Here is a 110,325-nt window from a genome sequence, read left to right on the forward strand (position 1 = left end):
CATAGGCAGTGACATCACTAAGATATGACTGTAGGCATAATAAAACAACTCGGACCCTTTTCTATTTTGCAGAACCTACTCGGAAACATGCGTGCAATGTTCCTGTTGTCAACTTCTGTCTGCAATTGCATGAATAAATTAATGATTGATTTACTTAAAGATATTATCTGAATGCTAATTTCACCAATGAGCCAATGATTGACAAGGAACAAGAAACAAACCCCAACAGGCCACCAGCTGTGTTAAGTACTGCAGTGCATCTCCTCCTCATGGACTGCACCAGATTTGCCAGTTCTTGCTGTGGGATGTTACCCCCCTCTTCCACCAAGGCACCTGCAAGTTCCCAGACATTTCTGGGGGGAATGGCCCTAGCCCTCACCCTCCGATCCAACAGGTCCCAGACATGCTCAATGGGATTGAGATCCGGGCTCTTCACTGGCCATGGCAGAACATTGACATTCCTGTCTTGCAGGAAATCACGCACAGAATGAGCAGTATGGCTGGTGGCATTGTCATGCTGGAGGGTCATGTCAGGATGAGCCTGCAGGAAGTGTACCACATGAGGGAGGAGTATGTCTTCCCTGTAACGCACAGGGTTAAGATTACCTGCAATGACAACAAGCTCAGTCCGATGATGCTGTGACACACCGCCCAAGACCATGACGTACCCTCCACCTCCAAATCGATCCCGCTCCAGAGTACAGGCCTCGGTGTAATGCTCATTCCTTCGACGATAAATGCAAATCCAACCATCACCCCTGGTGAGACAAAACCGCGACTCGTCAGAAGAGCACTTTTTTCCAGTCCTGTCTGGTCCAGCGACGGCGTTGTTGCCAGTGATGTCTGGTGAGGACCTGCCTTACAACAGGCCTACAATCCCTTAGTCCAGCCTCTCTCAGCCTATTGCGGACAGTTTGAGCACTGATTGAGGGATTGTGCGTTCCTGGTGTAATTTGGGCAGTTACCTGTACCTGTCCCGCAGGTGTGATGTTCGGATGTATCGATCCGGTGCAGGTGTTGTTACACGTGGTTTGCCACTGCTAGGACGATCAGCTGTCCGTCCTGTCTCCCTGTAGTGCTGTCTTAGGCATCTCACAGTACGGACATTGCAATTTATTTCCCTGGTCACATCTGCAGTCCTCATGCCTCCTTGCAGCATGCCTAAGGCACGTTCACGCAGATGACCAGGGACCCTGGGCATCTTTCTTTTGGTGTTTTTCAAAGTCAGTAGTGTAGGGGTTAGGGTCCCAAAGACCGTTCCCATTATTGATTAAGGGTACCTTAATATTAATATGTTTTGCTGCAGGCCTTATAATAGATATTGTTGCTATGTGTCTGAACTCTGCCACTATACTTTGCACAAGCTGTCTATATTAGTCTTTGCGGTTAAGCCATAGCTGTTGCAAGAGTGTCCTTGCAGGCTAGGTCTGAGTCGGACCGAAACTAGATAAAAAGAAGTAACCAATGACTGGTTTTGACATTTTGATCTTGTGTGACAGTGGACAATGCTAATGAATTCAGAGAATCTACTATACTAGGTTACCTTATAAGCTTATTGCTGCACACATATATTGACGTAGGTGATCATACCACCAGGGAGTGTATATAATCAGCTGTGCCCTTTGGTTAGTTGCAGAACTTACTCTGAAACATACATGCTGTGTTTCAAATCAAATGTTATTTGTCACATACACATGGTTAGCAGATGTTAATGCGAGTGTAGCGAAATGCTTGTGCTTCCAATTCCGACCGTGCAGTAATATCTAACAAGTAATCTAACAATTTCACAACAACTACCTTATACACACAAGTGTAAAGGAATTAATAAGAATATGTACATAAGAATATATGGATGAGCGATGGCCGAACGGCATAGGCAAGATGCAGTCGATGGTATAGAGTACAGTATATACATATGAGATGAGTAATGTAGGGTATGTAAACATTTATATAAAGTGGCATTGTTTAAAGTGGCTAGTGATACATTTATTACATCCAATTTTGGATTATTAAAGTGGCTAGAGATTTGAGTCAGCATGTTGGCAGCAGCCACTCAATGTTAGTGATGGCTGTTTAGCAGTCTGATGGCCTTGATAGAAGCTGTTTTTCAGTCTCTCGGCCCCAGCTTTGATGCACCTGTACTGACCTCGCCTTCTGGATGATAGTGGGGTGAACAGGCAGTGGCTCGGGTGGTTGTTGTCCTTGATGATCTTTTTGGCCTTCCTGTGACATCGGGTGGTGTAGGTGTCCTGGAGGGCAGGTAGTTTGCCCCTGGTGATGCGTTGTGCAGACCTCACTACCCTCTGGAGAGCCTTACGGTTGTGGGCGGAGCAGTTGCCGTACCAGGCGGTGATACAGCCCGACAGGATGCTCTCGATTGTGCATCTGTAAAGGTTTGAGTGTTTTTGGTTACGAGCCAAATTTCTTCAGCCTCCTGGGGTTGAAGAGGCGCTGCTGCGCCTTCTTCACCACGCTGTCTGTGTGGGTGGACCATTTCAGTTTGTCCGAGATGTGTATGCCGAGGAACTTAACTTTCCACCTTCTCCACTACTGTCCCGTCGATGTGGATAGGGGGCTGCTCCCTCTGCTGTGCCCTGAAGTCCACGATCATCTCCTTTGTTTTGTTGACATTGAGTGTGAGGTTATTTGCAAACTTGATGATTGAGTTGGAGGCGTGCATGGCCATGCAGTCATGGGTGAACAGGGAGTACAGGAGAGGGCTGAGAACGCACCCTTGTGGGGCCCCAGTGTTGAGGATCAGCAGGGTGGAGATGTTGTTTCCTACCCTCACCACCTGGGGGCAGTCCGTCAGGAAGTCCAGGGATATACACGACTGTGATTATAATCGAAGAGAATTCTCTTGGAAGATAATGCGGTCGGCCTTTGATTGTAAGGAATTCAAGGTCAGGTGAACAAAATGACTTTAGTTCCTGTATGTTGTTATGATCACACCACGACACGTCAATCATAAGGCATACACCCCTGCCCCTCTTCTTACCAGAGAGATGTTTGTTTCTGTCGGCGGGATGCGTGAAGAAACCATGTGGCTGTACCGACTCTGATAATGTATTCCGAGTGAGCCATGTTTCCGTGAAACAGAGAATGTTAGTCTCTGATGTCTCTCTGGAAGGCAACCCTTGCTCGGATTTCGTCTACCTTGTTGTCAAGAGACTGGACATTGGCCAGTAGTATACTCTGGAGCGGTGGGCGATGTGCCCGTCTACGGAGCCTGACCAGAATACCGTCTGCCGTTGTTTTGGGTCGCCTGCTGGGATCCGATCCATTGTCCTGGGTGGTGGACCAAACAGAGGATCCGCTTTGGGAAAGTCGTATTCCTGGTCATAATGTTGGTAAGTTGACGTTGCTCTTATATCCAATAGTTCCTCCCGGCTGTATGTAATAACACTTCAGATTTCCTGGGGTAACAGTGTAAGAAATAATACATAAAAAAAACAAAATACTGCATAGTTTCCTAAACGCGAAGCGAGGCGGCCATCTCTGTCGGCGCCGGAAGCATTAAGTACCAATATAGTATTAAGTACTGATATTGGTACTTATTGCGGGTTATATCAAGTATATGTTATTTTCCAAATCATTTAAAAATGTGTACCTGATTTATTTATTCATACACTCTAAAAATTAGGGGTTCAAAAAGGGTTCTTCTAAGATCCTCAGTTCTTTGAAGAACCTTGGGGTTCTTGGCACTGAAAATGTCCCCAAAAAGGTTATTCCAAGAACCCCATAAGAGGTGGGGTTCATCGAGGAACCTCCTTAGTTGTTGGGGGTCCTTGCAGGAACCTAACTGCCCAACTGAAACATTTGGATTTGAATTTGAAAGGACAGCAGGTAAAAATGTTCTCAATTTAAGGTATGGTTTGTCCCTTGTATGATCTACATTAATATTGTTTTCTGATGAAACCATCTATCTTTTCATATTTGTGCAAATCTTTATCAAACAGAAAATGGATACAATTCAATGGATATCAATCAACAAAGAAGTAAGTATATGTACTGAATGCTATGAGAATATGTTGATACGGAGAACATCAACATATTAACATCAACGCGCCAGAGGATATATTGGACTTGGGACTCTGCTGGGAGTTTACCTCATATTTAGATTTTTTTTCTTCTGCTTTGCCACTAAAATCATAAACACTGAGAACTAAAATATTGTATTATTGTTATGCGTAGTATTATCCATTTTAATAATAATAATAACAGGGGAGGTGGGTAGTTAAAAAATGAACCCCAAAAGGTTCTTCAAAAGGTTATTTGAGGATCCATTAAAAGGGGTTCCCCCAAAGTTTCAATTTGAAGAACCCCTAAAGGATACTCCAGGAACCTTTTCTTTTAGTGTACTTCCTGATAACAGAATGCAGTGATGTGTACTGAACCTGTCGTCCGTAATAAAGCGTAGTGCACTATGATAAACTGTGTCCAATGGCTGGTGTACGATATCTAAGGAAGTCTTGAGGTTTTGCTTGCCTGAGGTAGAGTATCTCATGATAATCTGTAGACCGCACTATCTACCTATAGAGTTTTCATCTGTATTTTTCGTAGCTGTCTACATACCACCACAGACCGGTGCTGGCACGAAGAACACACTCAATGAGCTGTATTCCGCCATAAGCAAACAGGAAAACGCTCATCCAGAGGCGGCGCTCCTAGTGGCCAGGGACTTAAATCTGTTTTACCAAATTTCTATCAGCATGTTAAATATACAACCAGTGGGGGAAAATTAAGCAGATGCTCTGGGATTCTTCCTATGGCATTGAGGAGTACACCACATCAGTCATTGGCTTCATCAATAAGTGCATCGATGATGTCGTTCCTACAGTGACTGAACATACATACCCCAACCAGAAGCCATGGATTACAGGCAACATTCGCACTGAGCTAAAGGCTAGAGCTGCCACTTTCAAGGAGCGGGACTCTAACCCAGAAGCTTATAGGAAATCCCGCTCTGCTCTCCGACAAACCATCAAACAGGCAAAGCGTCAATACAGGACTAAGATTGAATCGTACTACACCGGCTCCGACACTCGCTGGATGTGGCAGGGCTTGAGAGCTGCCGAGAGCTGCCCAGTGACACAAGCCTACCAGATGAGCTAAACTACTTCTATGCTTGCTTCGAGGACAATAACACTGAAACATGCATGAGAGTACCAGCTGTTCTGGATGACTGTGTGATCACACTCTCCACAGCCGATGTAAGACCTTTTGTTTAAAGGTCAACATTCACAAGGTCACAGGACCAGACGGATTACCAGGACGTGCACTGCGAGCATGCGCTGACCAACTGGCAAGTGTCTTCACTGACATTTTCAACCTCTCCCTGTCCGAGTCTGTAATACCAACATGTTTCAAGCAGACCACCAAAGTCCCTGTGCCCATGAACAATAAGGTAACCTGCCCAAATGACTACCGACACATAGCACTCACGTCTGTAGCCATGAAGTGCTTTGAAAAACTGATCATGGCTCACATCAACACCATTATCCCAGAAACCCTAGACCCACTCCAATTTGCATACCGCACCAACAGATCCACAAATGATGCAATCTCTATTGCACTGCCCTTTCACACCTGGACAAAAGGAACACCTATGTCAGAATGCTGTTCATTGACTACAGCTCAGCGTTCAACACAATAGTGCCCTCAAAGCTCATCAATAAGCTAAGGACCCTGGGACAAAACACCTCCCTCTCTAACTGGATCCTGGACAATCTGACGGGCTGCCCCCAGGTGGTAAGGGAAGGTAATAAAACATTCGCCATGCTGATCCTCAACACAGGGGCCCCTCAGGTGTGCATGCTCAGTCCCTTCCTGTACTCCCTGTTCACTCATGACTGCACGGCTAGGCACATCTCCAACACCATCATTAAGTTTGCCGATGACACGACAGTATGATCACAGACAATGACAAGACAGCCTATAGGGAGGAGGTCAGAGACCTGGCCGTGTGGTGCCAGGACAACAACCTCTCTCTCAACGTGATCAAGACAAAGGAGTTAATTGTGGATTACAGGAAATGGAGGACCGAGCACACCCCCATTCTCCTCGATGGGGCTGTGGTGGAGCAGGTTGAGAGCTTCAAGTTCCTTGGTGCCCACATCACCAATAAGCTAACATGGTCCAATCACACCAAGACAGTCGTGAAGAGCGCACAACAAAACCTATTCCCCCTCAGGAAACTGAACAGATTTGTCATGGGTACTCAGATCCTCAAAAGGTTCTACGCCTGCACCATCGAGAGCATCCTGACTGGTTGCATAACTGCCTGATAAGGCAACTGCTCGGCCTCCGACCACAAGGCACTACAGAGGGTAGAGCGTACAGCCCAGTACATCCCTAACCCAAGCTTCCTGCCATCCACGACCTCTGTACCAGGTGGTGTCAGAGGAAGGCCCTAAGAATTGTCAAAGACCCCAGTTCTCAACAGCATCTTCCCAAGCCATAAGACTCCTGAACATCTAATCAAATGGCTACCCAAAACATTTGCATTGCCCCCCCCCCCCCCTTTACACCGCTGCTACTCTGTTATTATCTATGCATAGTCACTTTAATAACTCTACCTACATGTACATATTACCTCAATTGCATCGACTAACCTGTGCCCCCGCACATTGACTCTGTGCCAGTACCCCCTGTATATAGTCTTGCTATTGTTATTTTACTGCTGCTCTTTAACTACTTGTTACTTTTATTTCTGATTCTTATTCATATTTTGTAAACTGCATTGTTGGACAGGGGGCTTGTAACTAAGTATTTCACGGTAAGGTTGTTGTATTCGGCGCATGTGACTAATAAAATGTGATTTGATGATTTGATTTAATCAATCAACACATGCTTCTCTTTGTTTGTCTCAATGTATTAGAATTTCTCTTTTACATATCTCAACTCCCTTTACGACACCCTTGATGGCGGGGAGGGGGGATCGAGTTAGATGTTTGTACAGGGATGGTGGTTGGAAGAGCGCACTTGTTTGAAATTGAAAAATGTGGCGGTAGCTTCTGATAAAGAAGAACATCAAGACGAAGCAGCTGCTTTATAAGTGGGATGCACTGTTGAGCGCTACATCCCGAGGGGTTCGTTCTGATTGTACGGAGATTGTGACAGCTGGTTAAATGGCGTCCCTTGAGAAAGGAAGAGGGTTAGAATAGTGCAGAAATGGTCATGACCTGAGGCAGTGAAGAAAGTAGAGGAAGATGGGTCAAGGGGGAGGGATCTTGAGGGGAGTGGTGTGAGTAGTAGATCTGTACCAGTACAGAGGGATAGGCCAATAAGTGATATATGTTTCAGTAAGATTGGATTTCTTGCATTTATAGCAATGGTTATCAACTGTACTGCAGGGATGGAACATAAGTCATAGAAAATTGAGGTTGTGGTGGCAGCTGCATTGAGGTATGTGGGTGTACGAGACTTGAAATCAGAAGAGTTACAGGGTGTGTTAAGTGGTCCTTTCAGGTTGTTGGCATGAGGTAGGACTAAATATATTGAAATAGTGGAGTAGGGTGTTATTATTTTTTGTGAGTGTAGTGTTAGATGGTACAAGCAATGTATAAGGGAGTTGTACTCCAGTAGGTGGTGGTAATGCAACATATATTGGAAATCAACCGCCGTTAAACCTCATCGAAGAAGAGGTTCTTCAACAACAGTTAGTGAGCCACCACCGTAGCTTGCTAGTCAACATAGCCGAAAGATTCAAGCTCTTTAGACTTCGGTGTATATTCGCCACTGTGTTTTGAACAGACTTTGGTCGTCAAGCTAGTTTACCATTTACATTTCATATTTACGTTGCTAGTAGTTAGCTAGCTGGATAGCTAAAACAGCCTAGCACTAGGCTAGTCGATGATAATAATGTGCTAACTAGCTAGCTAACATCCAACCATGAGCTCATTAAGCTCCTGCCCTGATAAAGAAGAGGGGGTGTGCTGGACGGAGAAAGAGGGTCTTTGGCTGAACATTGTCGTAAAAGAGGAGGAGGAGGATGAGGCTGTCACAGTAAAAAAAGAGGTAGAGGTTGAGGCTGTTGCAATTAAAGGTGAAGGAGCTCCAGTGAAGGAAGAGTTCAGAGTGAAAGAGGAGGACGTCGTCACTGTGAAAGAAGAGGGGGAAGAAAAAGTGGAGGGTGCCGTTTTTGGAGTGAAGGAGGAGATAATTGTAACGGTGAAAGAAGAAGAGACTGGAGATCAGATTAACAACGGTGAGTAACGTTATTATCTTAATTAACAAGAGGGGCACAAATTGTCTTAACGTCAGACTGTTACCATGTATATTCAGTTTGAGAGAAGTCGACCCCAAAAAATATCTACACGCCAGAATGTTGAATATAATGACATTAACACCAAATATGTGTTAATTGTTCTATCTGTGTTAACACTTTACCGTTGTCTGTGCTGTTGGTGCATTTGACGGTGGGAAGTGGAGGTAAAATATCCACAGGAAAGTTTTATTTATCTGACTTTTTGCGGTGTCGGTAGGTTCTGTCACGTGTATTTTCAATCCGTTGATGCCTTGCATGTGATGCACAATATGTAAACAATAGCTGAATTGATCCTTGAATGTTGTTGACCAATGCAAGTTCCCTCACAATCAGCTGGAAATACCTGTGAAACTTGCCAGCTGATTGTGTGGGACAAAGTTAGGTCTGTGTCTGTGCTTAAGCTCCGCCATTATTTACATATTGTGCAAGTGTTTGTTGTGTGCGAATTGCATCAGTATTAAAAAATACAAAACCGGAAATACAATCGAAATACAGACCAGCGTACTGAAACTCGGGTTAACACTTCCCTGTCTATATTTTGTCTAAGATTACATCCGACATAAGGACAAAATCAGTGGACAACAGGTACATTTAATTTAAAAAAAGTTTATTCAACATTCTGATATGTAATGGGATGGTTCAGAAATGCTGAGTATTAATGACAGGAGCCAATACAAGTCTTCCACTCTTGGATTCTAAAAGAGGCTAGGTCACACTGTTGTTGAATCAATGCATGGTTTTAAAGGGGCCTTTTTGATTATGCAGTTTAATGTCGGAAAGAAAGCCACACTGTAAAATGTGTATACCATTAAAGTTGGCAACCAACAAATGTTAACAATGGATTGTTTTGTGCGAAATTACAACTTAAATATCTCACCCTTAGGGGTAGCCCTTCATAGCTCGCCATCATGTATACAGCTAACAGTAAGTACTGTCATTTTAACAATAGCGTCCCGTCCTAGGTCATTCCATAGCGACAGCTTGTGAGATATCACCCGAACCCGTTGCTGTATGCAACCTGTTTTAGCAGTAAGTGTCCTGCATTGGATGGTGTCCATAATCGGTAGACAGTTTATCATCGTTTGCATCGCCAAGTAGTGCACAAGAAAGTATTAAATCCACTTCCAATCTAATTCAAAGATGGATTCCACATGGATTCCTAATTTAGCGTTATGGATGTTACATGAAATGGACAAGATTTTTTGGGGAGACTGAACATATTAGCAGAAGTCTGTGAGGTAGTAAGTCTTAGGTCAAAACATGGATAGCCATTTCCAGGGAAAGGATTGGCTGAACACAAAAAATGATAATTTTGAAAATATTGTAATTTCTATTATTACTTTAGAGATAGTGGGCCACCAACAAAACGTTGTTAACAGTTGACTGACGGATTGTCATCCATTAGAGCAAGATTCGATTTGGAACACTTCATAATTTGTTTTTGAAATCTCCCCAAGTTTATTTTTAATTATGAAATGTTGTGAAGACTGGCCTCAGGTTTTTGAGGGATCTTGTCCTGAAGAAAACTCATAGGAAGACACTTTTATCATGTGGGGGTTTCATTCAGGTCTCTGTTTAACTGAATACTCTGTCTTTGGCAGGAGAGAGACGAGACTCTCCCTCTGACAGCGAGAAGAGTCCTTCAGGTGAACCAGACCCAAAGACGTCCAAACCAGCAGGACGACACCACTGCTCCCAGTGTGGAAAGAGTTTTACCCAGTTAGGGAGCTTGAAAACGCATGAGAGAATACACACAGGAGAAAAGCCCTACCACTGCTCCCAGTGTGAAAAGAGTTTTAGGTGGTTAGGTAGTCTGAAAAAGCATGAGAAGACACACACACGAGAAAAGCCCTACCAATGCTCCCTGTGTGGTCAGAGTTTTACCCAGTTAGGGGCCCTCAATAAGCATGACAGGACACACACGGGAGGTGATAAGACCTACCACTGCTCCATGTGTGGAAAGGTATTTAACCGCTTAAGGCATCTGAATAAGCATGAAAGAATACATACACAGGAGGAGAAGACATACCACTGCTCTCATTGCGGAAAGACATTTTCCCAGTTAGAGGACCTGGAATCGCATGAGAGAATAGAGAGGCTGTGTTCTGACTTATGTTTTTGACTGGGAATTTGTGTTTTTGTTCATGCCACATGAAATCAAATTGTGTCAATTAAGGTTTACTCAAAAATAGGCCTCGAGACATAACTATGTCTAAAATCAGATTAAATATTTTAATGTGTATTTCATTTTGATAATGTCATTTAATTTCATTGGATACAAGTAAGTATAAACCCTCCAATGTTGTTCATTATATTATTTGGATATTGCAAATGTAAATTATTATATAAGTCACTAAGTAAGTAGCCTTTCACGAGCCTTGGCTTGTCTGTGCCAGAATTAATCTCCTATTTTTGTAGCTTGAGGCACCTTGATGTACAAGTACATTCCCTGGACAGTACACTAGTCTATTAAGTTATATATTGTTGGGTTCTGAGAATATGAAATATACATATTAATGTCACTGAGGGAGAGAGGATAATGTATAACGTTTACATTATGTCAGGATATGTAATTGTTAGCCATCAGGGATCCTATGGGAGGGATCCACTGGGAGGAGAAGAGACACAGTCTGGTACCAGTCACCATGACAGCTGTGAGTTGGGGAGGAGTGAGCACTTTGGGGCAGAGGTCAGGTCAGATGAAGTGATGAAGAACAGATCTCACTAAGGTTCTGTCTAGCAACCGAGATGCATTGGCTGTTCAGATGTGTAGGAGGAGACTCGGCATAGGAGAAAGGGTTACATATCGGCGCTTGTGAGAATATATCGTCTGCACAGCTGTTTGACCCTTTGGGATGAATACACTTGGTTTAAGCTTTCATAGTGTCTGAGTTCTTACTCTAATAATTAAAACCTAACAATATAGTGCCTTCAGAAATGATTCACGCCTCTTGAAATTTTCAAAATGTTATTGTGTTACAGCCTGAATTAGAAATTGATTGATTAAATTTAGATTTTGTGTCACTGGCATACACACAATACCCCATAATGCCAAAGCGGATTTATGTTTTTAGAATTTTTGAACTTATTTACAAATGAAAAGCTGAAATGTCTCGTCAATTAATATTCAACCCCTTTTGTTATGGCAAGCCTAAATAAGATCAGCTTTTCCATAGACTCTCTCTGTGTAAAATAATGTTTAACATGATTTTTGAATGACTTCCTCATCTCTCTACCCCATACGTACAATTACAATTATCTGTAAGGTCCCTGATTATTGGTAGATGGGTAAAAAAAAGACAGCAGACATTGAATACCCTTTTGAGCATGGTGAAGTTATTAATTACACTTTGGATGGTGTATCAATACACCCAGTCTCTACGAAGATACAGGCGTCCTTCCTAACTCAGTTGCCGGAGAGAAAGAAAACTGAGGATGGATCAACAATGTTGTAGTTAGTCCACAATACTAATCTAAATGACAGAGTGAAAAGGAAGAAGACAAATATTCCAAAACATGCATCCTGTTTGTATCAAGGCACTAAAATAACACTGCAAAAAATTTTGCAAATCAATTTACTTTTTGTCCTGAATACAAAGTGTTATCTTTGGGGCAAGTCCAATAAAACACATTAGTGAGTACCACTCTCCATATTTTCAAGCATGGTAGTGGCTGCATCATGTTATGGGAATGATTGTAACTGTTAAAGACTGGGGAGTTTTGTGGATAAAAAAGAAATGGAATGGAGCTAAGCACAGAAAAAATCCTATAGAAAAATCTGGTTCAATCTGCTTTTCACCCGACACTAAGAGATGAATTCACCTTTCAGCAAGACAATAACCTAAAACACAGGGCCAAATCTGGAGTTGCTTACCAAGAATGCAGTGCATGTTTCTGAGTGGCTGAGTAACAGTGTTGAATCTGCTTAAATCTATGGCAAGACCTGAAAATGGTTGTCTTAGCAATGATCAACTACCAATTTGACAGAGCTTGAAGAATTGTGAAAAGAATAATGAGCCAATGTTGCACAATTCAAGGTGTGGAAAGCTCTCAAAAACGTACCCAGAAAGACACAGCTGTAATCACTGCCAAAGGTTCTTCTACGCAGTATTGGCTCAGGTGTGAATACTTATGTAAAGGAGATATTCTGTATTTCATTTTTAATACACTTTATTATTATGGGGTATTGTGATTTTCTTTTATTTCAACCATTTTGAATTCAGGCTGTAACACAACCAAATGTGAAATAAATCAAGGGGTATGAATACTTTCTGAGGGCACTGTAGAGGAATAGAATTTTCCATTTCTTGATTCCAACCATGAAATGTCTTGAATGTGATTTGATATATGATTTGGATATAGCTAAATTAATTTGATTGGACACACCTACTCATTCAAGAGTTTTTCTTTATTTGTACTATTTTCTACATTGTATCTCAAATTTGGACTCATCAGACCCAAAGACAGATTTCCACCGGTCTAATATCCATTGCTCGTGTTTTTTGGCCAACGCATGTCTCTTCTTCTTATTGGTGTCCGTCCTTTAGTACTGGTTTCTTTGCAGCAATTCGACCATGAAGGCCTGATTTACTCAGTCTCCTCTGAACAGTTGATGTTGAGATGTGTCTGTTACTTGAACTCTGTGAAGCATTTATTTGGGCTGCAAATTCTAAAGCTGGTAACTCTAATGAACTTATCCTCTGCAGCAGAGGTAACTCTGGGTCTTCCTTTCCTGTGGTGGTCCAGATGTGAGCCAGTTTCATCATAGTGCTTGATGGTTTTTGCAATTGCACTTGAAGAAACATTCAAACTTCTTGACATTTTATGGATTGAATAACCTTCATGTTTTAAAGTAATTATGGACTGTTTCTCTTTGCTTATTTGAGCTGTTCTTATTTGAGACTTGGTCTTTTACCAAATAGGTCTATCTTCTGCATACCACTCCTACCATGTCACAACACAACTGATTGGCTCAAACACATTAAGAAGGGAAAAAAATCCACAAATTAACTTTTAACAAGGTACACCTGTTCATTGAAATTCATTCCAGGTGACTACCTCATGAAGCTGGTTGAGAGAATGCCAAGAGTGTGCAAAGCTGTCAAGGCAAAGGGTGGCTACTTTGAAGAATCTAAAATTAGTTTAATACTTTTTTGGTTACTACATGATTTCAAATGTGTTATTTCATAGTTTTGATGTCTTCACTATTATTCTACAATGTGGAAAATAGTAAAACTAAAGAAAAACCCTTGAATGAGAAGGTGTGTCCAAACTTTTGAATGGTGTTACATGTAGGAGCTTTAGAGACCTAGTTGCATATTTATATATCTGTTTATCTGAATCATGAATAAGAAATTGCCTTAAATGCAGTAGTTAATGTAAAGTTTGTTTAAAATTCTTACTAATCAATCAACACATGCTTCTCTTTGTACTTCACCATTTAATATTGAAAAATGAAAAAATAAAAACATTTACATTAGATTTACGTTTTAGTCATTTAGCAGACACTCTTTTCCAGAGAGATTTACAGTAGGTCACCCGTGGAAATCGAACCCACAACCCTAAATATTTTGTAAAAAACGTGCTCCTTACCTGCTCCAGTCAGCAGAGGGCATGTGTGTTTATATACAGCTGAAGTCAGAAGTTTACATACACTTAGGTTGGAGTCATTAAAAGTCGTTTTTTAACCACTCCACAAATTTCTTGTTAAGAAACTATCGTTTTGGCAAGTCGGTTAGGACATATACTTTGTGCATGACACAAGTAATTTTTCCAACAATTGCTTACAGGCAGATTATTTCACTTATAATTCACTGTATCACAATTCCAGTGGGTCAGAAGTTTACATGCTGAGGTTTACAGCAGGTCAGCCACCAGGGGGAGACTCGTTGAGGCCTGGTGACAGACGGAGTATACATCCCGAGTTGATGGCTCCATCTGCTGGACGTGCCAGGTCTCGATGGGCTCTAGGGCCAGGACTAATTGGGGCTGATTGGGGATTGGTGAGAAATCAAGGGCTGATTGCTCACCAGCTGTACAAGTCCCATAAAGCTGCCAGAAGGGCAGCACATGGGGCAGGAAAGGACTCCCGTATAGTTGGGGACGGTACCATAGGTAACAGGAGGGAGTCCAGTTTTTGATCCCCACAGGATACAGCAAGACCCGGAGCCCAGAAGACGGTATCCCGGAGAGGGTCTCTTGGGGGACACCTATTCTTTTCTTTTGGACTATTATTTTAATAAACACCTTTGAAACTGAGCTAATCCTACTCTGTCCGTGTCTGATCTGTGTAAACGTTTTGACCCTGGTCTGCAACAATACACTAAGTTACCTATGCCTTTAAACAGCTTGGAAAATTCCAGAAAATGTCATCGCTTTAGAAGCTTCTGATAGGCTAATTGACATAATTTGAGTCAATTGGAGGTGTACCCGTGGATGTATTTCAAGGCCTACCTTCCAACTCAGTGCCTCTTTGCTTGACATCATGGGAAAATCAAAAGAAATCAGCCAAGACCTCAGAAAAAAAATTATAGCCCTAAACAAGTCTGGTTAATCCTTGGGGGCGATTTCCAAACGCCTGAAGGTACCACGTTCATCTGTACAAAGAATAGTACGCAAGTATAAACACCATGGGACCACGCAGCCGTCATACCGCTCAGGAGGGAGACGCGTTCTGTCTCCTAGAGATGAACGTACTTTGGTGTGAAAAGTGCAAATCAACCCCAGAACAACAGCAAAGGACCTTGTGAAGATGCTGGAGGAAGCAGGTACAAAGGTATCCATATCCACAGTAAAACGAGTCCTATATCGACATAACTTGAAAGGCCTCTCAGCAAGGAAGAAGCCACTGCTCCAAAACCACAAAAAAAAAAGCCAGACTACGGTTTGCAACTGCACATGGGGACAAAGATTGTACATTTTGAAGAAATGTCCTCTGGTCTGATGAAACAAAATAGAACTGTTTGGCCATAATGACCATCGTTATGTTTGGAGGAAAAAGGGGAGGCTTGCATGCCGAAGAACATCATCCCAAACTTGAAGCACAGGTGTGGCATCATCATGTTGTGGGGATGCTTTGCTGCAGGAGGGACTGGTGCACTTCGCAAAATAGATGGCATCATCAGGAAGGAAAATTATGTGGATATACGGAAGCAAAATCTCAAGACATCAGTCAGGAAGTTAAAGCTTGGTCGCAAATGGGTCTGCCAAATGGACAACGACCCCAAGCATACTTCCAAAGTTGTGGCAAAATGGCTTAAGGACAACAAGGTTCAGGTATTGGAGTGGCCATCACAAAGCCCTGACCTCCATCCTATAGAAAACTTGTGGGCAGAACTGAAAAGTGTGTGCGAGCAAGGAGGCCTACAAACCTGACTCTGCTCTGTCAGGAGGAATGGGCCAAAATTCACCTAACTTATTGTGGAAGGCTACCTGAAACATTTGACCCAAGTTAAATAATTTAAAGGCAATGCTACCAAATACTAATTGAGTGTATGTGAACTTCTGATCCACTGGGAATGTGATGGAATAAATAAAAGTTTAAATAAATCATTCTCTCTAATATTATTCTGACATTTCACATTCTTAAAATAAAGTGTTGATCCTAACTGACCTGAGACAGAACATTTTTATTAGGATTAAATGTTAGGAATTGTGAAAAACTGATTTTAAATGTATTTGGCTAAGGTGTATGTAAACTTCTGACTTCAACTGTTTTTATACTGAACAAAAATATAAACGCAACATCCAAAAATGTTAATGATTTTACTGAGTTACAATTCATATAAGGAAATCAGTCAATTAAAATAAATGAGGCCCTAATCTATGGATTTCACATGACTGGGCAGGGGTGCAGCTATTGTTGGAGGCGGCTTATGGTAGAGAAATTAACATCAATTCTCTGGCAACAGCTCTGTGGACATTCCTGCAGTCAGCATGTCAATTGCACGCTCCCTCAAAACTTGAAACATCTTTGGCATTGTTTTGAGTGTGAAAATATTGCACATTTTAGAGTGGCCGTTTATTATCCCCATCACAAGGTGCACTTGTGTAATGATCATTCTGTTTAATCTGCTTCTTGATATGCCACACCTGTCAGATGGATGGAAATATTGCACATTTTAGAGTGGCCGTTTATTATCCCCATCACAAGGTGCACCTGTGTAATGATAATTCTGTTTAATCTGCTTCTTGATATGCCACACCTGTCAGATGGATGGATTATCTTGGCAAAGGAGAAATGCTACCTAACAATCAATCAATCAAATGTATTTATGAAGCCCTTTTTACATCAGCCGATGTCACAAAGTGCTATACAGAAACCCAGCCTAAAACCCCAAACATCAAGCAATGCAGATGTAGAAGCAAGGTGGCTAGGAAAAACTCCCTAGAAAGGAACCTTGGAAGAAACCTAGAGAGGAACCAGGCTCTGAGGGGTGGCCAGTCCTCTTCTGGCTGTGCCGGGTGGAGATTATAACAGTACATGGCCAAGATGTTCAAACGTTCATAGATGACCAGCATGGTCAAATAATAATAATCGCAGTGGTTGTAGAGGGTGCAACAGGTCAGCACCTCAGGAGTAAATGTCAGTTGGCTTTCCATAGCTGATCAGTCAGAGTTAGAGACAGGTAGAGAGAGAGTCGACAACAGCAGGTCCGGGACAAGGTAGCACTTCCGGTGAACAGGTCAGGGTTCCGTAGCCGCAGGCAGAACAGTTGAAACTGGAGCAGCAGCACGACCAGGTGGACTGGGGACAGCAAGGAGTCATCAGGCCAGGTAGTCCTGAGGCATTGTCCTAGGGCTCAGGTCCTCTGAGAGAAGAGAGAAAGAGAGAGAGAGAGTTAGAGGGAGCATACTTAAATTCACACAGGACACCGGATAAATCAGGAGAAATAGTCCAGATATAACAGACTGATCGTAGCCCCCCGACACAAACTATTGCAGCATAAATACTGGAGGCTGAGACGGGAGGGGTCGGGAGACACTAGCCCTGTCCGACGATACCCCCAGACTGGGCCAACCAGGCAGGTTATAACCCCACCCACTTTGCCAAACACTAGAGGGATATCTTCAAACCACCACCTTACTACACTGGGACAAGGCCAAATAGCAGTGAATTCCAGTGGAGAGGGGAACCGGCCAGGCAGAGACAGCAAGGGCGGTTCGTCGCTCCAGTGCCTTTCTGTTCACCTTCACACCCCTGGGCCAGACTACACTCAATCATATAACCTACTGAAGAGATGAGTTGTCAATAAAGACTTAACAGGGACGTAAACAAATTTGTGCACAACATTTGAGAGAAACAAGCTTTTTGTGTATATGGAACATTTCAGGGATCTTTTGTTTTGGCTCCTGAAACATGGGATCAACAGTTTACTTGTTGCATTCATATTTTTGAGTATAATTGACGGGACGCTTCTTCGACAACGACACCCCTTCTAGCCATGACTGGCTACCTTTATAGAGCCCCATCGTGGAGGTGTCATAATACCCTTAAAACCTAGCGGTCAAACAGGGAAATTGTTCCAATCGTTTTTCCACCATTCATTTGTCCCATAAGGGATTTTAGAAACACTGTTTTGTGTAGGCTTACACTGGCGTGACGCTTTGATTCCCATTTAAATCTCTCGGACAAGGTGACTTTCATCAATATTTTCGGCTCTATTTACTCTATTTACATTAAAGTATCATGCAAACTACAAATCCCTGCAAACTCCTGCATGTCATCTCTAACAGACACATTTGCTAACAGGTATTGTGTTAATTTAAAACCTACACAAGACAGTTCAGAATTGTCAATTTAAAGAAATGTAGGCAATTTATGAATTACTACATTTAGTTAGTTCATCCCAAGATGTTTACCTTTGCCTCGATTCGGTGGTCTCGGCCAGATCTTTATGGCATTTGTTGTTATTTATTATAGCCACATTAGCAGCGAATTTCATTTTGATGGGGTAAATACTGCAGAATACTTTTATAAATCACCATGTCCTAGAAAAATTTACACGGTTATCAAAACTTCCGCCAGGGTAAGCCTACATGAAACACAGCCCTTATTAAGTGTTTCTAAAATCCCATATGAATGGTGGAAAAACGATTGGAACCATTTTCCTGTTTGACCGCTAGGCTCTATGGGTATTATGACTCATACTGAGGTAATCTATTGTTTAATGAAATTAAGGAAAAATAAAACGTTTCCCTCAACTGCGTTACCTAATTCAGTCAGCAGTACCAACTCCAGTCGGCAGAAGGCGATATGCGTCTTTCAGCCGACGCTACCAGTGTGACGTACAATCTAGTTAACCGGACGCTTCTTCAACAACAACAGCAGCTAGTCAGCCACCACCGTAGCATGCTAGCCAACATAGCCGAAGCATTGGATATCTTTAGATCATTTCGTTCTATATTAGCCACTGTGTTTTAAAAACACTTCTGTCGTCGTAAAGTTAGCTAGTTACCACCTTTCATTTCATATTTACGTTGCTATAGCTAGCTGGGTAGCTAAAACAGCCTAGTCGCTCAGGCTAACTAACTTGCCAACCTATCTGAGCATGAGTTTACTAAAATACTCTCCATCTGCTAAAGAAGAGGGGGTCTGCTGGACGGAGAAAGAAGCTCTGGGGCTGGACATTGTCGTAAAAGAGGAGGAGGAAGAGGATGTTCCAGTGAAAAAAGAAAATAAAGAAATTCCTGTGAAAGAAGAGGATGGAGAGTTCAGAGTGAAAGAGGAGGAGGATGTTACTGTGAACGAAGAGGAGAAAGAGAAGGAACAGGATACCGTTTTTGGAGTGAAGGAGGAGGGGGAGATAACTGTCACATTGAAAGAGGAGGATGAGACTGGAGATCTGATTAACACCGGTAAGTACTATATTAAAAACAGGGGCACAAATTCTGTCTGAAGTTGTTGAACTAATGTGTGGTTTTATAGCAGCATTCCACTGACATTGTAGGCTACACTTGAATATGTTGTTCTGTACTGTATTGTTAAAGCTACACTGTAAGATGTATATGCCGTCAAATAGTGGGCCACCAACAAAATGCATGAATCAAATGCGGGTGGAACGTTCCAACAGAAATCTGTTACAAAAACTTCTGAAGTACAAGGATGCCAACAAACAACGCATACAGAGTAGCATGATAAATTCACCTCGCTAACTAGCTGCCGAATAAGCATCAAATCACCACGTAGCTTATTATTGTTTGTCCATAGGAGCCCAGAGCGAGGACAGACATTTTTCGGAAATAATGGTGGTGAGTGAAAAACTTTATTAAATTCCACTCTCCTTACCCGGTATCTTAGTCTGCCGCTATACAACTTTGTATGCTTTGTTGGCAACCTTGTTATTTACGAAGTTTGGGGAACAGATTCCCGTTGGAACGTTCCACAAATTATACCAACCCATCAAATGCATCCAATGATATTGATTTAGCTAAATACTGTTGTCCACAATATATATTATTTTAGTGCTCTGCTCAGCCTAAAAACGAACCTAATAAACCAGACTAATACCAGGTCTTGGTATACAGTCTGCAACATAGCACTGCAAACAATTTATTAGGCAACCTAAAAACATGACTCTCCATGAGAGCAAGATTAAATTTGAAGTTCTACATTATTATTATTATTATTATGGCCATCAAGTTTTTTTAATTGATGAAATGTCATGAAAACTGACTTCAGGTGATTGAGGGACCTAGTTCTGGATTAAACCTCATAGGAAGACAGTTTTATCATGTGTGGGTTTCATTCAGGTCTCTGTTTAACTAAATACTCTGTTTTTCTTTGGCAGAAGAGAGACCAGACTCTCACTCTGACAGCGGGGAGAGTCCTTCAGGGGAACCAGATGCAGAGACGTCCAAACAAGCGAGACGACACCACTGTTCCCAGTGTGGAAAGAGTTTTACTCAGTTAAGGGGCCTGAAAATGCATAGGAGAATACACACAGGAGATACACCTTACCACTGTATCCACTGTGGAAAGAGTTTTAGGTGGTTAGGAAGCCTAAAGGACCATAAGAGAATACACACGGGAGAGAAGCCTCACCACTGCTCCGAGTGTGGAAAGCGTTTTACCCGATTACTACACCTGACATCACATCAAAGGACACACACAGGAGAAAAGCCTTTCCCATGTTCCCAGTGTGGAAAGGGTTTTACCCAGTTAGGGAGCCTGAAGGAGCATGAGAGAATACACACAGGAGAAAGCCCTTTCCCATGCTCCCAGTGTGGAAAGAGTTTTACCCGTTTAAGGAGCTTGAAGGGGCATGAGAGGACACACACAGGAGAAAGGCCTTTCCAATGTTCCCAGTGTGGAAAGGGTTTTAACCGGATAGGGAGTCTGAAGGAGCATGAGAGGACACACACAGGAGAAAAGCCTTTCCAATGTTCTCAGTGTGGAAATAGATTTACCCGGTTAGGGAACCTGAAAGGGCATGAAAGAATACATACAAAACCACAGGAGGAGGAGGAGGAGAAGAAATACCATTGCTCTCATTGTGGAAAGAAATTTTTCCGATCAGAGGACCTGAAAACACATGAGAGGATAGAGAGGCTGTGTTCTGACTTAAGTTTTTGACTGAGAATGTGTGTTTTTGTTCATGCCACATGAAATCAAATTGTAAATGCAAAAGCTTGCTAAAAAAATAGGTCTACATTTGTTTTTCATTTTTAACCTCGAGGCATACAGGATGGTTCTCAATATGCATACGTTCTCTTGAGTACTTTCTTGTGAGGATGAATGTGGAGAAGGCATAAAACATTTGATTTGAGAAGCAATCGCACTCCCCGTACTGTGTTACATCACGCTGCATCTCCCCATTCACTGAACCTTCTTCCAGCCAGGACAATGGAAACAATAGAGACAAAACAAGATAGACACAAAGCAAATCTTTTACTTCATAATTATCAGCTAGATATATGTGAATCGTAATCTAACTATCCATCTAGCTAGTAAACAGGCAAAAATGATCTAAAACGAATGTAAATTCTTCATGGTTTGCTATCTAGCCAGTTAGTCCTATTGACTTACACTGAACCTTGCTTTTTCTAGGCAGGACAATGGCAAGAGACAAAACAAGATATACACAAAGCAAACATTTTACTTCATAACTATCAGCTTGCTATATGTGAATCGTAGTATTATAGCTAACCAGATAGTATAACAAGCAAAAATGACCTAAAACCAATGTGATCAAGGTAGATGTAAATTCTTTGTGGGTAGCTAGCTAACAATTCTTTGTGGCTATCTGGCTAGCTAACAGTAGTAGCTAGCAGGTTATCTCTATTGATTTACTATGGGCTTAGGACCTACGCACACTACAGTGGGTATTGTAGGCAGGTAACCATGCCAAAATGAACACTGCGTGTATTTATTAACGTAGCAAGATAAAATATTGCAGCCAGGCAACATATGAGATGTGTATAGGCAACATTTCATTCCAAAGTTGGAGTATATTTCCTTTTTCTTCAGCTCAAATAATGGTCTCCATTGAGTTCAAGAAAATGGGAGAAACATCTACGGTGTCTTCAGAAAGTATTCGCACCCTTTGACTTTTTCCACATCTTCTTGTTACAAAGTGAGATTAAAGTGGATTTAGTTGTCATTATTTGTCAACAATCGACACAAAATAATCAGTCAAAGTGGAAGAAAATGTGTTACTTTTTATTAATGGAAAATAAGACACTAATATAGGATGGTAAGCCTCCTTGCTCGCACACGCTTTTTCAGTTCTGCCCACGAGTTTTCTATAGGATTGAGGTCAGGGCTTTGTGATGGCCACTCCAATACCTTGACTTTGTTGTCCTTAAGCCATTTTGTCTTGAGATGTTGCTTCAATATATCCATATAATTGTCCCTCCTCATGATGCCATCTATTTTGTGAAGTGCACCAGTCTCTCCTGCAGCAAAGCACCCCCACAACATGATGCTGCCACCCCCGTGCTTCACGGTTGGGATGGTGAAGGTACCTGAGCCCCAAAACATCACTACTCTAGAGGAGATCTGCATGGAGGAATGGGCCAAAATACCAGCAACAGTGTGTGAAAACCTTGTGAAGACTTACAGAAAACGTTTGACCTCTGTCATTGCCAACAAAGGGTATATAACAAAGTATTGAGATAAACTTTTGTTATTGACCAAATACTTATTTTCCACCATAATTTGCAAATAAATTCATTAAAAATCCTACAATGTGATTAAAAAATATATATATATTCTAATTTTGTCTGTCATAGTTGAAGTGTACCTATGATGAAAATTACAGGCCTCTCATCTTTTTAAGTGGGAGAACTTGCTCAGTTGGTGGCTGACTAAATACTTTTTTTGCCCCACTGTATGTACAATGGGTCCCCTCTCTGTCTCTTCCACTCTCTTTCCCCACCCCATTCATTGTGTAACAAGCCGTCATATCGGGTTAGTCCATTAGGGACTTTTCATTGCATTTTGTTAGTTATTGATGTATAATCTATCCTGTGTATGTGTGTGTGTGTTTATGTAATTCTGTGTGATGTTCGTAAATAAATCATTAAGCCAATTTGTGTATCGCTGAATCATCATTTAGACTAGGGTTTGTGCAGATTTGAAGTCAACAACGTTCAGAATGAGACTATGAGGTAATTATAATAATGAATGGATGACTGGTATGATAATGATATATTCTTGAGTTAATTTGGGAAATGGTAACTCATTCAACTTTTTCCGTAGTGCCCCAAGACTGCTAATGAGTTAATTATTACATGATTAAAGAAGTGGCTGGAGAGGTGGCCTGGGAGGCAGCTGGAGCGGTGGCCTGAGAAGTGGGCTGGATAGCAGTGGGCACAGTGGCCTAAGAGGTGACCTGGAAGGCAGCTGGCATGGCCAGTGTGTCAGCTAGACCAGGACGATTAGTGACATTTGAGGGTGCAAAGTCACATTCCTGAAATATATCAGGGTTGTATGCCCAAATGCCGGTGCACCTGAACCCAGCCTGTATATTGGTGGGTGTTGTAGCACCTGGAAGTGCTGTTTTCTCAATGCCTGGAATGTCATATATGGTCATGGTCTTTCTGGGGTTCATCCTCATCCAGGCATCACTGGCAGAGTTAACCATTTTCTTCAATGGCCCATACACACTCCTGTCCAGGGACTGGAGCTTGTGTGAAAAGTGTAGGGGGGAAACAAGCAAGACTATGCCAGAGCACCTACAGAAATCATTGGCCCTGATAGGCCGGTGTGAGCTGTGGTTGTCAAGGAGAAGGACCACCTTCCTTTCCAGGCTGACCTTGGTATGTTTGGGGAAGTGTTCAAGGAAAATTAGGAAGTTATCCTCCTGCATCCAGCCACATCCATTTCCAACACATCCAATTGGTCAATCCTGCACAAAGTGGTTCTGGTATCTTTTGCATGGGAAAACAAAAGCTGGGGGGGATTTAGTTTCCTATTGCATTTATAGCACATGCCACGGACACTAGTGTACCCCTTTTCTGCTGAGGTGATTGATCCAACCTGTTTGGTGGCACGTTTCGCAACCATTTCTATCAGATGTTTGTATTGTGGTTAATTCCTGTCTCGTCAACATTCCATATGTCAATGCCATTAAAGCTGTATTTATTTACCACCTCACCCAGTTTGCTGAAAAACTCTGCTTCATTTGTTCTGTTGAAACATGTGGCCCGTGACAGACGAGTTGCTTCAGCACTCCTAATGGCGAGAGTAGGGTGCCACTTTAGGTAAGACGAGAATCAGTCTGCTCCCACCATAGAGCTCTCATCCCATGACTGAGGATGCTTGCAACCATATTGTTCTGCGAGTTGGTAGGCACATATTCTGACCTGAACAATATAATAAAATATGTTAATTACTTCTCCCAATTAATACTTGACATTAATCATTTACATTAATACTCCCTCCCTTGACCTTAATTGCCACCATTGTTAACTGCTAACTTTGCCCTGACTTACTCCTCACTAATTCCTATCAAATGCTTATCTCACGAGGTGACAATCCATAATATAGATCAGCTGCTCTCGAGAGATACTCTGACAACTTCTGCTCATCCAGGAAGACCCTGTTTCCACGACGGTAGCCAACACGAGGAAGCTCTCTCGACCCCTTCTGCTGTAGCTTCTTTTTCTCTTTGTAGAGTCACATGACATAAGCCATACAACTTTGCAACCGATCTGATTACCTTCCCCCTACTCTGCTGCATAATTTGATGCTCTTTTCAAAGTGTGTAGAGATACTCCCCTGTGTCTGTCTTGTCCATGATCTAGACATGCTGAAAGTAAAAGAAAACGAAAAACATCCAGTTTTACTCAGGGTTAGTCGTAACATTTTCTCACATTGTTACAACTAGCCCTGACCCTTGCTGCCATTAGCTAGCTTCCATTTGAGCTAAATGTTTAAAAAATTGCTTTGCTAACTTGCATAAAATATCTCTCCACAAACTGGTTATAAACCTGATATGAGTTTGGTGAATGGAACTACAATGCAGTTGATGTCATCACAAATACAAATATGGTTAAAATAATGACTTTCTTACCTCAAAATCAGATATCTGTCAATAGAATCTGCAGAGTTTATTACAGGGACTTGCTTTTTCACATGAGGGTTCAGGACTAAACTGTGAACAGTGAATCACAGTGAATCACATGATTCTACCTCACTCCTGATTGGAGGCTTTGCAAGTGTTACAACTATCCCGTGTTACAACCATCACCGGTCTCCCCCTGCACAATGAGTAACGAACGATAAGTTGGCTGTATACATGGGAATGCCTCGCACCAATGTTCCCTTTAAAATCATTGTGTGCCCGCAGTAGCCCGAGACTGCCACGCAGTGCAGAAATATCAGCCCACAGAGAGAAGCACAAGATTGAATTTCACTCAAATTTCTAGAGCAGTGGCCACCACTACAGTCTGACATCGATGGGGCAGGTCAAGTTCCTCAGTGTCCACATCACTAAGCAATTATCATGGTCCACACACACCAATACAGTCGTGAAGAGGGCACTACAACGCCTCTTCCCCCTCAGGAGGCTGAAAAGATTCGGCATGGGCCCTCAGATCCTAAACATTTTATACAGCTGCACCATTGAGACAATCTTGACTGGCTGCATCACCACTTGGTAAGGCCACTACTTGGCATCCGACCAGTAGGCGTTACAGAGGGTAGTACGGCCCAGTACATCACTCGGGCCGAGCTCCATGCCATCCAGGACCTCTATACTAAGCGGTGTCAGAAGAAGGCCGAAATAATTGTCAGACTCCCAACCACCCAAGTCATAGACTGTTCTCTCTTCTACTGCACAGCAAGCGGTACAGATGCACCAAGTCTGGAACCAACAGGACCCTTAACAGCTTCTACCCCCTAAGCCATAAGACTGATAAATAGTTAGTCCGGGTAGCTATTGGTTAACTATTTAACAACCTGCCTTGACCCTTTATGCACTCTTGACTCATCACATATGCTGCTGTTACTGTTTATTATCGATCCTGTTACCTAGCCACTTTATCCCAACCTATATGTACATATCTACCTCAATTACCTCGAACCCCTGCACATTGACTCAGTACTGGTACCCTCGTCGATCGCCAAACATTTCTGTAAAAAAACAAACAATAAAGCCTTGTGTTCCTATTGTAACGACCCTGTGTTTATAAGCTCGGAAATCGACTGCCACTTGAGCATGCTTTTGCGGCACAGTCAATAGCGCGCCGGACCTCGGGCTCGAAGGTTGAGGGTTCGAGACCTGCTCCCTGCCGTTTCATTACACTGTCTTGTTTTATTTTTCTCAGGCTGTTGACAGTAGGTGCACCCGATTCAGCTGCCATGTGCGCTGGGTTTGGCGAATTGTTGCCATTTTGAACCATTTAATCTTTCTGAAGGTACAAACTCTGCCTTCCCGGCGGGGCCCAGAGAGTAGATCAAGTGCACTATGGTCATACCGCCGGCCAATTGGATGGCTCAGATTATCGTGTCTGCATTAAATTAGCAGGCGTTAAAGAAAGTTACAGCAACATTGATACTGTAAGATTCAAAAAGTATAGAACCATCACTAGAAAGAGACTTACAGTGAATACAGCAAAGAGCTGCTGTTTTTATGAGTTCATGTTTACGTTCTTACTCAGCACTGTCAACACTTTGCATTCAACACTTTTATCAACCATAAAATGGCCGTTCCACCTATTTCCACTCAGCGCTACAAACAAGCTGTGCAGAGTAATGAATGAGTAGGAAGTATATCTATAGACTTATGTTGTTATTGTTAGTGCCTTGGGTCTTTTTTAATATTTCACTTTCTCTGTTCACAGGAGAAACAACATGAATTTGTGAATGAGGCAGAAATAATGCGGTGCAACGAGAGTTTCCCCATCAGCTGGAAGACGGTGTTCCTTTTTGGTTAGTGTCAGTGGAGGACAGGGAGAGAGTGATGTTGAGAGGCGGACCCTCAGTCTGCTGCTCTTTCCCTCAGCTGAGATTGAGCGCTGAGCTGTAGTCACTGAACATCATTCTCACGTAGGTGTTCCTTTTGTCCAGGTGGAAAGGGCAGTGTAGAGTGCAGTAGAGATTGTGTCATCTGTGGATCTGTTGGGCACATTGGGGTGGGTCCAGGGTGTCTTGCGTGATGGTGTTGATGTGAGCCATGACCAGCCTTTCAAAGCATTTCATGTCTTCAGATACGGGGCAATATTCATTTAGATAGGTTACCTTGGTGTTCTTTAGTTGAGGGACTATGGTGGTCTGCTTGAAACATGTAGATATTACAGACTGGCTCAGAGAGAGAGGTTGAAAATGTCAGTGAAGACACTTGCCAGCTAGTCAGCGCATGCTCCGAGTACGCATCCTGGTAATCCTTCTGGCCCTGCAGCCTTGTGAATGTTAACCTGTTTAAAGGTCTTACTCACATCGACTATGTCGAGCGTGATCACACAGTCGTCCGGAACAGCTGGTCCTCTCATGCTGGTTTTGCTAGCCTCGAAGCGAGCTTAGAAGGCATTTAGCTTGTCTGGTAGGTTCACCTCACTCGACAGCTATCGGCTGGGTTTCTCTTTGTAATCCATGATAGTTTGCAAGCCCTGCCACTTCTGACGAGAGTCCGAGCCGGTGTAGTAGGATTTGAACTTGGTCCTTTATTGATGCTTTGCCTGTTTGATGGATCGTTGGATTAGTGTCCCCCTCCTTGAAATGCTACCTATAATCCATGGCTTCTGGTTTGGATATGTACGTACGGTCACTGTGGGGACGTTGTTGATTCACTTATTAATGAAGCCGGTGACTGATGTGGTAAACTTGTCAATGCCATTGGATGAATCCCTGAACATATTCCAGTCTGTGCTAGTGTAACAGTCCTGTAGTTTAGCATCTGCTTCAGACCACTTCCGTATTGAGCTCATGATTGAGTATGAACTCTGTGAACAATAAAGTCATCGCTTTCATATCAAACTCATTGCTATCATAAGTAAACTGAAATAAATTAACAATAGCCTCATGAGGATTACATTCAAATGCAAAACAAAATCATACAGTATTTTATATGAACTCCCATGATAGATAGGATTTACCATGTAAGATATTTGATTTCTAAAAATCATATGGATATTAACTCTATCAGTGAAAATATAGCATAACATGTCCTTTAGACAGATCACTGGCTCTACTTACAAAAAGTAAAATGTACGACAATAGTTAATTGTAAAAAATCTGACCTTTGAATTGCAGCCTTGTTTCTTGGTAAACATATAGACGCATCAGAAAAGACAATGTAGTCTCCGAGCATTTTGTATTATTCTGTACGTAAATCTGAGACACTCCATTTAGTGTGATATGTTACGTTTCAAATGATCTGTATTAATTTGTGGATGTCCATCAGTTCACACATATGCTGAGCACTTGTCGGCTGCTTTTCCTTCACTCTGCGGTCTGACTCACCCCAAACCATCTAAATTTGGTTGAGGTCGGGGCACAGTGGAGGCCAGGTCATCTGATGCAGCACTCCATCACTCTCCTTCTTGGTAAAATAGCCCTTACACAGCCTGGAGGTGTGTTGGGTCATTGTCCTGTTGAAAAACAAATGATATTCCCACTAAGCCCAAACCAGATGGGATGGCGTATCGCTGCAGAATGCGGTGGTAGCCATGCTGGTTAAGTGTGCCTTGAATTCTAAATAAATCACAGACAGTGTCACTAGCAAAGCAGCCCCACACCATAACACCTCCTCCTCCATGCCTCACGGTGGGAAATACACATGCGGAGATCATCCGCTCACCCACAACACATCTCACAATGAAAAAACAGTTAGACCCAAAAATCTCCAACTTGGACTCCAGACCAAAGGACAAATTTCCACTGATCTAATGTCCATTGCTCGTGTTTTTTGGCCCAAGCAATTCTCTTCTTCTTAATGGTGTTCTTTACTGTTTTTTTTGCATTAATTCGACCATGAATGCTTGATTCACACAGTCTCCTCTGAATAGTTGATGTTGAGATGTGTCTGTTACTTGAACTCTGTGAAGCATTTATTTGGGCTGCATTTTCTGAGGCTGGTAACTGTAATGAACTTATCCTCTGCAGCAGAGGTAACTCTGCGTCTTCCTTTCCTGTGGTGGTCCTCATGAGAGCCAGTATCATCCTAGCGCTTGATGGTTTTTGCGACTGCACTTGAAGAAACTTTCAAAGTTCTTGACATTTTTTGTATTGACTGACCTTCATGTCTTAAAGTCATGATGGACTGTCGTTTCTCTTTGTTTATTTGATCTGTTCTTGCCATAATATGGACTTAGTCTTTTACTTAATAGGGATATCTTCTGTATATTCCCCTACCTTGTCACAACACAACTGATTGGCTCAAACTCCACAAATGAACTTTTAACAAGGCACACCTGTTAATTGAAATGCATTCCAGGTGACTACCTCATGAAGCTGGTTGAGAGTTTGCAAAGCTCTCATCAAGGCAAAGGGTGGCTTTTTGAAGAATCTCAAATCTCAAATATATTTAGATTTGTTTAACACTTTGTTGGTTACTACATTATTCAATATGTGCTATTTTACCATCAAGAAAAATGAGTAGGTGTTCTTGGTAGTGTATATGTCAAAGCATTATGGTTATGGGAAGGGTTAGCTAAACGAGTCAAGGTTATGGTTAGGGGAAAGGTTAGCTAACATGCTAAGTAGTTGCAAAGTGGCAAAAATGCTAAAGTTGTCCGTGATGAGATTTGAATACGTGACCTTTGGGTTACTAGACATTTGCGTTATACACTTACCCATCCACCCTGACCAATCGCACTCCTGTCATTTTTTGCCTTAAATAACCTTATATCTTATGTAACCATACCAGTCGTAAAATATTATACTAATTTGAGTGCCATGTGATCTCTAGTCTGAAACCAGTCTGGAAGAGATCAGGGAAGGTCATCATCAGGTCAACACCCGTATCCTCAGCACTGCAGAAGGAGAAAGAAACACTAAGCCTCCTTCAATGGTAAGAGAGGGACAACTTTTAGTACTGGGAGAACATGTGTCTTACTAGTGCTCATGGAGGTTGTGTATGAAGCGTAGTAACCCCAACATGTTCTCAGGGTAGGGCTTCTTTTTGTTATCAAGTTTCTGGATCAGTTCAGATGCCAGCAGCGAACACAAAACAAAATCTGTAAATGGCGTACCTCCTCAGTATTAAAGCCTTCTACGCACTCTTCCAGGGGATATCCCACTCTATTGTGTTAGTGTTTCCATATACTGTACAGATTTAAATATACACTGGGTGGTTCGGGCCCTGAATGCTGATTGGCTGACAGCTGTGGTATATCAGACCGTATACCATGCGTATGACAAAACATTTCTTGTTACTGCTCTAATTACATTAGTAACCAGTTTATAATAGCAATAAGGCATCGTGCCTAAGAACAGCCCTTAGCCGTGGTAAATTGGCCATATAACACACCCCCTTGTGCATTATTTCTTACATACACATTGAGTGTACACATTAGGAGCACCTGCCTAATATTGAGTTGCACCCCCTTTTGCCCCCAGAACTGCCTCAATTCGTAGGGTCATGGATTCGACAATGTGTCGAAAGCGTTCCACAGGAATACTGGCCCAAGTTGACTCCAATGCTTCCCACAGTAGTGTCAAGTTGGCTGAATAACCTTTAAGTGGTGAACCATTCTTGGAACACAAAGGAAACTGTTGAGTGTAAAAAACCCAGCAGCGTTGCAGTTCTTGACACACTCAAACCGGTGTGCCTGGCACCTACTACCATACCCCGTTTTAAAGGCCCTTAAATCTTTTATCTTGCCCATTCACCCTCTGAATGGCACACATACACAATCCATGTCTTAATTGTCTCAAGGCTTAAAAATCCTTCTTTAAACTGTCTTCTCCCCTTCATCAACACTGATTGAAGGGGATTGACATCAATAAGGGATCATAGCTTTTACCTGGTCAGTCTGTCATGGAAAGAGCAGGTGTTCCTAATGTTTTGTACACTCAGTGTACATGTTAAGGTAAATGATAAAAAAATGACATCTGTCTCACCTTTGATCTCCACTGATAGAAGGCTCTCTCCATAGCACATTGCTCCAGAGCTTGTATGCTGCAGTTGCTTGACTGGTTCCCCTACTGACGTCAAATCCCATTGTTTCAGAACGCCAAACATCCAGAACTTTCAAAAAGTACTTCACAAACCGTTTGTTTAAAATTAATATTGTAACTTTTTTTTTTGCGATAATATGTTCATAAATAGAGTGAAAAAACAGTGATATGGTACCTAGTGAAGGGTTTCCTTCTCCATGACCCCTTGTTTCATATATACTTCCTTTAACACTCCTGATGAGTTTGTGGTTTGAACTCAAACAATTGCTTACACACCGAGACACACACACATTATAATAATGTTGCATCTATTATAAAGCATGTAAAGATACATATTCTACCAAATATTTAAATGAACCGTGTATTTTACGAAAGGATAAAAGGAACATTTTTTATATTTTTTATAGTGTTCTGAATATTTATTCATGAACAGAAGAATGTGCTATAAAAAAATTGTGTTACAGATAGGTTTAGTAACCCATAGATTGCGGACAAAATGTCCTAAATGTAGAATAAAGGTTGTTTTCTTGATATCATGGGAAAAAGTGTATGTTAAGCACTACTTTGGTTTTGGGGGATTTATTTTGTTATGAAAGACAGCGAACACATGAGCAAAGCAAACTAGCAGTTTATTTACTATCTGTAAACTCAACCACAAAGTAATATCATGAAGGACAACTCTACAGATACAGACACCATGTACAACCAATTTGAAAGAAGAAGAAGATCACATGGGTCAAGTAACGTAAAAATGTAAGGTCAAACACAAGGCATGTGAGTATGGCTAAATGCTAAATACATATTCTAGAATATAGGCAGATAGCAGACGGGGGACCTCGAGCACCAAGACATATGATCTACACACACCGTATAAAGTGCAAAACTAATGAAGCCACTGATGATAAGTGAATACCAGAAAACCAATGGTGGTGATGAGATAAAGGCAAAAGTAAGCCTGGTCAATTTGTCGGCCCACTCTCTCCCAGTACCCAGGCTTTTTCTTGTCACATCTCACGCTAGCAAAAAAACATTTCTGCCGTATGTTCCGCACCTCTAGGATCCGCTGCAGTAGGCAGGGATTGCTCAGCCAGTCTCCATTAAGGTCCTTGTTTGGAATGTCCTCAACCTTCACCAGGCTGATCTCAGCATCTCTCTGAGACTCTAGGAGGACAATGGGAGGTTTTGTAGCAAGTACTAGAAACATAAGGAAAGATCTTGAGCATCATGAACAATCCCCTTCCTCCCCTCCTAGAATCAACATGGTGTTTACCCAAGAATGAACACTCTTATGAGGATGACAAAACAACGAGAGATTTCACCTCTTTGGCAGTCGGTCTCTTCCGGAGTCTCCTCACAGGTCTTAGAAGAGGTCTGGATGTTGTGATCAACCCTGCTGTCCATATCAATCAGGAAGCTCACCAGCATGGTCTCCAGGAGACTGAGGCCCGTGAGGGCAAAGATTACGATGCAGTAAAGAGCTGGAGATGGAGGACAAATGATGTGAGGATGAGATGAAGACTTCACATTGTACATTTCCTATCCTTAATAACAAAATTGCAGGTTTATTGTGGGCTTGTGTTTAACAGTGTTACATGATACTCTGTGCAGCGGGCTTATGTTATCATAAACCGATAGAGATGTGTTCCTATAATCACGTAACTGCTTGACATGTTCTTTTTATCAACAAAATGTCAACTGTGGCCCCAGATGACCAGACCAGACCATTTACGGTACAAAATAACATGAAGTGCTAACAGCTTAGCCATGATCAAACAGTTCATTAGAAAACATTAGCCTTGCAAAACAGTTTCTATTGGTCACTGTCCACTGTTGTGCTATCACAGACTGGAACATGTTCCGAGATTCCTCCGATGGAGTACACCACATCAGTCACTGGCTTTATCAATAAGTGTATCAAGGACGTTGTCCCCACAGGGACTGTACTAACATACCCCAACCAGAAGCCATGGATTACAGACAACATTCGCACTGAGCTAACGTGTAGAGCTGCCGCTTTCAAGGTGCAGGACTCTAACCCGGAAGCTTATAAGAAATCCTGCTATGCCCTCCGACGAACCAAGTAAAGCGTCAATACAGGGCTAAGATTGAATCCTACTACACCGGCTCCGACGCTCGTCTTATGTGGCAGGGCTTGCAAACTATTATAGACACAAAGGGAAGCACAGCCGCGAGCTGCCCAGTGACATGAGCCTACCAGACAAACTAAATCACTTCTATGCTCGCTTCGAGGCAAGCAACACTGAGGTATGCATGAGAGCATCAGCTGTTCTGGACGACTGTGTGATCACGTAACCCACGTGAGTCAGACCTTTAAACAGGTCAACATTCACAAGGCCGCAGGCCGAGACGGATTACCAGGACGTATGCTCCGGGCATGTGCTGACCAACTGGCAAGAGTCTTCACTGACATTTTCAACATGTCCCTGATTGAGTCTGTAATACCAACATGTTTCAAGCAGACCACCATTGTCCCTGTGCCTAAGAACATGAAGGCAACCTGCTTAAATGACTACAGACCCGTAGCACTCACGTCCGTAGCCATGGAGTGCTTTGAAAGGCTGGTAATGGCTCACATCAACACCATTATCCCAGAAACCCTAGACCCACTCCAATTTGCATACCGCCCAAACAGATGACGCAATCTCTATTTCACTCCACACTGCCCTTTACCACCATGACAAAAGGAACATCTATGTGAGAATGCTATTCATTGACTACAACTCAGTGTTCAACACCATAGTACCCTCAAAGCTCATCACTAAGCTAAGGATCCTGGGACTAAACACTTCCCTCTGCAACTGGATCCTGGACTTTCTGACAGTCCACCCACAGGTGGTGAGGGTAGGTAGCAACACATCTGCCGCGCTGATCCTCAACACTGGAACCCCCCCAGGGGTGCGTGCTCAGTCCCCTCCTGTACTCCCTGTTCACCCACGACTGCATGGCCTGGCACGACTCCAACACCATCTTTAAGTTTGCAGACCGCACAACAGTGGTAGGCCTGATCACCGACAACAGCGAGACAGCCTATAGGGAGGAGGTCAGAGACCTGGCCGGCTGGTGCCAGAATAACAACCTATCCCTCAAAGTAACCAAGACTAAGGAGATGATTGTGGATTACAGGAAAAGGACGACCGAGCACGCCCCATTCTCATCGACGGGGCTGTAGTGGAGCAGGTTCCTTGGTGTCCACATCTCCAACAAACTAGAACGGTCCAACCACACCAAGACAGTCGTGAAGAGGGTACGACAAAACCTATTCCCCCTCAGGAAACTAAAAAGATTTGGCATTGGTCCTCAGATCCTCAAAAGGTTCTACAGCTGCAACATCAAGATCATCTTGACTGGTTGCATCACTGCCTGGTACAGCATTTGCTCAGACTCCGATCGCAAGGCACTACAGAGGATAGTGCGTACGGCCCAGTACATCACTGGGGCTAAGCTGCCTGCCATCCAGGACCTCTACACCAGGCGGTGTCAGAGGAAGACCCTAAAAATTGTCAAAGACCTCAGCCACCCCAGTCATAGACTGTTCTCTCTACTACCGCATGGCAAGTGGTACCGGAGTGCCAAGTCTAGGACAAAATGGCTTCTCAACAGTTTCTACCCTCAAGCCATAAGACTCCTGAACAGGTAATCAAATGGCTACCCGGACTATTTGCATTGTGTGCAAATTCATGTACATACTACCTCAATTGGCCGGACCAACCAGCGCCTCCGCACATTGGCTAACCGAGCTAGCTGCATTGTGTCCCGCCACCCACCACCCCCTCTTTTACGCTACTGCTACTCTCAATTTATCATATATGCATAGTCACTTTAACCATATCTACATGTACATACTACCTCAGTCAGCCCGACTAACCGGCGTCTGTATGTAGCCTCGCTACTGTTACAGCCTCGCTACTGTATATAGCCTCGCTATTGTATATAGCCTCGCTACTGTTATTTTTCACTGTCTTTTTACTGTGGTTTTTATTTCTTTACTTACCTATTGTTCACTTAATACCTTTTTTGCGCTGTTGGTTAGAGCCTGTAAGTAATAATTTCCCTGTAACGTCTACACCTGTTGTATTCGGCGCATGTGACAAATAAACTTTGATTTGGAGAAGTAGATAGATTGAAATTTGACATGGTACGATTGGTAGTTAATATTATTACCTATGAGTGGCAGGTCATCTGCTGTGGAAGGCAGGATGTCATTGAGAATCAGCAGTAAGACAGAGATGGACAAGAGTATGGTCACTTTGTAGCCCAGCTTTTCCCCCTTGGCCTCATCAATGAAAAAGGAGGCCAAGTCCAGGATGAGGAAAAACAAGAGTGGTAGTAGGAGGTTGATCACATATAAAAGGGGCCTTCTTCGTATGCTGATCTGTGAGGAAAATAGTAACTTACTGGATTTAACATTGTTTTTTGAGAATGATCAAATACCATGAGAGAACACATTCCTGTTCAAGTTCTTGCTCACTCTGATTTGCATACCTTGTAGACCAGCTTGTCCCAAACAATGTTGTTGTCGTAGATTAGCTTTTCCATGGACAACCTAATGCCCAGGAAGTCCCATTCCCCCAATGTAACCATGACCTTCTCTGAAAATTGGCTCATGATAATGCTGTTGGAGAAGGGCCCCAACTTTATACCTATCAGTAAAAAGATGAAAGAAAATCAATTATACCTCCTGCGTGTGTGTGTGTGTGTGTGTGTGTGTGTGTGTGTGTGTGTGTGTGTGTGTGTGTGTGTGTGTGTGTGTGTGTGTGTGTGTGTGTGTGTGTGTGTGTGTGTGTGTGTGTGTGTGTGTGTGTGTGTGTGTACACGTGTGTGTGTGTGTGTGTGTGTGTACGTGTACCTTTTAGCATAAAGGAAATAAAGGTAATGCTGCAGTTCTGGGTGTCAAAGGGGAACTTAAAAAGATTCATCTTGCAGGTGGTGGTCAACCGGCGGCTTTCTGTCACATAGGCCATGCCAGAGTGGGCCACCTCTGTGTAGGGGCTCAATGTGATACTGCCTGTATCAGAAATGCTGAGGGTGCAGACAACAGTGTATCAGTATTCAGCTTCAGTTAGAGTTGACTTATTTTAAAGAGACATACTGTCATTAAATAATGATTTCTTTGCTAACATTTCATCACGGAGCAACAGATTTAGTTTAAATTCACTTGGCATTAGATATCAGACTGCAGGTCAGGCCCATTGTGTTTTTCATTAAAAGCAAACAAGGCATCGCTCTCCCCTAGCTGAGTAAACTCTACTCTGTCCACATGCAGTATACATCTCTGTGGAGTTGAGTTGCGATGGGTGTCGGCGGAGTGTACCACCGGCTACATTGAGTCGATACCGTGGTCCTTTCTTTGTTTGCTGAAATCCATACTTTTTAATATAACTCCTCAAATACAATCATCTTTCTCCTTTCTGTTGCTCTAAGATGGCGACTCAGTGCAAATGCACATGTGCAAATCAATCGAATCTCAGCCTACAATTAAAGTTGAATGAAAAATGATGGATTTCAGCAAACAAAGAAAGGACCACAGTTACACAGGACAAACATCGGTACACAGTAAGGGTTTAACATTTGACATTTTTATAAGTATTGTCTGATAGCGACTCGATGTCGTCACAGGACACTCCAGATATGTGTGGACTGAAATGACTTTACTCAGCTACGCACTCCTAGACAATGAGACATATTTGCCATTTTTAAGACGCTTATGAAGAGAGCAGATTCCAGTAGGAAACACATCCGTTCTAATTGCTATGAGTGAAAACAGCCTTTTCATAGAAGTACCTGTAATCTATGGTATATCTTGTCCCTGAAACAGTGTGCTAAACACACACAGAGAAATGGGGTTCTCACACCCAATGCTCATGCCCATTGTCAAGGATGTTTCGGATTTGTTATTGAAACTCTTGTCAAACACGCACTATTATTGACATTCACTAGAGTACTCTACACTTCGATTACTTTTGACATCATGGCATTGTAAGCGTGTGCAAATGATATCAATAATTTCAACATCCCTATGATGAATGGTACTCACTCCTCTAAGATCATTACATCTGGTATCCACAGCATGTCTCTGGGAACTGCTACGCTCTCAATCCCACACCAGTCATTGGGTTCCCACGATATCAGTTCATTCTCCCAGCCCTGTAAAAAAAACATGGGAGTGAAGAGGCTCATGGGTGAACAAAACCACAATCTATTTTTGAGTCATTACAGACCAAGGTAAAAGCTAAACCTATGTGTTTTTATTAAAACATGATATAACACTGCAGTGGACGGATGGTGTTATTGGTCAAAAGTGCAATGGTCAAGAGGAACCAATGACATTCATATGGGCGGCAGGGTAGCCTAGTGGTTAGAGCGTTGGACTAGTAACCGGAAGGTTGCAAGTTCAAACCCCCGAGCTGACAAGGTACAATCTGTCGTTCTGCCCCTGAACAGGCCGTCATTGAAAATAAGAATTTGGTCTTAACTGACTTGCCTAGTTAAATAAAGGTAAAACATTTAAAAAATCATATCGATGATGAATGGTTCTTGTGTCTGATTAGTATTCAATATCAAACATGAGGAGAGCAAGAGGTCAAATGAGATGAAGACATTCACAGCCTTTTAGAGATGGATTGACGTTATGTCATTATAATCTATAGTTATTGGGCAATTCCATGGTAAAGGAATTACGCTTTAAAATCTATGCCAAACAAAAACCAATGATCGCAAAGTTAAACAAACCATACCAAAAGTAGTCCTTGTGTAATAATCGAATGTGTCATCCAGACAGACACTCAAAGTCGATCGCTGTCCATGGTGCTGAAATTGCAGCTGCATGCCTATCAAATCGATGATAGGCTTTCTATGGTGCCAGGGCTTTGCTTTAGCTTATGGATAAATGTTTATTAGTAGGTCTGTTTGGTCGCAATTTTCTCAGGTTAAGCCTAACATTTCAAGAAGCTATACACGGTGTCACAATGCTGCATTTTTAGACCGCTGGCTGTAATGGATTTAGACCGCTGGCTGTAATGGATTTAGACCGCTGGCTGTAATGGATTTAGACCGCTGGCTGTAATGGATTTAGACCACTGGCAATAATGGATTTACTTTTTGAGTAATTAAAGTTGGGAATTCAAACAGTGCAGATTATTATTATTTTCAGCTACCAATGGATTTGGTAGCTGTCCTGTATAGGCTAACTGAACCTGCATTACATGAGCCGTCCTCGCGCTTTCTCCCAGCTTGGATAAAGAGTTGTTGTTTGTAAAAAAACAGTCTATTAATGCCAAATAATACAGTCAGTCCACTCTCAAAACACTAGCTTACTAGAGATTGTTTCATTATGCAGTATACTATCAATAGCTACAGTATCTACTGTCTTTAGGTGCTATTTATACTTTTTTTTTTCTCAGAAATCCTCCTTTTTATGTGTGCAAATTTGTGTCCACGGCTTGTAGGGTCTAGGTTGCGGGTCAGCCTGTTGTCTATACTGTGTATTGCCAACCCATACAGTCTTTCCTGAGACATTTTGCATTGTATGTCCATTGCACTGCAAACAATTGAAATATAGTCTTGATTCTTGAATAATGCTTGCCAAGATATAGCAGAGACAAGAGACTGTTAATATTGCAACCACACAACTCAAACACCTGTTCAAAAAAGAAAACATGATTAACTGTACTGTACTTACCATTGAGATCATCACATGGGAGGTGAAGGTTTGGGACTTCTCATTCTGCAAACAATCAGAAATGAAAGGATGTCACAGAGACAACACTGGATGGAGTGTGTGGTAGTGCATGCAGTGCATATTGTGAATTTACTTACACAGGTATCATTCAGTGCACTGTATTACAAAGTACTGAAATCAGTTTAGTACTAGTCACTTTAACATACCAGTTAAATGTAACTAAATGTAATCCATGGAATCCCCAAAAGTAATTATTTATCATGAGAGAGCTATAAACAACAACTAGTAATGCTGCATACTCGAAGAAAGGTTACAATCTCACCTTTCTGGTAAAAATAGTTATACATTGCTGAGGTGTAGCCACTTTTGAGGACACAAGCTCAAGTACACAGTACAAATATGATACAAATTTGAAATATTTTATATGATGTATTTCCTATTCAACAAAACTGTATGAATAAGGCTCAAAATGACATATGCTTTCTAAATATAGTGTGATAAAATTATTAAAAGGGCTAACTATAAGATTTCACCTTCCTTATAACTGTAAAATACATATTTGTATGTTTTAGTGTTAGAGAAAATGTGCATATTTTCGAAAGGTCTCTTGATCAAAACTTTTGCCCCCATCGCTGTGAATGTCTCACAGAGCTCTATCTTGGCTTCCTGAACTCATTAGGAACTCGCCTTCCACCTCAAATATATTGTCCTTGACAAGCAGAAAGTTTTTTTTTGTTTTAACATTTAACATTGTTTTAGAGCACGGATTTGCTGATTGGTCTGTTCTAGAAATTGATCTCCAAATGTGGTACAGTGATGAAACCACTCTCTTCTACTGCGCTTCGATGTAAGGATTGCAGGCATGTGCTTTGTCAGTGGCTGTGACACACGGACAGTCGGAAGAGTGAATGAAATGGTAGATGTTTATTAACATACAGGACAAAGGATGCATGAATGTATCAGTCAGTGGTCAATCCACAAGGAATATGAAACAACAGACAGTATTGAAAGTTAAACTGCAGGGAGCTAAAAACACTTACCACATCCAAAATACCATATAGATAAGTGTCCACCATAACCGGCGTAGGTGTTGTCCAGTTCCACACCGGCCGCACATTTGATAAACTCTCACTTTTCTGTGACAGACCCAGGTGATCTAGAAGACGATGATAGGAACAATTGCTCATACTTGAGACGCCACCTGCTAAGGAGATGAGGTCCCATATTAGACATTATGCCGGTACCATAATAATGGCAAACAGGACCGGTTAACTTCCTCTCATCAACCAAGTGTACACTGTGCAACTCACGACTGTGCAAGGCATTAGCTCTGGGAGCTAACGAATGTCTACAGGTCTCAAGCAAGGTTACTCATCATGCGGAAAATGGCTAATTGAACCACCTTGAGAACTCACCCATCAGAGCCAGTGAAAACAGAAGCCACAGAGCGATCATCATTGCTGTGTGTACAGGCTCACAGAGTGGGGTCCAAGTGGCAGGGCTGCGTTTTTTATTTGTGTGTGAGTGTATTGCTAGTGCGCATGACTCAGTCAACAGCATCATTTTTCATTACTTTTGTCAGGGGAACAGAGTAATAAAAAATATCCATTCTGGTTAAAATGTGTAGTTCCGCCTATTGCCTAGGGTAAAGCTCCAGTACTGAACGACAAAGATTGGATTCAGTGAGGGTCTGCTCCTAACCTAGAGCTGAGATGAGCAGCTTGTGATCAGTAGCCTCATCTCACCTCATGTTTAACACCACTGCGTTTGTGGTTTGATATAAGAGAGAAGAATATGTGCGTTAGAAAATTGTATTACAGAGAAGTTTAACTAACCCATAGATTGCAGACAAAATGTCATAAATGTAGAATAAAGGTTGTTTTCTTTATATCACAGGGGAAAAAGTGTATGTTAAGCACTACTTGGGTCAAATCATCTGCCCACTCTCTCCCATTACCCAGGCTTCTTCTTGTCACATCGGCCAATTTCCAACCTTCCATTCTTCAGCCAAATTGGTTTTCAAACAGCAAAATCATTTTTTAAGTTCAAAAATAAATCCAATCTGGTTTTCGTTCCTGCCACGGCACAGAGACAGCCTCAGTTAAAGTTGTAAATGGTCTTAGAGCCAACACAGATGGTAAACAGCTCTCTGTCCTTGGATTTATTAAGTGCTGCATTCGACACTATTGACCAAGATGTCCTTCTGGACAGACTGGAGAGGTGTGTTGGCCTCTCTGGTCCAGTTCTAAATTGGTTTAGGACCTATTTAACCGGTCAAGAGTTTTTTTTGTCACTCTTGTTGAACATAACTCAGAGAAAATAGATATCACACGTGCCTTTCCGCAAGGTTCGATTTTGGGTCCGGTTTATATACTGTATATTACACCTTGGCAGCGTTATCAGAAAGCACAGCGTTGATTTGTACTGCAATGCAGAAGATTCACAACTTTACATTTCCATGTCACCAGATGATTTTAGCTCCACATAAATTATTAGACTGTATTAGTCAGAGATTTAAATACTTGGATGGCTCACAACTTCCTCCAGCTAAATTAAGACAAGGTAATTATTATTGGAGCCAAAGCACAGAGAGAGAATCTGGCAGCGCATTTTAATTCACGGGCAAAAAAAGATAAAACACCAGGTAAAAAGCCTAGGTGTCATTTTAGATTCTGAACTCAATTTCGAATCACACATTGGGAATGAGACCAAAATAGCTTTTTACCACCTGAGGAACATTGTCAATGTGCAGCCATTTCTCTCTCAGGCTGATACAGAGAGACTCATCCATGCTTTTACTACAAGCAGGCTTGACTACTGCAATGCTCTCCTATCTGGTCTACCCAAGAAAGCCAGTCGTCAACCGTAAAACATACAGAATGCCGCAGCACGGGTGTTGACCAAGACCAGACGGAGAGCACACATTACACTGGTTTTAAAGTCTCTGCACTGTCTGCCTGTGAGTTTTAGAATTAGTTTGACGATTATTCTATTGGTTTTTAAATCAATCCACGATTGTGCACCCCAATACATAAGACATGCTTTTGAGTTATGTCCCACGTAGGTCCTCTGGCACAGGCCTTTTAGCTATCCCAAAGCCTAGTGGAGATGCAGCCTGTAGTTACTATACCCCCAGCATCTGGAATAGCCTGCCAGAGAACCTGAGGGGGGCTGAAACTGTGCACACATTTTAACAAAGATCTTAAAACGCATCTTTTTAGCTTTGTTTTTCCTTAAGGTACTTTTTCAGTCATTACGTTTTTATTGTTATTCTTTTGTTTTTTTTAATCCTCATATTTCTGTTTTTTTATTAATTAATTTATATTTATGTTTTTCCTTGTTTATTTTATTTAATTTTTTATTTCACCTTTATTTAACCAGGTAGGCTAGTTGAGAACAAGTTCTCATTTGCAACTGCGACCTGGCCAAGATAAAGCGTAGCAATTCAACACATACAACAACACAGAGTTCCACATGGAATAAACAAAACATACAGTCAATAATACAGTAAAACAAAAGAAAACAAAAAGTCTATATACAGTGAGTGCAAATGAGGTAAGTTAAGGAACTAAATAGGCCATGGTGGCGAAGTAATTACAATATAGCAATTAAACACTGGAATGGTAGATCGGCAGAAGATTAATGTGCAAGTAGAGATACTGGGGTGCAAAGGAGCAAAATAAATAAATACCAGGATGAGGTAGGTAGATAGATGGGCTGTTTACAGATGGGCTATGTACAGGTGCAGTGATCTATGAGCTGATCTGACAGCTGGTGCTTAAAGCTAGTGAGGGAGATGTGAGTCTCCAGCTTCAGAGATTTTTGCAATTCGTTCCAGTCATGGGCAGCAGAGAACTGGAAGGAAAGACGACCAAAAGGAGGAATTGGCTTTGGGGGTGACCAGTGAGATATACCTGCTGGAGCGCGTGCTACGAGTGGGTGCTGCTATGGTGACCAGTGAGCTGAGATAAGGCGGGGCTTTACCGAGCAGAGACTTGGAGATAACCTGTAGCCAGTGGGTTTGGCGGCGAGTATGAAGCGAGGGCCAACCAACGAGAGCGTACAGGTCGCAATGGTGGGTAGTGTATGGGGCGTTGCATTCATGTCTGAAATGTTCTATATAAATGCAGCTTTGATTTGATCTCACGTTAGCAAAGAACCATTTCTGCCGTACTGTACATCCAGGATCTGCTGCAGCAGGCGGGGGTTTCCTTCAAGGTCCTTCTTGTTTGGAATGTCCTCAACCTTCACCAGACTGATCTCATTTTGTGTTTTCTTTATTATTTTGGTTAGGCCAGGGTGTGACATGGGTTTATTATGTGGTGTGTTTTGTCTTGGGGTTTTTGTAGGTATTGGGATTGTGGCTTAGTGGGGTTATCTAGTATAGTCTATGGCTGTCTGGAGTGGTTCTCAATCAGAGGCAGGTGTTTATCGTTGTCTCTGATTGAGAACCATATTTAGGCAGCCATATTCTTTGAGTGTTTCGTGGGTGATTGTTCCTGTCTCTGTGTTTGTTTTCACCAGATAAGGCTGTTTAGGTTTTCATGTTACGTTTCTTGTTTTGTATTGTTCGTGTTTATTCGTTTATTAAACATGTATCAAAATTACCACCTCTGCATTTTGGTCCGATCCTTGCTACACCTCCTCTTCAGAGGAGGAGATAGAAGAAAACCGTAACACAAACCAACAGATATTACACAAATATACATTTATTCCCCCACCCTCAGGACCTGCTTACTTAAGTACATATAAAGTAATAATTTTATACTGCTGTCGTGTCTTTACTATCATTAAACTGAAGATTTCATTTTTATCAAAGATTCTTTGTGATTAATTACTCGATTAAACTGAATAATCATGTTACTGTAAATAACTAGGAAGTTGGGGCACCAAGGAAAGTATTCAGATTACAAAGTTATAATTTCCCAATATAACCTTTCAGATATTTTCATATCTGATCAATAGTCTTCTGATTAATGATTTATTTATTTTACCTCACGTTAGTCTGATTCCAAACGTCGTAAATTGTTAGTTATCTGCACGAACACAGTCTTCTTCACTATGAGTCATCCATACATCAATTGTCTTAAATCATTTATTTATTACTAACCAAGTAATTCAAAGAAATGCATAAACAAACAAACAAACAAACTTGGTAAATGTGGTTATATGAAATGATAGGAGAATGTGCCCTGGTGGGCTGAACTGGCATGGCGGTTTGTTAGACAAAGGGGAAATGGGGAGGGGGGCGACCAAGAAGTCACTACAGAGTTAATTATAACAATTAAAATGCTAATCCTTTACACATGAACGCTCACTCATTCGGGAACAATTGCAATCAATATATATATTTACGCTTAGTGTGTCGTCTTGGTCGCTGGTGAAAAGTCTTTATTTTGTAGAATTGTCCGTATCTCTCTCTCTCTCTCTCCGTTTGGTTAGAGGGGATAGTTCAAAGTGACATTCGTTATAGAATGGATGTTTCGGCGGTTGTCGTTCTTCGCGCTCAATGATACCGAATTCCTAGCTGCAGACTAGTAATTAGTATCAAAGACTTGTTCTTATTCTGTCGGTATCGATAGTCTAAGAGTTTAACCACATGGTATGGTTAAAAAGATTCAGCAATGGTCTACACCTTTAGCCATCTCATAATTGAGGTAAGCTTGGTCTCCAACCTTTGTCCTCCCCTAATGGAGAAAAACATGGTCTGCTGATCGAAAACCAGAGTGGGGATTTTATTCGGAAAGGCCGAAGAGGGCTGTCCCAGGATCTCTGACCCTAACTGAGCTCAGGGGCGGTCCTCTGATTTAGTTCGAATCAAAAGGGAATTGTATTTTCTTCATTAAACAGTCCACAATCATATTACACAATTATACAAACAGTATCATACTCACTCATTCATTTTATACAACAATTAGATGTAAACCTCATATCAGAGGCTATTATATAAACAGCGTTATGGTAATGTAGCCACACCGTCTCTCTTGAGCTTCCCAAGTTATGACAAACGGACCAGTTCGTGGCTGGATTCTTCACTGATCTTTTACACTTTCTCTGGAACATGAAATTTGTTCGTACCTCAAGTTCTGTGAGGTGGAAGGATTTCCTTTGTCTCCATGAAAAACTACTCTCTATAACTGTGTGTCCATGAGGTCTTCTCAGGAATTTACGACCTCTGACAACAGCAGCCTAGTTGAAGGAGGCAATGAGGGGGATGGGGTTGCTATACTCAAAGAGGCCAACGTCATGACACTGCTAAGAGTTGTAGTCCATATATGGGTATTTCTATATATAACGGGGACAATGTGTGACATTGGGAACAACATTTGAAAATGGTTTGAAACAAAAATGATTTACATGCAGTTCCACATGTTTTTAGAGGAATAAAAGGGAATATATGCAAATTGGTCCCTAACTTTAGCTATACAATAACATAGGTTTAAGACTATACATCCGTTAAGCAGGGCTCATACAGATATTGACAGGTCAGATTCAAGAACTTTCAGGGACTTTTTCATGCACTTAAGAATAAGGAATAAGGGGGAGGGGGGGTTGTATATGTTGTACAGTGCGTGAGTGCATAGTTTGATGGTGAGCCGTGCATTGCATGACGTGCTATTTTCTACCAGGTACATTGTTAAACATATTATATTGGCAGATTATTATCAACTGCTGTAACAAGTTTTCCAGTATAGAAAATCCTCACTGTTATCCTAGTTTATAGAAAAGACCCAAAGGTTAATATTCTATGATTTTGCACCATGCAGGCTAGCGATTGATGGTTAGTTGGGCAACCATTCTCTTGGCTGCTGTTAGGCCTGTAGGAAGAATTCTCCTCTGCCTGTATGTTAAGTTCAGTGAAGTGTCATAATTGAGCAGCAGCACTTTGAGCAGACATGCAATGGGTTTAGGCAAAATGCCTGATAATGATGAAACGACAGATTGCCCAGAGGTTTTCTCCTTTTGGCAATCTTAGACCATATGAATACATGTGTCAGGAGTACCCTGGGGGCACAGCATAAAGACAGAGGTTGAGTTTATGTTCATCTGGAAAAAAATGTTTTTGAGTCAGATAACTCATACGGGCAAAATTGTAGTGGGTCATTTAGTAATCAGGTTTCTTGATGAGAATGTATTATTGGACCAGACAGTACTCCAGTTAATATCTACTACTGGTATATCTTCATTCCATTTTTACTAGATTGGTAATATGTTGGTTTGTATAAATATGTATAATTTGGAGACTATGCCCTTATTTACCCTTGAGGTAATTTTATTTTATTTCACCTTTATTTAACCAGGTAGGCTAGTTGATAACAAGTTCTCATTTACAACTGCGACCTGGCCAAGATAAAGCATAGCAGTGTGAACAGACAAAGTTACACATGGAGTAAACAATTAACAAGTCAATAACACAGTAGAAAAAAAAGAGAGTCTATATACATTGTGTGCAAAAGGCATTACACTCCCCTGCGGAGTTCTGTCTTCACAGTCACACATTTCTCAGACAGTCTCTTCATAATAGGCAGAGAGACTAGAAAAGTACTGTGGAACAATATTAAACCTTATAATGTATATGTATTGTTAATCTGTAGTCTAGGACCCTATAAATGTCAGTAAAGGTCGTAAAACCCCTCCCCTTCTATTCATACAACATATGCATAATTAATTATTATAATACATCAAACATTTGGTACAGCCCCTATCATGACCCCTGAACCCCTTCCAGAATGCAGGTAGGCTACAACTGTCGACACCTCTCTCACTCCAAACTGGAAAAGATATTGGTTGGCCACTCATGAGGAGACTGTAATTATGAAACAATGGCATATGGGAGTGAATGGTGATGATTAATAATATATTTGCAATGGTTCCCCATTGAACACCATATTGCATGCATTTGCATGATGATAGGGCCAAAGGTAAGTTTGGCTTTTTTGATAGAGATGTTTGAATATACCAGATCTTGGAGCCTGTACAGTTTTGCTAAACTCTCCTAGAGGGGCAGCCAGGTCACTGAGACATTGGGGTTCAACCACACACATAGTGGGCGCAAAATAAAGGTCCAGAAATATAATTTAAGATTGGAGAGGTTTTGGCCTCCAGAACACTTCTGTCTTTGTAAAGTGGACATTTCTCCTCCATATAAATGTGGAAATCAAAGTGTGCAGTTTCTTCCAACATCCCAGCGGTGGTGAAAGTGGAATCATAGAGCTGTAAAAGTTTATTCGAGGAAGTATACTATTTTAATTTGTGCATTGAGACTATCTTTGTAGGTCTGATTCCACTTGTTTGTAAACACAATTCAAATTGGTAGTGGTGGTGATCTGTAAGGACGGATGGATGTCAATACCTAGATATTTGAAATGGCTTACCATTGATATGTCAGGGGACATGGAGCTATTTCTCATCATCTCATCTTTATAAAGCGGTAGTAGTGGGGATTTGGCCCAATTAATTTTGCAACCTGAGATTGAACTGAAGTTTTTAAAGATATTGAGAAGGACAGGTGGAGAACGAGGAGCATCTCTAACATATAATAAAATATAATCCGCATGAAGGGAGATATGGTGGTCAGAGTTGTGAGCAGTGATAGGAACATGTGTGGACTGACAGACTGCCTGAGCCAGGGGTTCCAGTGATAAAGCAAAGAACAAACTGCTGAGAGGACATCCTTGCCTTGTACCTCTGGCAATGGACAATTGTTTAGAACATATACCGAGTGTACAAAACATTAGGAGCACCTTCCTAATATTGAGTTGCACCTCTGAATATCTGGACCCCACAAATTGTTGAAAGCGTTCCACAGGGATGCTGACACATGTTGACGCCAATGCTTCCCACAGTTCTGTGAAGCTGGCTGGATGTCCTTTGGTGGTGGACCATTCTTCATATTCACAGGAAACTGCAGAGCGTGAAAAATCCAGCAGCGTTGCCGCACACCCAAACCGATACGCCTGTCACCTACTACCATACCCCGTTCAAAGGTACAAATATTTTGTCTTGCCCATTCACCCTATGTATTGTACACATACACAATCCATGTCTCAACCGTCTCAAGGCAAAAAAAATAATTCTATAACCGATCTCCTCCTCTTCCTCTACACTGATTGAAGTGGATTCAACAGCTGACATCGATAAGGGATCATAGCTTTCACCTGGATTCTACAGTGCCTTCGGAAAGTATTCAGACCCCTTGACATTTTCTACATTTTGTTACGTTACAGCCTTATTCTAAAATGTATTAAATCATTTCCCCCCTCATCAATCTACACACAATACCCAATAATGACAGAGCAAAAAATGTACCTTTGGCAGCAATTATAGCCGTGAGTCTTCTTGGCTATGACGCTACAAGCTTGGCACACCTGTATTTGGGGAGTGTCTCCCATTCTTCTCTGTAGATCCTCTAAAGCTCTGTCAGGTTGGATGGGGAGTGTTGATGCACAGCTATTTTCAGATCTCTCCAGAGACGATAGATCGGGTGCAGGTCCGGGCTCTGGCTGGGCCACTCAAGGACATTCAGAGACTTGTCCCGAAGCCACTCCTGCACTGTCTTGGCTGTGTGCTGTAGTGTCTCTCTCAAATTGATTACCTAACATTTAATTGATTACGTGATTTAATTGAACCATGTAACAATGAATTCATTTATAACCTTGGGCACCACGGAGGAGTGCTTATAGAGCTGCTGTTTTCTCAATAAACTATTTGAACCTCTCTGGGATCGTTTGGGACGCTAGCGTCCCACCTCGCCAACAGCCAGTGAAATTGTAGGGCCAAATTCAAAACAACAGAAATCTCATAATTACAATTCCTCAACCATACAAGTATTTTACACCATTTTAAAGATGCACTTCTCGTTAATCCAACCACAATGTCCGATTTCAAAAAGGCTTTTCGGCGAAAGCAGAACATATCATTATGTTAGGTCAGCAACTAGTCACAGAAAGCATTCAGCCATTTTCCAACCAAAGAGAGGTGTCATAAAAAGCAGAAATATAGATAAAATTAATCACTAACCTTTGACAATCCTCATCAGATGACACTCCCAGGACTCAATGTTACACAATACATGTATGTTTTGTTCGATCAAGTTCATATTTATATCCAAAAACCTCAGTTTACATTGGCGCCATGTTCAGAAATGACTCCAAAACATCCGGAGAAATTGCAGAGAGCCACATCAAATAACATAAATACTCATCATAAACTTTGATGAAAGATACATGTTTTACATAGAATTAAAGATTAACTTGTTCTTAATGCAACCACTGTGTCAGATTTCAAAAAAAGCTTTACGGCAAAAGCACAATATTCAATCATCTGAGAACAGCGTTCAGCCACAAAAGCAAGCCATACAGTTACCCGCCAAATTGTGGAGTCAACAAAAGTCATAAATAGCATTATAAATCTTCACTTACCTTTGCTGATCTTCATCGGAATGCACTCCCCGGACTCCCACGAGAAATGTTTGTTTTGTTCGGTTACGTCCATATTTATGTCCAAATACCACCGTTTTGTTTGCGCATTTAGTTCACTATTCCAAAGGCACAATGCGCGAGCGCAAAATCCAGCTGAAAAGTCAAAAGAGTTCCATTACAGTTTGTAGAAACATGTCAAACGATGTTTACAATCAAGCCTTAGGGTCTTTTTATAATAAATCTTCAATAATATTCCAACCGGACAATAGCGTATTCATTACAGAGGAAAAATAAGGCACGGCGCGCCCCCGTGTACGCGCAGTAAACAACTGATTGGCCTCAGCCTAGTCCACTTGTTGAAACAGCTCTTATTCGACACCCTTCCACAATAGAAGCCTCAAACAATTTCTAAAGACTGGTGACATCTGCTGGAAGCCTTGGGAAGTGAAATCTGGCCCTATAGACACAGCATATTGGATAGGCAATCACTTAAATTAAACTACAAACCTCAGATTTCCCACTTCCTGGTTGGATTTGTCTCAGGTTTTCGCCTGCCATATGAGTTCTGTTATACTTACAGACATCACTCAAACAGTTTTAGAAACTTCAGAGTGTTTTCTATCCAATACTGCTAATAATATGCATATATTAGCACCTGTGACAGAGTAGCAGGCAGTTTACTCTTGGGCACCTTATTCATCCAAGCTACTCAATACTGCCCCCCTATCACCAAGAAGTTAAAGATCTAAAGATATTTTATATCAATATCAGTCAATTATTAATCATCATCTTATTCAGTCTCATTCTGATTGTCATAAAATACTTGGTTATCTATTCGAACTCTGGCTAACAAGTTGAATCAGCAATACACAAATTGGCTTAATTATTGATTTACTAAATAATCACACAGAATTACATATATATGCACAGGATAGATCATACATCGATTACTAATCATGTCATGAAGTCCCTAGTGGACTAACCCGATATGATGGCTGGTTACACAAAGAAAGGGGGTTGGGTTTGAATGAAAGAGCAGGAAAACTGAGGGACAAAGGAATTGGGTCTCTATCGGACCTTGAGAACCTATGCTACTGTAAATACAGAATCTTATGCATTCTAATAACCGCCCATTCGGAAAAGGAAAATGCAAGGTATATATTTACTTTGAGCCGTGCTTTGATAGATGGGTCGAAGATGGAGGCTGGTTTGCCAAGTAGAGATCGCCATTGTCCTTTGAATAATCTTTCTGGACGTGGTGTTGTAGAGCGGATACGTTGAAGTACCCTTCTTAGGAGATTGTCTGTCCTCGTCCTAGGCTGCGTTCTCAACTGCAGCTGATAACCGCGACGACTAGGATGTAATCCTTCAAAGTTCATACCATTCTGCCATAATCAGCTTGCGCTGTATTCTGGCTGGTCTAGTCGAAATTCACAATTCTAACGTGGCAATCTCACCTCCACGTTATCTTGTCTCATGTAAATTACGTTAGGTTGTAGTTGAAATTAGCCCTTTTAAATGTACTGACAGCAGTCCTCACGTCATCAGGAACTAAGGTCGACTCCCGTCAACAGGCTTTTGTACTGTGGAGAGAAGGGCGTGTTTCATAGTTCTCAACCAATGTCTGTTCACTTGGGTGTGGCCACTGACTGGGCCTAAGTTATACTATGAAATAATTATGTTATTTAGGAGGCTAAAATTAAATGTAATCTTTTCACAAATAGTTTCATATTTAAACATTTCAATGTCACAACAATTCCATGTGAATCTGATACCTAGAATGTGTAGACTTTCCTAGATCCAATTTATGTCGTCCAATCATCAGATACAATGTCCCAGACAACAACTGATCTGACATACCAGTAATATTCTTTAAGTACCAACAGACACTTTCAACTGGTTGAGGAAGGGAAATAATGTTCCATTCCCCATCCTTTTGATGTTACCATCCTTTCTCTGTGGTAACAAAGGGCTTTCCAAGAGTCCATTCTGTAGAGTGGAGGGAGAAGGGGGAAGGGTATTTATAGGGGAGGTCATAAACCTCACCCAACAGGGCAACATCATGAAGGTGCTTAGGGTCATTGTCCTGTTGGAAGGGGAAGCTTTGTCCCAGTCTGAGATCCTGAACACTCTGGAGCAGGTTTTCATCAAGGATCTCTCTGTACTTTGTGCCGTTCATCTTTGCCTCGATCCTGACTACTCTCCACCATGCCACCATTGTGCTTCACCATAGGGATGGTGCCAGATTCCCTCCAGAAACTTGGCATTCAGACCAAATAGTTACATTTTGGTTCAGAACAGAGAATCTTTAGGTGCCTTTTGGCAAACTCCAAATGGGCTGTCATGTGCCTTTTACTGAGGAGTGGCTTCTGCCTGGCCACTCTACAATAAAGACCTGCAGAGATGGTTGTCCTTCTGGAAGGTTCTCCCATCTCCACAGAGGAACTCTGAAGCACTGTCAGATTGAGCATCGGGTTCTTGGTCACCTCCCTGACCAAGGCCCTTCTTCACCGATTGCTCAGTTTGGCCGTGTGGCCAGCTCTAGGAAGAGTCTTGGTGGTTCCAAACTTCTTCCATTTAAGAATGATGGAGGCCACTGTGTTCTTGGAGAACTTCAATGCTGCAGAATCTTTTTAATACCCTTCCCCAGACACTATCCTGTCGCGGAGCACTACAGACAATTATTTTGACCTCATGGCTTGGTTTTTGCTCTGACATGCACTATCAACTGTGGGACCTTAAATAGACAGGTGTTTGCCTTTCCAAATCATGTCCAATCATTTGAATCTACCACAGGTGGAATCCTATCAAGTTGTAAAAACATCAAAGGTGATCAGTGAAAACAAGATGCACCGGAACTCAATTTCGAGTGTCATAGCAAAGGGTCGGAATACTTATATAAATGTGATATTACTTTTAAAATGTTTATTACATTTAAAATGTTTAATACATTTGCAAACATTTATTAAAACCTGTTTTCACTATGGAGTATTGTGAGCAGATTGCTGAGGATTTATTTGTATTTAATCAATTTTAGAATAAGGTTGTAATGTAACAAAATGCGGAAAAAGTCAACGGGTCTGAATACTTTCCGAAGGTGCTGTATATGCAGTTATCTTAGCCGGCAAGCAAGCCAGCCAGATAAAGTTAGTTATTTTAGTATGCATGCTAGCCTAGCCAGCTAACTAGCCAACCACCATGGTTGACATAACTAAGTAATAAGCCAGAAATCAACACCAATTAATATAGCCAAAGCAGGAACCCAGAGACCATAACAACAACAAATCCAGTAGATATACAGTAGAGAGCGGAGACTTACCGATTGATGGCTGAGTTGGCAACCAAATAAGAGCCAAGCAGCGAGGTGCCACGTTTCCCCGGGCCGAGGAGGAGACAGCTAATAGAATAGCAATAGTACTAAACCCCGGAAATGAGTCTGGGTCGTTCAGCCATTCCTTTGGGGAAAATGTATGGAGAAAGAATGGAGAAAAACACAGAAAATAAGATCTGAGGTTAATACGGGCTTTGGAGATTTTATACGTTTTGTTCTATGAGAACATCAGCATCCCTGCTGTTCACAGCGTGGTTACCAGGGGACTAAAACAGCTGAGAAGTTGAGCCTCACACTTCAAATCGCTTAGTGGTTGCGGAAATTAACCCACTATGCTGTTTACATTCTGCATCTACATCATATCGCTTAGTCTACCTTTAATAATATGTATATAGATAATGTTACTGTTACAGTTGCTGTGTTATTTTAGCCAGTAATATTACTGTTTAGTGTTATATGGCTTATTTCAGGGGAAATGTGTAGTATCTATTAGTATTCTAAAGTACACTGAACCAAAAATAAACGCAACATGCAACAATTTCAAAGGTTTTACTGAGTTACAGTTCATGTAAAGAAATCAGTCAATTTAAATAAAATCATTAGGCCCTAATCTATGGATTTCACATGACTAGGAGTATAGATATGCTAGTCACTGAACTTTTTTTTTTAAAGGTACTGGCATGGATCAGAAACTCAATCAGTATCTGGTGTGACCACCATTTGCCACATGCAACGAAACACATCTCCTTCGCATAGAGTTGATCAGGCTGTTGATTATGGCCTGTGGAATGTTTTTCCACTCTTCAATGGCTGTGCGAAGTTGCTGGATATTGACGGGAACTGGAACATGCTGTTGTACACATGACTGGAACACGCTATTGTACACATGACTGGAACACGCTGTTGTACACATGACTGGAACACGCCGTTGTACACATAACATGTCTGGTGAGTATGCAGGCCATGGAACAACTGGGACATTTTCAGCTTCCATGAATTATGTACAGATCCTTGCAACATGGGGCTGTGCGTTATCATGCTGAAACATGAGGCAATGGCGGTGAATGAAAGGCATGACAATGGGCCTCAGGATCTCGTCACGGTATCCCTTGACTAGAAGAATAACTATAAATTATTTGGGGGGGGATAACTGGGCCAGTACATTAACTGGGCCAGTACATTGTGGAAGGTTCAGAGAGAAATGTATTATGTAGAATGAACATGGCTCTCTGACACGTGGAATAAGGAATCGTGTCAGCTCTATTCATTACATTTCTATCTGCAACTTAACATATTGTTACGCCACTTGTTTTGCTGGGTCTTGGCCTTTGGGAGAACCCGTGGACAGGAAGGGGTTAACGGCCAATGTGATTATCCGGATCTTGTGATCCAGACCTGAGCCATGAATGAGTGCCTTTTATGTGCAGTGAGCAGACTGCATCTCAGCCGGTAAAGCTGCCTGAAAACCACACATCGCGGTGAGTTGGATCAAATGGAATGATTACCTGTATATAGATCTTTTCATGTGCTGTATTTATTGTTTGTGAAATCATGTTTGCCTATTTGAACTGACCTGCTTCTATGAATGTTCCTATGTATCTCTGACAAGTTTGAGACAGCTTTGCTGCACCCGTGGTGTCATTCGTGAGCGATCCAGATTGTTTTTTAAGAGTTTCTGACCATACAACCATAGCTTTTTCATATAATTATTTCAAATGGCAAGATTTAAAGATGTTTGTAGAACTATGAGAGGGCTAATCTGCCTGGAGAAAAACAGTTCACTGAGGGAATTACATGCACTGGCATTTCGTCTGGTTTTTTAACAGAGTGGGTCATTCATTCATAGCCTCCTGGACTCCAATACTCTCAGCCCCGATCTAATGGTGAATGGACTTTATAGTAGCGCATGACAACAGGCACTGCTGTTGATCTACTGTATTCTACAAATAAAGAAGGGTGAACTGAATGATAACCGAACCACCTCACTGACGGTAAACTACTGTATTATGATCCTCTAGCCATAAAATGCTTGTTAGTGTATTCTTTCTACCCGTGTAACAGTGCTGTAATGAACTCATGTCAACATTCCAAAATTCAAGATGGACCAACACATCTCAAAGGTGAAAAATGGTTATACATTTTGGAATGGTTATACAATTTTGGCCCTGAAGTTCTACTGCAGCTGCTGGTTTCCATGCAATCCCTCCGATCATTGACTGATTTAGATCTGGGACCAAATGCCATTTGAAATCATTTCAAATACGTTAGCTGTGCTTCATTGAGCTTCCCTATTGCAAACCCCACCACATAGCAACCCAGGCAGGCTGAAGCAAGCGCTTAAAGTACGTAAAAGATTACAAATAGTATTTGAACCCCGGTTTCCCTGGGACATCAGCTGATTTAACTATCTTGTCAGTCAATTCTATGTACAATTCAGCAGATGTTTAGGTGAGCGATTAGCATTTTGGCTGCTTGTTTATGTTTAACTCCTGGAAAAGAGGTTTTGGTAATTAGTACTCTCAATAACTAAACCATGATGCCCTTGTCGTTTTGATTTGAGGGTGGATATTGGGAGTTATGGCGCCATGTATCTGAATCCCCTGGTAATCTGGCTAGTTGACACCGAGAAGTGAGGTGTTGGGAGGCTGTAGCTCTGCCTCTTGGCCATGGAGACAGGGGGGCCTGGTCAGCCCGGTCAGCCAGGCCCGGTGCTGGGGCTTCGGAGTCTCTCCTTTGCCTACCAGGGATTGCTAGAGATCCCCTACGAAGTCATACTAGCCCAGCGAGACACCCTGGAAGTGTTGGACCTCAGCTACAACCTGCTGGAGGAGTATCCTTCTGCTCTGAGCCCTGTAGAGACAGAGGCAAATACACACATATTACATACACACGTGCTACACACACACACACACACATCTGAGTTCCATCTCTCTCTTTCATGCACCAATCAGAGACATGCTATGCATGTGTACTATACTATTAACACACAGTCTACCTGGCAATGTTTCTCCTTCATTCAGCTGCCAACGGAGCCCAGCTCTCCTGGGTGAACTGGAGAAGCTCAGCACTCTGATCCTGGACTGCAACAGCTACTCGTCCCACGTCAAATTCCCGTACATGCCTAGTGTCACCACCGTGTGGATCAACAAGAACAAGGTCGGCAACCTGCCCATCTTCGTTGAGGAGATCCGAAGCAAGTTCCCCAACATCAAGTAAGACTGGCTTTTACTGAAGCCATTGGGGCAGTGTGTGCGTGTGTGTTTTTTCCTGGGTGACAGTTTCTGTTGAAGCCAACATCTTTGTTGTTGGAATACCCATCCACGACCCATTATACCCATCCACGATCCACGACCCATGAGGGAAGGAGGTTCTCACCCAAGATTTGACAGTACATGGCCCTTTCCATTGTCCCTTTGATGCGGTGAAGTTGTCCTGTCCCCAAAGCAGAAAAACACCCCCAAAGCATAATGTTTCCACCTCCATGTTTGACGGTGGGGATGGTGTTCTTGGGATCATAGGCAGCATTCCTCCTCCTCCAAACACGGCGAGTTGAGTTGATGCCAAAGAGCTCAATTTTGGTCTCATCTCACCACAACACAGTTGTCCTCTGAATCATTCAGATGTTCATTGGCAAACTTCAGACGGGCATGTATATGTGCTTTCTTGAGCAGGGGGACCTTGCGGGCGCTGCAGGATTTCAGTCCTTCACTGCATAGTGTGTTACCAATTGTTTTCTTGGTGGCTATGGTCCCAGCTGCCTTGAGATCATTGACAAGATCCTCCCGTGTAGTTCTGGGCTGATTCCTCACCGTTCTCATGATCATTGCAACTCCACAAGGTGTGATCTTGCATGGAGCCCCAGGCCGAGGCAGATTTTTTATTTGTATTTATTTCTTTATTTTTTTTTAATTTTACCCCTTTTTCTCCCCAATTTCATGGTATCCAATTGTTGTAGTAGCTACTATCTTGTCTCATTGCTACAAATCCCGTACGGGCTCGGGAGAGACGAAGGTTGAATGTCATGCGTCCTCCGATACACAACCCAACCAGCCGTACTGCTTCTTAACACAGCGCGCATCCAACCCGGAAGCCAGCCGCACCAATGTGTCGGAGGCTACACCGTGCACCTGGCAACCTTGGCTAGCGCGCACTGTGCCCGGCCCGCCACAGGAGTCGCTGGTGCGCGATGAGACAAGGAGATCCCTACCGACCAATCCCTCCCTAACCCGGACGACGCTAGGCCAATTGTGCGTCGCCCCACGGACCTCCCGGTCGCGGCCGGTTACGACAGAGCCTGGGCGCAAACCCAGGGACTCTGATGGCACAGCTGGCGCTGCAGTACAGCGCCCTTAACCACTGCGCCACCCGGGAGGCCCAGGCCGAGGCAGATTGACAGTTCTTTTGTGTTTCTTCCCTTTGCGAATAATCACCAAGCTGCTTGGTGATGGTCTTGTAGCCCATTCCAGCCTTGTGTAGGTCTATAATCTTGTCCCTGACATCCTTGGAAAGCTCTTTGGTCTTGGCCTTGGTGGAGAGTATTTGACCCCCTCTCAATCAGAAAGATTTCTGGCTCCCAGGTGTCTTTTATACAGGTAACAAACTGAGATTAGGAGCATTCCCTTTAAGAGTGTGCTCCTAATCTCAGCTCGTTACCTGTATAAAATACACCTGGGAGCCAGAAATCTTTCTGATTGAGAGGGGGTCAAATACTTATTTCCCTCATTAAAATGCAAATCAATTTATAAAATTTTTGACGTGAGTTTTTCTGGATTTTTTTGTTGTTATTCTGTCTCTCACTGTTCAAATAAACCTACCATTAAAATTATAGAGTGATCATTTCTTTGTCAGTGGGCAAACGTACAAAATCAGCAGTATTCAAATCCTTTTTTCACTCACTGTATGTAAAGGAGTGTTGTTGTCTGACCTCTGGATGTTTTTACTTCCTGTAGGATTCTCAGCATGATGAACAACGAATCAGCACCCAGCTACTTCAATGGAGGGAGCCTAGACCAGTACATAGACTACAGGTGAGCTTGAGTGAACACAGCTGATACACTAAAGCTGCACCTTTTTGATCAGGTGTCTTTTTAGATTCAGATGAGAAGGATGTGTTGTGTAACCTCACAGGTCATAGGAATATGACATGATTCTATAACTCAAATAAGTTGGAGTTAAAATTGTGAGATATGCAGTGCATTTGGAAAGTATTCAGACCCATTGACTTTTTCCATTTTGTTACGTTACAGCCTTGTTTGAAAATTGATTAAATTGTTTTTTTCCCGCATCAATCTACACACAAAAAAACCCTTGCGGGTTGGTTTTGGAACGACTTACTGTTCCTCATCAATATGTTCTGTCATTACTACAGTATGAAATTATGTGGTTTATGCTTTTTGTGTCTCACCCACCAACATATTCCTCCTCTGGCCACACAGGCAGTATGTGATCAGTCAGATCCCAAGCCTGAAGATCCTGGATGACACTGAGGTTTTGGAGAAAGAGAGAGCGCAGGCTAAGAAGACCTATAGGATGCAGAGGACCAGGGAAGGCAGCAAAAAGAGGAAGGAACTTCAACATTAAACCCTCCATAACACTGCTCCCTATCGAACTGAACTTCAAAGATTTATCAAGATGAGAAAAATAATCATTGTATAGATAACTAGTTCAAGGCAAGTTAGCACAATTTCAAATATATTTTCAACATGTTTATCAAAATTAAAATGGGATAACTTATCTTATGACTTTATGGTTGAGGGGATTCTATGCTGAAATATGTAATTGTTTTAAGATGGTCATGCTATGGAGTATTTAGCTATTTGATTTGGAATTTTAGGACCCCTTCAGGTACAACACACATTTGCTAAAATATTGAATTTGGCCTTTACTACTATAGCACATAGAAATACATTGAATAACACATTCATAAATGGCTAAAAAGACAGTCAGAAAATAAATCATTAGGAACAAGTGTCTGTCCTTTTTCTAAAAGATATAAGAATGCTCAGGAAATATACAGTATCAGTCTAAAGGTTGGACACACCTACTCATTCAAGGGTTTTTCTTTATTTTTTTACTATTTTCTACATTGTAGAATAATTGTGAAGACATTACAACTATGAAATAACACATATGGAATCATGTAGTTACCAAAAAGAAAGTGTTAAACAAATCGGAACATATTTTAGATTCTTCAAAGTAGCCACCCTTTGCCATGATGACAGCTTCGCACACTCTTGGCATTCTCTCAACCAGCTCTACTTGGAATGATTTTCCAACAGTCTTAAAGGAGTTCCAACATATGCTGAGCACTTGTTTGCTGCTTTTCCTTCACTTTGCAGTCCAATTCATCCCAAACCATCTCAATTGGGTTGAGGTTGGGGGATTGTGGCGATCAGGTCATCTGATACAGCACTCCATCACGCCCCTCCTTGGTCAAATAGCCCTTACACATCCTAGAGGTGTGTTTGGTCATTGTCCTGTTGAAAAGCAAATGATAGTGGGACTAAGCGTAAACCAGATGGTTTGGTGTATCGCTGCAGAATGCTGTTGTAGCCATGCTGGTTAAGTGTGCCTTGAATTCTAAATAAATCACAGACAGTGTCACCAGCTAAGCACCCCCACACCATCACACCTCCTCCATGCTTCATGTTTGGAACCACACTGGCAGAGATCATCTGTTCACTTACTCTGTATCTCACAAAGACATGGCGGTTGGAACCAAATCTCCCCAATTTGGACTCCAGACCAAAGGACAAATTTCGACCGATCTAATGTCCATTGCTCGTGTTTCTGGGCCCAAGCAATTCTCTTCTTCTTATTGGTGTCCTTTAGTGGTTTCTTTGTAGACATTTGACCACGAAGGCCTGAATCACGCAGTCTCCTCAGAACAGTTGATGTTCAGATGTCTGTGACTTGAACTCTATGAAGCATTTATATGGGCTGCAAGTTGAGGCTGGTAACTCTAATGAACTTGTCCTCTGCAGCAGAGATAAATCTGGGTCTTCCTTTCCTGTGGCGCTACTCATGAGAGCCAGTTTAATCATAGCGCTTGATGGATTACATTGTTCCACCCCCCTCAATCTACTCACAATGCCCCATAATGACAAAAAGAAAACAGATATTTAGAATGTTTTACAAATGTAAAGAATAAAAAAATAAAAAAACATATTTACAAAATTGTTGTTGAAGCAGTGATTACAGCCTCGAGTCTTCTTGGATATGATGCTACAAGCTTGGCACACCTGTATTGGCACACCATTATTCTCTGCAGATCCTCTCAAGCTCTGTCAGGATGGATGGGAAGCGTCGCTGCACAGCTATATTCAGGTCTCTCCATAGATGTTCGATCGGGTTCAAGTCCGAGCTCTGGCTGGGCCACTCAAGGACATTCAGAGACATGTCCCGAAGCCAATCCTGCGTTGTCTTGGTTGCAGAGTTGTTGTCCTGTCGGAAGGTGAACCTTCGCCCCAGTCTGAAGACCTGAGCGATCTGGAGAAGTTTTCATCAGGGATCTCTCTGTACTTTGCTCTGTTCATCTTTGCCTCGATCCTGACTAGTATCCCAGTCCCTGCCGCTGAAAAACAACCCCTCAGCATGATGCTGCCACCACCATGCTTCACCGTAGGGATGGTGCCAGGTTTCCTCCAGATGTGATGCTTGGCATTCAGGCCAAAGTGTTCAATCTTGGTTTCATCAGACTAGGGAATCTTCTTTCTCATGGTCTGAGAGTCCTTTAGGTGCCTTTTAGCAAACTCCAAGCAGACGGTCATGTGCCTTTTACTGAGGAGTGGCTTCTGCCTGGCCACTCTACCATAAAGAACTGTTTGGTGAAGTGGAAATGGTTGTCCTTCTGGAAGGTTCTCCGATCCAGAGGAACTCTGGAGCTCTGTCAGAGTGAGCATCTGGTTCTTGACCACCTCCCTGACCAAGGCCCTTCTTCCCCCGATTGCTCAGTTTAGCCATGTGGCCAGCTCTAGGAAGAGTCTTGGTGGTTCCAAACTTCATCCATTTAAGAATGATGGAGGCCACCGTGTTCTTGGTGACCTTCAACACTGCAAAAATGTTTTGGTACCCTACAGACAATTCCTTCGACTGTCAACTGTGGGACCTTATATAGACAGGTGTGTGCCTTTCCAAATCATGTCCAATCAATTGAATTTACCACAAGTGGACTCCAATCAAGTTGTAGAAACATCTCAAGGATGATCAATGGAAACAAGATGCACCGGAGCTCAATTTGAGTCTTCTTCTGTAAATAGGTTTAGATTTTTTTAAATTATTTTTTAAATTTGTAAAAATGTTTAAAAAAACATTTTTTCGCTTTGTCATTATGGGGTATTGTGTGTAGATTGACGAGACAAACAAATAATTTAATACATTTTAGAATAAGGCTGTAACGTAACAAAATGTGGAAAAAGGGAAGGGGGTTCTGAATACTTTCTGAATGCACTGCATACAAAAGTGTGTGGACATCCCTTCAAATTAGTGGATTCTGCTATTTCAGCTATACCGGTCACTGACAGGTGTATACAATTTAGCACACAGATATGCAATTTCTATAGACAAACATTGGTAGTAGAATGGCCTTACTGAAGAGCTCAGCCAGTTAGTTAGTTAGTCAAATTTCTGCTCTGCTATGAATCACGCTTCACCATCTGGCAGTCCGATGAACGAATCTAGGTTTGGGTGATGCCAGGAGAACGCTACCTGCCCGAACGCATAGTGCCAAATGCAATGTTTGGTGGAGGAGGAAGAAGGATCTGGGTTGTTTTTCATGGTTTGGGCTAGGCCCCTTAGTTTCAGTGAAGGGAAATCTTAATGCTACAGCATACAACGACATTTTAGATGATTCTGTGCTTCCAACTTTGTGGCATATATAGAAATGGTTTGTCAAGAACGGTGTGGAAGAACTTGACTGGCCTGCACAGAGCCCTGACCTCAACCCCATCGGACACCTTTGGGATGAATTGGAATGTCGACTTCGAGCCAGGCCTAATCGCTCAACATCAGTGCCCGACCTCACTAATGCTTGTGGCTGAATGGAAGCAAGTCCCCGCAGCAATGTTCCAACATCTAGTGGAAAGCCTTCTCAGAAGAGTGAAGGCTGTTATAGCAGCAAAGCAGGTGACTGTTAGTCTTTCAATGCAAAATGTAGGCGATGTACGAGTTTACGTGAGTTTACGTTAACGTTAGTTGCTAGGGATCTAGCTAGAAAGCCCTAAATATCTCGCTCTCGACTCTATTCTCGTGTTTTAATGACTCAAAGAAAGCCTGATGTTGTTAGCTGTGTCTGGTCAGGAAGACTCAGTTCCAGCCAGGTCCTAACATTAATTGGCTAGGCTAGTATTATATTGCCTCAAAGCTAGCTTTATCAACTTGTTAGATACCTTGCAACAAGTAACAGGCAAAACATCCGGTAAGGTGGAATCACATCATTACATTCTCCCATTCTAATAGAATATCATTCTATTTGTATGGGCTAACCACTGTATAATTATTGGGATAACATTTAGCTAACATTAGATAACAACATTTACCATTAATATGAACATGGATGCTACCATGATTACAGATAATCCTGAATGAATTGTGAATAATAATGAGTAAGATAATGATGAGTAAGATAAATAAATGCTAACTTCCCCTGTTATGGTAATGGTGAGAAGTTAGCATGTCTTGGGGTATAATATAAAATGCTAACCTCCCCTGTTATTGTAATGGTGAGAGGTTAGCATGTCTTGGGGGTATGATATAAAACGCTAACTTCCCCTATTATTGTAATGGTGAGAGGTTAGCATGTCTTGGGTGTATGATATAAAATGCTAATTTCCCCTGTTATTGTTATGGTGAGAGGTTAGCATGTCTTGGGGGTATGATATAAAATGCTAACCTCCTCTGTTACTGTAATGCTGAGAGGTTAGCATGTCTTGGGGTATGATCTTTGTGCATCTGTAACTTTCTCTCTCATCATTATTCACGATTCATTCAGGACTATCTATAATCATGGTAGCATCCACATTAATGTTGAAGTGTTTAGAAACATGTTCTATTATTTTATTACAATAAAAGTGACTCCAAAATGACACTATACATTATTTACCATTCATTTCTATTGTGCACAAAATAATCTGAAACACAACCAAAGCAAACAGCGAATGGAAGGTTGCCGGATTCTGATTCAGAGGGGTTAGGTTAAATGCTGTCAGACACATTTCAGTTGAATACATTCAGTTGGACAACTAACTAGGTATCCCCCTTTCCCTTTCCCAAATGCATCCAACACATGTGTAGAGGGTCATAAGCTTGATGCAATCATTGCATGCTAGTAATATGGGACCTAACCCTAAACTACTTTAATACATATAAGTGAATTTTCCCTAATACTTTTGGTCCCCTAAAAAGAGAGGGGGGAGGGGGGGGGGGGACGATGTACAAAAAGTGTGGCAGTTTCTAAATGGTTCACCTGATATGGATGAAAATATCCTCAACTTAAAACTATCATTCTGCACTTTAACCTCAGGCATTGTATCCTTTTAAATCCCAAGGCTTGGAGTACAGAGCCAAAACATTTTTTTTTTTAAATCAGTGCCCCAATACTTTTGGAGCTCAATGGATGTCTAGCTAGCTTTAAGCTTAGTATTGTTTTATGTTGGAGTCAAGTTGCATCCAGAATCCAAAGTAACATTTTAAACCCTTTCCAGTTTGAACCCACGTGACTTCAACTTGTACGGCTCTCGGTGTGGAAACGATGCTGTGATGGCCCGTGGCACGTTCGCCAACATCCGTCTCTTCAACAAGTTCCTGAACAAACAGGCACCGCTTACCCTGCACCTACCCTCGGATGAAACGGTATAATGCCCTGGAACAACGGATAACGTAATAACTTTCAATAATGTAACATTATTTTCTGTTATAATGTAATAACTTATTACATTATCTTGTGGCTTTATCAAATGAGTAACACAATTTTTATGACTATTGTATTAACTTAAAAATATGGTTAGCTTTTCTTCTTGTATTTTGACTGCATATTACAGTGTATTTTGTTATATGGCTGTTATATGTACTATGGCTGTCCCTATGTATCAATGTATGTATTCAGTGTGCTCTATCCATTGTCTGCTTCCCTGCACAGTTGGATGTGTTTGATGCTGCAGAGCGTCACCAGCAGGCTGGCTTCCCGCTCATGATCCTAGCTGGGAAGGAGTACGGCTCTGGCAGCTCCAGAGACTGGGCCGCTAAAGGCCCTTTCCTCCTGGTCAGTCTTTCGACTTCGATCACAACAGCGTTCTCATCACACCAACTCATTTGATCATGTATGATGTAGTAGCTGAATGTAAATTAGGGGCTAGCCTGTGTGATACTTTTCGGTATCAATATAAGATTCTGGTGGCTATATGGATGTTTTTTTATTGAACAAAGATCCTAAAATACAAAGTAGGTACACATAGCCCACCATTTGTTATGTGGATGCCCACTGTTACCTGCCTGTCACCCATCCCTCTGTTCCCCTCTCCCAGGGCATCAAGGCTGTGCTGGCAGAGAGCTATGAGAGGATCCACCGCAGTAACCTGGTGGACATGGGGGTCATCCCTCTGGAGTACCTGGCCGGGGACACGGCAGACACCCTGGGCCTGACGGGCTGAGTGCGTTACACCGTGGTCATCCTAGAGCCACTCACACCCCGGGTGATGATTGTTGACATTAAGGTGATTACATAGGGTGGGAATTGGGAAATTCTCAGTGGAAATGGAAAATTGGACACCTAGTCAGTTGTACAACTGAATGCCTTCAACTGAAATGTGTCTTCCGCATTTAACCCAACCTCTCTGAGTTAATGAGTTATGTGAAGGTCTGAGTTGCTAGTAGATGCCTAGTCCAAAAAAAGAACACTGTGATTTCTATGAACTCTCTAATACATTATGATTCTGTCATACACTTGAAAAGAGATATATTTTTTTATTACTATGAGCAACCTACAACTGTCTGTTTCCCTTCCCTTACAGCTCGACACGGGCAAAACATTCCAGGCGAGGATGAGGTTCGGCACAGACGTGGAGCTGACGTACTTCCACAACGGAGGCATCCTCAACTACATGATCCGCAAAAATGTCTGAGAACTAGAAGGAGCGCACCATCGGGACCAAGCCGCGCTGAACACGCACATCCTCCATGGGGACGGAGAGACAGAAAGCCCTGACTCGCCCTCTGTTGGTTTGAGTTTACCATTTGGTTTTCATCATGTTGTCTCCATTGGTTTTAGTGCATTAACCCGTAAATGTTTAGCCATAGGACTTATTTGATTATGTAGTGCTGAGTGCTTATTACTGTTGGTGAGTAGGGTTGCACAATTCCAGATCCAGTTCATTCCCAGTTGTTCCAGGTCTTCCTGGTTAGTAGAATCAGGAGGGAATGAGCAGGAAATGCAGGAATTCTCCAACCGGGATTTTTTGGGAAAGTTGATGAAGGCTGAAATTTTAGTCTTTTAACCTTGCTTTTAAAAAAAAAATTCCTGGTACATATCCACCATATTGCTTTCGCCTATTATGTATTCATAGTGATTGCACAATGATTTATATCAACTGTAATGTTATGGGCAGGTTGGCGTTTATTGGGATGAGTCTTGTCCTTGAGGCAGAACTGAGCGATTTCCGCTAGATGGGCCAGCTGCAAAGTCAAAATTGCCTATATTGTAACATTTATGAAAGAAAAACATTACCTAACATTACCTGAAATAAAAACATTACCTTCTTAATTTCAAGATTAGGGTTAGCAGTGTGGTTAGGCTTAAAATAAAATGTTATGACTTGTGGCTGTGCCAGCTAGTGACCAGTGCAGAGCTACCTCCAGATCAAGATGAAAAATGCTAACCTGCACGATATGGCTCAGGGGCAGAGTAGACTACGTTTGTCAAATTGTTGAATTTCTACTTTACTCAAATGCAGCATTGTTGTGTCAAAATATTTTAGCATTATTAGCATACTGTAGCCTATTCTTGAAAAATAACTAATAAAGCAGTAAAATAAAGATGAACCTGATAGATTTCTGGAATAATATACGTTTATAAAATAATTGCATACAAATCATTACATTTTAAATGGAATGTGAAATTAAAATAAATTCTGTACAGTAACTGGCTAAAATGTTGCAAATGTCACAATGTAATTTGTGAAAGCAACTGAGTGATCCCACAACTGCATACAAAGCTGTCTCGAAGGCAGCTGATGCCTTTCTGTATTAGTGTATTTGAGTTTCTGTGGCATAATGTGAACTGTAGAGTTGGCATCATATACACTCAGTGGCCAGTTTATTAAGTGCGCCCATCTAGTACTGGGTCGGACGTCCCTTTGCATCCAGAACGGCCCAAATTCTTTGGAGTCTGGAAACGTTGCTCAATATGTGTCAAGGGACGTAACGTGTGCCAGGAAAACATTCCTGACACCGTTACACCACCACCACCAGCCTGTACCGTTGACACCAGGATGGGGTCATGGACGCCAAAATCCTGACTATGCCATCAGCATGACACAGGCAATGTTTTTCCACTCAATGTTTTTCCGTTATCTGCCAGTTTGTGGCACGCCTGTTAGCTTGCACAATTCTTGCCATTCTCCTTCGACCGCTCTTCAACGAGCTGTTTTCTGAGATACTGGAACTGACCATCATACCACGCTCAAAGTTGCTTAGGTCACTAGTTTCCCCCCACTCGAACGTTCAATCTAACTGTGACCGACTGCCTCGATGCCTGTCTGCCTTCTCTATATAGAAAGCCACGGCCACGTGACTCACTGTCTGTAGGCGCAAAGCATTTTAGTGAACAGGATGGCATACCTAATAAACTGGCCATTGGGTGTCGTGTCAGTGATGAGAGTAACCTGAATCGTACGTTGTTATTCATAAAATATTACATTTTGTTAATACAGAAATACTATAGTCCACAAACCCAGTTATGACTGATTTCAGACAAGACAGTGTTACTACCATCAAGGACCGTACATTTGAATACAACCTTGAGACAGTGAAATCAAATAATACTTGAAATGTACACGTTGAGAGGTATGCGTTACTCACAATACAATTTGTTATACACAGATATGAAATATTACACAGATGACCAGTGCAGCAGTTACAGCACTCAACAATAATGATAGTAATAAGTATAGCTGTTACACACGTGAACAGTACTGTACATGTTAAAGCTACTCAACATTAAGAATGGTAAGGAATCCAGTGTCATTGGAGTGAACGATCCCTTTAAACTACAGTAGCTGGGAAAAGCGTGGGCTTCAGCGGTGCATGTGTGACATGTTTGCGACTGATGTGTTTGATGCAGTACTTCCGTTTCATTAAAGCTGACCTCTTCAACTATCTCTGTAGTACCGTAGTAAATCTCCTTTTGGGTGATTGGCTGATGTTACCTGTATGAATGCAACTTGTCTTGAGGGTCAGCTCCACTCCTGTTGGAACAGCAGTGAAAAGAAAATAGTTCCGATTCATAGCATCAATCCAACGTAGGGATCCCCCCCCTCGGCTCACGTCTTGATGTAACACATGTAGAGATGTCCCCTGCCCGTCTTACAGTCTCTGATCTGCCACTTGGCCCTCCTCCACACCAGAACACACCTCCTGGTCCCCTTCCTCTTGCCTCTGGCCGGGCTCTTCCTCCAGTTGGTGTAGGTGATGGGTTCTCCACCCACCCACTCCCAGCGTCCTCGGCTCTCCCTGTCGTTTAGACCTGAGAGATGGAGAGAGGACAGTGAGTGAGGTAGACGCACGCACACACGTTGAGCCACTTTTCGTCCAATGGAAATAGGACAGGGTACTTTTTACCTATCCAGAATGGCTTCCTTCCACTGAAGTCCCACAGCCAGTCCATGTCAGCCTTGGAAAAAACGCTCACCAGATTGGCTTGGTGACTGGAACCACAGGAGAAATAAGAAATTATAGTTTACTCCAACACAAAGGCACATTCTCGCAAAATAGGTCACATGTTTCTTGTTCCCCTCCTCACCTCTCCCTGCATGCCCTGATGGCGGTGCTCCACGACGACTTGCGCTCGGTGCTCAGGAAGTAGCAGTTGCCGCTGTGATAGGTCCAACCCTTACGACAATTCTGAGCACTGACCATCTGTGTCGGGGGAGGATGAAAATGGCTGGCCAATGAGTTGAGAGTTCATTACTGAAATATGAAATGGCTAACATTAAGGGCTGGTTTCCCAGACACATCAAGCTCAGTCCAAGACAGTGGCCCAGAATGTTGAGCTATGACTTGGTTAGCCCATACTCTATGACCCTGAAATAGTCTAAGTATGATATTCATAATACAATTGGGCAATTGACGAGGGTACATTATTCTGTTTCCGGCACCATCCGTCCCAGATTGATTACCTCATCAGTGGGAGCCCAGGGCTTCCAGGAGACCCCGTTGCAGCGGAGGAGCCCGCCTGAGCTCTGGTTAAAGTGTAGGAGCCCCATCAGCTCTGGGACACAGGGTTTGGGGCCAGAGCTAGGTGAAGGCTCCTGAGGGCCAATATTATTAGAGTAAGTAACACATTTAGTTCATTTGTTCATCATATTGGAAGTAGTTTATAGGCCAAGAGAGAGAGACTGTAATCTATGCTTTGGGTTTGTTTATATAGCCACTGCCACCAATGTCTGAATAACCCTCAGTGTCTGTTTATATCGAGGCGATTTCAGTCCTAACTTAGCTGTGTAACGGTGTTCGTCTATAGGAGGAGAAGAAGCGGACCAAAGCGCAGCGTGGTGGTTACTCATGTTCTTTAATTAATGGAAACTGAACGATACATGAAATAACTTAACTCTACAAAACAACAAACGGAACGTGAAAACCTATACAGCCTATCCTGTGACAACACACACAGTGACAGGAACAATCACCCACAAACAAACAGTGAAACCCAGGCTACCTAAGTATGATTCTCAATCAGAGACAACTAATGACACCTGCCTCTGATTGAGAACCATACTAGGCCGAAAACATAGAAATGCCCCAAAACATAGAAAAACAAACATAGACTGCCCACCCAACTCACGCCCTGACCATACTAAATAAATACAAAACAGAAATAGAGGTCAGAACGTGACAGTACCCCCCCCCAAAGGTGCGGACTCCGGCCGCAAAACCTTGACCTATAGGGGAGGGTCTGGGTGGGCGTCTGTCCGCGGTGGCGGCTCTGGCGCGGGACGCGGACCCCACTTCGCCATTGTCTTAGTCCGCCGTATTGTCCGCCTCCGTGGCTTACTCCCCATGCCCACCCCTCTCAATGACCCCACTGGACAGAGGGGCTGCTTGGGACAGAGGGGCAGCTCGGGACAGAGGTGAAGCAGCAGCTCGGGACAGAGGGGCAGCTGCACGGGACAGAGGGGCAGCTGCTCGGGACAGAGGGGCAGCTGCTCGGGACAGAGGGACAGCTGCTCGGGACGGAGGGACAGCTGCTCGGGACGGAGGGGCAGCTGCTCCGGGCAGAGGGGCTCTAGCGGCCCCTGGCTGACTGGCGGCACTGGCGGCCCCTGGCTGACTGGCGGCCCCTGGCTGACTGGCGGCACTGGCGGCCCCTGGCTGACGGGCGGCACTGGCGGCCCCTGGCTGACGGGCGGCACTGGCGGCCCCTGGCTGACGGGCGGCACTGGCGGCCCCTGGCTGACGGGCGGCACTGGCGGCCCCTGGCTGACGGGCGGCACTGGCGGCCCCTGGCTGACGGGCGGCACTGGCGGCCCCTGGCTGACGGGCGGCATTGGCGGCTCCTGGCAGACGGGCGGCACTGGCGGCGCTGGGCAGACGGGCGGCGCTGGCGGCGCTGGGCAGACGGGCGGCGCTGGCGGCGCTGGGCAGACGGGCGGCGCTGGCGGCGCTGGGCAGACGGGCAGCGCTGGGCAGACGGGCGGCGCTGGCGGGGCTGGGCAGACGGGCGGCGCTGGCGGCGCTGGGCAGACGGGCGGCGCTGGCGGCGCTGGGCAGACGGGCGGCGCTGGCGGCGCTGGGCAGACGGGCAGCGCTGGGCAGACGGGCGGCGCTGGCGGGGCTGGGCAGACGGGCGGCGCTGGCGGCGTTGGGCAGACGGGAGGCTCCGGCAGAGGCGCCGGACAGGCGGGAGGCTCCGGCAGAGGCGCCGGACAGGCGGGAGGCTCCGGCAGAGGCGCCGGACAGGCGGGAGGCTCCGGCAGAGGCGCCGGACAGGCGGGAGGCTCCGGCCGAGGCGCCGGACAGGCGGGAGGCTCCGGCAGAGGCGCCGGACAGGCGGGAGGCTCCGGCAGAGGCGCCGGACAGGCGGGAGGCTCCGGCAGAGGCGCCGGACAGACGGGAGACTCCGGCAGAGGCGCCGGACAGACGGGAGACTCCGGCAGAGGCGCCGGACAGACGGGAGACTCCGGCAGAGGCGCCGGACAGACGGGAGACTCCGGCAGCGCTGGAGAGGAGGAAGGCTCTGGTAGCGCCGGAGAGGCGGGAGACTCCGGCAGCGCTGGAGAGGAGGAAGGCTCTGGACGGATGGGCCGGAGAGACAGCCTGGTACGGGGAGCTGCCACCGGAGGGCTGGGGTGTGGAGGTGGTGACGGATAGACCGGGCCGTGCAGGCGCACTGGAGCTCTTGAGCACCGAGCCTGCCCAACCTTACCCGGTTGAATGGTCCCGGTCGCCCTGCCAGTGCGGCGAGGTGGAATAGCCCGCACTGGGCTATGCAGGCGAACCGGGGACACCGTGCGCAAGGCTGGTGCCATGTAAGCCGGCCCAAGGAGACGCACTGGAGACCAGATGCGTAGAGCCGGCTTCATGGCACTTGGCTCGATGCCCACTCTAGCCCGGCCGATACGCGGAGCTGGAATGTACCGCACCGGGCTGTGCACCCGCACTGGGGACACCGTGCGCTCCACAGCATAACACGGTGTCCCCAGTGCGGGTGCACAGCCCGGTGCGGTACATTCCAGCTCCGCGTATCGGCCGGGCTAGAGTGGGCATCGAGCCAAGTGCCATGAAGCCGGCTCTACGCATCTGGTCTCCAGTGCGTCTCCTTGGGCCGGCTTACATGGCACCAGCCTTGCGCACGGTGTCCCCGGTTCGCCTGCATAGCCCAGTGCGGGCTATTCCACCTCGCCGCACTGGCAGGGCGACCGGGACCATTCAACCGGGTAAGGTTGGGCAGGCTCGGTGCTCAAGAGCTCCAGTGCGCCTGCACGGCCCGGTCTATCCGTCACCACCTCCACACCCCAGCCCTCCGGTGGCAGCTCCCCGTACCAGGCTGTCTCTCCGGCCCATCCGTCCAGAGCCTTCCTCCTCTCCAGCGCTGCCGGAGTCTCCCGCCTCTCCGGCGCTACCAGAGCCTTCCTCCTCTCCAGCGCTGCCGGAGTCTCCCGTCTGTCCGGCGCCTCTGCCGGAGTCTCCCGTCTGTCCGGCGCCTCTGCCGGAGTCTCCCGTCTGTCCGGCGCCTCTGCCGGAGTCTCCCGTCTGTCCGGCGCCTCTGCCGGAGCCTCCCGCCTGTCCGGCGCCTCTGCCGGAGCCTCCCGCCTGTCCGGCGCCTCTGCCGGAGCCTCCCGCCTGTCCGGCGCCTCGGCCGGAGCCTCCCGCCTGTCCGGCGCCTCTGCCGGAGCCTCCCGCCTGTCCGGCGCCTCTGCCGGAGCCTCCCGCCTGTCCGGCGCCTCTGCCGGAGCCTCCCGCCTGTCCGGCGCCTCTGCCGGAGCCTCCCGTCTGCCCAACGCCGCCAGCGCCGCCCGTCTGCCCAGCCCCGCCAGCGCCGCCCGTCTGCCCAGCGCTGCCCGTCTGCCCAGCGCCGCCAGCGCCGCCCGTCTGCCCAGCGCCGCCAGCGCCGCCCGTCTGCCCAGCGCCGCCAGCGCCGCCCGTCTGCCCAGCGCCGCCAGTGCCGCCCGTCTGCCAGGAGCCGCCAATGCCGCCCGTCAGCCAGGGGCCGCCAGTGCCGCCCGTCAGCCAGGGGCCGCCAGTGCCGCCCGTCAGCCAGGGGCCGCCAGTGCCGCCCGTCAGCCAGGGGCCGCCAGTGCCGCCCGTCAGCCAGGGGCCGCCAGTGCCGCCCGTCAGCCAGGGGCCGCCAGTGCCGCCCGTCAGCCAGGGGCCGCCAGTGCCGCCAGTCAGCCAGGGGCCGCCAGTCAGCCAGGGGCCGCCAGTGCCGCCAGTCAGCCAGGGGCCGCTAGAGCCCCTCTGCCCGGAGCAGCTGCCCCTCCGTCCCGAGCAGCTGTCCCTCCGTCCCGAGCAGCTGTCCCTCTGTCCCGAGCAGCTGCCCCTCTGTCCCGAGCAGCTGCCCCTCTGTCCCGTGCAGCTGCCCCTCTGTCCCGAGCTGCTGCTTCACCTCTGTCCCGAGCTGCCCCTCTGTCCCAAGCAGCCCCTCTGTCCAGTGGGGTCATTGAGAGGGGTGGGCATGGGGAGTAAGCCACGGAGGCGGACAATACGGCGGACTAAGACAATGGCGAAGTGGGGTCCGCGTCCCGCGCCAGAGCCGCCACCGCGGACAGACGCCCACCCAGACCCTCCCCTATAGGTCAAGGTTTTGCGGCCGGAGTCCGCACCTTTGGGGGGGGGTACTGTCACGTTCTGACCTCTATTTCTGTTTTGTATTTATTTAGTATGGTCAGGGCGTGAGTTGGGTGGGCAGTCTATGTTTGTTTTTCTATGTTTTGGGGCATTTCTATGTTTTCGGCCTAGTATGGTTCTCAATCAGAGGCAGGTGTCATTAGTTGTCTCTGATTGAGAATCATACTTAGGTAGCCTGGGTTTCACTGTTTGTTTGTGGGTGATTGTTCCTGTCACTGTGTGTGTTGTCACAGGATAGGCTGTATAGGTTTTCACGTTCCGTTTGTTGTTTTGTAGAGTTAAGTTATTTCATGTATCGTTCAGTTTCCATTAATTAAAGAACATGAGTAACCACCACGCTGCGCTTTGGTCCGCTTCTTCTCCTCCTATAGACGAACACCGTTACAGAGGTGGGTGATTCTGTAACGGTGTTCGTCTATAGGAGGAGAAGAAGCGGACCAAAGCGCAGCGTGGTGGTTACTCATGTTCTTTAATTAATGGAAACTGAACGATACATGAAATAACTTAACTCTACAAAACAACAAACGGAACGTGAAAACCTATACAGCCTATCCTGTGACAACACACACAGTGACAGGAACAATCACCCACAAACAAACAGTGAAACCCAGGCTACCTAAGTATGATTCTCAATCAGAGACAACTAATGACACCTGCCTCTGATTGAGAACCATACTAGGCCGAAAACATAGAAATGCCCCAAAACATAGAAAAACAAACATAGACTGCCCACCCAACTCACGCCCTGACCATACTAAATAAATACAAAACAGAAATAGAGGTCAGAACGTGACAAGCTGTTACACCATGAGATCCAAACCTCTCGATGTGATTGTCGGTGTTGTACTAAAGTCGCTGCGATATAGAAACTGTTATGAATCAATGTAACGATGACTCACCTTATTGGGCTTCTCAGGCATTGTACGTGGGAGCAAGCTGTCACTCTTCGTCTTAGGGACAGGTTTAGGGTTGAGGTTGGGAGCCACTGGTGGTGCTGCGGCTGCATGTTGCTGCCGCCCTCTGCTGGTCACCTGAATATTAGCCTTCCTTCCCTTCCTAGACGGAGACTTGTCATCCTCCAGGCGCACGGACATGATCCCGTGGTACTGCAACCACAGAGTGGCAGTGAGAGAAAGACAGTGATGGCTGTCCCTAGGTTGGATTCGCTGTGTTAGATTAGTGCAAAAGGTCGTAGCCTTACCGTGAACACAGTGTCTGTTCCATTACGATGGACTGACGATGGTGGAATCTGTGAGAAGATAATACATGATCAAGTTGTACTACATAACTCTTAGGTTTAGCATAGTTTAGAGTGAAGGATTGGAACAAAGACTTGGGACAAACCTCAACAGAATAACAGTCACACCGGTGATTACAGAGTAAAAACTCACCGTCTTTCTGTTGGCCAAGGCTCTGAGTTTCATATGGGGCGTGGCGGGCACAGCAGCGGGCACAGACTGGGGCATACCATCGCCCCGGGTCCAGGTCATCTGCTGGTCTCCCTTGGCAAGGGGTAGTGTCTCCAAATGAATGGAGCCATGTTGGGGGTACGGCCCTGACTGAACCTGCTTCCCCCCCAGACTGGATCCACACTGTCCTGGAAAAGCACAGAGACTTACATTGAGATTTTGAAACCACGTCAATACTTCATAGAAGGTTGGTGTGTTGTCTATCAGTCTTTGGCTTCCTCGGTCCCTCCAGTTTCAATAACTTGAAAAATGTACCTTGACAATGTACAACCTTTTTAGATTAAAATAAAGAAACGGCATTGACTCACAAGACAATAGAAAATGTTTCTATTTGATTTAGTCACTAGTTCCCCAGTGTTCACCTTTCCCAGAGTCCTTGATTTTAACCAGCGCTTTGGAGGTGCTGCCTACTACGGTTCCCTCAGGGGACACCAGTGTCACTTCAAATGTCTCCTCTGCCTCCTCCAGGTGATCTTGGGTAATTTCAATACGCCAGCTCCTTTTGGATACGCCTTCATAGAGAGCACAGGTTTGAGTTACCTATCTCCTAATCTATGATGGTAACTCATATCAACCTCCCACTCCAAAGCCACACGTACCAGGATCAAACTGGATTAGGCTGGACGGGCTCAGAGTGAAATCCTTTCCAGCAGTCGCTGTGACCTCTCTCACCTAAGATATTGACAAAAGGGGAATCCGAAAGTGACATTACATTCATGGCACTAAAATGGATTTACAGTGCCATCTATCACTTGATTTACCTCACCGAGACTAACCTGGTTAAATAAAGGTAAAGAATGAATATCTGCAATTTAGCAGAATTTCTAGATTACAGGAATTGTTCTAAGAATCATACTGTTTGAAACGGATCGATCAGAAACCTTGATGGTGATGTACGAGGACTCGGCCATGTTGCCTTTCCGTAGGACGTCCAGTGAGACAGTGCCCTGGTCCTCACATGCCTGGTACTCAGACACAGCCAGCTCCACACAAGACCACTTCAGCTCCAGCCTGCAGCATGGAACCATGAAGAACACAGCACAGTGAAAACAGTTTCACACACTTACCAAAGACCCTGCGTTGCCTTTCCAAGTTGATTGAGGGTGATGGTACCTTCTTTCATTACGAGGACACAGTACAAATCTTCATAAGCTGTCATATAAATTGGCCTCGTCGTGTACAGTAGTATGTATGTAACCATTGGTTCTCTCCTCCCCCTGACTGACCACAGTATGTAGAGCATACTAATACTATTTGTGTCTTGTGCGGAGTAGCAGCTCACGTGTGGGAGGGCCCAGTGTTCCCCAGGGGGTCAGACACTCTGAACTCCAGGCTGTCCGACAGGGCTTCTGTCGCTGGGTCTATGATATACACGATAGTCCTTTTGCTCAGGTCCCTCTGAGTGAAACGCTGCTGGATAAAGCTGCCTGCAAGAGCACAGTGTAAGATGGACTGTTTACTGAAGAGCAAACACAATTAACCTGGGGTCTATGTGCTATCGTAATGGTCTTTTTTTGAAGGAGCACTGATGGCCTAATTAAATGCATTTGGATTAATTATGCGTAAAATAAATAATATTTTCTGTATTTTCAGTGGATAAAAGGATAAAACTGAGGAAATGGGGCCTGACGCCCCTGCATATAAGGCTTCACCTTTAATCGTATTCTCCAGGTAGCCAAAGTATGGTGGCCTGTGGATGTGGAAGGTGAGGTCTTCGTCCTTGGTGTTGCCGTCCTGCGCTCTCAGCTCCCGGTACGAGAGGTAGATCCCATAGCGACCGTCAGACAGGACTTCAGCCTTCCACAGAGACTGCAGCTGCACAACCTCAGGAGCCGAGCTGTCCAAAGGCTCAATCTGGAATACAGGGTCTTGTTCATTAGGCACCATCAAAGGTGTCCATCAAAACATTGCACAACTAATTATTTTGATTCCACTACTATTGAATAAGTTGCTGTGCTGATCTACTGTATACCTGAAACGGCACCTCAATCGACATATCTGGGCATAGGTGTGTATGCAGATAAGTGTGTCCTACCTGAATGGTAAAGATAACAGGTTCCGTCTGCACCCTCCCCTCCAGCAGGAAACTCCTGTTGGTAGTGTCTGAGGCCGTGAAGGCAAAGCGGTCGATCTGCGACGGGCCGCCCCCGTGCCTGTAAGTCACCTCCAGCTCCTGCAGGTCCCACTGGGTGAAGTTACCCCCGGCAGCGAGCGGGACACCGCCACGAAGCAGTGTGCCATACTGCGGAGGCTGGGCCAGGAAGAAGAGCAGGTCACTGGGTGGGGTGTCGGGGTCGGACAAGGCGAGGGCGTCAGGGGTCACCGCCATGGAGGAGTCTTGAGGGACTCTCAAGCCGCTGTTACAGGTCAGTGATGGCAGCACGTGGTCGGTGGTCTCAACGTAAATCTCCAGGGTGCCGTTACGGGTGGCCTTGCCATTGCTGACGACGAACCTAACAAAGACATACAGGAGCATGGCAGGTTCTTAGGGGAAGGTACTTCATCTCATACAATGTATCAAACTTATAGATGTGGGTCAGATGTGAGCCATCTGTTATGATGGCTACAGTCTTGGAGATGTAATTTTTTTTTCTACAAACCAGCATCGTTTGCAGCATGTTCCAACCACTATTATGTGGAATAATGTTAAGATTATCAGCCGCGTCATTTTATACATTTAAAAGGGTTGCCATTACTGTAGTGTCTCCAACGACGCGGTGGCTCTGTTGTCGTGGACGTAGCCCACCAGGTTGGCAGCGATGTCCATCTGGCTGAAGGTGCTGATGGCCACCCCAGGGTGTTTGATGTACTCCATGTGGCCGTTGCCGGGGGGGACTGTAACGATGTAGAACAGCTCCTCGGGTTTGTCTGTACCGTCCGTCGCCAGCAGGACGTCTGTGGTCAGAACCACGCGCTCACCGCGGCTGGTCTTCACCGGCTTCACAAAAATGGCAATGTCTCCTGGGAATTGATAGAGAAAGTGAAGTCTTAAAATGAAAGTTTGCACAAATTTGTTTACACAACATAGACTTATAAACCAGCTTATTTTATTCATTATTTTAGCTGAGTTTAACATTATTCTAATAACATAAGACAACAGTAGTAGTAGCTACCAGCTGATATGATGAGACTTCTTTACTAGCATTTTTTTTTTTTTTACACAGACCATGAACGTGTAGGTTATAGCAAACTGCATAATAGTGCACTTCCCAGGTTGGTGGTCTGTCCATCTGTTCACAAACCTTTCTCCATGTCCTTGAGGGAGATGTGGAAGTGCTGCGCGGGGGAGCGGTTCTTCCCGTCCAGCAGGTGGAACACAAAGAAATCCTGTGTGTGTCCCAGTGGCCCGGTATGGAGGTAGCGCAGCAGGTTCATGTCCACTGTCTCCTGGGTGCAGTTCATCCCCGCAGACTGGGTCACCCAGTCAGAGCCTACCTGAGAAGGGACCATGGACAGTTAGGGAGAGAACACATAATGGAAGGCACATAATGACTGAATGTTGATGATTTACTTACAGTGAAATCATTAGTGGACTGAAAGTAATATCTTTTGAAAAATGTTAGGTTGACATGCATGATTTTGCATGTTTCAAAAGTTGAATAATGAAGAATATATATATATATACACACACACAGACACACAGTTTAAGTTGGACGTTTACACTTTAGCCAAATACATTTAAACTCAGTTTTTCACAATTCCTGACATTTAATCCTAGTAAAAAATTCCCTGTCTTAGTCAGTTTATTTTGAGAATGTGAAATGTCAGAATAATAGTGTAGAGTGTGATTTATTTCAGCTTTTATTTCTTTCATCACATTCCCAGTGGGTCAGAAGTTTGCATACACTCAATTAGTATTTGGTAGCATTGCCTTTAACAGTTTTAACTTTCGGGTTTTGGGTAGCCTTCCACAAGCTTCCCACAATAAGTTGGGTGAATTTTGGCCCATTCCTCCTGACAGAGCTGGTGTAACTGAGTCAGGTTTGTAGGCCTCCTTGCTCGCACATGCTTTTTCAGTTCTGCCCACAAATGTTCTATAGGATTGAGGTCAGGGCTTTGTGATGGCCACTCCTATACCTTGACTGTGTTGTCCTTGGGCCATTTTGCCACAACTTTGGAAGTATGCTTGGGGTCATTGTCCATTTGGAAGACCCATTTGGAAGCTCTCCAAGCTTTAACTTCCTGACTGATGTCTTGAGAGATTGCTTCAATATATCCACATAATTTCCCTTGCCATCTATTTTGTGAAGTGCACGAGTCCCTCACACAGCAAAGCACCCCCACAACATGATGATGCCACCCCCGTGATTCACGGTTGGGATGGTGTTCTTGGGCTTGCAAGCCTCCCCCTTTTTCCTCCAAACATATTGATGGTCATTAAGGCCAAACAGTTCCATTTTTGTTTCATCAGACCAAAGGACATTTCTCCAAAAATTATGATCTTTGTCCCCATGTGCAGTTGCAAACCATAGTCTGGCTTTTTTATGGCGGTTTTGGAGCAGTGGCTTCTTCCTTGCTGAGCGGCCTTTCAGGTTATATAGGACTTATATATATATATAGGATATATATATATATATATATATATATATAGGACGATATAGGACTTGTTTTACTGTGGATATAGATACTTTAGTACATGTTTCCTCCAGCATCTTCACAAGGTCCTTTGCTGTTGTTCTGGGATTGAGTTGCACTTTTCGCACCAAAGTACGTTCATCTCTAGGAGACAGAACGCGTCTCCTTCCTGAGCGGTATGACGGCTGCGTGGTCCCATGGTGTTTATACTTGCGTACTATTGTTTGTACAGATGAATGTGGTACCTTCAGGCGTTTGGAAATTATTCCCAAGGATGAACCAGAGTTGTGGAGGTCTACAATTATTATTCTGAGGTCTTGGCTGACGTCTTTTGATTTTCCCATGAGTTTGAAGGTAGGCCTTGAAATACATCCACAGGTACACCTCCAATTGACTCAAATGATGTCAGTTAGCCTATCAGAAGCTTCTAAAGCCATGACATAATTTTCTGGAATTTTACAAGCTGTTTAAAGGCACAGTCAACTTAGTACATGTAAACTTCTGACTCACTGGAATTGTGAGACAGTGAATTATTATTAAGTGAAATAATCTGTCTGTAAACAATTGTTGGAAAAATTACTTGTGTCATGCACAAAGTAGAAGTGTATGTAAATGTCCAATTTCAACTAGAAGTTTTTTTTAAAGTGAAATGTCCCTTTAATCTAGCATGGAACAATTCTTTCTATGCTGGCATTTGTTAATAACACGTAACAGTTCATATCAGATTATACAGGAGTGTACTGACCTTAACCTGTAGCAGTCCCTGAGTGGGAACGCTCTCCAACATGTAGACTATCTCCTGAGAGGTAGTGTCGCTGTCCTGAGCAAAGAGAATAGCACTGGAGATCAGCCTAGCCTCGCCTGCCTCCACCTCCAGTCCATTGTTCCTATAAGGCAGACAACCATGTAGGGTGAAGTTGCTTGGGTCAGTTTAGCATTTCCACCACTAATGATTAAGGTTAGGACTGGGGGAGTGGAAACTAATCCTAGATCGGTACCTAGGGGAAGCTTCACCCAAACGGTTTGTTAATTAATTTGTGTGAAATGTGTACCGAATGTACACAGGAAGGAGAAATTGTGGTGTTGTACTCAGGAAAGCCAGAAGGGGGAGCACAGATATAAGGGAAGTCTAGATTAGGCGGGAGGACGTTTATACGACCTGTTGTAAACTGGTTGCAGTATGTTCCATGTCTGGATTATTGGTGAAGTAAACTCATAGTAAACTCTACAGAACGTGTGGACATCAATTCATTGTTTTCTCTGTGTGTAAATGTAACAAGTCCCATCTGTTACCTTATGACTCGAGGCTCCTCGTCATTGACAGGGAGTACGTTGACCATCACGTGCCTCTGGAGCTGGTGTTTCCCATCGTTCAGCTGGATGGTGAAGCTGTCCACCATGTTCTCAGAGTCATCATGCATGTACATCAGAGACATACCTGAACAGTGGAGGTGAACTCATTATTTGAATGTGCCTGTATGTACAACCCCACGACTGATGATCACTAGTACACAAATCCCACCAAATTGCTCTACTTGAATCTCAACAGCTTTTTCATGCTCTTCAGGATCACCAGTCTCAATAATGGCACAGTACTACGGTGTCCATATGAGGGCAGCCTCTGAGTCACAAGGAGTTGGTCACAGTGCAGTACCATTCCTCAACTCCTGCATGGTGAAGTCCTGGACCAGCACCTCTGCGTCCCTGTGCCTGTTGACGGGTCTTCCATTGGCGGGCACGTCGTTGCCATACGTTCGGCCCATGATGGTGCCATGCTGGGGGGCCTGGACCACGCTGAACAGCAGGTTGTTCTTAGGGATGTCCAGATCCACCGCGTTTATAACAGCAGGGTCCAGCTCCTTCATATGGCCCTCTCGCACCTTTTTACACAGGAACATCAATGGGGATGTCAGTTAAATCGGTCCGGATGTGGTCCTAGAGTGAATTGAGGCATGTTGCACTATAGAATAGGTGGTTAGTGGGTTTCAGTTGTTGTAGATGTGAAATCCGAGAGTGAAGAGCATGAAAAAGGCCATCACTCGCACCTTAGAGGCCTTATGTACATAGACTTGAAATCACTGGCCACTTGAATAATGGAACACTAGTCAATTTAATAATGTTTACATATTTTGCATTACTCATCTCATATGTGTATATACTGTATTCTATTCTACTGTATTTCAGTCTATGCCGCACTGACATTGCTCGTCCAAATATTGATATATTCTTAATTCCATTCTTTTAGATTTGTGTGTGTATTGTTGTGAAATTGTTAGATACTACTGCACTGTTGGAGCCTGAAACACACGCATCTTGCTACACCCACAATAACATCTGCTAAACATGTGTATGTGACCAATAAAACGGTCTTTGATTTGAACTTTATAATAGCTTTACATAGTGTAGACAAAGCCTCCAAATTCGGCCCAGGAAAGCTACAAGATGTGCAGGGTTTTGTTTCAGACCAGCACTAGCACACCTAATTCCACTTAATCATGGTCTTCAGCCTGGACCAGGTGTGTTAGTGATGGGCTTTAAATAAAACCCTCCACATCCAGTAACTCTCCAGGACCGGAGTTGGTGGTGACCTCGGCTGTGGATAAATGACAGCTTGACGACGGGTGACTCACCGTGATATTTCTGGCGAGAAACTCCGGGACCTCGTCATTGATGGGGTTGATGATGATGTAGAAGTGGACGTGGGCAGAGGTGTGTTTCCCGTCAGAGACGCAGAGCATCAACTGGTCAGCGGTTGGCTCGATCCTCTGGTGTCTGGACTGGACATAGTTCACATGTCCGTTCATGATGTCACTGTAAGAGAAGGAGGCTGAGGAGACACCGGAGGAGAGATGCTGAGGTGGAACAGTCCGGGAACCTTTACAGTTAATAATGTACATACTGGTTATACATACTACGAAAAGGGGACAAAGTTTGAGTTTATACAAAAGGTTAATGTAACAAGTGATTTATTTAGGAAAATAAATAGGTGGATTGTTCACTGCTTATGAGGGATTCCATATGGCTTGAGGTTACAGCACTACAGTCTAAGAAAAAGTGCAACACCTGTGATGTGAATGGGGTTAAATGAAGACAAATATGACGGGTTAAAGCTACTCACCGATGCTGATGCCTGTGTTGCTTTTCTCAGATCCAGGACTGGGCAGGATATTCTCAATGTAGCCATACTGGGGAGGAGAGACCAGGCTGATCACCAGCTCCTCCAGGGGAGTGTCCACATCCGAGGCACTGAGGTGGGCTACAGTTATAGGGGCCACACCCCCCTCATCCACCACAAAAACATCTCCTACAAAGGAGGAGAAGAACATCCATATTGATTGACTATTTAGGTATAATTGTGAGAGAAAATAGTAATGGAATGCACTATTGCTAAATATTTTACTTTTCTGTTGGTGTGCCCAGAGTGTTGCTTTCAGTGTTTTTCTTCCACTAGCCTACACTTGCTAATATAGGTGTATGTTTGCTCTTGAACCGTTTCACAAATCTCAAGGATACTAATAATGTCTGAACCTGAATAAAAAGCATCATAGGCATTGCTGCAGCATCACTGCATTCATTACCTGTTGCAATAGAAGGCATCTGACTGTCCACAGGGAACACGGTGACCTTCAGGTCATACAGAGGCAGGCTCTCCTGGACTTGTGTCCTGCCTCTTTTCAATGTGTCCCCTCGGTCATTACAGCATGACGGAGCGTTCTCCGCCTGGCCGTCGGATATCACAAACGTGATTGTGTCGTGTCGAGGGGCTAGTCCAATCTCCGCTCCTGAGAGACATAAGAAACATGATTGCAAGTTTTTTGCTTCAAAGAAGGGGATGAAATAATATGTCTATAATCATGTTTTTTGACTCAGAAAACAGAAAACCACATGATGGCCAACAGAAACGTTGTAAGATGTTAGGGTTAATGTATAAAAAATATATAATTTTAAATGGAATGGTCATAAACCAGCAATACACTTATGGTGGTGCAGGGATGAGGTAGATTTAACAATAATACCTGTGTGTTCGTAGGTGATACTCCCTGCGACAATGTCTGCCTGAATGAAGCGATCGACCACAATGGCGTTTTTGCGCACCACGCCATGGTATGGCTGACGGGCAATCATGTAGGTCAGACTGTTATCGTCACTGTCTGCGTCTGTGGCATAAATGTACTCAGCAGTGATGATGACTTCCTGTCCCTCTGCACAGTCCAGAACAGGTTTCAGACCTGGCATGAGAACTGGAACCTCATCATTGATCAGTGTCACCTGTTGACAAATATGTGGTCTTTGACTCTCATACAGCAAACAGTCACTGTAACATATTTTTGGCTCTGTTAGCATCGAAATGGTCATGTACATTAAGTTTACAGTACCTTAACTTCCAGAACAAAGTTGATTGCGTTAATCCCATCGGTAGCGATTAATTCAATGGCATCGCCCACTGTTTCCGAGCTGTCGTGATGATATCTGCACGGACAAACCAACACAATTGTGGTTCCACGATACAATAGGATTGTTGACACAATTTGACTCTCCTTGTTATCGAATCAGTTTGTGTCCATGCTGTATATAGATAGCCAATGACTGCTCTGTTCCAAAATTCACACTAGCATTATGCTTAGAATCAAGCCTTCTATTGGGTATACGTTCAAAACGGTATATAGTGTGGCCATTGGAACGCAGCCAACATGTACAAACTTCACATGAGCATCGCAGTGTGTTAGGGTGCAGTAATGAAGTGTCATCAATCATATCTGACCTAACTTTTAGGCTTTTCAGGTCGCGAACAGTGAAGTTCTGGCCCGGTTTCATGGAGAAGCCATCCAGCTGAACAGCTCCGTGCTGAGGCTCTCTCTTCAGCTCCACTCTCAGGCTCTCCTCTGTAGAGTCATGGTCTTCCAGCAGCAGGTGGTCCGGACCCACCCAGCACTCCCCACCCTCGTCCACTGTCAGAGGTTTCATGTGCACCTGGGGAGGGAACATAAAGTATACAGCAGGGTTGTCCAATGAAGGGCCTGAAGGGATGAAACAATTCTGACTCTCCTTCTTCTATTTAAGGGCTAATTTTATTTAAGGGCTAAATTGTCTGTTCAATTCATGATATAAATGGACCAATTAACTACCAGGTAGAAAATCCTAGACAGCTTGTGATAGAGTTAGCAGTGCTAGCATGATTGTGACAGGTTGGGGGTTAGCCTACCAGTACACAGAAGTGTCATCTAGCTTGATAACTTTGAACACAACCTTATACCTCTGGGGCCAGGTTGTCCACTGGCACCACGGTAATGTTGAAGCAGATGCCAGCGACTGTGGTTCCCTGCTGGTTGGTGACGGAGAGCACCAACTGGATGTGCTGCGGGTAAGGCCCAATGTCCAGGATGGGAGGCATGTAGGCCACTTTCATGTAGTTGACTGCATGCTGGAACAATAAAGGTGTTAGTAAACCTAGTCTGACATTTTCCTCCCATCCAGCCAAAATAACTGGGGGGTAAACATATCTGAGCTTACCTGTGTGAATAACCTTAACACTGGGGCTTCAGCATCCTTGGTGAATTTGGCAATGCTGTCAACCAGGAACAGCCTCCCTGCATCAAGGCCCCTGGCCAACAGGAAAATAGCACATTGAACGTAACAGTCGAGTTTGAAGGGGGATGCCTTAACGTATTAGCATTGGTAATCATTCTTCCCCAATGGTACCAAGTGTACAGTATGCATTCTATCTCTGCAAATGGCAAAAACAAACTTAACTCGACATGAGATGCTCACCCATAAGACCTGCTGTAGAAGGGCGGAGTGGTAACAGTGTATGTGAGCTCGCTGTCAGGGGACTCCAGGTCGATGAAGTGAAGCTGCTTCTTGGTCAGGTGGACCACCTCTGTCTCTTTGACCACCAGGCAGCGAGTCACCCCAGGGACCTCTTTAGGTGGCTGGTCAGGCACAGGGTTGATGTGCACCACTATGACCTGTAAAGGTGGGAGACCACATTAGCTTTGAATGACATTTGAGGAGTTTGAACTCCATTCAATACAACTTTTATGAATCTGCAATTGTACACGATCCGGTAATGGTACAACTCACCTGAGGTTCTGAAAGGTTGGGTGGGTCATGGAAGTCCGAGAGCACCACTTCGAAGGAGTCATCAAACACCTCATTCCCTAGATGGCGGTAGTAGACCACAGAGTGGAACAAGTCCTTCTGCAGGAAACGGCTGACAGGATAACCTGAGAGAACCAAGGAAAAGAACACCATTGTCATTTTTTTTTTTTACAGATGAGGCTGTGTGACTTAACTGAAACATACAGGTAACCGCCAAAATAAAGGAAACATCAATGTACAGGGTCTTAAAAGGGCGTTGGGCCACCACCAGCCAGAACAACTCCAGTGTTTGGGACTCTATTGGAGTGATGTGACACCATTCTTCCACGAGACATTCCATTATTTGGTGTTTTGTTGATGGTGGTGGAAAAAGCTGCCTCAGGCTCCGCTCCAGATTCTCCCACAAGTGTTTTAATTGGGTTGAGATCTGGTGACTGAGATGGCCATTGCATATGATTTACATTGTTTTCATGTTCATCAAACCGTCCAGTGACCCCTCGTGCCCTTTGGATGGGGGCATTGTCATCCTATGGGAGCATAGCCATGGCAACCATAGTAATGGTCTGGGCTATCCGGGGTCCTTGGGACATCCCTAACCCATTGAAATTTACATTTTAAAAGGTTAATGTTAGGTAAAGGTTGTGGTAAGGGTTAGGGTAGGGACATCCCAAGGAGCCAGGATAGCACTGACCCCAAAATAATGGCCTGCCCAGCATTTTTATATATGACCCTAAGCATGATGGGATGTTAACTGCTTAATTGACTCAAGAACCACACCTGTGTGGAAGCACCTGCTTTCAATATAATTTTGCATCCCTTATTTACTCAAGTGTTTCCATTATTTTGGCAGTTACCTGTATATTGAAGAATAGCATTCTAAAACTGGTATGTGATTATCAAACTAAACAACAAGTGGGTCATTGCATAATAAAGCTCTGCAAAAGTTCCCCATTGCTATGCCTTGCAATTGCATTCAGCTGGGAACCAAAGTGTGCACAATAGCTGTGCCTTGTAAAACAATGTGGTCTATTTAGAGTGCTCCTCTCCTCACCAGTGAGTCCAGGACCAGGGATCTTCATGAGCTCTCCAGCTTGCGGTGGCCGGGTGATGTTGAACAGGATGTAGTCGTCGCTTGAGTCCATGTCTGAGGCCTGCAGTATGGATCCTCTCAGCAGGGCCGTGTGGCCCTCAGAGAGCTCCAGCACTGTGTTGGTGATGAGGAATGGTGGGCTGTCATCCTTGGGCAGGATGTTGATGGGGAACTTGTGCCGGGTCTGGTGGCGCCCATCGGTGATGCGGAAGATGATGAAGTCCTTGGTGGTGTCGCTGTCGTCGTGATGGTAGCGCACAGCGCCCGCAAGGATGTCGGCAACGGTGAACATGAAACCCTTGCCACCTGCAGATTATGGACACATAGTGGGGATGTCGCCGACATCCTAGAAGTAATTAAAATAGAATAACAATCAAATGATGCTATTGAAGGAGTTCTATACCTCTCAGTGTTAGCCTGCCATGCTGGAGGCCGTCGACAGTGATGATGCGGACAGCCTTGAAGTTGTCGTTGTCCACAATCTGGAGCTGATCCCAAGTGATTGGACGAGACTGACCTTCAAGAAGACTAAGACCTAGAAAGATCACATTGTGACATAACCATTTTATAATCTATACAAGATCTGTGCAGAAGTTGTGTATCTGGAATACACCCATTGACCGGTTTGGGGAGCTACAGGAGGACGGGCTCATTGTAATGACTGGAATGGAATACATAGAACGTATCAAACATATGAAAACCATGTTTGACTCCGTTCCACAAGTCCATTCCAGCCATTACAGTGAGCCCGTCCTCCTATGGCTCCTCCCACCGGCCTCTACTGCCATTGACACCTACCCATGTTCCATGACACCCTGGGTGCATTGGTGTCTGCTGTTCTAACTGACATGTGGACCATGATGGGGGCGCTCTTCTCAAAGAAGAAGTCATGTACCTCAAACTCCACCTGTTGAAGAGAAACTACATCTGATGGCCTGAGAAAGATGACATTCTAGCCTGGTCTCAGATCTGTTTGGAATATATAGCCAACTCTGTTGTTATGCCAAACAAAATGTTGCCACACTTTTGGACCTGTTCCACCACCTCCTTAAATGCAATGGAAATTGAATTTAAACACTGTGAATGTGATGGGCCAAACAAAGGAAACAGTAATGGGCACCTCATAGTTCCTACGCTGGGTGTGGGATGAGTTGGGTGGCTGGTAGCCGATAAGCATGTCGTTGAGGTCCACCCAGGTGAAGGAGAAGATGGGTCGCGTGTGGTCTGACAGGTGGGTGATGAAGCCCTCTAGGGGGGGCTTGGTGATGTTGAACACCAGCAGCTGTTTGGGGGTCTCTCCGTCCTCTGCGTCCAGGGTGACAGTGGAGAGGGGCGTGAGGATGAATTGGTCCACTTCCAGGATAAACATGGACATGAAGGCTGGCTTGGGCGGCTGGTTGGGAACAGCGCCAGGGATGTGGACAGGTATCCAGGCCCGCTCCGACTGCACATACAAACGCAAGCACAAGCACAAGCACATAGACACATGGTTAAATCACTAGGGTACCCTGGGCGGCAGGGTAGCCTAGTGGTTAGAGCATTGAACTAGTAACCGAAATCTGTCATGTTGCCCCTGAACAAGGCAGTTAAGCCACTGTCATTGAAAATAAGAATTTGTTCTTAACTGACTTGCCTAGTTAAAAAAATACAGACAAACAAAGCATTCCTACCGTGAGGTTGTGCTAACAAAGAGGCTGAATTTCTTAGTTAAAATTAAGTTGTCCAGAACTTTCGCAGCATACGACATTAACGAAGATGAAGTACTTTCACTGACCTCAAGATTTCAATCCTTCAATATTTTGGTAACTTCTAGAAAATGTTTCTGATGAGAAATAGCGTAAAGTACCTGGTATATGCTCCCGCTCCTGGTGTCGGTGAGGTCCAGTCGGAGGGCGATGTAGTCTACGTCTGGAGACGGTGGGTCTATGTGCTGGTACCTAAGGCCCATCACCAGGAACTCATCACAGGGCACTTTGATAACCTTTGCCAGCTTCAGGCCGTTCAGGCAGTCCTCAGTCTTACACATGGCCCTGGCCTTGTTATCTGTACGATTAGAAGAGGAAGTGAGGTTAGGGGGATGTGTTCAAGGACAAGTAAATGATTTTGGTTGGAATTCATGCATTACACTGATTTCTCATGCATTCAAATGAATTCAGTTCATGTTGAACACTACTTTTAATACATCCAACATTCTGAGTTTGCCAATTATCTACCAATTGACTGTATCACTATTCTTGTTACCATTACTACTAATATTTTACAACAGTAATACTATTATACATCCATACCTAGCTGCTGCCGGAGAGGAATGAAGCTCTCCGGCTCGTCCCCTCTGGCCTCCAGCTGGTCTGGCTCCCCAATGACCAACTGACCATGACCCGGGAGGTGTGTCTCGTGGGTGTTCACACGGATGCTACACTCAAGACTGGTCATCCTCTCATAGTGGAAGGACACCACGTTGCCGTCCAGCGTGTCGGACAGGCCGTAGAACTCTGGCACCACCAGGGACTTGGGCCCTAGTTTGATGATGTTGCAGTCAGGTTCCATGATCTCCACACGCAGGAAGAAGACCTCTGTAAAGGTCTCTGTCTCTGTGAACCTGGGGAGAAGACCATCTAGTCACACTGAAAACAGTACCAGTGGTCAGAACTTCCTTTTACAAGTGGGGCCAACTTTACAGGGAGGAGATAAGTGAGTACAATACTTAGTACAATAAAGAATTCCTGTTGCTATCTACTCTGTTTTGCAGGAAGTGATGTCTTCAGTCTCCTTCAGTGTCATTTTTTTAGTTAATTCAAAATGGGTATAATTTTTTTTACAATTATAAATACAATACATGTAATCATAGAACCTCTGAATAGAATTTGGAAAGATGCAGGTACCTGTAGAGTCGAAGCTTGACAGTATCTTCTTTTAGTATCGGGCAGCCATTGTGGACATACTTTACGTCATCAGCCAGGTAGTGGCAGTCAAACACCTACAATTTTGATGTGAAAATAAAATCAGATGTATCCGAAATGCAGCCGTGGGCTACTGTAGCCTTTCAGAAAAAAAACAATTTCCAAATGACCACTTAATAAATTAACAATCTTCCCGCTGCAGGATTATTATACTCTTGCGACAAAACTGGTCAAATAAGGTTCCCATGTATGTAGCTTGAGGCTTAGTTTATTGCAGTAAATCTTACAAGGGGCATAAAAAGAGTCCTCAAAAAACACCAGCTAAATAGGAGAGAGAGCAAAAATGCTAATAAAACCAAAAGTTGTTTTTTCTCTCAAACAGCAAACAGAAAAACACTGTCTTGTTTACCCATTATTCAAGTAACATTCAGAAGAAAAACAAAACAGAGCAACCCAAGCTGCACCTAAACCAGAGGTTTCGTCCTGTCATCTGGTAGTAATATAACGTTACCATTGTTGCTTATTTAGGATAAATACTCTCTACAGTCACCGCCACATAACTAGCACCATTTAAAGTAACTACTTGATGTTGTTCATCGTGAACAACAAGTAATAGCGGCCTTAAAAAGTGCTACACAGTAACCAAACAACACACGAGAGTGGGTGGCAACATTTCCGGCTGCGTAGGGGTATCTCAAGTCATCTCAGACATGTAGGCTACTAGGGAGGGCACAGGAAAAAGCCCGGAGTCTGTCAACAGAACTTCATTAGGCCTGGAGGCTGCCTGTCTCTCCCTGCAGACAACGGCTCAATTAGTGTCCAGGGTCAGACATAAAATGCTCAGATCTACCTTCCTTTTCCTTTTCTGAGGATCAGACATATCCGTTTCAAGGGGTTCCAATCACTAATGACATCCACTGCAATACTCACGTTGGTTGAGTTTGTATAGCCACGGCCCCCAATTGCTAATATTAGCATTTTCTACAAATTTTCAAACCAAAAAAACTACTTTCAAGCCCAAATCATTAAGGGCTGGTTTCCAATACACATATTATGCCTAGGACTAAAAAGCATCCTCAATAGAGAATCTCCATTGAAAGTGCTTTTTAGTTCTGGATTGTTTTGTCCACGAAATGAGCCCCTAGGGTCTAGAGCAGGACATAAGTGGTCGCTTAGGGCCCCTGGAGTGTTGGAATAGTAAAATACACACGGTGCAAGTCAAAAATGTGTTTGTGCAGCAGCACTGACAGTCACTCAGTTAGCCATGTCATCTAACAATTTTTCGATTGGATAGTCAGTCTAGCCAGTTATCTAAACTTGAAGTAATCATTTGAAACAAAAAACAGTATCTCTGCCCAATGGCAAAAGGAGTAGAATTGCATGAAATGTATAACAAAAAATCTAAATTTTCTCCCTGCTCAATGGCAAAATGAGTAGAATTACATGACTTCTCTCTGTCCCATGGCAAAATGTGTAGAACTGCAGACAACTTGCTTTAAAACGGCAAAATGTATTTCTGCCCCATGGCAGAATGAGTAGAATTACATGACTTCTCTCTGTCCCATGGCAAAATGTGTAGAACTGCAGACAACTTGCTTTAAAACGGCAAAATATATTTCTGCCCCATGGCAGAATGAGTAGAATTGCATGAAATGCATTATAAAATGTCATTATTTTCTTTCTTCCCCATGGTAAAATGTGTAGAACTGCAGAAAAATTGCTTTAAAATTGGTACATGTTCTCTATGACCGATGGCAACATTTGTAGAATTACAGGAAATTGACTTTAAAAAATAAATGTATCTCTCTGTCATGAAGGGGGGTGGCACTAAAACATTTTGCCCACTCGTAAGGGGGGCTCCCCAACCAAATATTGCTTAGGGCCTCCAAAAGGCTAGAGCCGGCCCTGGCCTAGAGTCTATTGAAGAACTGCTTAAGGAACATACCATGGTACATACTGTATCACAATCCCCCTTGTACCTAAATCTCCTAATATAACAGCTTTATGGTCTGTTTTTATGATCAGCAATTAGGACAATGTGTTAAGCGTTGTCAGGGATTCTCATTATGGGGGAGAAACATGCCAGTGACATACTGTTATTAGCGTTTTACTGCCAGGTTTACCCCAGGGCAGTTGTCTGTCACAAACCCTTTTCCTGGATAGTAAATGGTTGTTCAGACTTCTGTTCCAGTTGTAACAGGTAGGACATTTTCAGAGGTCCACCACCACTAAGTGGTAAACAGGCAGGTAAAAATACATCTTACTTGGGGTCCTGTGTCCGATGTGCCGAGTGTTTCTGCCATGGGCAGGGTCTTCAATGTGTGCTTGTCTCCTATCATCCCCTCTTAGATGACTATTCAACTTACAACTGGAAAAGCAATGGTTACCACCTGTTGACCTGCCACAAAGAAGCCAGTTACATTACCTGGGGTGTCAGCGTCCCCACCCTCTGCGTAATTGGCTCGTTGAGCACCACCTCCACCTTGCAGGCGTCCTTCACCGGGGGGATGTGGAACTGCAGGTCCCCCTCCTGCAGGTAGGCCGGCTGGCCCCTCTTCACCCTCAACCCAAGGTTAGTCTTCACCAGGGAGCCGTGTGACCCTCCAGCCACGACCAACAGCAGCCAGGGAAGTGCCCATCGCAGTGCCCCTCTCTGTAAACCCATCACTGTCCCTAACTCAATGGAAGCCTGTCTCCTGCTTCTTCATGGAATGGGTACCAAAGCAAAGTGGAGACAGTTTGAGTTATAAATTGCGAGAAGGTTGTTCTGTTGACCGCTGTGCAGATGTGGATTTGACAGATTTTCGGAGGAGTTTGTGGTTATCCTCCTCTATGGTAGTGTCTGCTTCACTTGAAGTGGACGGGCTGAAAAATACAAACGTTTTGTTAGTCAGGAACTCCTGAACTAATGTGCAATGGTAATGGAAAATAAGCTTTCAGAACATCTAAATACACAGTGTATCAGATTACTAGACAATTTGTCAAGGAGATCACTATTGCAAATAGTGTATAAAGATGTTTACATATAACACATTACATAATGCTATTTGTGAGGCCGTTTAGTAAGAAAAATTACACAGTTGTCCAGTGTCCACCATGTCCATCATCAGTTCAAAATGATGTCATCCATTTTGTTCCAGGAAGGCATAGTTTGCTGTTTCTGAGTTAATCAGCAGTATACCTTAGCTGTTTTCTCATGTGAGGAACAATGGTGTCCTTCATTTGAGACCGCTGCTCACAATGTCTAATGGGTCACAGGTCTTTGACAAAAGCTTGTATTTGGCATCTTGCCTGTCTCCTTCTGCTTAGCAACGAGCTTAGGAGGAGTTAGAGTGGTTTCCTGTGTCAGAGATTCTCCAGCTGGATATTGTCAGAGATTCTCCAGCTGGAATATTGTCAGAGATTCTCCAGCTGGATATTGTCAGAGATTCTCCAGCTGGAATATTGTCAGAGATTCTCCAGCTGGAATATTGTCAGCGATTCTCCAGCTGGAATAATGTCAGAGATTCTCCAGCTGGATATTGTCAGAGATTCTCCAGCTGGAATATTGTCAGAGATTCTCCAGCTGGAATATTGTCAGAGATTCTCCAGCTGGAATATTGTCAGAGATTCTCCAGCTGGAATATTGTCAGAGATTCTCCAGCTGGAATATTGTCAGAGATTCTCCAGCTGGAATATTGTCAGCGATTCTCCAGCTGGAATATTGTCAGCGATTCTCCAGCTGGAATATTGTCAGAGATTCTCCAGCTGGAATATTGTCAGCGAGTCCTCCAAGAAAGCCAACACACTTCCTGAGAAAGAGCTTTCTGTACCTGTGGTACTCAGGATAACGTCTACCGTTTCTTCTCTGTTTAGAGTTTGAACAGAGCCAAATAATGACAATGAAATGTAAGGATAAGGTCCTCGTACAAGTAGTACCACTTTGTGGAATCAACTTGGCAACAAGCGCCTTGTTGGTAAGATCACATAAGCTGATAGTGTCCCTGTAATACACTCATGGATTAGAAGAATTAAAAGAATGAGCTGGATAAGCCTTGACCTCTCCCTGACCTCAAAACATCTGGATAGTGTCTCCAACACAATTACCCAACATGCTCTGGCATTGAGAACTTTAGGCCACAACCTGACTGCATTTCTTTGATTCATAGGTTGAGGGGCTGGATACTTTCAGAACTGCTTTATTTCTCCTTATAGACATGGACTAACAACCCTGCATGGAGTAAATTATAATGGTGCTAATAATGCATCTATGATTGAGAGACATATTTTCCCATCTTCCCTTCGGATAACCAATTGTTGTGGACTGGCACTTTAGCTGACCACAGAAATCCCTGCCAAGGACTAGTTCTAAGGGTGGCTCTTGTAGCCTGGTAGCGTCAGAAGGGTGAGTGTTCAGTCTGGTTTAACCAGGCTAGTGTCTCAGCACGTCCATCTGAAGATGAGGTGATAACTAGAAATATCTCCCTCTCTGAGCCTAGGAACTTCACAAGCTTTGAACTAGGGTCTGGCGTAGAGAGACCTGTCTCATCTGTCATCATTGAACACATGGCTAAACAAGGTTAATTTCCCTGACTAGCAGTATAATGAACTGAGCAAATGAGCAAAGCCACAAATGATTAATTTGAATACCGGTGTGCTGCAATTGAAGAGTCATTTTTGCGAGTGATGTTGATTTAACACAGGTGTCATATTGCACTGATTGCCCTGACTCACTTTGACCTCTTATGCGGCCTCTCATTGTCTGCTCTGACGAAGGTGGCTTTAAAAAGAGTTTAGCTCTGGGTCTAGGGATTAAGCTAAGCTACAACTGGCGTACAGTTGAAAGTCTTAATTTATAAATAATGACTTATCAAACTCAATATCAAAGCAAACCGGATTTCCCCTTAGTAAATCATCTTTATTAAGAAAACAAAGAGGAAGTAGTAAAAAGCCCTGGGGTAGTGAACAGTAAATCCAATCATCATAATGAGCCAGGAGTCGGATTTCTCCTGTCTCTCTTTCTGAGTTTGGAAGCGGTCCTGCAGTCACAGACATGCCTTTGTTTGCTCATTCCTTTTCAGTCATTTTTACTCCCTCCTCATGTAGGATGACTCCTTCCCTCCCTCCCTCCCCCCTTCCCTCCTTCCCTCCCTTCATACAGTGCATTCGAAAAGTATTCAGACCCCTTCCCTTTTTCCACATTTTGTTACTTTAAGCATAATTTAAAAATAATAATAATTGTATTCCCCTCATCAATCTACACACAATACCCCATAATTACAAAGCGAAAACACGTTTTTGGATTTTTTTTTCTCACATTTATTAAAAATAAAAAACAGAACAAGTTTGAAAAATCGCAAAAATGTTCAACAGTGAAGAGGCGACTCCGGGATGCTGGCCTTCTAGGCAGAGTTGCAAAGAAAAAGCCATATCTCAGACTGGCCAATAAAAATAAAATATGAAGATGGGCAAAAGAACACAGACACTAGACTACACTAGAGGAACTCTGCCTAGAAGGCCAGCATCCCGGAGTCGCCTCTTCACTGTTGACGATGAGACTGGTGCTTTGCGGGTACTATTTAATAAAGCTGCCAGTTGAGAACTTGTGAGGCGTCTGTTTCTCAAACTAGAAACTCTAATATATTTGTCCTCTTGCTCAGTTGTGCACTGGGGCCTCTCACTCCTCTTTCTATTCTGGTTAGAGCCAGTTTGCGCTGTTCTGTGAAGGGAATAGTACACAGCGTTCTACGAGATCTTCAGTTGCTTGGCAATTTCTCACAAGGAAATGCCTTCATTTCTCAGAACAAGAACAGACTGACGAGTTTCAGAAGAAAGTGCTTTGTTTCTAGTCATTTTGAGCCTGTAATTTAACCCACAAATGCTGAAACTCCAGATACTCAACTAGTCTAAAGAAGACCAGTTTTATTGCTTCTTTAATCAGACAACAGTTTTCAACTGTGCTAATATAATTGCAAAAGGGTTTTCTAATGATCAATTAGCCTTTTATAATGATAAACTTGGATTAGCTAACGCAACGTGCAATTGGAACACAGGAGTGATGGTTGCTGATAATGGGCCTCTGTACGCCTATCTAGATATTCCATAAAAAAATCTGCCATTTCCAGCTACAATAGTCATTTACAACATTAAGAATGTCTACACTGTATTTCTGATCAATTTGATGTTATTTTAATGGACAACAAATATGCTTTTCTTTCAAAAACAAGGACATTTCTAAGTGACTCCAAACTTTTGAACGGTGGTGTATGCAAATATGATATTTCAAAAACCTGTTCTTGCTTTGTCATTATGGGGTGTTGTGCGTAGATTGATGAGGGAAAAAAATATTGAATACATTTTAGAGTAAGGCTGTGACGTAACAAAATGTGGAAAATGTCAAGGGGTCTGAATACTTCCCGGATGCACTGTATATGCAATCCAGTACCATGCACCTCCAAAAGTTCTGCTTTCAAATGAGATCTATCCTCTGCAGCCATAAACACACTTGCTAAGACCAGACGACTTATCGGTCTATGGCTCAAAATAGAACGTGACCCTGAAAGACAGGTGATAGCAGAACAATTTGACAACCAACATTACGCATATGGTTTTTCAAGACAGTTTAGTGTGACTATCAGGAGCCGTGTGGAAGAAGCCCTTTTGCCACCCATATGCAACTGGCACATGACTGACTTGGCTGTCTCTCCAGGGCATGTTGATGATGACTGACCTGAGGTTCTCGAACACTCTAACCCCTATCTCACTGACCTAAACCACACATACACACTCACAACACACTGCCAAATACAAATGGCTGATCTGATGAGGGGCCTTTAAGACTATGTGCAAAGCACTATGGGACGGTATGAGATGGACTGAGGCCTAGGCCTGTGGGGAGACATCAGAAGCCCCCTTAAGCAGATCTCTGACGGTCTAGTTTTAACTTTGTTGCTTTCCCATCATAGAACTTAATCTCAGAGCATGAAACATTAGTCTATTTTAACCATATTCGGTTAGGAGTGTTTTAGACCGTTACCTGAGTAGGGATGCCCAACGGCATACTAAACACTGCTAGTTGAACATCATTTGGGTGTGTTTGTGACAATGGAAAATCACTCGGCCTCCATGGACAATTGAGAGAGTTGAAATATTGGCCATTCACGTAACTGTTTCTGAAAACATGCATGATACCTAGAAACATAATAGTTTGAGTGGATATGGGTGAAAAAGTTCCAGTATAGTTTTCATATAAATTGTTTAATATGTCTGAATTTTTGGCTAATGGTATCAAGCTTTACACTCGTCAACACCTGACTCATATTCCTTACATAATGCCCTACTTTTGACCAGAGCTCTATGGGTCAAAAGTTGTGTACTATATGGGGAATAGGGTGCTGTTCAGGGCGCTGCCCTGGTGCTCACAGTCACCACATCATGAATCAATTGGGTTCCTCTGCTCTGAATGATTTCCTTGAAGGTGCAACTTCAGTCCTTCCTTACTACAGTAATAATGTATAAATTGAGACCAGGGGAGTTCAGTAGGTCATACCTTAGCAAAATTGATTTCCAACCGAAAGATAAAATGTGCATCCTTAATGGACAAATTCAAGTTGTACTTCCCCAATTCAAAATGTTTCAAAACATTTTCTCCCTACTTAACATGACCTAGGACAGAGTGACTGTTTTAGCTCTGCACTTTGAAATGTTCAGATCTAAGACTGCCCTTACGTTACCAACCACTTCCAAGCACAGTACAACACCTTCGCCATTCAAAGCATGACTGACATGTGTAAGTGTTGCAGCCATTCAATTGACAATTTAAAGGCGGCTGTGTTTTTGTAGTTAACACCCGCCATTTGAATTCTAACCCCGGTGACTGTGTTCTTTCCTTTTCCCTGCTCACACCTTCTGGAGACCTTGGAACTTGGCCTTAGCCTGAAGGCAAGTGCCAGTTGGTGGTAATGACAGTATTTCCTGATGCAACCTGCTTATTTCCAGATGCTCCTTGGTGCGTTAGCTGTTAGCACATGGGCAAAGTGTTCTGCTGCCTGGGGCTACAGCACATTGGTGCACCTCCCAGCCCAACCCAACCCAGCCACGGCTTGCCCTCCAGTCTGCAGCCGTCTTGGTGCCAGAGCTAAAAATAATTAGTGCCAGGGCCAATTCAAAGGGCTTTTTACTGTGCTGATGGGGATGGATCTGTCTTGGTCTGGTTCCAGATATCTTTGTGCAGTAGGAGTTGGCAAGATACTATAGCACAAACAGATTTGGGACCCAAACAAATTTTTCAAGCTGGCACCAAGGCTAAGGAACTATACATCACATTTTAGGGTAACGTCTTTGAAACTGTGAGAAACTCAGTTTCCTGGAGGCGTGCACTTTCCCAGCGTGCATTGGCTTTGGTCAGAGCTCAATCTATTAGCAATTAAAAGACCCAGTTTGCTTCGTAAAAAAAGGGCCTCAACTCGAAACGGTCGGACCAAGAAGTCAGAATCCTCAGATGTTCCCTAAGGGCCATTTCCTGTGTCCTGTAAGAGGAGACTCTCCAATACTGGGTGGTATTCATTAGGGCATGCAACAGAAAACATTGAAAAACATTTTGTAATGTAAAACGGAAATGAGCGCTTCTTATTGGACAACCCATCACTGTTTTTTAGACCATTTTATTCTATTTGGTGCCTAATGAATACAACCCAGTTGTCCAAGGAGAATCCTAACAGGGAAAGGATTAGGCTCCATTTGTAAGGGGGAAAGGGACAAATTAAAGGCACAGCTTAACACCAGGGACCTTTCCCATCACTAACCGCCCACTCCAACCATCTGCCCCGGCCCCTATATCCTGCATCCCCACAAAGAGAGGCTCCCGGCAGGGTAAACATCACTCCTTGGGCCTGGGTTTTGTTCATTCGGCACTAAACGGAAGAAAAGCGCCAAACGGGGAGGAACTACTATGCTAATTTCCATTTTCCATTGCAAAATTTTTTAAAATATTTTTAAATGTTTTCCGTTGTGTGACCTAATGAACACAGCTCTGGTAAAGCTCTGAAAATCAGAGCAATGTGAGATCAGGGAGGACGTATTTTCACTGCACAGATAATGGTGTGAAATATAAACCTGTTATGTACTGAGAATAGTGCTTGTGTGTTTACATGCTGATGGGAGAGAGACAGTGGTGGATTAGCTGCTATCTCTCTGAGACAGTTTGATCTACGCTCTTTACTCTGGACTTTGGTCTTCTCTCAACATTCACATGGCCAACATCTTTATGTCGAGACCTGGCATCCCCCTCACTTACATATTAACACACAAATCACCAGCTGGAATGTGCAGTTAAGACAATCTTGCTCACTTCGCTATCTTGTCTCTGCTCACTGGGTCAGTGAAGCAGCACTCACTGATATTTCTGTAGGTTAAAGCCAAAGAAGAGCTTATTCACCTGACTTTCACTACTGTAAGTCCGTCCAGTGAACCCAAATCTATGTGACACCAAACCAAACAGACCAACAATGCCAATGGTATTTCCTAAACAACAGACCAACTCAAAGGGATTCCGTGGATAATAAAGGGATAAATATAGTATTGTGTGTTCAAGTGCTTTCCCCCACTGGGCAAAAACGTTGTTTCCACATCATTTCAACTAAAAAGATCTATGTGATGACATTGACTCAACATGGTAAACTGATTGGATTTACAAAAGTAGTCATCAATGTAAGAGGATTCCGTCTTTTTTTCCACCCAACTTTGAACCTAAATCCAATAACGGGGTGACATTTTTGCTTGATTTCATGTTGAATTCACAACTCAACACAACCTAAATCGAAACTAGACGTTGAACTGACGTCTGCGCCTAGTGGATTGAGGCTTTACAAAAAAACCTAAGAGACACCAATCTGAAGTAAGCTTCTCACAAATTTCTGACACTGTTTACCCCTCAAAACTCCTTGAACATGATCTTACCAGCAGCGTAAACCACTGGCATTGTACTGAGAGCAAGACGCGACACGTTTTTAACCAACCCTGACTCTGATTATAAGGTTAACCTCGGTTGGAGGCATTCACAGGGAGGTTTGGAGCATGTTCAGTGCACCAGTGTTGAAAGGAGCCTGTGTGGGCTAAGAAAAACCCATAATAATGGGGTGGAATGGGGTGTCAAACTTCTAACTGCAGTAAAACTCCAACTGGGTCTGTGACCCTCTTAACCAACTGAAGCATGCAGCTCCCCCCCCCCCCCCCCCCCCCCCCCCCCCCCCCGTTCTTTGTTTGTGATTATAGTTTGAGGAAGGAGCTTGACAGCTATGGTGGAAGCTTCACTTGCAGTTCAGTTGGAATCGGGTGTGTTTTTACAGTGGGAAGTTATCTCAAAAGCAGTCGCACAACGGTGAGATAACGGAGGCCTAATAAAAGTTAGTCAATTACGGTTGAAGACAGTTAAACCGTTTCATTGTTGGGACAGAAAAATAGCCAGTGTTTTGGATACATTTTTTATCCTATACCAACCAGAATGAAAACACATGTCCAGGGGTCTGTTTAAGACATACAGGTGTGTGTCTGCAAAGCATCAGCTCCAGGATGGCCCTGGACCCTGGGCCCCGAGAGTTGAACTTTGCTGTCCCCCAGGAGTGTGATGCAATCCCTCTGTCATCACCTCAAGCTCACAGCTCTCTATGCCCGTCATAGCACAGCCCAGACATCTGCTCTGTGTCAGTCCAACGTAAGGTCTCAAAATTAGATGGACTTTTTTTCCAACTGAAACTGAAGTACGACCTGGCATCGGTTCATGTGTGTCTGCTTTCATCAATGAAACTGGTATTCATTCTGGAATAAACTGTGATTTTATCCAGTAATGTTTTGCAGGAGGCTGGACATGGGACACGGTTATTCCCAACCAGGCCAGTTAGAAGTCATTAGACCTGGGAATGGACATTGATTTGTGAAATGAGGTCTGTAAGGCCAGGCATGATGAGAATTGTCCCATGCTTTTTTATTTGTACATTGGGGAGGAGACTGTTTTACTCGTATGTGTGCTTGTGTGCGTGCATGTGTCTGTGTTTACATGATTGTGTGAGTTGAATTGTGTCATGTGATACTGGACTGGTCATGTGATCCTACGACTGACATATCCCAGAGCATGCTAGGTGGGTGGCCTGTGCCCTCCTGAATGCTCACTGACGCAACACAGTTCCGGTACCTGATTGGTGGGGGGTCAGATTGGGAGGACACAGGACAGCATACCAGGCCTGACTGTAAAATCAGGATTCGTATTGAGGAGAGGGGCTGCATGATATGGGTTGTGAGGCAAATGTGGTGGAATGTCTGTAGATACAGTATGTTTATTTCAATCTAGAGGGATCTCGTGATGTCAAACGGAATCATACTATCAAATAGATCCCTTACTGGTTTAGTATAAGACCAAGCTGTATTTACTAAATCTTTAGAATCAAGCGTCCGAACTCCGGAGAATCCATCTCACCAAGATCAAAGTCATCACCACTGTACCTCTTCAAAGACAAGTTGACACAAACTATCACTTCCGTGGCCAGTTCTCAGTGTTCAACTGAGTGTATAATTTGGGTCTTGCAGAGATGGGAATGTAGCGCTTCCCTTTGACAAGCGGGTCTTCTCCACAGCTGGGAATGCCTAGTGATCAGCTGCCTCCGCTCAACAGCCAAGCGCCACTGCACTGCGTCTCATCTCCGTAATGACAGGCTCCTGAGCAGCCAGCAATTTCCAAAGAAAGAGGAGTCAGAGAGAGAGAGAGAGAGCGAGCAAGAGAGCGAGCAAAAGAGAGAGAGAGAGAGAGAGAGAGAGATAATAGATAGAGAGAGATAGAGAGAGTGAGAGTGAGAGAGAGAGAAAAGAGATAGTGAGAGTGAGAGAGAGAGAAAAGGAGTCCTGTATTTGGCAGCCAGCCAGCCAGCATATTCATCCAACAGCCAAGTTGTGATGTGTCCCAGACTTCTTATGACAAGAGAGAGGAGTTTACTAAGTCCTAGTCCATGAGATTGATACAAAGGAAGGAAATGTAGGAGTGATGTGTCTTCATATATTTGACTTCAAAAACAGAACGGAAACAAACTGCTAACACTTTTCATTAAAATGCTTCAGGACATTTTTTGAGTGTCTTTGAACACTTGCAGTATAACTACTGAGCTCAGTCAAGGTGACTCGCGTAAGTGGTCCGTGACGAACTCCTGGAAAAGTGACACGCAAAACAAACTTAACAGTCAAATTTCAAGCTCACTCTATTGTGAAGAACGTGAAGGTCATACAGTGTACCGCCTCTCTGTCTTAACTAGGGCACACAATAACATGTCTGAAGAAGACCATGCAGTAAGAGAAGCGCATGAAAGACTAGAGTCCAACAACTAATGCCCTAGCCCAGACTCTTGTGATATTTGTTGTTGCTTTAAGAGGCAGCTTTCTCATGAAAACGACACATTCTTTTTAGAAAGGTTTGAGTGTGCTTTTTAGAAGTGTGTGTGCGGGGGTGGGTGGGTGGGGGGGGGGTGGGGCTGATTCCTGATCTCCTGGTAGCTTGAAGTACCATCATACAGACCATTCTTCCTTACACAACCGATCAGAGATTGATAACAAATCCAGTGGACCAACCTTGTTTGTTTTATACAACTCGCCCTTCCCTTTCTTTTCCTGAAATGTTTCCCTACTATAAAAACGTTAAATGACAAGCCAGACCACTACAGATCACAACTTTGTCTTTTAGTAAGAAAACTCACATCTCATCAACTTTTCGGAATTCCTCCACATACTGATTGCCCTAAGGGAACTCACATCTCATCAACTTTTCAGAACTCCTCCACATACTGATTGCCCTAAGGGAACTCACATCTCATCAACTTTTCGGAACTCCTCCACATACTGATTGCCCTAAGGGGACAAATAAAAATAAAGCTGAATTGACTGCCAACCAGTAAAGCCAACAGCAAGACAGACTGACTGACATGCCCTTACCTTATTAGTTCATAGCTCCTTCTCCCTCTCTTTCCCACCAGGAGCTCCCTCTGTTCATGCACTCCTCTCCGCTTCCCACAGCAACTGTCTAATTGACAGAGAACCTTGCTCACTCCTAAATGTCAATCCACACCCCACGAAGAGAGAGAGAAAAAGGAGAGAGGAAGGAGGGAGGGAAAACAAGCCTGTGCGTGTGCGTGTGTTCGGGGGGGGGGGGGGTTGAGAAGAAGGCTGACCAAAAAGGGAAGAGACTAAACAGAGCGGAAAGAACCAAAGACAAACACTGAGAGCTCAGATCAAAGGGTTCCTCTAAGTGCTCCTAGTGCTGTGTGCTTGGACCAAGACCTTTGTCATTATATACTAGGAGTGGGCTGAAAGAGAATGATATTTCACATCTGATTATGGCCACACACAAATAAAACAGGTAAGAAAAACATATTCTGAGCATATTTTGTAGTTTATCTACTAAGTCATTATATACTGGGAGTGAGGTTGAGGTGGACTAATATTTCAGATCTGATTATGACCACACACAAAAAACAAGCTGGAAAAACATCTTCTGAGTATGTTTTTCTAGTTTATCTGTGTTTGTGTTGCTCCCGTTTCCTCTTTCACTACCCCCGTAAGTTTATTTTTGTGACCTTCTGTAATTATAGAACAGTGATAACATCTGGAAATATGAAACAACACATCTTTTAAAAGCTTGCTTTGCAGGTCGGCTAACCTACTCCTAACCTATGCACAGATGCCGCCTGAGAATGTGTTCCATGCAGGGAAAACACTTGGGCTGTTTGGAAAGCTTTTTCTGAACCACTGTCTTGTTCGCCCATACAGATAGATGAGCAAACAACTACAGTTCTTCCGCACTGCAGTAATTATGTATGACTTGAGACCAGGTGAGTTCAATTGTCCTTACAATAGCAAAAATGATTTTCAACCAAATACAAAAATGTGCATTCTTAATGGACAAGTTCAGGTTGTAGCTCCCCAATTCAAAATGTTTCAAAATGATTTCTCCGTACTAAACAACAACAACAACAAATGTGATGATGTTGAATCAACATAAGGGAATTTGGTATTTTTGTCACCCAACTTTTAGCCTAAATCCAAACCTTTATGAAAAAATATTGCAGTTAGAGTGCAGTATAACTGCAGTTCAACTGCAGTACAAAATACCACAGGGGACTGCAGTTAATGCAGTTTCAAAACTGCAACCATGAAGGCCTGATTCACACAGTCTCCTCTGAACAGTTAATGTTGAGAAGTGTATGTTACTTGAACTTATTTTGGCAGCAATCTGAGGTGCAGTTAACTCTAATGAAGTTATCCTCTGCAGCAAAGGTAACTCTGGGTCGTCCTTGCCTGTGGCAGTTCTCATGAGAGCCAGTTTCATCATAGTGCTTGATGGTTTTTGCGACGGTATTGGAAGAAACTTTCAAAGTTCTTGAAATGTTCCGTATTGAATGACCTTCATGTCTTAAAGTAATGATGGACTGTCGATTCATTTTGCTTATTTGAGTTGTTCTTGCCAAAATATGGATTTGGTCTTCTACCAAATAGTGCTATCTTCTATATGTCAACCCTACCTTGTCACAACACAACTGATTGGCTCAAATGCATTAAGAAGGGGAAAAAAATCCACAAATGAACTTTTAGCAAGGCACACCTGTTAAATTAAATGCATTCCAGTTGACTACCTCATGAAGCTGGTTGAGAGAATGCCAAGAGTGTGCAAAGCTGTCATCAAGGCAAAGGGTGGCTACTATGAAGAATGTCAAATATAAAATATATTTTGATTTGTTTAATACTTTTTGGTTTCTACAATGTAGAAAATAGTCAAAATAAAGAAAAACCCTTGAATGAGTAGGTGTGTCTGAACTTTTGACTGGTACTGTACATTGAAATGACATCTGTGACCAGTGGATAAGCCAATATCAGGGTGAGCGCTAAAGTGCGGGGATTGTAATGATTTTCACCGAAAATGTACAACTATGGCATTAACGTCTACATTTTTGTGAAAAAATTAAATGCTTTGATCAAAATTGAAGGATTCTGAACACTCTCCCTAGTCCCAACTATCTCGGGAGTTTGAAATCACTTTGACGTGAGCTGTAACCCTTCTAGCCACAACCCTCACGCCAAGCTAAGCATCCATCAATGCACTTCGTCACAGTGACACCCAACTTCACCAAAGCCTAGTTTGGAATAACCTTTGACCTGTGTGTCAGATATTATCCAAACACTGTGTAATCTACTGTTCACCATATCCCCCACTCTGACCCTCACCATGATTGAACCCATATAGAAATATAATTGACAAAGGATATTAAATATTTAGTACTCTTTACATCCTATATTCAATCGCACTATTTCTTTTACCCCAATTTTCAATCTTGTCTCATCACTGCAACGGGGCGAGGCGAGGCGAAGGTGGAGTCATGCATCCTCCGAAACATGGCCTGCCTAACCGTGCTCCTTAATGCCAGCCGCATCAATGTGTAGGAGGAAACACCGTTCATCTGGCAACCGGGGTCGTTCAGCAGGCACCCAGCCCACCACAAGAAGTCACTAGAGCGCAATGAGCCAAGTGAAGCCCCACCGGCCAAACACTCCCCTAACCCGGATGACGCTGTGCAAATTGTGGCCCAGGCCTGTAGTAACGCCCCTAGCACTGCGATGCAGTGCCATAGACCGCTGCGCCACTCTGGAGGCCCAGTCACACTTTTTCTATGTCTAACCCTGACTCTTACAGTGGGGCAAAAAAAGTATTTGGTTAGCCACAAATTGTGCAAGTTCTCCCACTTAAAAAGATGAGAGAGGCCTGTAATTGTCATCATAGGTACACTTCAACTATGACAGACAATATGAGAAAGAAAAATCCAGAATTTTTTTAATGAATTTATTTGCAAATTATGGGGGAAAATAAGTATTTGGTCAATAACAAAAGTTTATCTCAAGACGTTGTTATATACCCTTTGTTGGCAATGACAGAGGTCAAATATTTTCTGTAAGTCTTCACAAGGTTTTCACACACTGTTGCTGGTATTTTGGCCCATTCCTCCATGCAGATCTCCTCTAGAGCAGTGATGTTTTGGGGCTGTTGCTGGGCAACACGGACTTTCAACTCCCTCCAAAGATTTTCTATGGGGTTGAGATCTGGAGACTGGCTAGGCCACTCCAGGACCTTGAAATGCTTCTTACGAAGCCACTCCTTCGTTGCCCGGGCGGTGTGCTTGGGATCATTGTCATGCTGAAAGACCCAGCCACATTTCATCTTCAATGCCCTTGCTGATGGTAGGCTTTGTTACTTTGGTCCCAGCTCTCTGCAGATCATTCACGAGGTCCCACCGTGTGGTTCTGGGATTTTTGCTCACCTTTCTTGTGATCATTTTGACCCCACGGGGTGAGATCTTGCGTGGAGCCCCAGATCGAGGGAGATTATCAGTGGTCTTATATGTCTTCTATTTCCTAATAATTGCTCCCACAGTTGATTTCTTCAAACCAAGCTGCTTACCTATTGCAGATTCAGTCTTCCCAGCCTGGTGCAGGTCTACAATTTTGTTTCTGGTGTCCTTTGACAGCTCTTTGGTCTTGGCCATACAGGTGCCATTAATACAGGTAACGAGTGGAGGACAGAGGAGCCTCTTAAAGAAGAAGTTACAGGTCTGTGAGAGCCAGAAATCTTGCTTGTTTGTAGGTGACCAAATACTTATTTTCCACCATAATTTGCAAATAAATTCATTAAAAATCCCACAATGTGATTTTCTGGATGTTTTTCTTCTCATTTTGTCTGTCATAGTTGAAGTGTACCTATGATGAAAATTACAGGCCTCTCTCATCTTTTTAAGTGGGAGAACTTGCACAATTGGTGGCTGACTAAATACTTTTTTGCCCCATTGTATATACTCGTATGTAAAAAAAAGTGCTATCTAGAACTTAAAAGGGTTCTTCGGCTGTCCCCATAGGATAACTCTTTGAAGAACCCTTTTTTGGTTCCAGGTATAACTATTTTGGGTTCCATATAGAACCCTTTCCACAAAGGGAAAGAACCAAAAATGGTTCTCCTGTGTGGACAGCCGAAGAACCCATTTGAACCTTTTTTTCTAAGAATGTATTATTCCATATAACATGAGCTCTAACTTTTCTAAAATTCTTCCGAGAAACTGTAACAGATAATCTGTTACGTGTATCCGGAAGTTTAGAACTGAATAAAATAGAAGACGAATCTAAAAGGGGGTATGCGCCAAAACAGTTATTTAGCTAGCTCAGTCCCTGAGAAACTGTTTGTTGCTCTCTCAGTCCCTTTAGGGCGTGCAGTTTGTGTAAGATGTACATAAGTGGAACCAGCTTTAACTCCTGATGCTGACATATATACTTGGATGAGTGCACACGCACACATTCACTCACACGTGCATGCACATACACACACAGGGTAGTAATTGATAGCCTTTCCGCCCTGCCTGGCAACACCCACCTCCAGAGCACTGAGGCACCAAATTAATCCTTCATCAGCCAGTTAATATAAAACAGATTAGTGATTTGTTAGCAAGCTGGTACTAAAGCTTTTTATTCACTTCTTTAGGAAGTTGTAGTTGGCACCCCCACCCCCCCCCCCCCCACCCCCCCCACCAAAAAAAAAAATTCTGTTTCTACCACAGATTTAGGGTGTTAAGATAAACATTTTTTATGGTAGTCGTAAGGGTGGAATCATTACGTATAACATGTTTGTCTGTCTGTAAGTTTAGAGCATCCCTACAGCTATGGAGCACAGCTGCATCTTTGAATTTAATTAAGGTTCAGGGAACCTTGATGATCTGCTTCTGTCAGGCTGAGTCCAGTGAATTAGCCCCCTCTATTGACACTTTTATTTTATGACAAACGGAAGGTAAAAGAAGTAATGAGTGTATTGTGTTACTTATGAACTGACTGATTGGGTATTCTGTTCGTAAAAATGTGATTTGGTTAGACTCCTTAAGGGCACAAACGAGGGCCTTGACTGCCTGTCCAACTGTAAAGTATTTTCTAATGTTTAATAAAAAAAAAAAACATGCATCTTCTTCAAACAGGTTTTGTTCTCACGGTTGTTATCTTTTGTGGAGCGAGGGAAAAGTCTAAACATTTTAAACATCAATTGAGGCATCGCATGTAAAGTGCTTGTTGACCCTTACAATAATGCCTTGTCTTTTCTGTGGAACGTTCCCACAGTTTTAAGGGTGGACTAAAACTATATTCTGGTTAGGACATCTGACAATTTATGCAACCCATTGTGCTGCAAAAAATGATTCGGTCTCTAGAATAAAATGATACGGTATCCAATATTTGATCATACTTTTAGCAGCAGCAACTGAAAAAAGCTTTTTAATTCCAAAACCAAACGGGGGAACAATGTTGTACTCAGCCCCCATTGCAGAAACAGTCACTATAATGATGCTTGTCAAATGGAGTGTGACATTCCAGAGGTTCTCTGTGTGATCCCTAATTGCTTTCACAAAGTTCTGACGGTTCCTGGAGTTCTAACAACCCAATTAGTGAGTGACCCGCCTTTCGGTCCTTTCTGTCCTTCTGGGGCATGAGATTGAGGCTTGACCGTTTCTCACCATTCTTTGATCAGACAAGAGGACGATAAGACATCGGCTCATCCCCAAAGTCTGTTTGTGAAGTTGGATTTGTTTTTTATCGAAGGTTCAAATTAGCCTTTTAGGTGGATTAGCCTACCGCTGAATCCAAGGTTTGATTGTTGAGCTGCCTGTTTGAGGTGCTTACATGCCATGCTGTTCCTTCTCCTGTTGAATTGTGCCTGGGGCTTATTGCTCACAGATGACCTGGAAGGTGCCATCGAGGAGAATAAGGAGCTGGGCAAAGCCATTCTGGAGATGCTGCACATCAATAAGCTGTCTGCACCCCATGTGGCCAAACCACACCCCTACATGAGACAGGTCTATCAGCTTCTGGACACACAAGAGGCCCGAGACTTGGGAAGCTCTGATGGAACACTGGTGCAGAGTTTCCGGAGTGTTCTGGGTAGGAGCCTAACTTGAAACCGTTATACCGAAAATAAGATATTTTCCTGACATTGATTGGTCCTCATATGGAATTTGAACAATATGTTTAATGTCTTATTAGCTAGTGAAATTCCTGTTAGTCCTGAAAACAATTCTAGCTTGCAGTTAGCTAACATCAGCTTTATTATACCATAGTTGTTCAAGGTTGTGTGTGTGATGTTATTAATTGATGCCTGTATTTTGTTTGTTCTGTGCTGTGAGCCAACTTTGGATGCAATCAACTAGATTGATTAACATGGTCTCTCTTTATGTTCCTTGGACCACGCAGGCCCACCGCATGCCCCCGCAGGATGGATCTGGTTCAACGTCTCTCACCTGAAGCCTTCTATGGCCGTGGCTGAGCTCGTCCTGCTCCGCAAGACCCTCCACCCCGACCCCCTCAGTGTCACAGTGTCCCTGCACAGCCTGACCCGGGGTGCGAGTGGCCTGAGCGTGAGCCCTCCCCTCGAGGAGAGGATCCTGACCCTGGATCAGCTACCCCTGTCTGGTTATGACGTGTTCGACGTGTCCCCCTTCATGTTCTCCTCCATGCCTCTGGACGTGGTGGGCTTCCAGCTGCGCTACACGGACGAGAGTGGGAGCCTGGTGCTTCATGAGGCCCTGACCCAGAGCCTCTACTGCCTGGGAGGTGGTTCCCTCAGCGAGCCCCTGCTGGTGGTGTACCGGGCTAGGCCGCTTCGCCCCCAGACGACGGCTGCCACCAATGGGTTCCGGCCTGAGCGGAGACAGCGCCAGCACTGCCGCACGAGGAGCCACGAGAGAAGGAGCCTCTTCCTGGCCAAACGAAATGGCTACAAGCACCGCCGCTTTGATGCCAGCTCTGACTCACAGTGTCGGCTCTATCACCGCTATGTTGACTTCAACAAGGGCGATCTGGCAAACTGGATCCTACAGCCGTCAGGGTTCAATGCTACCTTCTGCAGGTGGGAACGTCACACAAACATACATTGAGCTCCAAAAGTATAGGGACAAATTCACTTATATGTTTATTAAAGTAATAAAAGGTTAAATATTTGGTTCCCTCTTCCTGGTACACAGTGACTACCTGTGACTCTAGCCTGTGACTCTACACATTTGTTGGATTCATTGCTGTTTGTTCTGGTTGTGTTTCAGATTATTTTGTGCCCAATAGAAATGAATGGTAAATAATGTATTGTGTCATTTTAGAGTCCCTTTTATTGTAAATAAAAACAGAATATGCTTCTTAACACATTCATGTGGATGCTACCATGATTACAGATAATTCTGAATGAATCGTGAATAATGATGAGTGAGATAATGACAGAAGCACAAATATCATACTTAACTTTGTACTACTTTAATACACTTACGTGAATTTGCCCCAATACTTTTGGTCCCCTAAAATGGGGGGACTATGTACAAAAAGTGCTGTAGTTTCTAAACGGTTCAACCAATATGGATGAAAATACCCTCAAATTAAATTGGACAGTCTGCACTTTAACCTCGTAGTCATTGCATCATTTTAAATCCAAAGTACTGGAGCCAAAATAATAACAAAATGTGTCACTGTCCCAATACTTTTGGAGCTCACTGTAAATGATGACTTAACTACCCAAGTGATGATGTCATTGCAGTCAGTTTTGCCCGCTGACTGGGTCGTGAAGTGATCATCCAATACATAACCTTGGATGTGTTTATAATCAGAGCGTTATCCCATTTCAGAGGTACCTGCCACATTGGGAATTCAGAAGTGTCCATAGAAGGATTTAGACCAAGGAAAATATCACCTGAGGAGAGATCAGTGAATAGGTATGTGTTGAGAACTCGATATCCAGTATTCACCACAGATACTGTAGTAGCCTTTGTGCAGCTATTTGTAGACAATACTGCCCTACAAAGGCAAAACGCAGTAACTACACTTTGTCAAAATGTTGTTAAGACTGAAATGAAGCTTTGTAGTATCTGTTTTATCTTGTGCCCTGGTTCCATTATGTTCTGTTTCAAAGAAAATGTAGTTTGAAATTTGCAGTAACTACAAAATCGAAGGAAAACCCAAGGAAAATACTGCACTTTTACTTTGTTTCACCCATGTTTTGACTGCAGGTACCCGCTCTGCCATGCAAAGACAAAGAGCAGTAAATACGTAAACAGTGAAACTGCATTTTTTTTGGCTGAAAATGTATTTGCTGTCCAGACAAATACAATATGTCGTAGGTCGATAAGTGATAATGCACTGATGTGTCATCTTATCAGGAAGTAATTTTTATGCATATCAACCATGACCTATGACCCATAAATGAAATAAATGACCATACCAAGTCAAAAAGGAAGACAATAAGAAAATTGGATAAACACATTTAGATTGTAGATATATGTATTTTTAAATATAAATGTTCTGTGTGATGAAATAGTCCTTGTAGATATTGCACTTTGCCTTTGCATGACCCATATAGTTGTTTCAGGTCAAATCAGTGGTCATGGTTGATGTGCATAAAAATGATCACTTATGCACTGATGTATCTATCATCTTATTGTGAAGTAATTTACAACATAATTGGCTGGCTAGCAAAAAAACTTTAAAGCAATTTTTCTGTTTCACTGTTGGCGTAATTACTGCGTTTGGCCTTTGTCGAGCAGAATAGACATCCACTTTGTATAGTTTCATATCCACTAGGACAATATTATTCTGCAGGATTGTTGTAATTAGGGTTGCAAAATTCTGGCTTTCTAGAAAATCACAGATGGAGGATCCCTGATTTCCTGCCTATTCTCTCCTGATTCTGGGAGTCTTCCAACCAGGATTTCTGTTGCAGGAATTTTGCGACCCTACAACATTACTGTAGTTGTAATATTTTGTTTCCTTCAATTTCAGCTCCAACTGTGTTCCACTGGAGCTGTCATCTCTCACCGTGATGTATAGGAGTGAAACGGATGACGTCATAATCCAGAAGTTTAGAGACGCAAGGGCAGAGAGCTGCACATGCCAGCCACAGGCTAAACCTTGAAACCAGCTCCCACATACAGTATTTACCTATCCTAGCCACTGGAGGGCGAAATTGCTTATTGAATCGGAAGTAGGATGCCTGCTAGAAGACCGGCTAGTAGACCTGGGAGAAAAGGATTAGGGTCATTTTATGTTTTGAGAAATCTATGAACGAGGCTTGGTATGTTCTGGTGTGGTGGGTGAATAAAAAATACACTTGAAAAATGTTACACAAACGGGCATTTTGTTATAAGACTTGTCGTTTGGAAGTGCAGCAAAACAGTTTTTTACATCTGTATACTATGTTATAGGCTAATTTACATATTGTACCTATCTGATCCTTTCAGATCTACAATGGTGCTTGTAGGGTTCGGGGCTCGGCGCGGGTTGGGTTTGATTC

The 110,325-nt window shown here is 43.7% G+C and overlaps 6 protein-coding genes and 1 pseudogene across 7 annotated transcripts in view; 5 read left to right on the top strand and 2 right to left on the bottom strand.

The window, feature by feature from the left end:
- LOC139417514 (zinc finger protein 271-like) overlaps positions 1–11,693 on the top strand; it is a 26,959-nt gene extending 15,266 nt beyond the window's left edge. Inside the window, exons 3-6 of the mRNA XM_071166777.1 lie at positions 5,798–5,907; positions 6,087–6,270; positions 7,886–8,209; positions 9,871–11,693. Of these exons, the coding sequence (XP_071022878.1) occupies positions 5,798–5,907; positions 6,087–6,270; positions 7,886–8,209; positions 9,871–10,391 (1,139 nt within the window). The 3' untranslated portion in view covers positions 10,392–11,693. The remainder of the gene's footprint in view (positions 1–5,797; positions 5,908–6,086; positions 6,271–7,885; positions 8,210–9,870) is intronic.
- A 6,881-nt stretch (positions 11,694–18,574) lies between these two features.
- LOC139416109 (zinc finger protein 436-like) lies at positions 18,575–22,800 on the top strand. The gene is made up of 2 exons (XM_071164402.1): positions 18,575–19,126; positions 20,059–22,800. Exons 1-2 carry the CDS (start codon positions 18,820–18,822, stop codon positions 20,841–20,843), a joined length of 1,092 nt encoding a protein of 363 aa, XP_071020503.1. The 5' UTR covers positions 18,575–18,819; the 3' UTR covers positions 20,844–22,800.
- Positions 22,801–31,716: 8,916 nt separating this feature from the next.
- On the bottom strand, positions 31,717–40,095 carry LOC139417173 (5-hydroxytryptamine receptor 3A-like). The gene is made up of 9 exons (XM_071166415.1): positions 39,948–40,095; positions 39,573–39,736; positions 38,533–38,577; positions 36,889–36,998; positions 35,701–35,873; positions 35,337–35,494; positions 35,016–35,226; positions 32,153–32,311; positions 31,717–31,994 (listed from the first exon to the last, which is right to left on the bottom strand). The coding sequence occupies exons 1-9, from the start codon at positions 40,093–40,095 to the stop codon at positions 31,717–31,719; spliced, it is 1,446 nt and encodes a 481-aa protein (XP_071022516.1).
- A 13,608-nt stretch (positions 40,096–53,703) lies between these two features.
- LOC139417174 (leucine-rich melanocyte differentiation-associated protein-like) lies at positions 53,704–58,331 on the top strand. The gene is made up of 4 exons (XM_071166416.1): positions 53,704–53,762; positions 55,305–55,496; positions 57,234–57,311; positions 57,720–58,331. The coding sequence occupies exons 1-4, from the start codon at positions 53,704–53,706 to the stop codon at positions 57,862–57,864; spliced, it is 474 nt and encodes a 157-aa protein (XP_071022517.1). The 3' UTR covers positions 57,865–58,331.
- A 1,790-nt stretch (positions 58,332–60,121) lies between these two features.
- On the top strand, positions 60,122–64,400 carry LOC139417515 (cytoplasmic aconitate hydratase-like; annotated as a pseudogene).
- A 929-nt stretch (positions 64,401–65,329) lies between these two features.
- Positions 65,330–101,026, bottom strand: LOC139416110 (Fras1 related extracellular matrix 1a). Its single transcript, XM_071164403.1, has 37 exons — positions 100,920–101,026; positions 90,397–90,836; positions 87,954–88,048; positions 87,360–87,670; positions 86,918–87,114; positions 86,192–86,515; positions 85,870–85,978; positions 85,475–85,606; positions 85,033–85,377; positions 83,964–84,106; positions 83,652–83,848; positions 83,394–83,484; positions 83,137–83,304; positions 82,645–82,853; positions 82,259–82,352; positions 81,899–82,151; positions 81,461–81,664; positions 81,001–81,186; positions 80,513–80,709; positions 79,537–79,762; positions 79,176–79,320; positions 78,628–78,769; positions 76,550–76,742; positions 76,004–76,268; positions 75,343–75,760; positions 74,960–75,161; positions 74,590–74,734; positions 74,189–74,318; positions 73,907–73,979; positions 73,670–73,819; positions 73,230–73,435; positions 73,040–73,087; positions 72,738–72,944; positions 67,671–67,802; positions 67,295–67,410; positions 67,114–67,199; positions 65,330–67,018 (listed from the first exon to the last, which is right to left on the bottom strand). Exons 2-37 carry the CDS (start codon positions 90,634–90,636, stop codon positions 66,816–66,818), a joined length of 6,582 nt encoding a protein of 2,193 aa, XP_071020504.1. The 5' UTR covers positions 90,637–90,836; positions 100,920–101,026; the 3' UTR covers positions 65,330–66,815.
- A 723-nt stretch (positions 101,027–101,749) lies between these two features.
- On the top strand, positions 101,750–110,111 carry LOC139417175 (bone morphogenetic protein 4). Of its 2 annotated transcripts, none has more exons than XM_071166418.1 (4): positions 101,750–101,815; positions 106,737–106,940; positions 107,250–107,904; positions 109,815–110,111. In XM_071166418.1, the coding sequence occupies exons 1-4, from the start codon at positions 101,758–101,760 to the stop codon at positions 109,945–109,947; spliced, it is 1,050 nt and encodes a 349-aa protein (XP_071022519.1). In that variant the 5' UTR covers positions 101,750–101,757; the 3' UTR covers positions 109,948–110,111. The 2 variants fall into 2 exon arrangements, with proteins under 2 accessions (XP_071022519.1, XP_071022518.1); XM_071166417.1 differs by lacking the exon at positions 101,750–101,815 and adding an exon at positions 108,665–108,751 and having other exon boundaries at positions 106,555–106,940.
- Positions 110,112–110,325: the final 214 nt, after the last annotated feature.

The sequence above is a fragment of the Oncorhynchus clarkii genome, chromosome 9 (assembly GCF_045791955.1).
Source record: "Oncorhynchus clarkii lewisi isolate Uvic-CL-2024 chromosome 9, UVic_Ocla_1.0, whole genome shotgun sequence".
Taxonomy (NCBI): domain Eukaryota; kingdom Metazoa; phylum Chordata; class Actinopteri; order Salmoniformes; family Salmonidae; genus Oncorhynchus; species Oncorhynchus clarkii.

Bases quoted from the DNA above. Each gene is read 5' to 3' on its own strand.
- LOC139416109 (XM_071164402.1), top strand. From the start codon at position 18,820: ATGAGTTTACTAAAATACTCTCCATCTGCTAAAGAAGAGGGGGTCTGC. The intron at 19,127-20,058 runs GTAAGTACTATA...TTTCTTTGGCAG, and splicing joins TGGAGATCTGATTAACACCG to AAGAGAGACCAGACTCTCAC.
- LOC139417173 (XM_071166415.1), bottom strand. From the start codon at position 40,095: ATGATGCTGTTGACTGAGTCATGCGCACTAGCAATACACTCACACACA. The intron at 38,578-39,572 runs GTAAGTGTTTTT...GATTGTTTGCAG, and splicing joins TATATGGTATTTTGGATGTG to AATGAGAAGTCCCAAACCTT. The intron at 35,874-36,888 runs GTGAGTACCATT...CTGCACCCTCAG, and splicing joins GATGTAATGATCTTAGAGGA to CATTTCTGATACAGGCAGTA.
- LOC139417174 (XM_071166416.1), top strand. From the start codon at position 53,704: ATGTGCAGTGAGCAGACTGCATCTCAGCCGGTAAAGCTGCCTGAAAAC. The intron at 55,497-57,233 runs GTAAGACTGGCT...TACTTCCTGTAG, and splicing joins AGCAAGTTCCCCAACATCAA to GATTCTCAGCATGATGAACA. The intron at 57,312-57,719 runs GTGAGCTTGAGT...CTGGCCACACAG, and splicing joins GACCAGTACATAGACTACAG to GCAGTATGTGATCAGTCAGA.
- LOC139416110 (XM_071164403.1), bottom strand. From the start codon at position 90,636: ATGGGTTTACAGAGAGGGGCACTGCGATGGGCACTTCCCTGGCTGCTG. The intron at 82,854-83,136 runs GTATAAGGTTGT...TTCCCTCCCCAG, and splicing joins TGGACAACCTGGCCCCAGAG to GTGCACATGAAACCTCTGAC. The intron at 74,319-74,589 runs GTGAGCTGCTAC...TCCATGCTGCAG, and splicing joins AACACTGGGCCCTCCCACAC to GCTGGAGCTGAAGTGGTCTT.
- LOC139417175 (XM_071166417.1), top strand. From the start codon at position 106,688: ATGCTGTTCCTTCTCCTGTTGAATTGTGCCTGGGGCTTATTGCTCACA. The intron at 107,905-108,664 runs GTGGGAACGTCA...ATCCCATTTCAG, and splicing joins TTCAATGCTACCTTCTGCAG to AGGTACCTGCCACATTGGGA. The intron at 108,752-109,814 runs GTATGTGTTGAG...CTTCAATTTCAG, and splicing joins GAGGAGAGATCAGTGAATAG to CTCCAACTGTGTTCCACTGG.